Source organism: Bombina bombina, chromosome 5 (genome assembly GCF_027579735.1).
Source record: "Bombina bombina isolate aBomBom1 chromosome 5, aBomBom1.pri, whole genome shotgun sequence".
NCBI lineage: Eukaryota > Metazoa > Chordata > Amphibia > Anura > Bombinatoridae > Bombina > Bombina bombina.
Genome location: NC_069503.1, coordinates 556,658,447 through 556,802,625, shown reverse-complemented (window position 1 = coordinate 556,802,625; position 144,179 = coordinate 556,658,447).

Sequence of the window (144,179 nt, the reverse complement as noted above, 5' to 3'; positions counted from 1 at the left end):
ATTGAAAATAGTATCATGGAATGTGGGCGGTATCTCGACCCCTATTAAACGTAAGGCGATTCTCGCCCATCTGCGGAAGGCACAAGCTGACGTCGGTTTCCTACAAAACACTCATCTCAGTTTAGAGGAATCTTTAAAACTGAAAGCACAATGGGTTAGAGAAGTCTTTGCAGCACCAAGTGTTGGGAAAAAGAGAGAGCCAGATATATCATTCTAATTTGTAACATTAATCATGTGCTCTACACACTTGCATCAGTTTACCTACCCAACACTCATCAACCTAAGTGCCTCAAACACATACTTCATATCATCTCCCAACATCAACAAGGTAGGGTTATTATCTCGGGCGATTTCAATATGACCTGGGAACCCAGATTAGACAGGCCAGCCCCTGACAAGGCTGGGGCCCTTTCTCCTAATGAACGACTGGCAGCAAACTTCCGTACCCTCATGACGGGTTCAGGGTTATTTGATATCTGGAGGTCTATCCACACTCAAGACCGAGACTACACGCACTATTCACACTCACACCGACAATACTCACGCCTCGACTACATATTCTCCACAGCAGACTCTCTAGACCTAGTTACTAACGCCTCCATCCATATCTGCCATTGGTCAGACCATGACTGCGTTATCATTGACCTCATCTCTACCAATACCACCCGCTCTAGACCCTCCTGGCGCATGCCCCACCACTTACTACAGGATATTCCTTTTAGGGAGAAACTACGCACGGAAATTGGGCATTTCCTTAAAGTTAACGACCGGGCACAGGTAGCTGATGATACCCTATGGGGAGCTGCTAAAGCAACCATAAGAGGCTTTATGATATCTGAACAAGCTAAACTTAGAAGGCAAGCGGGTCTCTCGCTGGCTCAGTCTCACATTAAGCTCAGAGAACTTGAAGGCCAAAATAGAACTAAACCTACTGCCCCCCTAACAGCCCAAATAATCGATATTAAAAACCACATTTCCCAACTAGAACTTCGGAGAACACAGGATAACCTAACCAAACTCAAACAACTATACTTTTATAAGGGCAACAGGGCGGACACCCTTTTAGCCAGGAAACTCAGGAATAGAACTAGTATTTCACGTATACATGGTATTGTCAGGGAAGGCTCTCTCCTTAAAATCCCCTCGCGCATAGGGGAATCTTTTGCTGAGTTTTACTCCAAACTATATAATATAGAAAAATCCGAGAACCCCCCCGTAACCCCGGAAGATTCCATCCGTGAATATTTAAAATCTCTAAACCTTCCGTCCCTCTCACCCGATCAAAGTGATACTCTAAATTTGCCATTCTCCCTTAGAGAAGTCCAACAAGTTATTAAAAATTCTAAATCATTCAAATCACCTGGACCGGATGGCTTCCCAGTACACTTCTATAAAACTTATAACCAAGAAATTTCCCCCCTACTTCTTAGACTCTTCAATCTAGCTAGAGAAGAGGGTAAATTCAAGAGTGAATTCCTTGTAGCCACCATTGTAACTATACTAAAACCTGGTAAAGATCCCTCCCTCTGCACCAGCTACAGGCCAATCTCACTAATCAATACTGATATTAAATTTTTCTCTAAAATCTTAGCCAATCGTATCGCCAACCTTCTCCCCTCTCTAATCAACCCAGATCAGGTGGGATTTATCCCTAAAAGGGAGGGCCCGGATAACACTAGACGTCTCTTGAATATTATGGCTTTGTCTTCCAGTATGAACAAGCCTGTGGCAATTATATCATTAGATGCAGAAAAGGCCTTTGATCGGGTGAGATGGCGATTCCTGTGGGAAGTACTTAACACCCTTAAGTTCCCAAGTTCCCTGTTGGGCGCAATCAAAGCTTTATACTCTACTCCCTCCGCTACGGTAAAGGGTATCGGCTTCCAAACTCCCCCTTTTCAAATCTCCAACGGGACTAGACAGGGCTGTCCCTTATCACCCCTCCTTTTCGCACTGGCCATTGAGCCGTTGGCAGAAAAAATCAGACTTGACCCACATATGAGTGGCATCACCCTATGTGGCACTAAACACAACATAGCCTTATTTGCTGACGACATTACCCTGTTCTCGTCAGACCTCGCGACCACCCTACCTAGACTCCTACTATTAGTCAGGGAATTTGGTGCTCACTCTCATTATAAACTAAATATCTCTAAAACTGAGATTTACACCCAAGGCTTTCAGAACTCGTATATTGCCCCCTTAAAGATTAAATACCCGTATAAATGGTCGGAATCTTCAGTGACCCACTTGGGAGTTAGACTGTCCAACGACTTCCCCCGGGTTATCAGGGACAACTACCTCCCCCTACTGTCAGACCTTCGTTCCCTCAATGAGAAGTGGAACCTCTCCCAAGTCTCTTGGCTTGGACGAATCGCTGCCCTAAAAATGTCCTTCCTTCCTCGACTCACATATTTATTCCGTTGTCTGCCAATCAAAGTTCCCAGGCATATCCTACTGCAGTTTCAGAGTGAGGTTACTAAGCACATCTGGCAGGGTAAACCCCCAAGGGTGGCGCAGAGAATCTTACAGTTGCCTCGGTCACAGGGAGGTCTGGGCTCTCCCTCGATAGTAAAATACTATGAGGGAGCCATGCTCACCCATGTCTCTCAATGGGGAGCTTCACAGTCTTCTTCTAAATGGAAGTCTATTGAGCAGGCCTCCTTGCCCTTCAACCTAACCCTACGTGACCTGATCTGGACGCCTGCACACTGTCGCAGGGACTTGTTCCTAATAAATCCTATCATTCGGGAATGCCTGCAATTCTGGGATAAAATCCGCCACTCCACACAGGTTGCTCCCCACCCCTCTCCCATAGCCTCCTTGCCCGGCCTATTAGTGGGACTACAGGATGCCCATCCATCCAAATGGTCCCAATTAGGAATACTGACGGTTTCGGATCTTTGGCTTCCGACACCAGAATGTGGATTCAAGTCTGATTCACAGCTTGGAGCAGACGGAGCATTGCCCCACATTCTGAAATTTGAATATCTTAGAGTTAAAAACTTCTTGATCTCCTGGGGCTTTAAGCCTCAGTCAAATCGGCCCTTAACCTTGTGGGAGTCCACCTGGAAACAGGGTGAGAGGCTCCACAGACCCCTCTCCAGGCATTACACTCTGTTGAACTCTGAACCGTCCTCAGACCTGGCTCCACATCTAGTAAAGTGGGGATCCTTGCTGAACAGAACTTTTACAGCAACCGATTGGGAACAGGAGCTTGAACGAATCAAAAAAACTATACATTGCATCACCCTTTTTGAAACTTTTTATAAGTTGGTGGCCCACTGGTACTATGTGCCCACCAGGTTAGCTAAAATATATTCTGGCACATCCCCGTACTGTTGGAGAGGTTGTGGCCAGAGAGGGGACTCCCTACACATTTGGTGGGAATGTCCCAAAATACGCCCCCTGTGGCTTAAATGTTTCAGAGTCCTTCCCAAATTAGGAATCTCCCTACATAATTCTCCAGCAGTAGCCCTCCTACACATAGGCACTCATTCCATTCCCAAACATCATGCTTGCATAAGTATCTACCTATTCATGTCCATCAAACACCTGATAGCCTCTGACTGGAAGTCAGAATCCCCCCCCAGCTGGGCGAGAGTCTGCTCCTATATGGCCTACTTATACACCATGGAAAAAGCATATTTTACAATCTAGGCAACTCTGACCTATTTGAGCTTATATGGGCCGACTGGCAAGTTATTTACGACACAACTTGGAGACCCAATGTTCTTTCTCCCTCTTAGCCCTTCTGGACGGATCAGGGAGCCTGAGCTAGAGATAGACCTCTCCAGAATTAATCTCCTCCCTCTCGACGTGACCACTCTAGATTAATGATATACTTCCCAAACCCTCTGCTTCTCCTACACCCTTCTTATTTCTATTCTTTTATCCCCCCCTTCTTTTCCGCCCGGGTGGGAACTACTTAGTTCTCCCCCATCTGTATTACAAAACCTCTTTATATGTTTTAAATTAACCACTGTACATGCGGAATTCTTGTGTACTACTCATTATACATCTCAAAAGGTGTGTTTACAGACCATTTAGAGGATGTTATGAGTCCTCGAATTGCTAATCTTGTTTATGTTCTGTTCCCTTCTCTCTTTGTATGCATATTATTATTTGTAAGAATGATAAGCTAAATAAAGCTCTTTTGAAACTCAAAAAAAAAAAAAAAAAAATTAAAAAATGGATAAAAGGTAAGTTTACCGAATATCTTAACTTTAACAAAGACTTCATACCACGCCCATATATATTCTGGGAGACTGCAAAGGCAGTGCTTAGAGGAGAGATCATTGCCTACACTGCCACCCTATTCAAAAAAGCAAAATTAAGAGAGAGGGAAACGAACAATCTTCTAGTTAACTCGTATAACCATTTCTTACTCGAAAAAACTCCCTTAAATTGGGCGAAATATATTCGTGCCAAAAGTATTAGAGATACTTTCTTAATGACCCAAGAAACCCATAAAGAACTCACACTCCAAGCCAAACTATACAGGTTTGGCAATAAATCCGGAAAAATGCTGGCCAAGCTAATTAAAAATGAAGGAAAAAAACCATTGATAGAAAAACTGTCCCATAATGGGATACAGATAACAAAACCGGAAGAAATATCGGATAGATTTGCAGAATACTTCCAAGATATGGTAAAAGAAAAGACAGCGCCTCATGGTGCAAGTAGGTTCCAAGAGTGATGAATCACCCTGAAATAATAACAACAGATGGTAGTATACTCACAAGAATATTGGCACCTTTGTTGAAAGAGGTGCAAACAAGCAGACTGACATTTAAATCAGCAGTCAGTACGCTGGAGCCAAAAAAACGATTCAGCTTTCCTGGATGGGCCGCTGTGGACTCTCCTCTGTTAGACAGGGGCAAGATACTCAGGTGTTATGCTGTATAGATAAACAGCAAGCCTAAAAACGATTCAGCTTTCCTGGATGGGCCGCTGTGGACTCTCCTCTGTTAGACAGGGGCAAGATACTCAGGTGTTATGCTGTATAGATAAACAGCAAGCAATATTGTATTTGGCAGGCAAATATAAAAAGCAGTAATGCTGAGATACATAAAGTTAAAAACACTTTATTTTACGAGCTTAGGACGCGTTTCTCAGCCGCAAGCTCCTGGCCGTTTCATCAGATAAAATGTATACATTTTATCTGATGAAACGGCCAGGAGCTTGCGGCCGAGAAACGCGTCCTAAGCTCGTAAAATAAAGTGTTTTTAACTTTATGTATCTCAGCATTACTGCTTTTTATATTTGCCTGCCAAATACAATATTGCTTGCTGTTTATCTATACAGCATAACACCTGAGTATCTTGCCCCTGTCTAACAGAGGAGAGTCCACAGCGGCCCATCCAGGAAAGTTGAATCGTTTTTAGGCTTGCTGTTTATCTATACAGCATAACACCTGAGTATCTTGCCCCTGTCTAACAGAGGAGAGTCCACAGCGGCCCATCCAGGAAAGCTGAATCGTTTTTTTGGCTCCAGCGTACTGACTGCTGATTTAAATGTCAGTCTGCTTGTTTGCACCTCTTTCAACAAAGGTGCCAATATTCTTGTGAGTATACTACCATCTGTTGTTAATATTTCAGTGTGATTCATCACTCTTGGAACCTACTTGCACCATGAGGCGCTGTCTTTTCTTTTACCAATTTTAGAAACTGTGTATTTCGATCAGACACACCCAAGACCAGCTGCCTGCCTTCTTGTGAATTCCTCTGACCACAAAATACCTACAAGTTGGAAAGGAACTTTTTTCGCAGAGACATTAACATTTGTCGGCTTCAATCACCAACACTATCCTTTATGGGACTTACATTACGATAAGTTTTTTGGTCATACATCAAGAACTGTTTATTACTAGCATATGTTTATTACTAGCATATATTTATTTATTTATTTGTATACAGACATACATTTATTTTATTTGATTTGATCTTTTTCTGTTTTCGTTTCCTATTGAGATATATATATATATTTTCTTACATGATTTGATTTTATCTTTTAGGTTTTTTTCCTTGCACCCATCACCTATTAGGGCACAGTTCATTTGATTTATATTTGTACCACTTAGAAATCATTTTCTATTCACATTAGTGTTTTACTTATCACAAAATTCATCATTATTATTTTTTTCTCACATTTTGAACTTTACATACGTATCACATCACTATTATATATCACCAATATTTTTCCTTTCTCGCTCACATCACAAATACATTTGGCGCATGCTATTACCTATTTGCCAATAGGGATTTCACTACTTCCAAGATATATACACGTGCAGAGGGTATGATGCTCCGCAGGCAGCAGAGTTTTGGAGCAAAATCGCCCTCCCATCAGTCTCGTCTGAAGAAATAGACAGTCTTAATTCTCCTATCTCGAAAGAAGAAATAGAAAAAGTAATTTCTAATCTCTCTCTTAACAAAGCAGCAGGTCCAGATGGACTCCCAAATGAACTCTACAAAATCTTATCAGCTGAAATAGTGCCCTATTTGAACAATCTCTTCAACGAAATCTATATTAACGGTAAACCGGTCCTACTCTCCTTTTCTTCCTCGCTCACGACTCTGATCTTAAAAGGAGAAAAAGACCCAATGCAAAAAGAATCATACAGACCAATAGCTCTGTTAAACTCAGATTACAAAATCATGACCACTATCTTAGCGAACAGACTGCAAACCATCTTAACAAAAATAATTAATACGGACCAAGCCGGCTTTTTCAATAAACGAAATTCTGCGGCAAAAATTAGAGAACTTCTTGTTACATTAGATTACATCCAGAACCTTCCCTCTTCTGAGGCGGAGAGAGAGGGCACCTCAGACCTTGCTATTTTATCAATTGACGCAGAAAAAGCATTCGATTCAGTAATTTTTAATCATATAATAACATCTTTAACAAAATTTGGGATCAAAGGAAATTTCTCCAACTTTCTAGAAAATTTACATAAACAATCTTATACGCGGTTGATAATAAATGATACTATCTCTTCCCCGATCTTAATAGACAGGGGGACGCGCCAGGGCTGTCCTCTCTCTCCGCTTCTCTTTGACATCGCTATTGAGCCTCTAGCAATTATGCTAAGGGACTCTCTCGAAGGCATAAAAATTCGGAACTATGAGATAAAAGTCGGACTGTATGCAGATGACCTTTTAATTTATCTATCCAACACAAAACTCAACATACCAAGACTTCTTCAAATAACCGACCAATTTGGCTCCTTTTCAGGTTATAAAGTGAACAAATTAAAATCTGAGATTCTCTGGTTGAGAAGAAACAATAGTTCTGTCTTAAATATTCCATTCAGCGTAGTCTCTGAGTCCTTTAAGTATCTTGGCATACATATACCAACTGATCTAAGAGACCTATATAAGCTTAACATATCTCCTATACTAACCAGTATTAAGGAGAAATTAAAAGATTGGCAACATCTACCACTATCTATTTCTGGTCGAGCAGAGCTATTCAAAATGATCCTTCTCCCTAAACTTCTCTATATTCTGCAAAATGTCCCACTAATCTTGCTAGAGAAAGATACTCGCGCTATTAATACCTCACTTAGACAGTTTATATGGCAAGGGAAAAGATCTAAGATATCGCTTGCCAAGCTCACAGCATCAAAGGACTATGTAGGCCTAGCAGTACCAAATATTAGATTCTATAACCTTAGCTTTTTAGCACGTATAGTAACGGATTGGATTTTCACTAAGAATTACATTTTAAACAATGAACTGGAGCTGAACATCTGTGAACCATACCTTCCATTAGCCATGATTCACTGCTTACCAAAGGAGCTCCCAGCAAAAATCAAGAGACTTAAAACCATATATAATCCCATCAACGCATGGTGGAAAATAACTAAAGTCCTGGCAATAACCAGCATTGCTTCAAAATATCTTCCCCTGATAGGGAACCCGCAATTTCAAGCAGGTATTAATTCTACAGTTTTTAATAGATGGCATAACAATGGCCTCGACAGGGTATTATATTTGATAGATAGCAATAGAAAATGCATTAAGACCTTTGAGGAACTGAAGAACGAATTTAACCTTCTTAATAAAGACTTCTTCGCATACCTGCAAATAAGACATTTCGCTACCGAATTAGCTAGAGAGGCGGGGTGGTCCTGGGCGCTAGGTAAACTGGAAAACTGGTTAACTATGACTAAGAATTGCTACATGTCTATTGCCCAGTGCTATCACATACTCACTGTAAATAAAGACGCCCCTATTCTGGATAAAATGGCAATGGCATGGTCCTCCTTAATACCTCATAGCAACATTGAAATAAAAACCCTTCAGTTATCAATTAATAAAGTGGCAGCAACTACATTATCTGCTACTTGGCGGGAGGCGCATGTCAGGCTTCTCCACAGGGCCTACTTCACCCCGGAGAAAGGCCTCAGAGTGCATAACCAACAATTTAATAAATGCCCTAAATGCTCTTTTCCAGCGGCAGATCTGATACATATGTTCTGGCAATGTCCCAAAATTAGAAGGTTCTGGAATAAGTTAGAATACTGGCTTAAAACTGTTTTGAAAATTGAAACACTTACCCTAACACTATATCAAATTATACTATGTTTAAATATAGAAAGTAATTACCAGACTAATGAAAAACTAATAAACCTCTCTATCCTAACCTCTAGGTATTTAATTTGTAAAAAATGGAAAATGCGAACACTACCGACCATTGCCGAAGTCAAGAATTATCTAAAAAAACAGTGTGTACTTGAACAAAAAGATACGAATATTGATAAGGAATTGGATATAAAAAACTTTTTCAATAAATGGGCAGCTTTCATAAAAACATTCCATGAAAGGGAAATTGACTATCTGATTTTTCCATTTAAAAATTCAGAAATAGTTCTTCTTGGTATCTGGTAGTCAGGGGGGGGGGGGGGGACAGCGAACGACGAACACCCTTCTAGGTTGTGTTTTTTCTTTTTTTTTTTCTCTTTCTCCTTCTCTCTCTGATCTTCCAGTACTGTCATGTGCTATATACTGTTCTGCTCTGGTCTGACCTGCTCATTTGCTTAAAGGCTGTTTTTGTCCTACTCTTGACTTGGATCTCGACTACTCTCCTGATTAAATACTTAGACCTAATAAAGGACCAAATTGTCACAATAGAATGATCAGAGAAAATTCAAGAACGCCTTTAAAAGATACCCCTCATATAAACCTTAAAACTGTCAAGACACTAAGTGCAGATTTTAACACAACTTCGTTATGAATCAGTAGAGAATGCTAAGTTGCATAAACATATGATCTCAATGACACAGTTTACTTAGCTGTGTCTTTCCTTTTTTTTTTGTTTATGTTATTTTGCTTGTCCACTTTATATGTGACGCCATGAAGGGCATGATGTCTGAGGAATTTATGTTGTAAATTTAAAGAAAACCCCCAGCAGAAAATACAACTTAATTTAGTGAAATGTTAATAACACTGACAAATCTTCTTGATTTTATGTTATATCTTTTTTCTTCTTATTATTATTTTTTTATTTTTTTTTGTGTGTTTTCTTATGAGCCCTGCGTGGCACAAGATATGTCTTTTTTTTTTTTCTTCTCTCTGTTATATGCATTGCTGGTTATAAATAAAATATATAAAAAAAAAAATTAAAAAAAAATTACATGAAATCCATTGTTTCTGGTAGGGGGCAGGTTAAGTCCCTTTTCAGAGGCTAAGTTTCAGTTTTGTCTGTTCTATGTACTAAGTCTTCTTTTAAAGGTTTAAGTTATGTTTCAGTCTCTCCTGATACTGAGAATCAAGATTTTGCTTCTAAAGATTCTGTCAATTGTATGGAGGTTTCTAAGAGTACAATTGGTCTGGTTTCCCAGGCAGATTCTGATTCTCTGTGCAACATTCAAGGCTCTTTAGGTTTAGCCTCAGTTGAAAAGAAAGTTTATTTTCCTCTTGCAGTAGACGGGACTTTTTTTTTTTATCCATCTAAGGGGAACTCTCAGTTTCCTGGTGATAAGGGTAATGTTTTAAATTCCCTTCTAGCTAAAGAACATTTGTTGTCTAGCTTTGGAAATTCTCGCTCTAGGAATGATCATCTCGGAAATTACTTTTTCAGTCCTCAGTTTTGTCTCTTAGAGCAGTGGTTTCTACTTCAGCGTGTGTTCAAACAGATATTGAACAAACTTCTCAAGCATTTGGTAAGGTTCAGGGTTCCTTACATAGCATTAGTAGTTGTTCTAGTGTCATGGACTTTCACCACCATGAAATAAATGAATTTATCAGGTAAGCATAAATTCTTTCATACAGGTGGTAAGAGTACATGATCCATTACTCATTGGAACTAATACCCACGCTGTGTAGCCATGAATAATAACAGAAAGTGAGGGATTTAAAAAACATATTTTTATCTGTGAATAAATCCACAACTCCAATAATTTATTTTAATATAAATATATATATATATATATATATATATATATATATATATATATATATATATATATATATAAAATCAGTTTTTATTGAGGTTTTAGGAAATCTTACACACAATAATGATCCAATAACAATAATAAAATGGTATTGAGGCAACCATTATCTAAAACAATAGGTAAATAAGGTGAGATAGAACAACTCCAAGTATAACCACCGTGGAACTGTAAATGTAAATACATACAATTAGATTATACATCTCTATCTAGTGATAATACCGTAACTATACAGATACAAAGATCAGGAACAAGTGGCAAATAGATGAAGGTTTACATTGCAAGATAAAGAAAACCAGTATGTCAGGAAAGTATAACGGAACCTCAGTTTTTTATTATATTAACAAGTAAAATGTTTCCCACGTTGCTATAAAGAACCTACATGAAACAGTATTGAGGGAAGTGTGGGTCAGATTTAGTTTGGCCACTTTTGGACCAAATTAGCGGAGAGGGGGGAAAGGGAGTTCAGCGGACAAGAGCCGCTCTATGTGAAGTAAAAGGGGGGGGGATGAGGGACAGGGCTACATAAGATGTAATAGTAATATGGGGAGGGTCAGTGAAAGTCATGTTGTAATAGTTATCAGGGCGGGCTCTCCGGAAGTGGCTTACTGTTTAAATGACTATTATAAAGGGGTATAGTTACTACAAGGTTTAACAAGTATCTGAATGGGCTTCTTGATTACATATGGTACCTATGGTATATTTATAAAGCTCCAATTACAACAGCGTTATAAACTCCAATAAATATTAAATACAATGCGCCTTATGAAGGGTAATGACTGAGATATTTCACATGTAGTATGAGGTAGAATTGCACAACAAGTGATGGGTAATAATATGCTAGTGTCTCGGCCGCCGACCCAGCAGTATATCACTAAAAATTAGCTGTGTTAAGTGAAAGGGACTGAGCTACCTCACCTAAAGAAACCTTGAGTAGGTATGCTATTAGGAACTGCAATCACATAGGTTTATCTCTCTTCCAGTTGTGCATTAGGGCTCAAGTCTTTAAAGGCATGAGAAGAACGTCTGTCTACTCTCATAGGAACTGAGAGGGTTAGAGCTTTACATATGTTACACGTTACTGTTTAGATCTATACTAAACTCTCATAACAGATTACCAGTAGACATGTAGTAAACCTTGATAGAGATAAATGTTGTTACCAGTAAGGGGGGGAGAGAGACCAGAGAGGAACTATAAGTGAATGTGTATGTGGACGCAGAGAACAGTGTCATAGTAAGTAGTAGTTCATCATCTCTGCTTCCCAGGTGACCACTCGTCTAGAACCCAGCATGTGGCTTTGAGATATAAATATAAATATCACCCCAAGGCACTGTATTGCCTATAACATTTATCATGTGAGAATTTATGGATTTAGCTAATGTCGTGAAAGTAGTTGTACCCTAGACCATGTTGTGGATATGTATAGGGATGAGTGTTGGTTATGAAAACTGAGATACATGCAGTATGAACACAGATTAATAACATTTGCAAAACAATATTCTACAGGTGAAAAGGGTGTTACACTTAACTCCCATCACTGCTAAGGATACAAAAGTATAAAAGCAGTCTCCTATTTTGAACAGATTAGGTATAATGCATTCAGCTTGTCTATCACAATACCCTAGGGGCAATACAGTTATCCCAAAACAATGTATGCTATAAAGAAGTGAAAATATAGGGATTTAAGAATACAGTAGGTATCTATTACATAGTATATTACAGATTACCCATATAAGCCACATTTGTAGAATGCTTGGATGTATTGGTAGAGGTATTTGCAGCAGAAATAGTAAGGTTCTTATGCCACTTTATAGATCATTAGTTAGGCCTCATCTTGAGTATTGTGTGCAGTTCTGGAGACCATATCTTCAGAAGGATATTAACAAACTTGAATCTGTGCAAAGGAGGGCTACCAAAATGGTACATGGTCTAAAAAATAAAACTTACCAGGATAGGCTCAATGACCTAAATATGTATAGCTTAGAGGAGAGAAGGGAAAGAGGTGATATGATAGCAACTTTCAAGTACATTAAAGGGTTTAGTAAAACTGAGGCTGTGGGTATTTTACATAAAATGGAAAATTCAAGAACAAGGGGTCATGAGCTCAAGCTAAAGGGTAGTAGATTCAGGAGTAATTTGAGGAAGCACTTCTTTACAGAAAGAGTGATTGATTTATGGAATAAACTTCCTCAAGAGGTAGTAGCAACAAACACTGTGGGGGACTTTAAAAATGCAGGGACAAGCATAGGGCTATCCTACGAACTAGATAAGTTTATACTGTTAGGTAAGGTCGGGCAGACTTGCTGGGCCTATGGCTCTTATCTGCCGTCAATATCTATGTTTCTATGTTTCTATGAATAAGAGCAGAATAGCTGATCAACCATAAAAGGTAAAACTACCCACTGTATCTATATTATCCTAGTAGGATTATATTGTAGTAATAATAGGTTTTAATGCTAGAATACAATCTCATAGCAAGAGTTGCATGTACATGAGTCAGACATAAAAGTAAAAAAAATATATATATTTGGGACTAATATATCAAATATACTGTGCTGGGTCTATCAAATTAGTGTATGACATCTCTCTGTATAGGAAATGAGGATTCTCAGTAGTAGCAAGTAGTCCCTTTACCGTCATTATATTTATCATAAATGAGAAAAGCTTAAGGGGTCCTTGAGAGTCCCAATTATTTTAAAGCTAAAACAGCAACCATGTCTAGTTTGACCAACTTTTAAGATCACAGGCATAAGAATGACTTAACTATTATACAGAACTATGAGGATCCAAGATTAGCAAGTCTATATCCAGGTCATATTGCAGAATCCAGGGTAAATGCATAATGAAAAATACACAGACAAAAATGAAACAAAGGAGAACCCTCATAAAACATATCAGAGCTAATAAAGAGGGCTAGTAGTAAAAAGTTAAACGCTTAGGGCGAGATATGACAGCACTGAGCAGTAGAGTTCCAGGTTATGAAAAGAGGCCCGTGTATAAGAGTATCAAACGTTCCCAAGGCCAATAGGTCTAGAGCAATGCCGCATGGAGCCTAAGTCCACAGCCTAAGGATAGAGAATCCCTTACCCGATACCAACTTTGAAGGAGCAACAGTCAAGGTGTTCGGTATGTGAAAAGATCTGCTCCGCTGTACTGGGAATCTGTAGTGACCGGGTCATGAAAGATATGCACAGCAGAAATAGCAGGTCAGCAGGCTGTAAACCCAGCACCAGAAGAGCTCTACCCCTATCAATAGGGGGCTGAGTAGGCAGGAAAGATATCAGAAGTCCTCCGTATTCACAGAGATTTGTTATTTGAGACCTCGGGATCAAATCCGGATCAACGCTCACCGTTACTGAACATTCAATCAGTGTAATCAGTGTAGCGTCCTCAGCCCGGGTAACTCTTCTCACGGGTAAGAGAGTTGGTCTTTGGCTTGCAGGTAATTCGCTTGTTCTGTAGGCGTAGTTTCCAGTCCGGGCTAGTGCGGGAGATTGAAAATCCTCCTTCTCACAGGAATCCTCTCGCTGTATACTATCTTCCGTGGCAGCCGCCATCTTGACTGTGCGATCTCCATGCTCAAAAGACTCCTTTCTTATAGTCTTTTTAAGATCGATATAGTTGCTGTTCATCTGTTGTTTCAGATTTGCAAGAAGCTCTTTAATCAATCTACATTGCTCCTCCTCCATGTCTAGATGCATTATTAGGGGATAGATGGTATTCCGGCTTGTCTGCTCTCATCAAGCTCGTTTAACACTTTCTGTTAAGAATAGTGTTTAAAAGAGAAAAAAAAACATATGTATTTACTCCATGAGATATTTTGATTGCAATTCTAAAGGTTAATAGCTTGGATGTATGAGTTATGCATGGATAGTAAACAGATTGTCTGTGGTCTTAGCAGAGCTCCAAGATTTTCTGCCGGCCATGATGGATGCATGGCCCCGCCCCCCTCTTTAATATATATTTTAACAGACAAGAATCAAACTAAAACAACACCCTTAATATCAGGAAGATTAGCAATTTTCCTATGAAACAAAACTGTAAGAAAATAAATCTGTCCTTTCAGGGAACTGGCAGATAAACCCTTATCCAAACGTCTTGTAAAAACTGTAGAATCCTAGGAATTCTAAAAGAATGCCAAGAGAAATCATGGTCTATACACCAAAAAATAAAAACTATCTATAGATGTTGTTTATATATGGCCCTGGGACAGATCCATTTTCACTATTCCCTTGCTTTTACGTGGAGGCTTTTTTGGCGTGCTTAGTTTTTTGTGCGTGGGGATTGTGCAAGTTGGATTTAGGCTTATTGGGCTAGCGCACGTCCCTTTAGTCTATGTAGTTTTTCCGTGCACCAGGTTTTGCCTGTCAGGTTAGCATACATTCCTTTAGTCTTCCTATTCTTTCCCCCTGTGTTAGTTAGCGCACGTTCGCTTGTTTACGTGTGCAGGTTTTTGTTTGTTTCTCCTGTTTTGTTTTTTTCAGCTCGGCTTAGCGCGTATTGTTCCTGTTAAAGCTGCTTAGGAAGGGGTAAATGGTTTCTGTTCCTCAGGAGATTTTTAGGGTGTTTAATAGTGTTTATTGCATTGCTTTGCCATATGCTATAATGGAGCTGCAGGATTCTGTTTCTAAATCTTCCCAACAATAGTTGTAAGGTGTTCTCCTGAACACCTTACTACTATTATTAGGTGTGATTATTGTAGAAAGCTGCAGTGCCTTCTATAGCTAATTTATGTGGGTCATGTTTAAATTTGTTAATGCAATTAGACCAATTTATTGCTGTTTCTTTGGGTACTAATGCACCTACTCTTTGTTCATAAGAGGTTAATGCTGAGATAGTACGTTCTGCCATTTCTGAAGCTTTGATTGCTCTTCCACCTTCAAACAAGGGTAAAAGGTCAGTTCAGATTTTACCTTCTGTGAAGGTTTGGGTTTGTGAAACTCAGAATGCAGGAACAGATCCACAGAACAATGAAAGTCTTTCTTGTAAGCTTTACTGTTTGATAAATAAAAAGAAGATTAGGTAGTGCCTTATGCAAATCACTAAAATATTTTTAGCAGAAACTAAGCCCATAATACACTGGTGTTAGAGTAGTCAAAAGGTGAGAGTAACACAGGGTACCTATTAGGTAAAGCAGGCACAGCTAATCTGAAGAAGGCTGACTCTGGTATGGTAGACATAGGTTTCTCAGCAGGCACAGGATAGCCAGTGAGTACTGTTTGTAAAACACTGTCACTGGATACCATGTAGGCACAGCTGGTTTGATGAAGGCTGTCACTGGTATGGTAGACACAGGTTTCTCAGCAGGCACAGGATACCCAGCAGGTTACTGTTGGTGAGACTGTCTTGGGATACTAGGTAGGTACAATAGGCACAGCTGGTTTGAAGAAGGCTGTTGGTATGGTAGACACAGGTTTCTCAGCAGCCACAGGATACCCAGTGGGTACTGTTGGTAAAACTGTTACGGGATACCAGGTAAGTACAGCAGACACAGCTTTAGGAACGGGTGAGCATACACCAGTATCAAGTTATTCTTTAGGATCCAAGTGAGCATACGTGGAAGTAAGGTAAGTATGTATGATTTCAAAGGCAAGGAGAGCATACATATGTATCAGGTAAGTATTTTTTGGTTCTAAGGAGCATGGTGCACATACACAGTTATCAAGGAAAGTATGCTTGGTCTCAAGAGCAAGATGAGCATACACAAGTATCAAGGTAAGTAATGCTTGTCCCAAGAGCAAGTTGAGCATACACAGGTATCAAGGTAAGTATGCTTGGTCTCAGGAGCAAGGTAAGCATACACGGGTATCAAGGTAAGTATGCTAGACCTCAGGAGCAAGGTGAGCATACACAGGAGCCAGGTAAGAGAGCAATAACTCAGCCCAGAGTTATGGGCTATATGAGCTTTTGTCCTCCAGGTGGTAGTTCCTATAATCAGGGAATGGCCCATTAAATATAGGCAGTGCGTGGCTGCACGCGTCTATAGAGCTGCAGCCACAGCTGCTATACAGATGGATGTCGGCGTCCCTCCATGTGTGAACCTGATATTTCCTCTATCAGCCAATCGGAATTAAGGTAGAAAAAATCGTATTGGCTGATGCAATCAGCCAATAGGATTGAAGTTCAATCCTATTGGCTGATCCAATCAGCCAATAGGATTGAGCTCGCATTCTATTGGCTGTTCCAATCAGCCAATAGAATGCGAGCTCAATCCTATTGGCTTCTCCCGGTAAGGTGATCTTCAAGGGGTTAGTGTTAGGTTTTTTTAAGGGGGTATTGGGTGGGTATTAGAGTAGGGTTGGTTGTGTGGGTGGTGGGTTTTAATGTTGGGGGATTTTTACCTTTTTTTTACAGGTAAAAGAGCTGATTACTTTGGGGCTATTTGTAATTTAGTGTAGGGTAGGGCTTTTTATTTTGGGGGGGCTTTTTTATTTTGTTAGGGGGATTAGATTAGGTTTAATTAGTTTAAAAATCTTGTAATTTGTTTATTATTTTATGTAATTTAGTTTTTTTTTGTACTTTAGATAATTTAATTTAATTGTATTTAATTTAGGGAAATAATTTAATTGTAGTGTAGTGTTTGTAATTGTAACTTAGGTTAGGTTTTAATTTACAGGTACTTTTGTATTTATTTTAGCTAGGTGGTTATTAAATAGTTAACAAGTTTACCTAGTTAAAATAAATACAAACTTGCCTGTAAAATAAAAATAAACCCTAAGCTAGTTACAATGTAACTATTAGTTATATTGTAGCTAGCTCAGGGTTTATTTTACAGGTAAGTATTTAGTTTTAAATAGGAATAATTTAGTTAATTATAGTAATTTTATTTAGATTTCTTTTAATTATATTTAAGTTAGGGGGTGTTAGGTTTAGGGTTGGACTTAGGTTTAGGGGTTAATAACTTTAATATAGTGGCAGCGACGTTGGGGCAGCAGATTAGGGGTTAATAAATGTAGGTAGGTGGCGGTGACGTTGGGGGCGGCAGATTAGGGGTTAATAAATATAATGTAGGTGTCGGCGATGTTGGGGGCAGCAGATTAGGGGTTCATAAGTATAATGTAGGTGGCGGCGGTGTCCGGAGCTGTCTTGAAAAAGACCTTGCATAGGCCGAAGCGCGTCGACATTTTGTAAGCACATTTTTAACAGAGCTTTGATTTTTTGTACATCTACACTATGGCCTCTAGTTATCAAGCTGTCAACCGCAAATACGCTGGAATTCCGCAGCGTATTTGTGGCGAAGCTGATTCGCTGTAGTTATCAAGCCCTACAGACCGGCAAAAGTAGAATCTAGTGAAGTAAGCTACGATCCGCCGGTCTCAGTCCGACACAGATCGATTCTTATGTCACTCCAGATGTGCCGAACGTTATCAAAGAACTAGAAGGTACGCTCGGCACTTTTCCGGCCCAGCGTACCTGGTTTTCAATCCCTGGAGGCGGCGGATCCCATAGGAATCAATGGGAGTCTGACAGCAGCGAGAGCTCATGTTCGCTGCTGCCCGATATCCCATTGATTCCTATGGAAACGTCTGCACCTAACACCCTAATATGTACCCCGAGTCTAAACACCCCTAATTTGTCCCCCCTACACTGCCGCCACCTACATTATTATTATTATTAACCCCTAAACCACCGCTCCCGGACCCCGCCGCAACTAAATAAACTTACTAACCTCTAAACCGCCGCTCCCGGCCCCCGCCGCAACTATAATAAATATATTAACCCCTAAACTGCCGCTCCCGGACCCCGCCGCCACCTACATAATACCTATTAACTCCTAATCTGCCGCCCCTTATACCGCCGCCACCTATTTTAAATTTATTAACCTCTATCCTGCCCCCCTATACTGCCACCACCTATCTTAAAGTTATTAACCCCTATCCTGCCCCCCATACCGCCGCCACTATATTAAACTTATTAACCCCTAAACCTAAGTCTAACCCTAACACCCCTCTAACTTAAATATTATTTAAATACATCTAAATAAAAATTACTATTATTACCTAAATTATTCCTATTTAAAAATAAATACTTGCCTATAAAATAAACCCTATGATAGCTACAATATAACTAATAGTTATATTGTAGCTATTTTAGGTTTTATTATTATTTTACAGGCAACTTTGTATTTATTTTAACTAGGTACAATAGCTATTAAATAGTTATTAACTATTTAATAACTTCCTAGTTAAAATAAATATAAAATTACCTGTAAAATAAATCCTAACCTAAGTTACAATTAAACCTAACACTACACTATCATTAAATTAATTAAATAAATTAACTACAATTACCTAAAATTAAATTCAATTAAATAAACTAAACTATAGTACAAAAAAAACAAACACTAAATTACAGAAAATAAAAAAGAATTACAAGAAGTTTAAACTAATTACACCTAATCTAAGCCCCCTAACAAAATAATAAAGCCCCCCAAAATAAAAAAATGCTCTACCCTATTCTAAATTACAAAGTAATCAGCTCTTTTACCAGCCCTTAAAAGGGCTTTTTACGGGGCATTGCCCCAAAGTAATTAGCTCTTTTACCTGTAAAAAAAAAATACAACCCCCCAACATTAAAACCCACCACCCACATACCCCTACTCTAACCCACCCAAAGCCCCCTTAAAAAAACCTAACACTAACCCCCTGAAGATCACCCTACCTTGAGCTGTCTTCACCCAGCCGGGCCGAAGTCTTCATCCAAGCGGGGCAAGAAGAGGTCCTCCATCCGGCCGAAGGCTGATCGGAACAGCCAATAGAATGTGAGGTCAATCCGATTGGCTGATTGAATCAGCCAATCAGATTTTTCCTACCTTAATTCCGATTGGCTGATAGAATCCTATCAGCCAATCGGAATTCGAAGGACGCCATCTTGGATGACGTCCCTTAAAGGAACCTTCATTCGTCGGGGAGTCGTCAGGCCAGCAGGATGTTCCGCGTCGGAGGTCTGCAAGAGCCGCAGTTGGATGAAGATAGAAGACGCCGCTTGGATGAAGACTTCTACTGGATGGAGGACCTCTTCTGCCCCGCTTGGATGAAGACTTCGGCCGGATGGAGGACCTCTTCTTGTCCCGCTTGGATGAAGAATTCGGCCCGGCTGGGTGAAAACGGCTCAAGGTAGGGTGATCTTCAGGGGGTTAGTGTTAGGTTTTTTAAGGGGGGTTTGGGTGGGTTAGAGTAGGGGTATGTGGGTGGTGGGTTTTAGGTGTAATTAGTTTAAATTTCTTGTAATTCTTTTTTTATTTTCTGTAATATAGTGTTTGTTTGTTTTTGTACTATAGTTTAGTTTATTTAATTGAATTTAATTTTAGGTAATTGTAGTTAATTTATTTAATTAATTGAATGATAGTGTAGTGTTAGGTTTAATTGTAACTTAGATTAGGATTTATTTTACAGGTAATTTTGTATTTATTTTAGCTAGGTAGCTATTAAATAGTTATTAACTATTTAATAACTATTCTACCTTGTTAAAATAAATACAAACTTGCCTGTAAAATAAAAATAAACCCTTAAATAGCTACAATATAATTATTAGTTATATTGTAGCTATCTTAGGGTTTATTTTATAGGTATTTATTTTTAAATAGGAATAATTTAGTTAATAATAGTAATTTTTATTTAGATTTATTAATATAATATTAAAGTTAGGGGGTGTTAGTTTTAGACTTAGGTTTAGGGGTTACTAAGTTTAATATAGGTGGCGGCGGGGTCCGGGAGCGGCGGTTTAGGGGTTAAACATTTAATTTAGTTGTGGCGGGGTCCGGGAGCGGTGGTTTAGCTGTTAAACATTTAATTTAGTTGCGTCGGGGTCCGTGATCCGCAGGATAGGGGTTAATAACTTTATGTAGGTGGCGGCGGTATAGGGGGCGGCAGATTAGGGGTTAATAAGTATAATGTAGGTGGCAGCGGGGTCTGGGAGTGGCGGTTTAGGGGTTAATATATTATAGTTGCGGCGGGGTCTGGGAGCGGCGGTTTAGGGGTTCATATATTTATTATAGTTGCGGCGGGGTCCAGGAGCGGCGGTTTAGGGGTTAATATATTTTTTAGAGTTGCCGCGGAGTCCAGAGCGGCGGTTTAGGGGTTAATAAGTTTATTTAGTTGCGGAGGTAAAACAGTATAGTATAGTGTGGGTGCTTAATGACAGGCTAGCAAGAAAGCTGCGAAGAAGCTGATGAGCAGCGAGATCGTTGACTGTCAGTTAACAACAGTCCGCTGCTCATTGCTCCGTACTTGATAACTTTCGCGAATGTATTCAGGTCTGGGGCGGCGATGTTAGGCGAGCTTAGGGGAGCGTATTGGGCCGGCGAATGCAGGAAAGTAGACGGCTTCATACATAGAGGCCTATGTCTTTTTTATTTATTTTTTCCTAGGATTTTTTACTGTTTTACCAAGGACACAGAGCACCATAGGACCACATTGGAGGATTATTCACTTCTTTTTATATATATCCTTTTTTATATATATTTTTTTTATTCTTTTTTGTGTACACATTTTTTTTTTCTTTCACTAAGACACGCACCTCTATTTTTGTTATTGTTCTTTCTATTTTTGCAACGTCAGTTTTTTCACTTTATTTTTTCTCACCATTTGGATGATTTATTTGGACATCACATTACTTTGAGAACTTATTGACACTTTGACATTCATTCATGTGCTGTATTGGACACTATTCCCCAATATGGATCCATGATTGGTATACCAATTTTAATTTATTTTTGACCATTTTTTGAACCACCATTTATACCTATTGTTGTTTTTTTACCTTTATTATCCAGCATTTTAGATTTTATGTATATTGTATTAGATTTTTTAACTCTGTATTTCGTCTCGTCTCTCACTATTTTGTATATCCTCATACCCCCATGTAATAAACTACATCCACTACATCTATACTACCTCAGGAGTTTTTCCACATCGACCACATATTTGTTTCCTATTACCTCTGCCTTTATAGGCGCTGTATACACCCCACCATTTGATTGGCGGTGTCCGGAGCGGCAGATTAGGGGTTAATAATATAATGTAGGTTGCGACGATGTCGGGGGCGGCAGATTAGGGGTTAATAAGTGTAAGATTAGGGGTGTTTAGACTCGGGGTTCATGTTAGGGTGTTAGGTGTAGACATAAAATGTATTTCCCCATTGGAATCAATAGGGCTGCGTTAAGGAGCTTTACGCTGCTTTTTGGCAGGTGTTAGACTTTTTTAATCCTGCTCTCCCCATTGATTCCTATGGGGAAATCGTGCACGAGCACGTTACACCAGCTCACCGCTAACGTAAGCAGCGCTAGTATTGGAGTGCGGTAAGGAGCAAAATTTTGCTCATTGCTCACTTCTTGTCTGGGTTGTAAAAACCTGTAATACTAGCGCTGTCTGCAAGTGAGCGGTGAGCATAAACTGCTCCTAATGCACAGCCTCTAATGCAAAACTCGTAATCTAGGTGTTTGTATTTTAGCTTGCATTCATAGCCCTGTGTAGTGTTAACTAGTCACTCTTGTATGCAAAGTAATTAATTTATTTGCTAGATAAATATCCTTTGTGTTGCATATTTCTTAGTCAGGCCCATTATTGTAAGTAAATCTTTCTGGTGTGCATTACGTTATTGGTAACTATATTATATTTTAGAACTTGCCTTAATTGTAGCTAAAAATAGTTTATTTTAGCTCAGAGAAATTGGCTGCTAAAGCATCTTGTTATATCGTTTAACTAGGCACTCTTAAGTTGGTGACCCATATTGTGGTATTTCATAGTGGTCATGTAATGCAATTCAATTGTGAATAAGGTTAATTCTAAAGATATATTTGGTTTGCTTTGTAAAGAATATTGTAACAGTTTAAACTTGTATAGTTTGATTCATATCTGGTTTTCTAGAAATATAATTCAATGTGTTTATAAATTTAACTAATATAAAGAATTTAGGAAGTTATATTAATTTTGTTTCGTATATGCATTTTATTGGGGTTTTTATTGTATTATAACCCGGCCATATACTGACACCACCTCCATAGGAGGCAAAGTTTGTAAAACTGAATTGTGGGTGTGGTGAGGGGTGTATTTATAGGCATTTTGAGGTTTGGGAAACTTTGCCCCTCCTGGTAAGATTGTATATCCCATACGTCACTAGCTCATGGACTCTTTCCAATTACATGAAAGAAAAGGCCATCACCTTTTCTTTTGAAAACACTAATTAAGAAGACACCAGTTGGTTAAGTTTAGCAAGTGGAATTCCCCCCATTCATCCATTATGCATGTCTTCAGTTGCGCAACTGTACAGGCTTTCATTGCCTTACTTTACACTTCAAAATGCGCCACACATTCTCAGTCAGAGACAGGTCAGGACTGCAGGCAGGCCATGCTAGCACCCGCACTCTCTGCTTACGCAACCATGTTCTTGTAATCCTGGCAGAATGTGGTTTGGCGTTGTCCTGCTGAAAAATGCAGGAACGTCCCTGGAAAAGACAACCTCTGGATGGCAGCATATCACATCATGTTGCTCCAAAATGTATACATATCTTTCTGCATTAATGGTGCCCTGACACCCCCCCCCATACCATGACAAATGCTGGCTTTTGGACCTGAGGCTGTTAACAGATTGGATTGTCTCTTTCCTCTTTGGCCCAGAGAACATGATGGCTCTTTTTTCCAAAAACTATTTGAAATGTTGATTCAAAGGACCACAAAACACTAATAAACTGTGCTACTGTCCATCTCAGAGAAGTCGATGCTGCTTCTGGACAGTGTTGATGTATGGCTTCTGCTTTGCATAGTAAAGCCTTAACTTGCATCTGTGGATGCAGCGGCAAATGGTTTACCAAAGTATTCCCTAGCCCATGTCAGGATATCCATTACAGACTTATGATGGTTTTTGAGATAGTGACGTCTGAGGGATAGAAGATCATGCACATTCAGAAGTGGTTTTTAGCCTTGCCCTTTACGCAACAAGATTTGACTGGATGCCTTGAATCTTTCAATTATATTGTGCACCATAGAAGGAGAAATGCCCAAAATCCTACTGATTTGTCTTTGGGGAATGTTGTTTTTAAAGTGTTGGATTATTTGCTGATGCATCTGTTGGCAGATTGGTGAACCTCGACCCATCCTTGAGCTTGAAGGACTATGCCTTTTTTGGAGGCTCCTTATATCCTATGATTATATGATTGCCTCACCTGTTTCACATCACCTTCTTATTTCAACTTATCACATTGCTATTAGTCCTAAATTGCCCCTGCCCCAACTTTTTTGAAACGTGTTGCAGTCATCAGATTTGAAATTCACAAAGTAAAAAAAACATCAAATAATGTGTTTTCAATGTAGTAAAGGGTGAACTGAAATTTCAAATGACTCCTTTTGTTTCTTGTTTTCTTTTACAAAGATATGACGAGTCCACGGATTTCATCCTTACTTGTGGGATATTAACCTCCTGCTAACAGCAAGTGGCAATGAGCACCACAGCAGAGCTGTATATATAGCTCCTCCCTTCCCTCCACCCCGAGTCATTCTCTTTGCTTGTGTTAGTAATAGGAAGAGGTAAAGTGAGGTGTTAGATTCTTCAATCAAGAAGATTTTTTATTTTAAATGGTACAGGTGAGTAATATTTTCCTCAGGGAGATAAGGAAGAAGATTTCTGCCCTGAGGTTGATGATCTTAGCAGATGTAACTAAGGTCCATGTTGGTTCCCACAGAGTACTGAAAGTAGTGCAAGAGAAATCTTCAGTGTGGAGAACGGTTTCATGCTACAAGCAGCATTGAGGTATGTTCAGTCTTTTATTCTGAGGAGACTTGGTATATCAGAGCTGGCTGACATTTTTTCCCTGCAAGCGAAGGGGTAAGCAGTAGACCTGTACACTGGGGGTGTTACTGAGAGACCTATGTTTATTCATATTGCCTAACATATAACGTTATACTATATGGGGCTTGACACTGGGAGAGGCAGCTTGAGAATTTATAGTTTATTAACAAGGGCTGCAAGTTTATTTAGTTTCAAAAGGACCACATGGCTTGTTTTCAGACTGCTTCCCATGCGGTTGTTCAGACTATTAGCACGACGTCCATGATGGGCGGGGCCTATTTTGCGCGTTTGGAAATGCAGTTGACTCTGACTGAGAAGGCAGCAGGCATTTGCTCCGGTGGGGCCTAAACTTCTGTTCTGTTCACCGGATCGTTGTCGAGTCTTTTTGCAGGGGTCATTTTTTCAGTGAAACATATTTTTTTGCTTAAAAATGTCTCTTAGAGGGTAAATTTCCATTTTCCTTACAGGGTGCATTTATTAACTTTTTTTTTTTTACAATCTGAAAAAAATTGTGCGCTTTTTATTTCTTAAAGGCGCAGTACACATTTTTCAAAAAGTGTTTTAAATCAATAAATAAGGTGATTTACGACTATTGTGGTTATTACTAATCTGTTAAACATGTCTGACATTGAGGAAACTAATTGCTCTATGTGTTTAGAAGCCATTGTGTTACCCCCTCTTACTTTGTGTACCTCTTGTACTGAAAGGGCCTTACAATGTAAAAAGCATATTTTAGGTAATGAAAGTGTGCCTAAGGATGATTCTCAGTTTGAAGAGAATCAGGATATGCCATCTAATTCTCCCCAAGTGTCACAATCTTTAACGCCCACACAAGTGACGCCAAGTACATCAAGTGCGTCTCATTCTTTTACTCTGCAGGATATGGCTGCAGTTATGTCAACTACCCTTACAGAGGTATTATCTAAATTACCAGTGTTACAGGGTAAACGCAGTAGGTCAGGTATTAATGTGAATACTGAATCCTCTGATGCTTTGTTGGCTATTTCCGATATACCCTCACAGGGCTCTGAGTTGGGGGTCAGGGAATTATTGTCTGAGGGAGAAGTTTCAGACCCAGGAAGTATGTTACCTCAGACAGATTCGGACGTCATGTCTTTTAAATTTAAGCTTGAACACCTCCGCCTGTTACTTAGGGAGGTTTTAGCAACTCTGGATGATTGTGACCCTATTGTAATCCCACCAGAGAAATTGTGTAAAATGGACAAATATTTGAAGGTACCTACTTACACTGATGTTTTTCCTGTTCCTAAAAGAATTTTGGAAATTATAAAAAAGGAATGGAACAGACCGGGTATACCGTTCTCTCCTCCCCCTAATTTCAAGAAAATGTATCCCATATCAGACACCATTCGGGACTCTTGGCAGTCGGTCCCTAAGATGGAGGGAGCTATTTCTACCCTGGCTAAGCGTACAACTATACCTGTTGAAGACAGTTGTGCTTTCAAAGACCCCATGGATAAGAAGTTAGAGGGTCTTCTAAAGAAATTATTTATTCATCAGGGTTTCATTTTACAACCAACAGCTTGCATTGTCCCAGTCACTACTGCAGCAGCTTTTTGGTTCGATGCTCTAGAAGAATCTCTAAAGGTTGAAACTCCTTTAGAGGACATTTTAGATAGAATTAAGGCTCTCAAGCTAGCTAATTCTTTTATTACAGATGCTGCTTTTCAAATTGCTAAATTAGCGGCGAAAAATGCAGGATTTGACATTTTAGTGCGTAGAGCGTTATGGCTCAAATTGTGGTCTGCTGATGTGTCATCAAAATCTAAGCTTTTAGCTATTCCTTTCAAGGGTAAGACCCTATTTGGGCCTGAATTGAAGGAAATCATTTCTGACATAACTGGAGGTAAAGGCCACGCCCTACGTCAGGATAAGTCTGTTAAGATGAGGGGTAAGCAAAATAATTTTCGTTCCTTTCGAAATTTTTAAGGAGTACTCTCTGCTTCCTCTTCCTCCACAAAGCAGGAAGGGAATTTTGCTCAATCCATGTCCGTCTGGAGACCCAACAAGGCTTGGAATAAAGGTAAACAATCCAAGAAGCCTGCTGCTGCTACAAAGACAGCATGAAGGGGCGGCCCCCGATCCGGGACCGGATCTAGTAGGGGGCAGACTTTATTTCTTTGCCCAGGCTTGGGCATGAGATGTTCAGGGCCCCTGGGCATTGGAAATCGTGACCCACGGGTATCAACTGGAATTCAAGGACTTTCTCCCAAGAGGGAGATTTCATCTTTCACGATTGTCTGTAGACCAGATAAAAAGAGAGGCATTCTTACGCTGTGTAAAAGACCTCTCTACCATGGGAGTAATTTGTCCCATTCCAAAACTGGGACCCATTTTAGATCTCAAGTGTCTAAACAAGTTTCTCAGGGTCCCATTGTTCAACCCTTCGGGTTGGCCACAGCACCCAGGATCTTCACAAAGGTTCTAGGGTCCCTTCTGGTGGTTCTCAGACCGCTGGGAATAGCAGTGGCACCTTATCTGGACGATATTTTGATTCAGGCATCAACATCATCTGACAAAATTTCACACGGACACAGTGTTGTCCTTCCTGAGAACTTATGGTTGGAAGGTGAACATAGAAAAGAGTTCACTAGTTCCACGACAAGGGTTCCCTTCTTGGGAACTCTGATAGACTCGGTAGACATGAAAATATTTCTGACAGAGGTCAGAAAATCAAAGATTCTAAATACTTGCCGAGCACTTCAGTCCATTCCTCGGCCATCAGTGGCTCAGTGTATGGAGGTAATTGGATTAATGGTAGCGGCAATGGACATCATTCCGTTTGCTCGCTTTCATCTCAGACCACTGCAGCTGTGCATTCTCGGACAGTGGAATGGGAACTATGCAAATTTATCTCCTCAGATAAATCTGGATCAAGAGGCAAGAGACTCTCTTCTTTTGGTGGTTGTCACTGGATCATCTGTCCCAGGGGACATGTTTCCGCAGACCCTCGTGGGTAATAGTGACAACGGACGCCAGTCTACTGGGCTGGGGTGCAGTCTGGAATTCCCTGAAGGCTCAGGGTGTTAGGACTCAGGTGGAGTCTCTACTTCCAATCAATATTCTGGAACTGAGAGCAATTTTCAATGCACTTCAGGCGTGGCCTCAGTTGGCTTCGGCCAAATTCATCAGATTCCATTCGGACAATATTACGACTGTGGTTCATATCAATCATCAGGGGGGAACAAGGAGTTCCTTAGCGATGATAGAAGTATCCAAGATAATCCGATGGCCAGAGGCCCACTCTTGTTATCTGTCGGCAATCTACATCCCAGGAGTAGAAAACTGGGAAGCGGATTTTTTAAGTCGTCAGACTTTTCATCTGGGGGGATTGGGAACTCCACCCGGAGGTGTTTGCTTCATTGATTCGCCAATGGGGCAGACCGGAATTGGATCTGATGGCATCTCGGCAGAATGCCAAGCTTCCACGTTACGGATCCAGGTCAAGGGATCCTCAGGCCGAACTGATAGATGCCTTGGCAGTTCAGCCTAGCTTATGTGTTTCCACCGTTTCCTCTCCTTCCATGCGTGATTGTTTGGATCAAACAGGAGAGAGCTTCAGTAATCCTAATAGCACCTGCGTGGCCACGCAGAACTTGGTATGCGGATCTAGTGGACATGTCCTCTCTGCCACCGTGGAAACTTCCTTTGAGACAGGACCTTCTCATTCAAGGACCTTTCCAACATCCAAATCTACATTCTCTGTAGCTGACTGCTTGGAGATTGAACGCTTGATTTTATTTAAGCGGGGCTTCTCTGATTCGGTCATCGATACTTTGATACAGGCACGTAAGCCTGTCACTAGAAAAATCTATCATAAGATATGGCATAAATATCTTTATTGGTGTGAATCCAAGGGTTACTCATGGAGTAAAGTTAGGATTCCCAGGATTCTGTCTTTTCTCCAAGAAGGATTGGAGAAAGGATTATCAGCAAGTTCCTTAAAGGGACAGATTTCTGCTTTATTAATTTTGCTTCACAAATGTTTGGCAGATGTTCCAGATGTTCAGTCTTTTTGTCAGGCTCTAACCAGAATTAAGCCTGTATTTAGACCAATTACTCCTCCCTGGAGTTTGAATTTAGTTCTTAAAGTTCTTCAAGGGGTTCTGTTTGAACCCATGCATTCCATAGATATTAAATTGTTATCTTGGAAAGTTTTGTTTTTAGTCGCTATTTCTTCTGCTCGTAGAGTTTTTGAGCTTTCAGCGTTACAATGTGATTCGCCTTATCTTATATTTCATTCTGATAAGGTGGTTTTGCATACCAAACCTGGATTCCTTCCTAAGGTTGTTTCAAATAAGAATATTAATCAGGAAATTGTTGTTCCTTCCTTGTGTCCTAATCCTTCTTCTAAGAAGGAGCGTCTGTTACATAACCTGGGCGTGGTCCGTGCCTTAAAATTTTACTTACAGGCAACTAAGGATTTCCGTCAATCATCTTCATTATTCATTGTTTATTCCGGAAAGGGTAGGGGTCAGAAAGCTACGGCTACCTCTCTTTCTTTTTGGCTGAGGAGTATCATCCGCCTGGCATATGAGACTGCTGGGTAGCAGCCTCCTGAAAGAATTACGGCTCATTCTACTAGGGCTGTGGCTTCCACATGGGCTTTTCAAAACAATGCTTCTGTTGAGCAGATTTGCAAGGCTACGACTTGGTCGTCTCTTCATACTTTTTCCAAATTTTACAAATTTGATACTTTTGCTTCTTCTGAGGCTGTTTTTGGGAGAAAGGTTCTTCAAGCAGTGGTGCCTTCCGTTTAGGTTCCTGTCTTGTCCCTCCCTTTCATCCGTGTCCTATAGCTTTGGTATTGGTATCCCACAAGTAAGGATGAAATCCGTGGACTCGTCATATCTTTGTAAAAGAAAAGTAAATTTATGCTTACCTGATAAATTAATTTCTTTTAAGATATGACGAGTCCACGGCCCACCCTGTTATTTTAAGACAGGTTTATTTATTTTTTGTAAACTTCAGTCACCTCTGCACCTTTTAGATTTTCCTTTCTCTTCCTAAACCTTCGGTCAAATGACTGGGGGTGGAGGGAAGGGAGGAGCTATATATACAGCTCTGCTGTGGTGCTCTTTGCCACTTCCTGTTAGCAGGAGGTTAATATCCCACAAGTAAGGATGAAATCCGTGGACTTGTCATATTGTAAAAGAAATTAATTTATCAGGTAAGCATAAATTTACTTTTTTTGCATTTTCCATACTGTTACAACTTTTTTGGAATTGGGGTTGTACCTTAGCTGACCGCTTTACAAGCCTGTGATGGTGTTCAAGTAGTTTGATGTTCATCAAATGACTCCAGGATGATCTCTAAAGTAATCCTGTTTGTCTTGGGCCTGACTCACAATTAGCATTCCAATTTACCCAAAGGTGTTCAGTGGGGTTAAGGTCAGGGCTCTGTGCAGACCACTCAAACCAAGTCTTGCCAAACTGTTGCCACAAATTTGGAAGCATACAATTGTCTAAATTGTCTCTTTATCATCTTGCATAATTTGTCATGCCAATCCTTTGAAATTTACTCTTCTTTATAAATAAACAATGTAATAAACTATTAGTACTATCTATTTGTAATATATAAAATTCAGTATAACCTTTATTGAAAATATAAATTTCAACACTGTACAAGGCTGCTTCTATCTTACGTGTTTTATTTAACACCTTATTTACAGAATAATGCAAGGGAAAAAAAGCACAAAATCAACCAGGAATATTTGATACTTTTGTATGTTTTTGTATACAGTATGTTTCAAGTTTTCATGTATATAAAAAAATAATATTGTGTTACTCAATATTCTTCCATACATTAGATTTCAGAAAGCTTTAGCTCATTATAAAGGCAAAAGCTTTATCAAGGTCATGAAAAGGAATGTCATCCAATAATTTTTTTTTTTTTTTTTTTTTATTTTTTTTTTTTTTTCAATCTTATTATTTATTTATTTATTTATTTTTTTTTTTTTTTTTTTTTTTTTTTTAAACAATTTTTATTGAGGTTTTCAAAACACAAGTCATACATTGAAAATTCAATTTGCAGTATTCTCAGGAAACATGTTACAATAAAATATAGGACCATAAGGAGCAAAAACAAAATAATATTAAAACAGTAGTCTACATATAGACTATGAAACCAGTTAGTCCAAAAACAAATATCGTTAGTGCTCGTAATTATCATATCTCTAGCTATTGGGACGATCATAGCAGAGATTCTTAAAAAAAAAAAAATCAGTAACAAGACTTGCACTACCAGTCAGCCTCGTAAATTGAATTATAGAAATGAGACCTCATTTTTATTTATATTATCTGCTACCCAATCCCCTTAGGCCGAATATGGACCACTATGGGCCTAGCCACTCAAATGTATCATAATAGAGGGAGTAGCAGACAAAATAGGGAAGGGGTTAATAATGGCCGCTATATTGACATAAATATAAAAGGGTACGGTGGAACCTACAACATATAGGGCCCTTTTTGGGTCCTCCAGGCTATAAACATATAGATATATGATAAAAAAAGTTTATCAAGCATAACTATAATGAAGTACTCTTATGTAATTTTTAGGGGTTCATCGATGGGATCTGTGTCCCTTAGCTTAATAAATAAGCTCCAAATGGGGGGGCGGAGCCTAGTATTATAGAAACATTCTAAAAGAGAGAATATTAACATCTAACCTAATTAACTAAGTTGATGGGAGCCCAGGCATGGACAATTATGGGCTATCAGTTTTACTCTTGGGAAAATATATATATACATAGGAAGCTTAATTTATAAATGTGTAGATAAATTTGCAAATATACACTGAGCAAGAAACATCGGTTCAATAATGCTATAAAAAACTATGATATGTGGTAACATGCATGCACACGGTTATACTTCAGTAAAATTATGTATACAGTTTGCCCTGAAATACAACTACGTCAATATAAGAGAGTTGCCTTCACTAGGGCACCCCGGCCGCAGGTCACCCAGCAAAACAGATAATCAAATATGGAACTGTCTCAAATCTAACAGTAGCGTAAACACTATAGGTAGTTGTTATATAGAGAACTAAGTGGAATAATAAAGTCAGCAACTGATAAAGGATAAACAGCACAGAACACTGTGGAGAGAGTATAGGAAATTATCAGCAGTCCATGCTGTGTCATTGTGTGAGGGACCAAACTGTATAGGACTATACTAGAAATGTTAGGACATTCCAAGGCTATAAACTGACACTAAAAGTACATTAACATATATCAGGTAAGTCTCTGTGTATTTTAGCTAAAATGAGAAAACTGAACAAGCATGCGTATATATATATATATATACAAATATACCCACACTAGGGTAGGCATTAATAGTGTAGCAATAGTAAAGATAGTACATAAAAGGGGTAGAACTTTCCAGTGCTTAACATGCGTCATTTAAGTTAATGTAGGACTACCTACCTGTCAGTAGGCAGAGTAAAATGCACAAATCTTAATCTGCATCAACCCATATTCTATAAGTAACATTGAGGAAAACTGTAAAACCTATATAGTTATATTTTTTAAACATATGGCTACTTAGAACTTTATAAAACCCTACAGGATTATTATAAGGCGGCAGTTACAATCTGCTCAGAGATCGCCATCTGTGTATCTGCAATCATTGTCGTGTGACATATTATATAGCATGCAATCGCTGGGTTACAAAATCTGTAATAGTGAATATATTAGGCATGACCTTACACACTTCATACACTTAGCAAAATAGATATAGATGAAAATAGGAGCATGTCTGAACTTATATATTCAATAGTGAAGGAATCTATATAACATCCAATATAACTATGGAAGCAAAGCAAGAACATCAATGAACAGAGATAAAGCAATTGCTCTTGCAGCCATAAACTTACAACTTAATATTATTAGAGAGCAACAGACCATCGTCCATAAAAAAGTTTAGATATGTCTAAGCAGCAAATGTCGGGGCAAGGGCAACTTGCTCAGTCCGTGTCTGTCTCTTTTCATGCCCCAAGAGTTTATCCAACCCCAGCTTTCTGCAGAGGTGTCCCCTCACCAAGTAGTCGGTGTTTATCAGGATAGTCTAGTTGCATATGGTGTCTAAACGCCATGTCCGGTAGATTCCCCCAAGCCATATCAGTCTCCATCATGGGAGATTTGTCTAGGGGTCTGCCAACTCTCAAACAATAGGTATCGATCTCCTGCAGCATCTTACCACCATCCAGGCAACAGACCTCAACAAACTTCAGCCGCCAACTATTCCCGGGGCACATGATCGCTGGCGATGTCTGCGGGGCTACAGTAGTACCTTGCATCTCGCACTCCTTCATGGTCAGCTGCGCCTCCGCTTTAGAAGCAGCCCGGGAGGTTAGTAGAAATGACCGTGGGTTCCGTTGGCTCCATGCCACCGATCTCTCTTCATCCAGAATGTCTGCCGACACAGATTCAGCTTTAGTGAGTATCGTCTTCTCAGCTACATACTGTCCCACTGCATCTTCCGTGATCTCCATAATCTCCCATTCATCACAATATAGTGCGTTCCCGCAGCTTCTTGCGCAGCTAGGGTTTCTCTGAGTTTTAGCCCACGCGCCGTGTACCGCTTCTGAAATGGCTCTAAGCAGTTGTGATTCAACTTGTTGAAGAGCCCTCTCTAAGGACTGGATAGTTTTGATCTTCCATCTAGCAATAGCCGCCATGTTGCCTTCATGAGCAGATAGCATCTCGCACAGTAATAGGGCTAAAATGCAATCAGTTCAAGCCGATAGACAACCGAAGTCTAATTTCAGTGTGAGTATTTGTCCCTCTGTGCTACGGAGCCTGTATGGCGGGAGATCGCTACAGCAGTCCAAAAGTTTTTGCCAAGTATTCATGTAAAATGGCGCTGGTCCATCTGAGTATCACAGCAACTTCTTTCCATTAATGTACTCCCTAAAATTCTGCCTTAACTTTATCAAGTTCATATCCAAGGACAGCGAGTCTATAGGCATAAATCTCCCTTTTTAGTGCAAATTTAGAGAATATCACAGTCTTAAAGTAGGGTTTTTGGTCAATTTGTGCAGAGAGCTACAGACCTGCACGTCTGCTTTCACTGCTGGCTAGCTCCGCCCCCCGTCATCCAATAATTTGATCTAAGTTGTCAAAAATAATATTTCAGACCGCTTGTGTGACGATCCCCATAAAGTCTTTTAGAGGTGTCATTGTTATATTTATGTTTTGAAAAAGAAGTTTATATTTTGTCAGTTGGTGACAAACAATCTTTGATAACAGAAATCAATTTTGATAGCTATTCATGCGTTTTATAGTAGACCTAGAATACAATACTTTAATTTTTAAGAACATGTCCACTAAAATCAGGTTCTAGTACCACACAAGGTAATTAGTATTTATATATTGAAATACTCTTTTATCAAATACACTGAAATGCTCTTCAATTTTTTTATCTAAGAGTTTTTGAGCTTTTATTTGTCTATACGCATAGCTTATAAATCCTATTTTTTGGAACAGAACAACTTAGTTTTATATGTCATATTGCGTTGCAAGTGAAACATTTTGTTTTTATTTATTTTAGTTGGACATTTTAATTTTTAATGTTTCTATTGTTTATTCTATATTTTAGAATACAATTGTAGGTGCATTAAGTTTATATTGTTTTTATGACAACAACTGGAGTTTTACCCCATATAATACACTGGAAATTATTTATTTAAGTCCTTATCTCAGTGGCTCATAAAAATCCACCACCTATAGTGAATGTAGTGTTTTGTCTCATTCTTTTTATCTTTTAAAGTTTTAATATATATTTTTAAATAGCCAAGCAATAGACTTGATAAGAAAATAAAATACATCTATTAGACTTTTTTATCCTTAGGTCTAGCAGTTTTGTTTTTTATGACACATTGAAGTCATTTTTTTATTAGTAGTTTTCAGATTTTTCAGACTCTGGCAATGCTAATTTCTGTCACAACACACCTGTGTTCTTAATCCTGGACTCTAATGTAATTAAATGCAGATTTATAGTATTTTACAGTTTACACTACACTGACAATATTCAAATTCTAATACGATAAATATTTTATAGTAATGCATGACAGAATTAAAAATTTCCCAGCAGTGAGTATTTGGTGTCAAGATATCTTGAACATTTTTCATGCGCATACAACATTTATATTAATCATAAAGGTTTTAGGTAAGGCTTTCACACCACACAACCATTACAAATCATGTTACCCCAAACAGCTTTGATAACGTAATCTTTGGTGTATTTCTGGTGGTCGATTGGTGGTGCTTTGGTTTAGCATTTGCAGCAAAGTAAACCAAAGTTACATAAATATTATGCTGGTTTTATAAATATAATCATATTGATGGGAAAAACATACTATCATTTGGACAAAAATATTTTTTTACTACCAAAATTTGGCGGCACACCTCTGGCATTTGGGAAACACTGTCCTACCTTGATGTCTAATTTAGCTTTTTGTGATTCGGTGTGAAAGATATGATTATAAGGATCTAGGCTAGTAGTATTATTCAAAAGCTTGTATTTATTTTTTACTATCACTTTACTAATGGTATACAACATGTATGTGTATTTTGTCTTTGTACCATTGTAACACTATAATGTTGCTAAATACAAAAAATATTGCATGGCAAAATGTGTATAAAAACAGTGAAATTATAAACTTGAAAACGAGAGAAATCTCAATGTATCCTTCCTGGTAAAATATTTTATAAATAAATAAAATGGAAAACTGCAAAACAAATTTTTAAGGCCTAGATTTGGAGTTTGGCGTTAGCCGTGAAAACCAGCGTTAGAGGCTCCTAACGCTGGTTTTAGGCTACCTCCGGTATTTGGAGTCACTCAAAAAAGGGTCTAACGCTCACTTTTCAGCCGCGACTTTTCCATACCGCAGATCCCCTTACGTCAATTGCGTATCCTATCTTTTCAATGGGATCTTTCTAACTCCGGTATTTAGAGTCGTGTCTGAAGTGAGCGTTAGAACTCTAACGACAAAACTCCAGCCGCAGGAAAAAAGTCAGTAGTTAAGAGCTTTCTGGGCTAACGCTGGTTTATAAAGCTCTTAACTACTGTACTCTAAAATACACTAACACCCATAAACTACCTATGTACCCCTAAACCGAGGTCCCCCCACATCGCCGCAACTCGATTAAATTTTTTTAACCCCTAATCTGCCGACCGCCAACTACGTTATTTTTATGTACCCCTAATCTGCTGCCCCTAACACCGCCGACCCCTATATTATATTTATTAACCCCTAATCTGCCCCCCACAACGTCGCCGCCAGCTACCTACACTTATTAACCCCTAATCTGCCGACCGCAAAGCGCCGCCACCTACGTTATCCTTATGTACCCCTAATCTGCTGCCCCTAACACCGCCGACCCCTATATTATATTTATTAACCCCTAATCTGCCCCCCTCAACGTCGCCTCCACCTGCCTACACTTATTAACCCCTAATCTGCCGAGCGGACCTGAGCGCTATTATAATAAAGTTATTAACCCCTAATCCGCCTCACTAACCCTATAATAAATAGTATTAACCCCTAATCTGCCCTCCCTAACATCGCCGACACCTAACTTCAATTATTAACCCCTAATCTGCCAACCGGAGCTCACCGCTATTCTAATAAATGTATTAACCCCTAAAGCCAAGTCTAACCCTAACACTAACACCCCCCTAAATTAAATATAATTTTAATCTAACGAAATTAATTAACTCTTATTAAATAAACTATTCCTATTTAAAGCTAAATACTTACCTGTAAAATAAATCCTAATATAGCTACAATATAAATTATAATTACATTGTAGCTATTTTAGGATTAATATTTATTTTACAGGCAACTTTGTAATTATTTTAACCATGTACAATAGCTATTAAATAGTTAAGAACTATTTAATAGTTACCTAGTTAAAATAATTACAACATTACCTGTAAAATAAATCCTAACCTAAGTTACAATTAAACCTAACACTATACTATCATTAAATTAATTAAATAAAATACCTACAATTACCTACAATTAAACCTAACACTACACTATCAATAAATTCATTAAATACAATATCTACAAATAACTACAATGAAATAAACTAACTAAAGTACAAAAAATAAAAAAGAACTAAGTTACAAAAAATAAAAAAATATCTACAAACATAAGAAAAATATTACAACAATTTTAAACTAATTACACCTACTCTAAGCCCCCTAATAAAACAACAAAGCCCCCCAAAATAAAAAATGCCCTACCCTATTCTAAATTAGTAAAGTTAAAAGCTCTTTTACCTTACCAGCCCTGAACAGGGCCCTTTGCGGGGCATGCCCCAAGAAGTTCAGCTCTTTTGCCTGTAAAAAAAACATACAATACCCCCCCCAACATTACAACCCACCACCCACATACCCCTAATCTAACCCAAACCCCCCTTAAATAAACCTAACACTAAGCCCCTGAAGATCTTCCTACCTTATCTTCACCATACCAGGTTCACCGATCCGTCCTGAAGAGCTCCTCCGATGTCCTGATCCAAGCCCAAGCAGGGGGCTGAAGATGTCCATGATCCGGTAGAAGTCTTCATCCAAGCGGGGCAGAAGAGGTCTTCCATCCGATTGAAGTCTTCATCCAAGCAGGGCAGAAGAGGTCTTCCATCCAATTGAAGTCTTCATCCAGGCGGCATCTTCTATCGACATCCATCTGGAGCGGAGCGGCAGCATCCTGAAGACCTCCGACGCGGAACATCCATCCTGGCCGACGACTGAACGACGAATGACGGTTCCTTTAAATGACGTCATCCAAGATGGCGTCCCTCGAATTCCGATTGGCTGATAGGATTCTATCAGCCAATCGGAATTAAGGTAGGAATATTCTGATTGGCTGATGGAATCAGCCAATCAGAATCAAGATTGTATACTTAAAATTAAGCCTAGATACCTGCATGCTGCAATGCATGCTGGCATCAGACTCAGTGGGCAATAACTGGATGCCTCAGGAGTGAGACAGTCCAGTGATGCCCAAAAAAGTGGCCCTTGGTCATGTGATCACTGTGACAGCTAGTCAGAGTGATCACATGTCAAAAATGACAAGCCATTGCTAAAACATTGATGGAGAGAGCACAGAGAAGTGTGGAGAATGGGCAGCCCTGTTGTGTACAATTGTGTGTAGTAAAAGAGTCTGACAAACGTGCCTTTTACTTTTTTCATTGGAGGAGGTATATAAAGCAAATACTGTATTTATAAATTTGTCTTCAAAAATCATTTTGCGCAGGTCCAGTTGACCTGAAATAGCTCCAAAAGTTAGACAGTAAGTTTAAAAATGCCCTTGAGTGTGCTATTTAGAGCTTGGTTATCTAACTATGCTGCTCTTAGTGTTCGTGTGGCTTACCCGTTATGTTATGATTCTAGCTTGAAATCTGGACTTTGCTCTGTTTGTTTATCCCCTCCAACCTGCTGCCTGTCTTGGATTGCTTACCCTGCTGAAATTACATGATGACTAGCTACATTCATCTTTCATTGCTAAGTATTCTAGATTGTTAGATCATCTGGTCTTTAGCACAGGGTTCCAGTAACTAAACAAGGTAATTTCTAATTATCAATATATATTAACCAAGCCACTATGGATCCAGCAGAGATGGTGAGTATTATTGGTACTTTATCCCAACAACTCACTGCCTTGATTCACTCCTTGCAAGAACTACAGTCCTCTAAATTGCATTTGCTGCAAAGAGTGGAGGAATTACATCTTCTGCGGGATCCCATGACTCTCCAAGATGCATTTGCTCCTATAGATCCTCCTGTTAAGTTAGAAAGTATGATCTCTCTGGTAATACAGATTCATGACACCGGAGACTTTGGGAGAGGCAGCAAAAGAGACTTGTTTCACAACTTTTGCCTTCCTCTCAACTATGCTCTTCACCAATATCTGCCTGCACTTCTGGGGTTGTTTCCCAAGAGGAAACCATGCAGACTGGAGCAATAACAGGACCAATTTCTTCAACTGAATGTGCTTAACGTAGAAATATGAATTAGTTTCTGTACTGTGGTAAAGCATGTTGTTTCCTAGTTAACTGCCCTATAAGACCCAAGAAAGAATGTAAAGAAGGTAATTCCGTCCCCATTGAGTATTCTTCTTTTGTTGGCATTTCTTTATAGTCACAGGGATGGTAAAGTCTGATGAAAATATTGATACTGAGGCTAGTGGGTTTTTTTTGGATTCTACTATTGCAGATAATATTGGTGTACCTCTTCAATCAAAAGCTATTCCTGTTCTTCTGTTTGCTGCTGAGTTCCCATACTTTTTGGCCCATAATCCCACAATAAATTGGAACACTGGCAGAATGACGATTTCTTCTGTTTTCTGTCAGGATTCTTACCTTTACCAATCTTCTCTCTATTTTAATATTTACCAAGATATACTTAAATCAGTTAGTGTGTAATATAGCAACTTCTGTGATGTCTTTGAAAAGAAAGGAACAGATCAACTTCCACCAAGGTAACCTTATGACTGTCCCATTGATTTGGTACCAATATATTGAAGAAAATTTAGCTAAGGCGTTTACTCATTTTTCCACCTGTGCAGCTGGGGCTGGGATTTTTTTGAGAAGGATGGTAGTTTTATTGGCTTTGCCAATTTTACAAATGTTTCATTTGGAACCTTTTTAGATATTTGGGCCCCTATCACTCACCTTACTTGGAACCAAGCTACACTTTTCTGGACAAATGAGGCACAAGTGGCTCCAATCCTTGTTCAGCCAGGTTTTTGGATGGCTATAATAATGCTATTGGAGCTATTTTATCTCAGTATTTAAGACCTAAAGATCAAATACACCAAATTGCCTTTTATATACAATATGTTTATCTTCAGCTGAAGAAAATTTTGGGAGATCAGGAATTGCTGGTTATCAAATGTGCCTTAGAGGAATACAGGCATTTACTGGAAGGTACAGTTTATCCTGTAATGATTTTTCCTGATCATTGCTGTCAGGAATACCTTTCTGGTCAGCTAAAAGAGTTTACCCCAGACAAGCTTGTTAGGTATTGTTTTTCTCCAGATTAAAATGCATCATTACATATTATCCAGGACAGAAGAACAAGAAAGCGGATAATTTATCTAAGATTCCAGATGTCTTCTCAACACAACTTTATGGTTCTGCTGGAGGGAGATTTTCTATTTTTTTTTCTGCCTGACGTTTCTCTCTGATGTTTGCAACTTTCTTGGATCTGCAATTTGAACAAGATTTGTATTTCTATCGTCGGTGGATTTGATTCCTGGTTGCCGGTTGGGTAAGTCTCTCCAGCTATGCTGGGGTGTAGAGGTGAGGGTTTTTTATTACTATATTTTATAAGAAACATTTTATATTTATACAAAATTTAATTTAAAGGAAGAAAGAGTAAAAGGAAGGGATTTTTTTTGTTTTGCTATCGATGCCGATCCCAAAATTTCCCTATCTTTTGACAAATGTCTTTACTGTGCAGATGCCCTGGTTATACCTCCTGTGCAATTTTGTTCCTCTTGCCTAAATAAAGTATTATTATCTAAGGATAAGGATACCCTATCTGAGCCTTCTTTCACTCAGGATAATGCTGTTCAGGGTTTGTCTCAGCCTTCTCCTAACATGTCCCATTCTTTGGTGAGGAGGAAGGTGCTGCTACAGTGATGATCCGCCGGGTACAGGAAGCAGTGCGGGTCAAACCATGTATGAACAAGGGGAATGGTATGGAGCCAACCAAAGGATAGCGGCGGACAAACAGGTGCTCATCTATGATTAAGCGCAAGTATGCGTGAAACATGTTAGACTGCTGTCTCCTTCCCTGTTTGTTTGTGACTTTGTTCACCTTCATGTGTATTTTTTAACATTGGAAATAAATATACCGTTTTACTGATTCTCAGTAGCCTTCCACCTCTTCTTTATGTCCCATTCTTTGACATATTCACATGCAGTGCCCTGCAGTTCCTCTCAGTCAGTCCCTGTTAGTGTTTTTTTACCTAAATATTTTGCTGCACAGTTGACTTCTGCAGTTCCTACATCCTTAAGTGCCTTACCTAGTTCTGCAAAAAGGAATAAGAAATCGAAAAAAATTTCCATGGGTTCTGAGAGACTGATTTGGTTAGTCTTTCTCAGTTATCTAGCGAGGATCATTTCTCTGCAGCTTCTGTGGGCGAGATCTCTGATTCTGAATCTGCAGTTCCTAGTACAGTAGATTCTGAGGTTAATTTTAGATTTAAGCTTGAGCACATTCATATACTTTTGAAGGAGGTTTTAGCTTCTTTCAAGGGCAGAACTACCTGTGGTGCAGAAGTCACGATTGCGACCGGGCCCAGGAGGTCCCGCCCTCAGGAGGCCCCCAGCGTCAGCACAAGAAACTTTTTTTTTACTTTTAACTTGTATTTATTTATTGCGCCTTGACTGATGCACTAGAGTTTAAAAACCAAACAACTTCCTATTGAGGTCCTCCTGATTAATGTCCTACGTGATGTCACCCAATAGTTCTGCAGTGTCTGCACATATTTGGCAGCAACCGGGCTCCTCACTCAGTAGTGGTGAAGTGTATGCGGCAAGCTGTAGAACTATAACTGTCGTCTCTATTAGGTGGGTGCTAAAGACTGTTAGACTTAGACAGTTCTCCAGAGTGGCTCACTCAGAGGTAAATTATGTTTAACCACCCCGGGTCCATCCACGGCTAATTATTTGCAGTGTCGGGGTAAATAATAAAAAACATACTGACTCAGCCAGCAGGTGTACCAAAGAGGGAACGTCTGTGGCCAGATTGAGTGCTGTCTTATTACTGGGAGTGCGGGCCGGGGACCCATATTCAGTAAAATGAACTAGTGGCCAACCCTCAGTAAAGGCTTTACCCAAGATTGACCCTTGACTGCTAGTAGTAACGTTCATTTCACTGCATGTGGGTCCCCGAACCTGTCCCCGCACTCCAAGCAATTAGACAGCACTTAATCTGGCCACAGACGGTCCCTCTTCCCTTCGGTACAACTGCTGACTGAGTCAGTGTGCTTTTGATTATTTACCCCGATGCTGCAAGTAATTAGATAGTTAGCACAGGGACCTCCTTCCAAGTTGTGTGTATGTACAGTGGGCCAAAAAAGTATTTAGTCAGCCACCAATTGTGCAAGTTCTCCCACTTAAGAAGATGAGAGAGGCCTGTTATTTTCATCATAGGTATACCTCAACTATGAGAGACAAAATGTGGAAACAAATACAGACTATCACATTGTCTGATTTGGAAAGAATTTATTTGCATATTATGGTGGAAAATAAGTATTTGGTCACCTTCAAACAAGCAAGATTTCTGGCTCTCACAAATCTGTATCTTCTTCTTTAAGAGGCTCCTCTGTCCTCCACTCATTACCTTTATTAATGGCACCTGTTTGAACATGTTATCAGTATAAAAGACACCTGTCCACAACCTCAAACAGTCACACTCCAAACTCCACTATGGTGAAGACCAAAGAGCTGTCGGACACCAGAAACAAAATTGTAGACCTGCACCAGGCTGGGAAGACTGAATCTGCAATAGGCAAGCAGCTTGGTGTGAAGAAATCAACCGTGGGAGCAATAATTAGAAAATGGAAGACATAAAAGACCACTGATAATCTCCCTCGATCTGGGGCTCCACGCAAGATCTCACCCCGTGGGGTCAAAATGATCACAAGAACGGTGAGCAAACATCCCAGAACCACACGGGGGGACCTAGTGAATGACCTGCAGAGAGCTGGGACCAACGTAACAAAGGCTACCATCAGTAACACACTATGCCACCAGGGACTCAGATCCTGCAGTGCCAGACGTGTCATCCTGCTTAAGCCAGTACATGTCGGGGCCCATCTGAAGTATGCTAGAGAGCATTTGGATGATCCAGAAGTGGATTGGGAGAATGTCATATGGTCAGATGAAACCAAAGTATAACTGTTTGGTAGAAACACAACTCGTCGTGTTTGGAGGAGAGAGAATGCTGAGTTGCAACCAAAGAACACCATACCTACTGTGAAGCATGGGGGTGGCAACATCATGCTTTGGTGCTGTTTCTCTGCAAAGGGAACAGGACGACTGATCCGTGTACATGAAAGAATGAATGGGGCCATGTATTGTGAGATTTTGAGTGCAAACCTCCTTCCATCAGCAAGGGCATTGAAGATGAAACGTGGCTGGGTCTTTCAGCATGACAATGATCCCAAACACACCGCCTGGGCAACGAAGGAGTGGCTTCGTAAGAAGCATTTCAAGGTCCTGGAGTGGCCTAGCCAGTCTCCAGATCTCAACCCCATAGAAAACCTTTGGAGGGAGTTGAAAGTCTGTGTTGCCCAGCGACAGCCCCAAAACATCACTGCTCTAGAGGAGATCTGCATGCAGGAATGGGCCAACATACCAGCAACAGTGTGTGACAACCTTGTGAAGACTTACAGAAAACGTTTGACCTCTGTCATTGCCAACAAAGGATATATAATGAAGTATTGAGATGAACTTTTGATATTGACCAAATACTTATTTTCCACCATAATTTGCAAATAAATTATTTCCAAATCAGAAAATGTGATTGTCTGGATTTGTTTCCACATTTTGTCTACTGCAAATAAGGAGACAGGAGCACCGGCTGATGAAAAAGGTACAGCGTTTATTCCTTGAACAGCGCTGTACAGATAGAATCCAAGTGTGGGTCTTTTGTTTTCTGACTTATCCACATTTTGTCTCTCATAGTTGAGGTATACCTATGATGAAAATTACAGGCCTCTCTCATCTTCTTAAGTGGGAGAACTTGCACAATTGGTGGCTGACTAAATACTTTTTTGCCCCACTGTATAGTACAGGTTAAGGGATTGCTGCATGGTGGGAGCCGTTAGCGAGGCAATTGTATTTGTCACCTCGGCAAATAAATCTAAGCAGCCTGTTGATGAAAGTGTGCACAGAGATTGCTGCAGCGCTTCTCTAACAGAAATTTGCGTTTTATGGCTGTCCTGACCTGCCGGGTTATAAAGGTAAGGACCTTCCATGTGTTGAACTGAATCTCTGATTTATTGTTTGTATTGAGCTGACAGTAACCTCCGCAAATAAATCTGGCCAGCCTCTCTCTAAAAGTAAGCAGGGAACCACTTCTGCTAATTAACCCTTCTAGTTCCAGTAGGGACTGTTAAACTAGCAGCCGTCTTAAGTTACTGAGAAGAGTTTTAAGACCATTTTTTAAAAAACATTTAATTTTTACTTGCTGTCCTAAATTTTATATCACACAGTCACACTGACATAAGCTGCAGTTACAGTGTGTGTGTATGTATATGTGTGTGTGAGTGTGTATATATATATATATATATATTTGTGTGTGTATGTTATTTATGTATGTATATGTGTGTGTATGTATATGTGTGTGTGAGTATATATATATATGTATATATATATATTTTGAATGTGTGTGTGTATGTATATATATATGTGTGTATGTATGTGTGTGTGTGAGTGTGTATATATATATATATATATATATATATATGTATGTGTGTGTGAGTGTATATATATATTTGTGTGCATGTATATATGTGTGTTTGTGTATGTATATATTTGTGTGTAGAATGGAAAATAAACAAGGGGCGCCAACATAGTGTGAATCGTTTAAACAACAAATATAAGAGTGATGTGCAAAAAAACTACTCACAAGGAAAGGGGCACCTTAAGTGAATAAGGTGTGAGAAAGCAGGCTGACATTCAAAATCTAGCAGTCAGTACGCTGGAGGTCTCACCCAGAGGACCTGTGGAATCCGGATAGGCGTCTGGAAAGTGGCACCCACGTTTTTTAGGGCCAAAGGCCGGACTAGGTAAGCTGCAAGCCAATAGATGTTTTCCTGCTGCACTCACACAGCCAAGACTCTTATCCAAACCTGACAATGTCAGTGTGTAAAAGGTTCCGTGGCGAATGTCCTGTTACAAAAACAAGTGGATCGTAGAAAGAGGCAGAAATACTGGGTCGTGGTATGAAACAAACAGTATTTATTTTTGCAACGCGTTTCTCAGTCTATTCCAGACCATTTCATCAGGCGTCTGTGGCCAGATTAAGTGATGCCTGATGAAACGGTCTGGAATAGACTGAGAAACGCGTTGCAAAAATAAATACTGTTTGTTTTATACCACGACCCGGTATTTCTGACTCTTTCTACTATCCACTTGTTTTTGTAACAGGACATTCGCCACGGAACCTTTTTACACACTGACATTGTCAGGTTTGGAGAAGAGTCTTGGCTGTGTGAGTGCAGCAGGAAAACATCTATCGGCTTGCAGCTTACCTAGTCCGGCCATTGGCCCTAAAAAACGTGGGTGCCACTTTCCAGACACCTATCCGGATTCCACAGGTCCTCTGGGTGAGACCTCCAGCGTACTGACTGCTGGATTTTGAATGTCAGCCTGCTTTCTCGCACCTTATTCACTTAAGATGCCCCTTTCCTTGTGAGTAGTTTTTTGCACATCACTCTTATATTTGTTGTTTAAACGATTCACACTATGTTGGCGCCCCTTGTTTATTTTCCATTCTAGACACTTTGGGGCCTAGTTATCAAGCCGTCAACCTCAAATACGCTGCGTATTCCGCAGCGTATTTGTGGCGAGGCTGATACGCCTTAGTTATCAAAGGCTCGAGACAGGCAAAAGTAGAATTTTGTGACGTAAGCTTCGATCCGCCGGACTCAGTCCGACACAGATCGATTCTTACGTCACTCCAGATGTTCCGCACACAAGTGCGGCACATTCTCACTACTTTTGCTAGCTATCAAAAAACTAGCAGGTACGCTCGGCACTTTTACGGCCCAGCGTACCTGGTTTTCAAAGCGCCAGCCTGGAGGCGGCGGATCCCATAGGAATCAATGGGAGTCTGACCATAGCGAAAGTACAAGTTCGCTGCTGACAGACATCCCATTGATTTCTATGGGAGCTGTCTACACCTAACACCCTAACATGTACCCCGAGTCTAAACACCCCTAATCTGACCCCCCCTACACCGCCGCAACTAAATAAAGTTATTACCCCCTAAACCGCCGCTCCCGGAGCCCACCGCAAGCTACTCTATACATATTAACCCCTAAACCGCCGCTCCCGGAGCCCACCGCAACTATAATAAATGTATTAACCCCTAACCCGCCGCTCCCTGAACCCGCCGCAACCTATATTAAATGTATTAACCCCTATCCTGCCCCCCCTACACCGTCGCCACCTATAATACATTTATTAACCCCTATCCTGCCCCCCACTACGCCGCCGCCACTGTAATAAAATGATTAACCCCTAAACCTAACCCTAACCCTAACGCCCCCTAACTTAAATATTAATTAAAAAAATCTAAATAAATTAACTCTTATTAACTAAATGAATCCTATTTAAAACTAAATACTTACCTTTAAAATAAACCCTAATATAGCTACAATATAAATAATAATTATATTCTAGCTATCTTAGGATTTATTTTTATTTTACAGGTACCTTTCAATTTATTTTAACCATGTACAATAACTATTAAATAGTTATTAACTATTTAATAGCTTACCTAGCTAAAATAAAGAGAAATGTACCTGTGAAATAAATCCTAACCTAAGTTACAATTACACCTAACACTACACTATACTTTAATAAATTATTCCTATTTAAAAATAAATACTTACCTGTAAAATAAACCCTAAGATAGCTACAATTTAATTAATACTTATATTATAGCTATTTTTGGATTTATATTTATTTTACAGGTAACTTTGTATTTATTTTAGCTAGTTAGAATAGTTATTAAATAGTTATTAACTATTTAATAACTACCTAGCTAAAAGAAATACAAAATTACCTGTAAAATAAATCCTAACTTAAGTTACAATTAAACCTAATACTACACTATCATTAAATTAACTAAATAAACTACCTACAAAGAACTACAATGAAATACAATTACATAAACTAACTAAAGTACAAAAAATAAAAAAAGCTAAGTTACAAAAAATAAAAAATTAAGTTACAAACATGTTCAAAATATTACAACAATTTTAAGCTACTTACACCTAATCTAAGCCCCCTAATAAAATAACAAACCCCCCCAAAATAAAAAAAATCCCTACCCTATTCTAAATTACATAAATTTCAAAGCTCTTTTACCTTACCAGCCCTTAAAAGGGCCATTTGTGGGGGCATGCCCCAAAAAGTTCAGCTCTTTTGCCTGTAAAAGAAAAATACAACCCCCCCCAACATTAAAACCCACCACCCACATACCCCTAATCTAACTCAAACCCCCTTACAAAAACCTAACACTAATCCCCTGAAGATCATCCTACCTTGAGTCGTCTTCACTCAGCCGAGCCACCGATGGAACTGAAGAGGACATCCGGAGCGGAAGAAGTTAATCCTCCAAGCGGCGCTGAAGAAATCTTCCATCCGATGAAGTCATCATCCAGGCGGCGCTGAAGAAGTCTTCGATCCGGCCGATGTCATCTTCAAAGAGGCGCTGAAGAGGTCTTCTATCCGGGCGAAGTCATCTCCCAAGCCGGGTCTAGAATCTTCCTTCCGCCGACGCGGAACCACCTTCTTCACCGACGGACTACGACGAATGACGGCTCCTTTAAGGGACATCATCCAAGATGGCGTCCCCTCAATTCCGATTGGCTGATAGGATTCTATCAGCCAATCGGAATTAAGGTAGGAAAAATCTGATTGGCTGATGGAATCAGCCAATCAGATTGAGCTCGCATTCTATTGGCTGTTCCGATCAGCCAATAGAATGCAAGCTCAATCTGATTGGCTGATTGGATCAGCCAATCGGATTGAACTTGAATCTGATTGGCTGATTCCATCAGCCAATCAGATTTTCCTACCTTAATTCCGATTGGCTGATAGAATCCTATCAGCCAATCGGAATTGAGGGGACGCCATCTTGGATGACGTCCCTTAAAGGAGCCGTCATTCGTCGTAGTCCGTCGGTGAAGAAGGTGGTTCCGCGTCGGCGGAAGGAAGATTCAAGACCCGGCTTGGAAGATGACTTCGCCCGGATAGAAGACCTCTTCAGCGCCTCTTTGAAGATGACATCGGCCGGATCGAAGACTTCTTCAGCGCCGCCTGGATGATGACTTCATCGGATGGAAGATTTCTTCAGCGCCGCTTGGAGGATTAACTTCTTCCGTTCCGGATGCCCTCTTCAGTTCCATCGGTGGCTCGGCTGAGTGAAGACGACTCAAGGTAGGATGATCTTCAGGGGATTAGTGTTAGGTTTTTGTAAGGGGGGTTTGGGTTAGATTAGGGGTATGTGGGTGGTGGGTTTTAATGTTGGGGGGGGGTTGTATTTTTATTTTACAGGCAAAAGAGCTGAACTTTTTGGGGCATGCCCCCACAAATGGCCCTTTTAAGGGCTGGTAAGGTAAAAGAGCATTGAAATTTATGTAATTTAGAATAGGGTAGGGATTTTTTTTATTTTGGGGGGGTTTGTTATTTTATTAGGGGGCTTAGATTAGGTGTAAGTAGCTTAAAATTGTTGTAATATTTTTAACATGTTTGTAACGTAATTTTTTATTTTTTGTAACTTAGCTTTTTTTATTTTTTGTACTTTAGTTAGTTTATGTAATTGTATTTCATTGTAGTTCTTTGTAGGTAGTTTATTTAGTTAATTTAATGATAGTGTAGTATTAGGTTTAATTGTAACTTAAGTTAGGAATTATTTTACAGGTAATTTTGTATTTCTTTTAGCTATGTAGTTATTAAATAGTTAATAACTATTTAATAACTATTCTAACTAGCTAAAATAAATACAAAGTTACCTGTAAAATAAATATAAATCCAAAAATAGCTATAATATAAGTATTAATTACATTGTAGCTATCTTAGGGTTTATTTTACAGGTAAGTATTTATTTTTAAATAGGAATAATTTATTAAAGTATAGTGTAGTGTTAGGTGTAATTGTAACTTAGGTTAGGATTTATTTCACAGGTACATTTCTCTTTATTTTAGCTAGGTAAGCTATTAAATAGTTAATAACTATTTAATAGTTATTGTACATGGTTAAAATAAATTGAAAGTTACCTGTAAAATAAATATAAATCCTAAGATAGCTAGAATATAATTATTATTTATATTATAGCTATATTAGGGTTTATTTTAAAGGTAAGTATTTAGTTTTAAATAGGATTCATTTAGTTAATAAGAGTTAATTTATTTAGATTTATTTAATTAATATTTAAGTTAGGGGGGCGTTATGGTTAGGGTTAGACTTAGGTTTAGGGGTTAATCATTTTATTACAGTGGCGGCGGCGTAGTGGGGGGCAGGATAGGGGTTAATAAATTTATTATAGGTTGCGGCGGGTTCATGGAGCGGCGGTTTAGGGGTTAAACTATTTATTTAGTTGCGGAGAGGTGCGGGATCAGCAGGATAGGGGTTAATAATTTTATAATAGAGGGCGACGGTATAGGGGGGGCAGGATAGGGGTTACTAGGTATAATGTAGGTGGCAGCGGTGTCCGGGAGCGGCGGTTTAGGGGTTAATACATTTATAAGAGTTGCGGCAGGGTCTAGGAGCGGCGGTTTAGGGGTTAGTAACTTTATTGAGTTGCGGGGGGCTCCGGGGGCGCCGGTATAGGGGGTAGAACAGTGCAGTTTAGTGTGAGTGCTTAGTGACAGGCTAGCAATAAAGCTGGGAAAAAGCCGAAGGGCAGCGAGATCGGATGAGTGATAACTGTCACAGTCCGCTGCTCATCGCCCCGCGGCTTTTTGACAGCTTTATTTGATAACTTAGGCGAACGTATTCAAGGTCCGCGGCGGCGAAGGTAGGCGAGCTTAGGCGGACGTATTGGGCCGGCGAAGCCAGAAAAGTAGACGGCTTGATAACTAGCCCCCTTTGACCCATGGCACCGCGGGACACAAGAGGAGCACGCCAAACACCTGAACACATCACCGTCCACATATTAGGATTGGACACTTTTTTACACTATACAAGCTTTTGGACATTGACAAGTACTTTTTCAATTTACCCTTCACCAACAATATTATTATTGTTTATCTGTGATTATTTGAATATTGTAATGCATCACTGATTCCACACACAATTTGTCATTGAGCGCCTGTTTTATTCACTATCTACTTTTGTTATTACTTTTCACCTATACTAATCACTGTGTTGTTTATATCTATTGATGCATATGGGTACAAACCCAATTTTAAAGTAATAGGTCTTACTTTGTTAACCTGTGTTCCAAGCGCATCCTCTTAGGTTTTTCCTCCTCAGGAATTTCTTATATATATTTGTGTGTATGTATATGTGTGTGTATGTATATTTGTGCATATATATATATATTTATATGTGTGTGTTTATATGTGCAGTGTGTATATGTATTATTTGTGTGTGTGTGCAAATATATATATATATATATATATATATCTATATATATATATATATATACTGTGTGTGTGTAAATATATATATATATATATATATATATATATATATATATATTGCAAGTTGGGGGGGCCCTTCATATATATTTGCACCGGGGCCCTGAGGCTTCTAGTTACGCCTCTGGCTACTTTGGATGACTCTGAAACAATTACAGAGGCTCCTAAGAAGGCTAATAAGCTAAACAGAGTTTTTGATGTCAAAACTAAATCTGCATGTCTGACATTATATTTCAGGAATGGGAGAAGCCCATCTCCTGTGTTTAAGAAAATGTTTCCTGTTGCGAGATCTTTGACGTACTGTTCCTAAAGAAGACGGCGCTATTTCCACGTTAACCAAAAGAACTACGATTCATCTTGAAGATAGTTCCTCTTTTAGAGACCCTATGGATAAGAAACTGGAGGGTAATTCAAGAAAAATGTTGCTTCATCAGGGTTTGCAATGGCAACCAGTTGCTAGTATTGCGACAGTTGATGGTGCAGCCTCTTATTGGTGTGACTCATTGTCAAATTTCATTTCAGAGGAGACTACTATAGAAGAGATCCAGGATAGGTCAAGGCTCTAAAGCTGGCTAATACTTTTATCTGTGATGTCAGCATGCAAGTAGCCAGGCTGGGAGCCAAGGTTTCTAGTTTTGTGATTCTAGCTTACCCTATGGTTAAAAGCTTGGTCTGCGGATGTTACTTCCAAGTCTAAGCTTCTATCTTTACCCTTTAAGGGTAAGACTTTATTTGGTCCTGGTCTATTGGAAATGATTTCTACAGTTACTGGTGAAAAGAGTGCCTTTTTACCACATTATAAGAAGAATAGGTCTAAGGGTCGACATTCCTTTCGTAACATCAAGGGATAGAAAACTTCCTCATCTTTTAAACCTGAGCAAATCAAGACCTCTTGGAGAGCTAGCCAGCCCTGGAATAAAGGTAAGTAATCCAGAACGCCTTCTGCTGATGCTAAATCAGCTTGAAGGGGTCAGGTAGGGGGCAGGCTTTCCTTCTTTCAGCAGGCTTGGATTTGCGATGTCCCAGATCCTTAGGCAGTGTATATAGTCTCCCAGGGATACAAGATAGGATTCAAATCTTGTCCCCCCAGGGACAGATTTCTCCTATAGAGATTATCTGTAAACCAGGTTAAGAGAGAGGCCTTCTTAAACTGTGTAAAAGATCTGTCTTCTCTGGGAGTGATTGTCCCAGTTCCACTAGCAGAACAGGGTCAGGGATTTTATTCAAATCTTTTTGTGGTTCCTAAAAAAGAGGGAACTTTTTGGCCCATTCTAGACCTCAAGTGTCTCAACTAATTTCTCATGGTTCCATCCTTCAAAATGGAGACTATCCGTTCTTTTCTCCCTCTAGTTCAGGAAGGTCAGTTCACGACAAGCATAAACCTGAAGGACGTGTATCTTCATGTGCCTATCCACAGGGAACATTTCAAGTTCCTGAGGTTAGCCTTTTTGGACCAACATTTCCAATTTATAGCTCTTCCTTTCAGTCTCGCCACTGCTCCTCGAATCTTAATGAAGGTTCAAGGGGCTCTTTTGGCTGTGGCCAGATCTCTAGGGATTGCAGTGGCACCTTACCTGGATGATATCTTGGTTCAGGCGCTATCTTTTCAGTTACAAAGATCCCATACAGATTCTCTGTTATCTATTCTCTGCTCTCACGGGTGGAAGGTGAATCTAGGGAAGAGTTCCTTGGTGCCAATTACCAGGGTATGTTTTCTGGGGACGATCATAGACTCAGTATCTATGAAAATCTTCTTGACGGTGGTCAGAAAATTCAAGCTTCTTGCTGCCTGTCATTCTCTTCAGCTCTCTTTTCATTAATCAGTGGCAGTGTGTATGAAAGTAATTGGTCTCATGGTAGCATACATGGACATTATTCTGTTTGCTTGCTTCCATCTGAGACCTCTATAGTTATGCATACACAGACAATGGAACAGAGACCACTCAGACCTCTCTCAGAGAATTGTTCTAGACTCTCAGACAATAGTTTATCTGTCCTGGTGGATCTCCCAGGACCATTTGTCAGGGCAATTGTTTCCTGAGATCTTCTTAGGAGTTTGTGACCACAGATGCAAGCCTGTTAGGCTGGGGAGCAGTTTGGGGTTACTTAAGAGCTCAGGGACTTTGGACTCAGGAGGAGTCTGCCCTCCCTATAAATATCCTAGAATTGAGAGCAATCTTCAGTGCTCTAGCAGCTTGGCCTCAACTGAGTTTTGTCTGGTTTATCAGATTCCAATCGGACAACATCACTTCTGTGGCGTATATCAACCACCAAGGAGGAACTCAGAGCTTATTAGCTATGATGGAGGCTATGATGGACTTGCATTCTTCAGTGGGTGGAGTCTCACAATTGTCATCTTTCTGCAATTCACATCCCAGGGGTGGACAACTGGGAAGCAGATTATCTGAACACACAGATTTTTCATCCAGGCGAATGTGCTCTCCATCCGGAAATATTCTCGATGTTAACTCTCAAGTGGGGAGTTCCAGAGTTTGATATGATGGCGTCTTGTCTAAACACCAAGCTTCCAAAATATGGAGCAAGATCAAGAGATCCTCAAGCAGCTCTGGTTTACACCCTGGCAGTGCCATGGGATTTGGGTTTAATTTATCTGTTCCCTCCGTTTGCCCTACTTCCTCAGGTAATAGCCTGTATCAAAGAGGAGCAGGCTTTGGTGAAGATGTTGTAATTTCTCCCATGGAAATAGCCTCTGAGGAGGGTTCTTCTATTTCAGGGTCCCTTCCTCCATCCAAAGTTCATTTCTCTGAAGTTCACTGCTTGGAAATTGAACACTTAGTCTTATCTAGACAAGATTTTTCTGTGAATATTATTGAGACTATGATTCAGGTTCGTAAGCCTGTTACTCGCAAGATTTACTTTAAAGTATGGTGTAAATACCTTCATTGTGTGGATCTAGGGTTTTTTCTTGGATTGAGGTGAGAATTCCCCATATTTTGTCTTTTCTTCAGGAGGGCCTGGAGAAAGGTTTATCAGTCAGTACTCTAAAGGGTTAGATTGCGGCTCTCTCAATGCAGTTGCAGAGGCGTCTAGCTATCTTGCCAGATGTTCAATCTTTTGTTTAGGCCTTGGTTAGAATCAGGCCTGTGTTTAAGTCAATTGCTCCTTCTTGGAGTCTTAATTTTGTTCTTAGGGTTCTGTAGCAGGCTCCACTTGAGCCTATGCATTCTGTTGATATTAAATTATTGTCCTGGAAGGTTTTGTTTCTTCTGGCTTTTTCCTCTGCTCATAGGGTTTCTGAGCTTTCGGCTCTACAGTGTGACCATCCTTATCTTATTTTTCATGCGGATAAGGCGGTTCTTCGTACTAAATTAGGATTCCTTCCTAAGGTGGTTTTGGACCTCAATATTAACCAAGAAATTGTTGTTCCTTCATTTTGTCATAATCCTTCCTCTCAGGAGGAAAGGTTGTTGCACAATCTGGATGTTGTGCGTGCTCTGAAGTTCTGTTTGCAGGCTACTAAAGATTTTCGTCTATCTACTGCACTTTTTGTTGTATTTTCTGGTAAGCTGAAAGGTCAGAAGGCCACTTCTTCTACTCTTTCCTTTTGGTTGAGAAGTGTAATTCGGTTGGCTTATGAGACAGCTGGACAGCAGCCTCCAGAAAGAATAATGCCTCATTCCACTAGGGCTGTCTCTTCTTCTTGGGCCTTTATAAATTATGCTTCTGTGGAACAGATTTGCAAGGCGGCCTCTTGGTCCTCGTTGCATACTTTTTCCAAATTTTACAGGTTTGATGTTTTTGCCTCAGCTGAGGCTTCCTTTGGGAGGAAAGTTCTTCAAGCAGTGGTGCCTTCCATTTAGGTTCACCTTTCTTGTGTCTCCCTCCCTTCCATTCTGTCGCCTCTAGCTTGGGTATTGGTTTCCACTAGTAATTGAATGGATTTGTGGACTCTCCATGCTATTGGAAAGAAAACAACATTTATGCTTACCTGATAAATTTCTTTCATTCCTGGCATGGAGAGTCCATGACCCGCCCTTATTTAAATTTTGAGACGGCTTTTGTCATTTTCTAAACTTTAGGCACCTCTATACCCTTTGTGCTCTCTTTTCCTCGGCTAAATGACTGGGGATTATGGGTAGTGGGAGGATACTTGAAGCTTTGCTGGGGTTTTCTTTGCCTCCACCTGGTGGAAGGTAGTTGAATTTCTAATAGTAATTGAATGGATTCGTGGACTCTACATGCCAGGAAAGAAAGAAATGTATCAGGTAAGAATACATTTTTTTTATTGCTTGTTTTATATTTGTCTTAAGTTGTCCTTAGTGGAAGAGATAGATAAGGGGAAAACCCTAGGTTTCAACATGGCAGCTCCTATTACTTTATAGAAACTAAACCTTTACACATACATCTATAATATTTAAATGACTAACATAATTTCAAAATCTCCATCTACATATTATTCTAAGTCTAACCTTTGCTATCATTAAATCTGGCATTAATTTACATTTCTTTGTTTTATGATATCCCAGTTTTTCCACATTATAAAGGATTACATTTTCACTAAATTAGAATGGCATACTATTAGGAATGCTATTTGGTTTATATATATATATATATATATATATATATATATATATATATATATATATATATATATATATATATATATATATATATATATATATATATAAATTTAGAAGAAAGTTTTTTTACTCATTATTATACGGAGAGTGCCTTTCTTCTAAATTTCTATGCTATAATTTAAAGTGCACCACGGAGGCTGCATTGTACTAGCGAGTGCTGAATCCGCTTGGGACACACACATATATATATATATATATATATATATATATATATATATATAGTCCTGCAAAAAGACAACACTCACTCACTGGAGTTCAGTTAAAACTTAGCTTTTATTGTAGAAATTTAGTAGAAAGAAGATCCCATGACGTTTCGGTGCCTAACTGGCACCTTTATCAAATGGATCAGTCAATAATCAGGCAGATGGCATAGCCCGACATTCGGAAAGAACAGTTAAAAACATGAAAATGCTGCAGCCTTAAAGGGACAGTATACTGTAAAATAGTTTTTCCCTTAATGTGTTTACAATTGCTTTTTTTACCAACTGCAGAGTAAAAAATGTATGAAAATTAGCTTTTTAAGGTTTATTTCTGTATATTAAAGCTCTGATTTTGTGTTTTGAAGCCACAACCTAATAAAATAGGTTGAGCTTGTAGGTATAATCAGATCTCATTACTGTATCACATTGTGTACTTATACCTGCTTCTTTATCTTATATCTGTCCATAAAACAATTACCAATACTTTGAGAGAACAATGGAAAATCAACATTTTATTACCTTATCTCTGCTTTATCACACCGGAAGTGTAATTTCTTCTGCTGGCTGTGTTTACAAATCTTATCTATAGCTGGTACGCGCGGCCACAAACTTTCAGAATAGGTGGGGATACCACATGCTAAATTAACAATTTCAAATGCCAATATAAGGGTAAAGGAGCTACTTGTAAACAATTTAATACACTCCAGCAGGTAAAGTGGATCATTGGGAACAAATTAAAGGGGAGAAAATGTTTGAGTAAACTGTCCCTTTAAATACACTCCATAAGTCTTCCTTATCCATTGAAGGCAGTGCCTGTGTGCGAGTTTGTGTGTGTGTCACATACAACACTCCCCTTCCAGTAAATGTGGTACTCTGTCATTGGTGCAACCTGCACCGTCATCACTGTAAACATCCACCTCCGAATTGAGACCTAGCACATGGCTACTTAGCATATGTAATGCTGTGTATGACGTATAGGAGGTAACAAAGGTGTTTCTATAGCGGGCTGCTGCGTAATGAAATACTTGATGTTAAAAAAACACTGCTTGCAATGGGCATGATCCAATTGGATCAACGGATGTAATAATGTGCATTGCAAAAAGTAAATTTATAATACAGGCTCAGAAAATAGATGTCAATCTGCTGTGGTCAATGTGCATCAGCATTGAGGACTGATATAGGGGGATTCGATCACCTAGGCCAATTCAATAAAAGGGGGAATAGACCAAGAGATAGATGGCCATAAATAAGCCCAATAGTTTGTCACTCATAAATCAATCAGTGAGCTGTAGACAGATATCAGAATTATTCATCCAAAAAAGGGCCATAATCCAATTGTATGTTGAGGCCTTTTGGTTCCACCGTGTCTAGGGTGTATATCCATTTTGTCTCGCGTTGTAGCAAGATTCTGCTGCGGTTACCCCCCCCCAGCCAGAGGTGGTATATGATCGATAATCATGGTTCTTAGGCTGGATATGTGATGTTTCTGCTGAGCAAATTGACGTGCTACTGGCTGGTCTAAATGTTCCTTTTTGATTGCCTCACTAATAGCATGCCTGTGGTTGGCCATCCTTTCACAAAAGGTAGTGATAATTTTCCCCACGTAAAAAGAGGGAACATGGACAGAGCAAAATGTAAACCACATAGGTACTGCTACATGTCAGCCTATGTTGTATTTTATAACGCTTGTTAGAGTGTGGGTGCTCGAATGTCATACCAGTCAACATGCTGCATGTGATACAATCCCCACACCTGAAGCATCACTTCTTTGCAGATTTGAGCCAAGTGTCCTTTTGATACGACTCCTTTGGGTCAGTTTTTACCAATGTATCACATAGGTTCCTGGCTTGTTTATAAGCCATACAAGGAGGATTCAGTCTCCAATCTGATAGACTCTTATCGGTCTGTACAATGTCCCAACATTTGCGGACTGCTCCAGTGATGCGGCTATGCTCAGGTGTGAAAGTCATTAAAAAGTTCAGATTTGGATCTGGTTTCTGTGTGTGTGGCTTGGTTCGTTCCAGCAACATGGCTTGAGAATGAGCATCCACCCGAGTTCTTGCTGTGTCAATGTCCTTAGTGGTATATCCTCTAGCCTGTAATTTCATGCACATGATGTCTAACTGTTCCTGGGGGATAGCCGGCTCAGAATTATTCTGAGCCTCCCTGATCAGCTGTGAGGAGATAATACCCATCTTTTGGTGGTCGGGATGACAACTAGTGGACAAAAGTAACGAGTTCCTGTCAGTGGGTTTGGTATACAGAGACGTACCAAATCTACACTCTCCATCCTCAATAACTTTGAACACATTGAGGTCCAAAAATGTGCATTAATTGCACTACATTCCAACTTAAATCTGATGGGAGAATCAATGTGATTCAATTCAGAAACCCATAGTTGAAGATGTGTCATACTGCCTGTATAAACCAAAAACAGATCATCTATGTATCTGGTATAAAATGAGATACATGGATGCCCTGAGGGTTTCATGATGGCAAGTTCGTAACCCAGCATATACAAATTAGCATATGTAGGGGCCATGTTAGACCCCATGGCCGTACCTGATATTTGGAGATAATAGTCTCGCTCAAATCTAAAATAATTTCTCTTAAGAAATGTTCATAAGTTCAATTATAAACTCAAGTGGTGGGCCACTATAATCAGTGGACATCCTCACCATAGATCTTACGGTCTCCAATCCAGCCTCATGTGGAATGACAACATGTGTTGTTGAAGTTTTAGAATCATAGCTGTTGTGTCTTGTAAATAAGAAAATGAATTGCGTACAACTGGCTGTAAATGATAATCGATGAACTCAGCAATGCTAGAGAGTATCGAGCCCCTGGCAGAAACAATAGGTCTGCCAGGGGGATTGTCAAGACCCTTGTGTATTTTGGGTAACAGGTATAGAATTGGTGTTTTTGGAAAAGATGTGGTCATGTAGTCAAATTCATGTTCTGTGATATACTGCGATTGCAGACCGCGAAGTAGAGTTTGGTCAATTGCCAGTTTTAATTTTGCCGTAGGATTCATAAAAAGTTTCATATATGTGTGGGTATCCACCAATTGCCTAATGGCTTCAAGTTTGTAGTCACTGTAGTCTTGGATCACAATGGCCCCACCCTTGTCAGCCGGGCGCACAATGATAGTATGATCATTAGATAAAGAGATCAAAGCCTTACGTTCATTCAATGGTAAGTTAGAAAAAATACGTGCATCATTGTTTGATTCACAATCATTGCGAATAAGGCGCATATAACTTTTGATAGAGGGATTGGTGGTCTGAGGATCAAATTTAGACAAAGGTTTGAATATGTTAGTGCTGGGTACAAGCTTGTCATCCTTGAAAAATTATTTGATGTTAAGTGTTCTCTGAAATTTGTGTATATCAACAGAGGTTAGAAAGTGATCTTGCTTAGGTGTTGGAATAAATGATAGGCCCCTATTGAGGAGGCGGCTTTCGCTGTCAGTAAGGGGTCTAGTGCTAAGATTGTATACTATATTGGTCATTTCTTGACACTGTTTGTCTTTTTCTTTGTGCCCCTCTCGTCTGATGTGGGCCTTCCCTGTTTTTTGACTGACAATGTGGGCGTTTGTTTCAGGATCTTGTAACAATGCCACTACCAATATCTTTGTTATCAGTGTGTGTATTACTACTATCAACATCAAAGGAGTCTCTTCCGCTAGTGTCAATGGTGTCTACAGGCGCTTTATTGCTCTGAGTGCGTTGCCTGGGTCTGTATGGTCTGCTGGTCTCATCCTTCCCATATAACCATTTATAAATTCGTTTTTCATGATAATCATTCTCCACTGTATTAAGCTCAGGGTTGGCTCCAGAACGAATGAAATGGGGGGGCATTTTTTTTTTCACGAGGGGGCACGCATTTAAAAAGCATGTATGAGAGTCAAAATAAGAGCAGACCTACTGTGGCAGTCCAGGGGTTACATTTATCAGATCTCTGGCTGTGCAGGAGTTAGATTTGTTTATATTTCTGGAAGTGCAGCGGTTACATGTGTCATATCTCAAGGAGTATAGGGGTTACATTTATAAGATGTATGGCAGTGCCGCATCAGTTACATTTACCAGATTTATGGCAGTGCAGGGTTACATTTGTCATATCTCAGGAATGTCTCCCACATATGACACAACCAGTGGACACTGTTTGCATGTGTAGCTCTACCAATGACCCTACTAATGATCAAATAAGCTTTTACGTGACAATAAGTTTGAGTGCCAAGCAGTACATTACTTGTACAGATATTATTAATGATATTTACCAGCACACACACAGTATATACAGTATGTATATGCACACAAATTATATATATATATATATATATATATATATATATATATATATATATATATATATACATACATATACACACACACATATATATATATACACACACACACACACATACACATGGTATATATGTATATACAAACACACACACATATATATATATATATATATATATATATATATATATATATATATATATATATATATATACACAAACAATATATATATATATATATATATATACACACAGTGTGTGTATTGTGTGTATGTATGTATTTGTGTGTGTGTGTATATATGTATATATATATTTATATATATATATATATATATATATTTATATATATATTTTTATATATATATATATATATATATAATAAAACAACCTTGGGGACAAATAGGAGATGTTTTGAAACATGTAAATAATAAACATAAGGCTATGTCACTCATTGTCCCACAGCTACATTTGAAGTGTGTGTATTTGAGCACCTATAATCTGACACACATTTTACGCTGATCACTGCAGATAAAGCAGGCACAATGCACACTTGTTTTGTGTGACCTGCAGTGGGGAAACCAATGAATTCCCAATTTGCCTCTTTATCTGTGGCTGCCAGGATATAAAGCACAATAGGGAAGGGATACTACTCTCACACACACATTGGTTATACGGCTGTGTTTTCACAAACTTACTTCTGCCTTCCCTCTCACTGAATGTTAGCTTCTCCAAGCACTTCCTGCAGAGGTCTGATGATGTCATCATCTCACTTCAGCTCTGTAGTAAGTGGGCTAGCAGGAGGAGGGGCATTGCAAGCCCTAGGTTAACTGTGAGAGCACCAGCAGGGAAATGCAACTTTATTTGTTATCTGGTTGTAAATAGAGGAGAGTAAAGAGATTAGCTGGGCCCCCCAGTGGTGGATCTCCAGGGTCCAGTGGCTGCAAATGGTTGATGCAACATTTGGGACCCTAGACGTTCCATCACTTTTAAAATGTAAAAAAATAATAATTTTAAATCACTTCTTTTGCCCTGGGGGGCACAGCATTCCATTTGGGGGGGCATTGCCCCCCAAAGCCCCCCCTTAGAGCTGACCCTGATTAAGCTTCCTATTTTTGAAGCTAAGTAGTTCATTGTGGTACTTAGTAGCTAAGCTTCAAGCTTTGTGTCTCAGTCCTTGATAACAGCTGGTTTGAATAGTGTCAATTTCAACCTGCATTTTCCTTTCTAAGTGGCTAACCTCCTCAATAGTGAGCAAATTCAAATCATAAGAACATTTGTTCAATATACAACACCACTTCCTGCAAAACTCAGGGTTAGATCTACCTAACATGGTTTTGTTGCTAACTCTAAAACCTCTGGGAATGAATTTATTTTTATGATAATTAGACAGGTAAACAGAATGTAAATTAAAATCTACCTTTCGTTTCCTCAGGTTCAGTAGTTTATGGTAAATGTTGATGGGTATGTCTCCATGCATCGCTCTCGAACATCAGTGGTGGCACGGATCCTCCTCAGTAAAGACAAAAACATCAGTATTAACTTTGTCTTCATTATAGTCATAGGTTGCAGCTGCAGCAATTAGTGATCCTGTGTCCATTGCAAAGACAGTGAAAAAAGGTAAACAGTTTTAAAAACAAGAAACTTCCAAAAAGGATGACAGAACATGTAAATGCCTTCAAACTATTTGAGCAGCAAATAAATCTTTAGCTATAGCAACGATTGAGGGTGCAAACAGTCCAGAGTTCATCTAACAACTTTACGACTTTCACACCATAGCATAGCCGCATCACTAGAGCAGTCCGCAAACATTGTGACATTGTACAGACCAATAAGAGTCTATCAAATTGGAGACTGAATCCTCCTTGTATGGCTTATAAGCGAGCCAGGAACCTACGTGATATATTGGTAAAAACTGACCCAAAGGAGTCCTATCAAATGGACACTTGGCTCAAATATGCAAAGCCCTTATGCTTCAGGTGTGGGAATTGTATCACATGTAACGGCATGTTGACTGGCATGACATTCCAGCACCTACACTCTAACAAGCGTTAAAAAATACAACATAGGCTGACATGTAGCAGTACCTATGTGGTTTACATTTTGCTCTGTCCATGTTCCCTCTTTTACGTGGGGAAAACTATCACTACCTTTTGTGAAAGGATGGCCAACCACAGGCATGCTATTAGTGAGGCAATAAAAAAGGGACATTCAGACCAGCCAGTACCACGTCACTTTGCTTAGCAGAAACATCACATATCCAGCCTAAGAACCATGATCATCGATCATATACCACCTCTGGTTAGGGGTGCTGACCGCGGCAGAAGAAATGGCATTTCGAGACGAAATGGATATACACCCTAGACACGGTGGAACCAAAAGGCCTCAACATACAATTGGATTATGGCCCTTTTATTGGATGAATAATTCTGATATCGGTCTACAGCTTACTGATCGATTTATGAGTGATTCTTGGACTTATTTATGGCCATCTATCTCTTGGTCTATTCCCCCTTTTATTGAATTTCCCTAGGTGATCGAATCCCCCTATATCAGTCCTCTATGCTGATGCACATAGGCCACAGCGGATTGACATCTATTTTCTGAGCCTGTATTATAACTTTACTTTTTGCAATGCACATTATTACATCTGTTGATCCAATTGGATCGGGCCCATTGCAAGCAGTGTTTTTTAACATCAAGTATTTCATTATGCTGCAACCCGCTATAGAAACACCTTTGTTACCTCCTATACGTCATACACAGAATTACATATGCTAAGTAGCCATGTGCTAGGTCTCAATTCGGAGGTGGATGTTTACAGTGATGACGGTTCAGGTTGCACCAATGACAGAGTACCACGTGTACCGGAAGGGGCGTGTTGTATGTGACACGCACACAAACTTGCACACAGGCACTGCCTTCAACGGATAAGGAAGCCTTATGGAGTATATTTAAGGCTGCAGCGTTTTCATGTTTTTAACTGTTCTTTCCAGATGTCGGGCTATGCCATCTGCCTGATTATTGACTGATCCATTTGATAAAGGTGCCAGTTAGGCACCGAAACGTCATGGGACCTTCTTTCTACTAAATTTCTACAATAAAAGCTAAGTTTAAACTCAACTACAGTGAGTGCTGTCTTTTTGCAGGACTGTTTATTTCTGACAGAGCACCCTGGTGGATGTTTCTCAGTGTCTGGGAATTGGAATGCAGGCCCTCAAATGCTACACTATATATATATATATATATATATATATATATATATATATATATATATATATATATATATATATATATATATATATATATATATATACTCACATACATACATACATACTGTACATACATACATACATACCTACAGGAACAAAACCCTTTATCCAAATTGCTTGGGATCGAAAAAGGTTTGGATTTTGGAATATTTGCATTTAGCACGGTAAACCCCCTTCACTATTTTCTGATACGCTATCCTTGATTCTGGTTTAGGGCGTTTTCTGATAGACATGATATGATTGGTTCCTGGGCTGTCAATGTACAACACGCCCCCTGGATGGACACGCCAGTGCGACTCATGTGCTGATGACGTCATCAATAGGGGACAAAGCACTGTGCCGCAGAGGCAGCTAGGCGTTCAGAGACATTGCATTAATGGTATATAAGGTAATGGGTTTTAAGATCGTTATCATGCTCTGTGTAAATTTTTGCTGTACTGGGCATTTGAAAAAGGGAACATAATGTCCCTGAAACGTCATGCATTCTGCTTTTAATTGGTGACATTAAAAGTTATATTTCTTTCATGTAATTGGCAAGAGTCCATGAGCTAGTGACGTATGGGATATACATTCCTACCAGGAGGGGGCAAAGTCTCCTAAACCTCAAATGCCTATAAATACACCCCTCACCACACCCACAATTCAGTTTTACAAACTTCGCCTCCTATGGAGGTGGTGAAGTAAGTTTGTGCTTGATTTTTATGATTTTTTTTCTATGATTAGCGCTTCTAAGCATTCTGAAGCATAATTCCTCTCAGAGTTCAGTGTTTGTCAGAGGGATGTGAAGAGAGTATTGGTAATTGATTTTCCTACCTCCCTTTTCAGATCGATGATATACTCTAATATACCATTACCTCTGCTGATAGTTTTCAGTACTGGTTTGGCTATTTACTATATGTGGATGGGTGACTATCGGTAAGTATGTATCTTTATTTAAGACACTCTCAGCTATGGTTTGGTGCTTTATGTATTAATATAAAGTTGAAATATATGTATTTTACTTGCATTTCCCTTTTGCAGTCTAAACAGTTTCAGTATAGGAATCATATTGGGAAGTTTATTTAAACTTTTTTCTTACCTGGGATTCAGTCTTTTTATAATTTGACTTTCATTTTTTCTAGGCTTGCGAGGGCGCAAAATGCTGTTTTTTATTGCGTCATTCTTGGCGCAAAATTTTTGGTGCGAAGTTGTCCTTTGATGGCGCAAATTTTGTCATTTCCTGCATCTTTATTGACGCTAGTTGTTTTGGCAAATATCGCGTTTGTTATGACACAAATTGTGTAATTTCCTGGTGTTAGTTTTGCGCCAAAATGTTTTATCTTCTTTTGTGGAAATTGAATATGTTGTCTAATATTATTTTTCTTTTTCTGTCAATTTGAAAGATGTCTCGTTCTGATCCTGACTCTGATGTTACTATAGAAACTATGATGCTCTGGAACACAATTCTACAAAGCTAAGTGTGTTCTTTTCATTTTTTTAAGCTGTTATTTCTTCAGCTCAATTATGTGGCATTTATTTATTATGTTTTATGCTGGCAATGTTTCTACATGTACAATAACATTTACTGTTTTTTTACATATTCAGTTCACGTACTTGACTTCATCTGCAAACATCACGTGTTGTTGCTTATATCATAAAAGGTTATGACTGCTATTATGCCTTTAAGTAAACTTACCAGATCTTTTCAAAATTGTTAAGTTCTAATTAATTTTGTTCTGACCGACAGGCAGCATACTTAAGTTTATTCTACTGATGAAGGTTTCTTTGGCTCAAAGAATCCTGTGTCAGACAGTTTGTTAAAAATTCTCCTTATTTTTCATTTGAACATTTTTTGTTCTATGTTAAGGAAATATATCTGTTTATAGCTTTTAGGAGTCTAGTCCTCCTATTAACTATCAGCCAGATTACAAGTTTTGCGTTATGGCTGGCTCGCTAATTACTTGTAATTTATTTTCACCGCTCACCTTTCATAGCGCTGCTATTACAGATTTGCAAAAAAAAACGGCTTGTGCGGGCAATATGGTTGCGTTGAGCTTTGACGTGCTCGTGCATGATTTCCCCTTAGAAATCAATAGGGAGAGCCGGCAAAAAAAGCCTAACACCTTTGATTGTGGAAACAAAAGCTCCATAACGCAGCCCCATTGATGTCTATGTGGAAAAAAATGTATGTTTAAACCTAACACCCTAACATAAACCCCGAGTCAAAACACCCCTAATCTGCCGCCCCCAACGTCGTCGCCATTTACCTACACTTATTAGCCCCTAATCTGCCGCCCCAATCTACACTTATTAACCCCTAATCTGCCGCTCCCAATGTCGCCGCCACCACTATACTAAAGTTATTAACCCCTAAACCTCTGGCCTCCCCCATCACTAAATAAATATATTAACCCCTAACGTAACCCTAATCCTAAATCTAACCCTAACACCCCTAACTTTAACATAATTAAAATAATTCTAAATAAAACTAAATACTTACCTGTAAAATAAACTAATAGTTACATTGTAGCTTAGGTTTTATTTTTATTTCACAGCTAAGATTGTATTTATTTTAACTAGGTAGACTAGTTAGTAAATAGTTATTAACTATTTACTAGCTACCTAGTTAAAATAAATACAAAGTTACCTGTAAAATAAAAAATGAACATATCCCAATAAAGTGATATAAAAGAGCGCTGATATTTAAAATATAAAAAAGCAATATTCAATATAAAACCAGGTAATACACTTAAAGTATAGTAGATCAAGTCTACCGTATTAGTCCTGTTTATTGTCCATAAACTGGTGGTAAATTGAAGGGATAAAGGTATCCTCCTGTTACGTGAGTAGGGCTGCTCCTCTTGATCCCAGAGAGTGTGGAACAACTGTTAAAATAGAAAGTAGAAAGAGGGCGCCTGAGTTACACTAACACCTAACATTACAATACAATTAAATAAATGAAATTAACAAAATACAATTATCTAAATAAAAAAAAAATAAACACTAAATTACACAAAATAAAAAAAAGAAATTATCAAAAATAAAAATGAATTACTCCTATTCTAATAGCCCTATCAAAATAAAAAAGCCCCCCAAAATAAAAAAATACCCCAGCCTACACTAAACTGCTAATGGCCCTTAAAAGTGCCTTTTGCGGGGCATTGCCCCAAAGAAATCAACTCTTTTACCTGTAAAAAAAAATACAAACAACCCCCCAACAGTAAACCCCACCACCCACACAGCCAAACCCCCCAAATAAAACCCTATCTAAATAAACCTAAACTCCCCATTGCCCTGAAAAGGGCATTTGTATGGGCGTTGTCCTTAAAATGGCATTTAGCTCTTTTACATTGCCCAAACCCTAAGCTAAAAATAATACCCACCCAATAAACCCTTAAAAAAACCTAACACTAACCCCCGATGATCCACTTACAGTTTTTGAAGACCGGACATCCATCCTCATCCAGGCGGCAGAAGTCCTCATTGAAGCCGGCAGAAGTCTTCATCCAAGAGGGCATGAGTCTTTATCGAAGCAGGCAGAAGTCCTCATCCAAGCGGGCAGAAGTCTTCATCCATCCGGGACGGAGCGGGTCCATCTTCAAGACATCTGGCGAAAAGCATCCTCTTCTTACGATGTTCGCTGAAGAATGAAGTTTCCTTTAAATGACGTCATCCAAGATGGCGTCCCTTACATTCCGATTGGCTGATAGAATTCTATCAGCCAATATGAATTAAGGTGGAAAAAATCCTATTGGCTGTTGCAATCAGCCAATAGGATTGAGCTTTCATCCTATTGGCTGATCCAATCAGCCAATAGGATTGAGCTCACATTCTATTGTAGCTAGCTTAGGGTTTATTTTACAGGTAAGTAAGTATTTATTTTTAAACAGGATTTATTTAGATAATAATAATAAGTTTTATTTAAATTTATTTTAATTATATTTAAGTTAGGGGGCGTTAGGGTTATGTTAGGGTTAGGTTTAGGGGTTAATAGGTTTATTATAGCGGCGGTGTGGGCGGAATGCAGATTAGGGGTTAATAATATTTAAATAGTGTTTGCAATGCAGGAGGTCAGCGGTTTAGTGGTTAATAATTTTATTATAGTGTTTGCAATGTAGGAGGGCCTGGGTTTAGGGGTTAATAGGTAGTTTATGGGTGTTAGTGTACTTTGTGACAGTTTTATGCTACAGCTTTGTAACGTAAAACTCATAACTACTGACTTTAGATGGCAGTACGGATCTTGTGTTTATAGAGTGTACCGCTCACTTTTTGGCCTCACAGCAGAACTTGTTAAACCGGCACTATGGAAGTCCCTTTGAAAAAGGACTTTTTAAAAAGTGCGGTACTGATGCTGCGTGATGGCCAAAAAGGTGTCCGGTACAGCTATTCTGACAAGACTTGTAATAGCGGCATTAGGGAAAAAGCATCATTATGGGCCATAACGATGCTTTTTCACTCATAACGCCAAACTCGTAATCTAGCTGTATGTTAACAATCCTTTTTTAAATCTGGATTTTAACATTTTTGCTTTGAGTTTTTTTCCTATTCAATATACTATCTGTATTATATTCTAGAGAATGGTTATTCTGATGCCCTCTTGGAACTGTACTACTATGGAAATTGGTACTTGTTTTCAGGATTCTTTAGAATATGAATATAACCTTAGTAGAGCATATTTATGTACTGTTTATATTTTTAACTCAGCTTTTTCTGTGGCTGACATTACTGTTCTCTCAACCTTTGTTGAACAGTTAGCATAAGCAGTTTCAGATTCTCAAGTATATAACGGTTTATTTACTTTAGATGTATTCATTTAATTATGTTTACTATATCTATTATGATTTCAAATATATTCTATTATCTCTCTCTTGTTAGGATAATAATTTATTTGATTTCTATTATCTCCACTATTTCTGGAGGTTTAGAGTTTTTTTCTGCCCCATTTTTAGCTAGTGATGTAGATCAGTTGGTGAATATCCTGACTGCAAACGCTTGTTTCTAAATCCAAGGGTCATAGATTCATTTCTCGGCAGGGTTAATACAGCCCTTTGGCCTTTGAGGTCAATTTATTGTGTACCATTTATTTGAGTAATAATACAGTGAGTGCAGAATTATTAGGCAAATGAGTATTTTGACCACATCATCCTCTTTATGCATGTTGTCTTACTCCAAGCTGTATAGGCTCGAAAGCATACTACCAATTAAGCATATTAGGTGATGTGCATCTCTGTAATGAGAAGGGGTGTGGTCTAATGACATCAACACCCTATTTCAGGTGTGCATAATTATTAGGCAACTTCCTTTCCTTTGGCAAAATGGGTCAAAAGAAGGACTTGACAGGCTCAGAAAAGTAAAAAATAGTGAGATATCTTGCAGAGGGATGCAGCACTCTTAAAATTGCAAAGCTTCTGAAGCGTGATCATCGAACAATCAAGCGTTTCATTCAAAATAGTCAACAGGGTCGCAAGGAGCGTGTGGAAAAACCAAGGCGCAAAATAACTGCCCATGAACTGTGAAAATTCAAGCGTGCAGCTGCCAAGATGCCACTTGCCACCAGTTTGGCCATATTTCAGAGCTGCAACATCACTGGAGTGCCCAAAAGCACAAGGTGTGCAATACTCAGAGACATGGCCAAGGTAAGAAAGGCTGAAAGACGACCACCACTGAACAACCGCGAGCGGCGGTTTAGGGGTTAATACATTTATTATAGTTGCGGCAGGGTCAGGGAGCGGCGGTTTAGGGGTTAATATGTATAGAGTAGCTTGCGGTGGACTCCGGGGGCGGCGGTTTAGGGGGTAATAACTTTATTTAGTTGCGGCGGTGTAGGGGGGACAGATTAGTGTTGTTTAGACTCGGGGTACATGTTAGGGTGTTAGGTGTAGACAGCTCCCATAGGAATCAATGGGATATCTGGCAGCAGCGAACTTGTACTTTTGCTATGGTCAGACTCCCATTGATTCCTATGGGATCCGCCGCCTCCAGAGTGGCGGTTTGAAAACCAGGTACACTGGGCCGGAAAAGTGCCGAGCGTACCTGCTAGTTTTTTGATAACTAGCAAAAGTAGTCAGATTGTGCCGCACTTGTGTGTGGAACATCTGGAGTGACGTAAGAATCGATCTGGCGGATCTAAGTTTACGTCACAAAATTCTACTTTTGCCGGTCTCTAGCCTTTGATAACTAAGGCGAATCGGCCTCGCCACAAATACGCTGCGGAATTCCAGCATATTTGAGGTTGACGGCTTGATAACTAGACCCCATAGTATTAATGCAATGCTTTGTGGACCCAGGACATACTTGAAAACGAGAGAAATCTCAATGTATCCTTCCTGGTAAAATATTTTATAAATAAATATTGTTTTGTTAGAGTCTCAACTTTTAAGTTGGCGATTATAAGGACTATTATGCCTTTCTGTTAAGGTCATTTCATGTCCACTCCATTTTTCAGGATGTTTATCCTCATATTTTATTTCATTCAGACCACTTGTGGATTCTGAGATTTTCTTTTTAAGCTTTACCAATTTGTCGCTTTTCCATTTGGTTTAGTGACAGCTTTATGAATCTTTTCAAGGTTCTTGGTGCCCTTCTTTCTGTCTTCAGACAGTAGAGTATTGTGGTGCATCCTTACTTGGATGGTATCTTGGTATTAGCCTAAAACTTTTCTTTTAGATAGCTCAGCATGTTATTGCACAGCGGCTAAGCTCTTTAGCAACCTTAGGGTTGCAGGTTCGATTTCCGGTGAGGTCCATTCAGCATTTCATCATTCCGAGGTCGATTAAATGAGCAGTGTCTTCAGTCCCTTACGGTTGATTAGACGCGCTTTACAAGTACCCAATACGTACATATGAAAGAGTAGTATTCAAATATATGGACTTTTCTTTTTGTGGAAGCCTTCATAAATTAACTAAGTTTTGTTTCTTCAAGACATGGTTAGAGGGTTTAATTTACCTAAGAGTTTTGTGATTCCTCAGACAAGGGTCACTTCTTTTTGGGTTTCTAGATGGATTCTGTGTTCATGTCTTTATCGATAATAGAACACAGAAACCCAGTAACACAGAAAGAACAATGTTAAAAATGCGCAATATACAATGCGCTAGGTGTGCATAAACAAATTAGGACATAATATTTGGGGTATTAAGCTGTTAATATAGTGTGATATTCTTATCCTCACACATTGAGCGAAGCTATTTGTCTGCGCGTGGCATTTGTTATGCATTTTGAGAGTTTTGCCTTGCGTCTATTTATGTATTTTACATAGACAAACTTTGCACTGTGTTCAGGATAACAATTATCGGGAGTGATTTTTATACTACACGTAATTACCATTATATTTCCTCTTTTGTTGCATATGGCATAATCTGTTTTTTGCATTGTATTGTGCATTTTACAATCTGCATTTTATACATTTGTACAATCTTAGTACTGTGTTTAGGTATTGCACATTGTATTCTTTATATCGTAATCCATCTAATTATGTTTGTTTACTGGATTTTTCAATCTCCATTCCTATATACAGGCATGCTAATGTTTATTCAATCCCCCTTTTTTCAAATTTTCAATTCTGTATGTAATTTATTTGGTTTGAATATATCCCGTATGTTTCTGTTTACACGGAAGCCCTTTTAACTTCTTTCCTATTATGACAAACAGTATTACGTGTCAGTAATACACACCTATAGGGGATGGATTCCTTTTCTATTCTCTGATTGGTTAGAGTTACGGGTGGGTTCTACAATTTTAACCTAACACGTTTGTTTATGGTGATTTTAAACAGGTGAGGGGTTCTACACTGCAAGCTGTGACTACGGATACACATTCGAAACGCGTAAGCCTGTCAGTGCCGCACCCGTGACACCTATCTAGGATTCGCTGTGTTCCTGAGTGTTTTTTAACATTTGCATTAATAAACCTAATTGGAGTGTCGGATCAACCTTTCTTCTTTAACATGTCTTTATCAGACATAAGTCAATTGTAAGTGACATTAGCCTGTCTAACTTACAGTCCAGAACTTTTCTTTCTGTGGCTATGTGCAAGAAAGTTTTAGGTCTCATAGCTGCAGCATTGGGCGTGGTTCCCTTTGCTAGTTTTTCTCTGAGATCTCTTTTTGCTTTGCATACTGAATCAATAATACATGCTTTGTTTTTAGATATCACAGCTGATATTTTTAAATCCTAACACTCTCTCTGTTTTGGTGATTAGTCTATCATCATTTTATTCAGGGGGCCTCCTTTTGTTCATCCTTCCTGGACTGTGTTCTTGATGGATGCAAATCTTACAGGTTGGGGAGCTGTCTGAGGGTCTTTTGACAGCACAAGGGGGCCTAGATTTGGAGTTCGGCGGTAGCCGTCAAAACCAGCGTTAGAGGCTCCTAACGCTGGTTTTGGCCGCCCGCTGGTATTTGGAGTCAGTGATTAAAGGGTCTAACGCTCACTTTTCAGCCGCGACTTTTCCATACCGCAGATCCCCCTACGCCATTTGCGTATCCTATCTTTTCAATGGGATCTTTCTAACGCCGGTATTTAGAGTCGTTTCTGAAGTGAGCGTTAGAGCTCTAACGACAAGATTCCAGCCGCCTGAAAATAGCAGGAGTTAAGAGCTTTCTGGCTAACGCCGGTTTATAAAGCTCTTAACTACTGTACCCTAAAGTACACTAACACCCATAAACTACCTATGTACCCCTAAACCGAGGTCCCCCCACACCGCCGCCACTCGATTAAAATTTTTAACCCCTAATCTGCCGACCGCCACCTACGTTATACTTATGTACCCCTAATCTGCTGCCCCTAACCCCGCCGACCCCTGTATTACATTTATTAACCCCTAACTTGCCCCCACAACGTCGCCGCCAGCTACTTAAAATAATTAACCCCTAATCTTCCGACCGCAAATCGCCGCCACCTACGTTATCCCTATGTACCCCTAATCTGCTGCCCTAACATCGCCGACCCCTATATTATATTTATTAACCCCTAATCTGCCCCCCTCAACGTCGCCGACACCTGCCTACACTTATTAACCCCTAATCTGCCGAGCGGACCTGAGCGCTACTATAATAAATGTATTAACCCCTAATCCGCCTCACTAACCCTATCATAAATAGTATTAACCCCTAATCTGCCCTCCCAAACATCGCCGACACCTAACTTCAATTATTAACCCCTAATCTGCCGACCGGAGCTCACCGCTATTCTAATAAATGTATTAACCCCTAAAGCTAAGTCTAACCCTAACACTAACACCCCCCTAAGTTAAATATAATTTTTATCTAACGAAATAAATTAACTCTTATTAAATAAATTATTCCTATTTAAAGCTAAATACTTACCTGTAAAATAAACCCTAATATAGCTACAATATAAATTATAATTATATTATAGCTATTTTAGGATTAATATTTATTTTACAGGCAACTTTGTTATTATTTTAACCAGGTAAAATAGCTATTAAATAGTTAAGAACTATTTAATAGTTACATAGTTAAAATAATAACAAATTTACCTGTAAAATAAATCCTAACCTAAGTTATAATTAAACCTAACACTACCCTATCAATAAAATAATTAAATAAACTACCTACAATTACCTACAATTAACCTAACACTACACTATCAATAAATTAATTAAACACAATTCCTACAAATAAATACAATTAAATAAACTAGCTAAAGTACAAAAAATAAAAAAGAACTAAGTTACAGAAAATAAAAAAATATTTACAAACATAAGAAAAATATTACAACAATTTTAAACTAATTACACCTATTCTAAGCCCCCTAATAAAATAACAAAGCCCCCCAAAATAAAAAATTCCCTACCCTATTCTAAATTAAAAAAGTTACAAGCTCTTTTACCTTACCAGCCCTGAACAGGGCCCTTTGCGGGGCATGCCCCAAGAATTTCAGCTCTTTTGCCTGTAAAAAAAAACATACAATACCCCCCCCCCAACATTACAACCCACCACCCACATACCCCTAATCTAACCCAAACCCCCCTTAAATAAACCTAACACTAAGCCCCTGAAGATCTTCCTACCTTGTCTTCACCATCCAGGTATCACCGATCCGTCCTGGCTCCAAGATCTTCATCCAACCCAAGCGGGGGTTGGCGATCCATAATCCGGTCCAGAAGAGGCTCCAAAGTCTTCCTCCTATCCGGCAAGAAGAGGACATCCGGACCGGCAAACATCTTCTCCAAGCGGCATCTTCGATCTTCTTCCATCCGGAGCGAAGCGGCAGGATCCTGAAGACCTCCAGCGCGGAACATCCATCCGGACCGACGACTGAACGACGAATGACTGTTCCTTTAAGGGACGTCATCCAAGATGGCGTCCCTCGAATTCCGATTGGCTCATAGGATTCTATCAGCCAATCGGAATTAAGGTAGGAATTTTCTGATTGGCTGATGGAATCAGCCAATCAGAATCTAGTTCAATCCGATTGGCCGATCCAATCAGCCAATCAGATTGAGCTCGCATTCTATTGGCTGATCGGAACAGCCAATAGAATGCGAGCTCAATCTGATTGGCTGATTGGATCAGCCAATCGGATTGAACTTGATTCTGATTGGCTGATTCCATCAGCCAATCAGAAAATTCCTACCTTAATTCCGATTGGCTGATAGAATCCTATCAGCCAATCGGAATTCGAGGGACGCCATCTTGGAACAGTCATTCGTCGTTCAGTCGTCGGTCCGGATGGATGTTCCGCGCTGGAGGTCTTCAGGATCCTGCCGCTTCGCTCCGGATGGAAGAAGATCGAAGATGCCGCTTGGAGAAGATGTTTGCCGGTCCGGATGTCCTCTTCTTGCCGGATAGGAGGAAGACTTTGGAGCCTCTTCTGGACCGGATTATGGATCGCCAACCCCCGCTTGGGTTGGATGAAGATCTTGGAGCCAGGACGGATCGGTGATACCTGGATGGTGAAGACAAGGTAGGAAGATCTTCAGGGGCTTAGTGTTAGGTTTATTTAAGGGGGGTTTGGGTTAGATTAGGGGTATGTGGGTGGTGGGTTGTAATGTTGGGGGGGGGGTATTGTATGTTTTTTTTTACAGGCAAAAGAGCTGAAATTCTTGGGGCATGCCCCGCAAAGGGCCCTGTTCAGGGCTGGTAAGGTAAAAGAGCTTGTAACTTTTTTAATTTAGAATAGGGTATGGAATTTTTTATTTTGGGGGGCTTTGTTATTTTATTAGGGGGCTTAGAGTAGGTGTAATTAGTTTAAAATTGTTGTAATATTTTTCTTATGTTTGTAAATATTTTTTTATTTTCTGTAACTTAGTTCTTTTTTATTTTTTGTACTTTAGCTAGTTTATTTAATTGTATTTATTTGTAGGAATTGTGTTTAATTAATTTATTGATAGTGTAGTGTTAGGTTAATTGTAGGTAATTGTAGGTAGTTTATTTAATTATTTTATTGATAGGGTAGTGTTAGGTTTAATTATAACTTAGGTTAGGATTTATTTTACAGGTAAATTTGTTATTATTTTAACTAGGTAACTATTAAATAGTTCTTAACTATTTAATAGCTATTGTACCTGGTTAAAATAATTACAAAGTTGCCTGTAAAATAAATATTAATCCTAAAATAGCTCTAATATAATTATAATTTATATTGTAGCTATATTAGGATTTATTTTACAGGTAAGTATTTAGCTTTAAATAGGAATAATTTATTTAATAAGAGTTAATTTATTTCGTTAGATAAATATTATATTTAACTTAGGGGGGTGTTAGTGTTAGGGTTAGACTTAGCTTTAGGGGTTAATCCATTTATTAGAATAGCGGTGAGCTCCGATCGGAAGATTAGGGGTTAATAATTGAAGTTAGGTGTCGGCGATGTTAGGGAGGGCAGATTAGGGGTTAATACTATTTATGATAGGGTTAGTGAGGCGGATTAGGGGTTAATAACTTTATTATAGTAGCGCTCAGGTCCGCTCGGCAGATTAGGGGTTAATAAGTGTAGGCAGGTGTCGGCGACGTTGTGGGGGGCAGGTTAGGGGTTAATAAATATAATATAGGGGTCGGCGGTGTTAGGGGTAGCAGATTAGGGGTACATAGGGATAACGTAGGTGGCGGCGGTTTACGGAGCGGCAGATTAGGGGTTTAAAAAAATATGCAGGGGTCAGCGATAGCGGGGGCGGCAGATTAGGGGTTAATAAGTGTAAGGCTAGGGGTGTTTAGACTCGGGGTACATGTTAGAGTGTTAGGTGCAGACATAGGAAGTGTTTCCCCATAGCAAACAATGGGGCTGCGTTAGGAGCTGAACGCTGCTTTTTTGCAGGTGTTAGGTTTTTTTTCAGCTCAAACAGCCCCATTGTTTCCTATGGGGGAATCGTGCACGAGCACGTTTTTGAGGCTGGCCGCGTCCGTAAGCAACTCTGGTATCGAGAGTTGCTTTTGCGGTAAAAATGCTCTACGCTCCTTTTTTGGAGCCTAACGCAGCATTTGTTTGAACTCTCGATACCAGAGTTAATTTTATGGTGCGGCCAGAAAAAAGCCCGCGGAGCGTTAACAGCCCTTTTACCGCCGAACTCCAAATCTAGGCCGGGGTTTGGAAACTTCAAGAGGCCAGGTTTCCAATCGATATTTTAGAACTTTGTGCTATTTTTCAGAGCTCTTTCAGGGTTTGCCTTTTTTTAGCAGAGAACTTTTTTGTTTTTTGCTTTCAGACAGACAATATCACAACTGTGACATATGTCAATCAACAATAGGGACTCGTAGTTCCTTAGCAATTAAGAAGTATCTTGAATACGTTCTTAGATGGAATTAATCTCCTGTCTATTTTCTATGATTTTAGACATTTGGGAGGTGGATTATCTCAGTCGTCAGTCTTTACATCCGGTAGAGTGGTTTCTCTATACAGATGTGTCTTCTCAATTTCCCAGGTACCTTTTCAGGTCCAGGGATCCTCAGGTGGAGATGGTGGATGCATTAGCAGTGTCTTGGTTTTACAACCTGACTACATCTTTCCGCCTCTGTTTTTTTCTTCCAAAGGTGATTTCCAAGATCATATTGGAACAGTGCCATGTGTTTCTGATAGCATCAGCATGGCCTCACTCGTTTGGATCTTGTTCAGATGTCTCAGTTGCCATCCTTGGATGCTTTCTCTTTGGCCAGCCCTCTTGTTTTAGGGGCTATTTTTCCATTAGAATCTCAAATTTCTAATGTGGGGGTATGGACATTGATTAGTGTTTAGTCATAAAAGTTTATCTGATTCCGTTTTTATTGCTATGTTGCAGGCTGATAAGTCTGTTTCAAAGAACATGTATTATCAGGTTTGGAAACCTATATTTTATAGTGTTCTTCTCATAAATTCTCTTGGCATTCTTTTAGAATTTCTAGGATTTTTTAGTTTCCTCAGGTTGGTTTGGATAAGTTTGTCTTCAATTTTTTTGAAGGGACAAAAATCTGATTGTTTAAACTTTCTGATATTCACTTTTTTGTTCAGGCTTTTTGGTTTGTATCAAGCCTGTTCTTTTATTAATTCTCCTTTTTGGAGTCTTAATTTGATTCAAGGATTTTGTAGGCTCTTTCTTTTGAGCCTATATTTTCTATAAAGATTATCTACTTTCTTGGAAAGTATTGTTTTTTTGGCTATCTCTTCTGCTAAAAGAGTTTCTGATTTATCAGCTCTCTTTTCTGTGTCTCCTTATCTTTTTTTTTTCCATCTAGATAAGTTGTTTTGTGGACTTCTTTTTTTCCTAAGGTTGTGCATTTAAACAACATTTGTGGAGAAATTGTTGTTCCTTCCTTGTTTTCTAATCCTAAAGAATTATTTGAGAGTTTTTTACATCCTTTGGATGTGGTAAGAGCTTGTAATTCTTTATCAAGATTATTAGGATTTCAGAAGATTTCTAGTCTATTTGTTGTTTTTCTGGTTTTAGAAAAGGTTAGAAAGCCTCTGCCATTTCTTTGGCATCCTCGTTAAAGCTTTTGTTTTTCAATGTGTATTTGGAGGCTGGGTAGGTTCTGCCTCAGAGATTTAAAGCTCATTCTTCTAAATTCAGTCACCATTTCTTGGGCTTTCTCAGAGTGAAGCTAAAGATGATTAAATTTGCAAAGCAGTATTTTGTTCTTCTTTGCATACTTTTGTTGTTTTTACCATTGTAATGTATTTTGCTTTTTCTAAAGCAGTCTTTGGTAAAAAAAAAAAAGTTATTCAGGCAGCTGTTTGATTCTACCATTTTTGATTTAAGTTTTTTCAAGGAAAACTTAATTATGGTGTGGATTTAATTTCTCAGCGGAAATAGCTGTAGTTTATTTTATCCCTCCCTCTCTAGTGACTCTTCTGTCGACTTTCACATCTTGGGTATTTCTATCCCATACGTCACTAGCTCATGGACTCTTGCCAATCAAGAGACCATGAGGCCCACCCTTTTTATGGTGGTTATGTTTTTGTTTTGTATAAAATCAAAATTATGTTTCCAGTTCCTTTTGTATGCTTTTTTACTCATTTGTGTTATCTTGGCTATTCGTTAAACTGAATTGTGGGTGATAGGAATGTATATCCCATACGTCACTAGCTCATGGACTCTTGCCAATATGTAATAAATGAATTTATCAGGTAAGTTATGTTTTTACTTTGTAAGACCAGTGAGTGCCTTTTTCACCTCTACTCCTTGGATATTTATTGAAATTGCACCCTGGAAGCTGTTTATATTGTATTATGGAGTGCCTTTTTTACTGACTTTTATTATATTTATATATATATATATATATGTGTGTGTGTGTGTGTGTTTGCATGAAAATAGTTGTTACAGCTGTCTGATTTTGGAAAGAGCGCATCTACACAGTTGGTCTGTGGGATAGAAACCTTCTTGGCTATTAAGCAGAACTCTCACAGTGACACACCCACAAGAATAATTTATCAGCGCAGGAATATCTGCTTTCAATATTTCTTTCCATCCAATAGAGAGCATTTTAAATAGAAAAAAAATTATCAACACTACTCATAATTTTCTTAAGTATTAAAAAATGGGTCTCTGACAAAGTGGTATTGATACTGAGAGTGGTTCATGCATTGGCTGGCTCAGTAGGGATGTCAAAAAGGTAACAAATGTCTCCTTTTACTTATCTGCAGTCTGATTTCTATGCATAGGTAATACAAATAAAATAAACCCCCCTTGCAACTTTTTTAGAATTAATTTAAATGTAAAGGATCTCACCAGGTAGATGTTTAGATTATCACTTAAGGGAGGCTTCTGAAAATGCCTTCACATTTAACTAGCATTTTACTCCAAATTGTATCACCCATGTGATACCTTATTGTAAAGAGGACTATCTCTTCTTTTAAATAATATAGTTATATGACTAGATCAGTGATTCCTAACCTTTTCTATAGCAAGTACCCTTAGAAGTTTAGCATTTTTCTTTCATCAGATGTTGAGAGTCCATGAGTACCCTTAGAAGTATAGCATTTTTCTTTCATCAGATGTTGAGAGCCCATGAATCCATGAGTCCATATTTCCCTCCTGGCCACAAGGAGGAGGTGAAGGACATCGAAACACCTGAACTATAAATCCCTCCCACTTCCCATGGTCTTCCATAATCAACTTTTGCCTCACTGATGAAGAATGAGGGGAAAGTGAAGTGCAATATCTAAGCTTAATTAAAAGGGGATCCTCTAACTGATCTGATGCCCAGTTCCTCCTCCACAGTAACCTGTTGTTCAGAGGGGTAGATAAAGAGTTCTCAGTCAGGCAATGAAAAGGTCTTTTCTCATTGGAAAACGTCACAGGCCTCCCAGCTGAAATGTAGAATTTTCCACCAATCCCCTGGTCTACAGTTACCTGCTCCTTGTGGATCCACATCTCCTGCGTTGTAGATGCTGTTACTAACTTAGATCCTTGGCATCATGTTTGCACTGCCTAGGATGGGCTTATCTGCTGGAAACAAGTTGCTGCAGCTGAGGTAAGACCAATGGAAGGAGGTGCTGAGAGGTAGGTACTTGCACCTTTATAGCCCACCGGCTATTATTATGAACATGTTTGCACTTTTAATACATTTTGGGTTTTAAATTTAGCATGCTATACACCTCATGTCTTCCTTCATCTGGGCTAAATTTCTACTTGGTTATGTCACTTTAAGATAGTTATTTAATCTAAAATATAGCTAGTTTTTACAATGAAAATATAATTTGTCATTTTTTTAATTATTTTATCTGTCCCAGTATGAACAGAAATATAAACATTTCAGTATTTTAAAAACTGGATTTAGCAAAATAATTTTCAATGTTCTTATAATTAACTTAAATGAAACTGTACAGACAATAATTGTATGGCTGAATTGAGCTTTGTGGGCTAAATCTTGAATTTCATGTAATTTCAGCATTTTTGTAACAGTAAATTAATTTCAGAGAAAGTTGCAGATTGGTAGCATTTTCGATTTTGTTTATAAAGCATCAACTTAATTATGTTTTAGAGATATCAACAAAACTTAAAGCAATTATTGTAATGTTTAAGAGATTAGACAATACAAATTAATTTACTAGAATAAAAATCAATGAGGCTATTGATTGATTTCTTTTTTTTATTATTGCTGTTAACCCTGTTAATTTTTGTAGTTTCAACATTTAGAGTTTTCATATTGTTTCATATTGCCAACTAGGCATTTTTTAATTTAAAGGGACACTGAACCCAAATTTTTTCTTTCGTGATTCAGATAGAGAGGCCTAGTTATCAACGTGTCTACTTTTCCTGCCTTCGCCGGCCCAATATGCCCGCCTAAGCTCGCCCTCACATCGCCGCCGCGGACCTGCAAAAATTCGCCTAAGTTATCAAAAAAGCTGTCAAAAATCCGCGCACCAAGTACGGGGCGATGAGCAGCGCACTGTGAGAGTTATCACTCATCCGATCTCGCTGTTCTTCGGCTTTTTTACAGCTTTCTTGCTAGCCTGTCACTAAGCACCCACACTAAACTACATTGTTCTACCCCCTATACCGGCACCCACGGAGCCTCCCGCATCTAAATAAAGTTACTAACCCCTAAACCGCCACTCCTAGACCCCGCCGCAACTCTTATAAATGTATTAACCCCTAAACCGCTGCTCCCGGAGCCCACCGCAACTCTTATAAATGTATTAACCCCTAAACCGCCGCTCCCGGACACCGCTGCCACCTACATTATACCTAGTAACCCCTATCCTGCCCCCACTATACCGTCGCCCTCTATAATAAAGTTATTAACCCCTATCCTGCTGATCCCGCACCTCGCCGCAACTAAATAAATAGTTTAACCCCTAAACCGCCGCTCCCTGACCCCGCCGCAACCTATATTAAATTTATTAACCCCTATCCTGCCCCCCCTACACCGTCGCCACCTATAATAAATTTATTAACCCCTATCCTGTCCCCCACTACACCGCCGCCACTGTAATAAAATTATTAACCCCTAAACCTAAGTCTAACACTAACTCTAACACCCCCCTAACTTAAATATTAATTAAATAAATCTAAATAATATTTCTCTTATTAACTAAGTTAATCCTATTTAAAACTAAATACTTACCTTTAAAATAAACCCTAATATAGCTACAATATATATAATAATTATATTGTAGCTATCTTAGGATTTATTTTTATTTTACAGGTAACTTTCAATTTATTTTAACTAGGTACAATAGCTATTAAATAGTTATTAACTATTTAATAGCTTACCTAGCTAAAATAAAGAGAAATGTACCTGTAAACTAAAAACTAACCTAAGTTACAATTACGCCTAACACTACACTATACTTAAATAAATTATTACTATATAAAACTAATTACTTTCCTGTAAAATAAACCCTAAGATAGCTACAATATAATTAATAATTACATTGTAGCTATCTTAGGATTTATATTTATTTTACAGGTAACTTTGTATTTATTTTAGCTAGTTAGAATAGTTATTAAATAGTTATTAACTATTTAATAACTACCTAGCTAAAAGAAATACAATATTACCTGTAAAATAAATCCTAACCTAAGTTACAATTAAACCTAATACTACACTATCATTACATTAATTAAATAAACTAACTACAAATAACTACAATTAAATACAATTACATAAACTAACTAAAGTACAAAAAATAAAAAAAGCTAAGTTACAAAAAATAAAAAAAATCCAATCAGCCAATCAGATTGAGCTTGCATTCTATTGGCTGTTCCGATCAGCCAATAGAATGCGAGCTCAATCTGATTGGCTGATTAGATCAGCCAATCGGATTGAACTTGAATCTGATTGGCTGATTCAATCAGCCAATCAGATTTTTCCTACCTTAATTCGATTGGCTGATAGAATCCTATCAGCCAATCGGAATTGAAGGGACGCCATCTTGGATGACGTCCCTTAAAGGAGCCTTCATTCGTCGGTAGTCCGTCGGTAAAGAAGGATGTTCTGCGTCGGCGGGATGAAGGCTTGGAAGATGACATCGCCCGGATAGAAGACTTCTTCAGCGCCTCTTGGAAGATGACATCGCCCGGATGGAACACTTCTTCAGCGCCGCTTGGAGGATCACTTCATCGGATGGAAGATTTCTTCAGCGCCCCTTGGATGATCACTTCTGCCGCTCCGGATGTCCTCTTCGGTTCCATCGCTGCTCGGCTGAGTGAAGACGACTCAAGGTAGGATGATCTTCAGGGGATTAGTGTTAGGTTATTTTAAGGGGGGTTTGGGTTAGATTACGGGTATGTGGGTGGTGGGTTTAATGTTGGGGGGGGTTGTATTTTTCTTTTACAGGCAAAAGAGCTGAATTCTTTGGGGCATGCCCCACAAAAGGTCCTTTTAAGGGCTGGTAAGGTAAAAGAGCTTTGAACTTTTTTAATTTAGAATAGGGTAGGGCATTTTTTTATTTTGGGGTGCTTTGTTATTTTATTAGGGGGCTTAGATTAGGTGTAAGTAGCTTAAAATTGTTGTAATATTTTTAAAATGTTTGTAACTTATTTTTTTTATTTTTTGTAACTTAGCTTTTTTTATTTTTTGTACTTTAGTTAGTTTATGTAATTGTATTTAATTGTAGTTATTTGTAGTTAATTTATTTAATTAATGTAATGATGTGTAGTGTTAGGTTTAATTGTAACTTAGGTTAGGATTTATTTTACATGTAATTTTGTATTTCTTTTAGCTAGGTAGTTATTAAATAGTTAATAACTATTTAATAACTATTCTAACTAGCTAAAATAAATACAAAGTTACCTGTAAAATAAATATAAATCCTAAGATAGCTACAATGTAATAATTATATTGTAGCTATCTTAGGGTTTATTTTACAGGTAAGTATTTAGTTTTAAATAGGAATAATTTATTTAAGTATAGTGTAGTGTTAGGTGTAATTGTAACTTAGGTTAGTTTTTAGTTTACAGGTACATTTCTCTTTATTTTAGCTAGGTAAGCTATTAAATAGTTAATAACTATTTAATAGCTATTGTACCTAGTTAAAATAAATTGAAAGTTACCTGTAAAGTAAAAATAAATCCTAAGATAGCTACAATATAATTATTATTTATATTGTAGCTATATTAGGGTTTATTTTAAAGGTATTTAGTTTTAAATAGGATTAATTTAGTTAATAAGAGAAATATTATTTAAATAATATTTAAGTTAGGGGGGTGTTAGGGTTAGTGTTAGACTTAGGTTTAGGGGTTAATAAATTTATTACAGTGGCGGCGGTGTAGTGGGGGACAGGATAGGGGTTAATAAATGTATTATAGGTGGCGACGGTGTAGGGGGGGGCAGATTAGGGGTTAATAAATTTAATATAGGTTGCGGCAGGGTCCGGGAGCGGCGGTTTAGGGGTTAAACTATTTAGTTGCGGCGAGGTGCGGGATCGGCAGGATAGGGGTTAATAACTTTATTATAGAGGGCGGCGGTATAGGGGGGCAGGATAGGGGTTACTAGGTATAATGTAGGTGGCGGTGGGCTCCGGGAGCGGCGGTTTAGGGGTTAATACATTTATTATAGTTGCGGTGGGCTCCGGGAGCGGCGGTTTAGGGGTTGATATGTATAGAGTAGCTTGCGGTGGGCTCCGGGAGCGGCGGTTTAGGGGGTAATAACTTTATTTCGTTGCGGCGGTGTAGGGGGGGGGCAGATTAGCGGTGTTTAAACTCGGGGTACATGTTAGGGTGTTAGGTGCAGACATCTCCCATAGAAATCAATGGGATGTCTGGCAGCAGTGAACTTGTACTTTCGCTATGGTCAGACTCCTATTGATTCCTATGGGATCCGCAGCCTCCAGGGTGGTGGTTTGAAAACCAGGTACGCTGGGCCGTAAAAGTGCCGAGCGTACCTGCTAGTTTTTTGATAACTAGCAAAAGTAGTCAGATTGTGCCGCACTTGTGTGCGGAACATCTGGAGTGACGTAAGAATCGATCTGTGTCAGACTGAGTCCGGCAGATCGAAGTTTACGTCGCAAAATTCTACTTTTGCCGGTCTCTAGCCTTTGATAACTAAGGCGAATCAGCCTTGCCACAAATACGCTGCGGAATTCCAGCGTATTTGAGGTTGACGGCTTGATAACTAGGCCCCAGAGCATGCAATTTTAAGCAACTTTCTAATTTACTCCTATTATCAATTTTTCTTCATTCTCTTGCTATCTTTATTTGAAAAAGAAGGAATCTAAGCTAAGGAGCCAGCACATTTTTGTTTCAGAACAGCACTTGTTTATTGGTGCTGTCCAATTAGCAAGGACAACCCAGTTTGTCACCAAAAATGGGCCGGCATTTAAACTTACATTCTTGCTTTTCAAATAAAGATACCAAGAGAATGAAGAACATTTGATAATAGGAGTACATTAGAAAGTTGCTTAAAATTGCATGCTCTATCTGAATCAAAAAAAAGAAAAAAATTGGGTTCAGTGTCCCTTTAATGATAAACATAAATTGTTTGAGGCTAACATAAAGGACATATACTGTATTTTTGAAGACATTTACTCTAGTGTAAACATGGTCAAGGTTTTTGATGTGGGCATCTTTCTGTAGGCCGGCAGATTGGAGACATTTTGTAATGCTATGATTTCAACGCTGCCCTCTATCCTGTGTTTTCAATCATTTATTTCACCAAACCTGTTGATAATAACATAAAATGTAAATCTACAGATAATATAGACATTAAAAAGAAAATGGGGTTTGTTTGTCCTGAATTTATTTTACAAAAAAGAAAATGGCAGTTGTCTGCTCAAAGTTTTATAATACTTAAGTCAGATACAGACTGTATTTTTCTCAATTGTTTTTTTAAGCAAATAAAAATGCCCAATTTGAAAAACTTATTAACGCTATTAAGCACGATCACCACTTAAGTGTAATCAATAGCGCTTCTATTCTTGTGCTCATATTACAAGTTGAAAGTAAAATGTTAGAGCACAAGCATGTTAACATCTGGAGGTTGGACAGTGGGCCGCACTAAAGCCTTTTTCCCATAGACTTTCATGGGACATGCTACAAAAGCTGCTTTTGCTTGTGCTTTAACCCACAGGACAACTGCGTTAAATTTGAAGGTGCGTTAAGAATACTTAAATTATTTTGCTCTTCACTTAGATAGATTTAAAAATAAAAAAGAATTTTCTTCTCTCTGTCTTTTATATATATATATATATAGTTTTATATATATATATATATATATATATATATATATATATATATATATATATATATATATATATATAAAAGAAAGTTCATAGGTACATGCACTCTCACCAACCGTTCAACTGCCAGGGTGCTCTCCAGGAATCCATAGAAATATGCAAAAGAGAAATAAAGCCCTCTCTGGACTTCAGACTTCAAAGGTTTAATAAATATATGTGACGTTTCGGGACACACACGTCAGAGGAAGGGACGTGTGTGTCCCGAAACGTCACATATATTTATTAAACCTTTGAAGTCTGAAGTCCAGAGAGTGCTTTATTTCTCTTTTGCATATTTATATATATATATATATATATTTTGGTACTGGACTGATATAACAGGAAAGTTCTACTCTGTGAAAAGCATTACTGGGCTAAAAGAAGCTGCCCCCAGGTGGTAAATCACCATAGAACAAGCTAGCGATGGTATTGAGCAGGTTGTTTGTTTCTCTGTGTGTGTGTATGTGTGTGTGTGTGTGTATGTGTGTGTGTGTGTATGTGTGTGTGTGTGTGTGTATGTATATATATATATATTACACACACAGATGTCCAATGAAGGCCAAAACAATTATCTGGGGTTGCCATGTTGCTTGTTCAGAGATGAATTCCCTGGTATTTCATCCTGAATTACTGGTCTTAAATTAAAATAAGTTGCACCCAGGTGGTAAATCACCATAAAACAAGCTAAATATATATATGTTTTTTCTTAGTTTGTTTTCTTTAAGGGATAGAAAATTAAACTTCAGATAGAGCGTGTCATTTTAAGACACTTTTAAATTCACTTATTTTTTCAAATTGTTAAAAAATGAATATGCACATATCCTACACTAGTGGGAGCTGCTGCTAATTGGTGCCTGCACACATTTGTCTCTTGTGATTGGCTAAATAGATATTTTCAGCTTCCTGTCAGTAGTGCAATGCTGTCCCATCAGCAATGGATAACAAGAGAATGAAGAAAATTTGATAATAGAATTAAATGGTAAAGTTGTTTAAAATTGTATGTTCTATCTGAATCATAAAAGAAAATTTTGGGGTTTAATATCCCTTTAAATAAAAAAAAGAATATTTTGTTCTAGCTGAATGGCAGTTCTGAAAAAATAACATGAATGGTTAATTAGCAAAAAATAGCCAAGGAAGAGGAGTGAAGATTTCCACAGTATTATGCTATGATGTTTTTTCATCAGAGCATAATACTGTGGAAATCGTCACTCCCAAGATGGAAGGCAGACCCAGAATACCCACATTAGTTAGAGCTTCAACAGCTCAAGATAATTAGCTTTATTGTGCAGACTCCAGGCAGACTGGATACAGACAATGACAAATGCTTAAAGCAAATTTACAATTTATTAAAAACAAAATCCAAAGTTCTTTTAGATCACTAAGGGTAACAGCTACAAACATACAAGGATACTATGCGTGTGATAGTCTGTTGTTACAGACCGCAGGAAGCTCCACACCATATCTGTAGTCTTTCTGTAATATACAATTACCCCTCCCTGTGACTAACTTGAACAATGCTTTAAATTACTCCAACGATCGTTTCACCAACTCCTTTTAGCTTTTTAAGGAGCTCCTATTGCTCTTTGTATGGATGTTTTAGATCTGATAATAGTAGCCTCAGATACTATTCCTTTTGCATGGTTTGACATGAGGCCTCTTCAGTTTTGTATGCTTCATCAATGGTGTAGGGATTGCACTAAAAAAAAAATGTGGATGGCCAATACAACACAGTCCCTTTCATGGTGGATCATTTTTCGGTCCATTGTTCTATGGGCATCTTTTGTACATTTAAATTGTACTGTGATCTCGACAGATGCAAGTCTCTCAGATTGGGGTGTTGTCTGGGGTCTCAGAGAGCACTGGGGATTTGGTTATTTTGGGAGGCAAAGTTGCCTATCAATGTTCTGGAACTGCAATTTTCAAGGACCTTCAATTTTGGCCTCTCCTGCGTTTCCAGTCAGACAATTGTTACAGCAGTGGTTTACATCAATCATGGGGGAACTCACAGTCCCCAGGTGATGAGGGAGGTTTCTCAAGCTTTTTACAGGGCAGAAAGCAATTCCTGCATAATTTCAGCAGTTCATATTCCAATGTGCAATTGGGAAGCAGATTTTCTTAGTTGTCAATCCCTTCTCCCAGGGGAATGTTCTCTTCATCTGGAAGTTTTCAGACATAATGTAGAGCTATGAGGTCTTCTGGAAGTGGATCTGGTGGCTTCTCTTTTTAACCAAGGACTCGCCAGATATTTTGCGAGGTCCAGGATCCTCAGGCGGCGTTTGTGGATGCTCAAGTCTGTTTTTTTCATCAGGATTTAAAATCTCTAAACGTATTGGCTTGGAGATTGAACGCTTAGTTTTAAGAGTGAGTGTTTTTTTCTAATTCTTTCATATTGTTTCAGGCCCAAGCCCAATTTTTTTGTTTGAGTATGCACCTCTCTTTTCCCTCCTCTTTTTTATTCCTCTAGTTTTATTTTCCTACCTTGTTCTTTTCTAGCTTGGCTATACATCAGACTAGTTTTCAATAATGTGGAAGAGGTTTTAAGGGCTCTTTGCCTCCTTCTAGTGGCCAGAAATATAATTCCTCAGGAGTAATGGATTGTGTACTCTCACCACCATCAGGTAGGCATAAATTATATTTTTTACTTTCATGTTCCTTTAAGTACTGTTTTTATAAGCATTGTTTTGTATATTTGGAGCTTGACATTTCTGTAGCTTTCTCTGTTGTAGACCTGTATGGTTTCAGTAGTGCTAAACTTATATTTGTGAAGATCGTACATATTTAGTGTATTTTTGCTTATTGTTGCAGACTTTTTATGTAACTTTACTGATGCTCACTAACAGACCCACAATTATTTATGCCATAGATAGTAGATGCTTCATTGAATTTATAGATGTTTAGATTTTAGTCTGTAGAGAGAATGTACTGATCTTTCTTGATTCATAATCCACCGTTACAGTAGTTACAAAGCAAGTCAATGGTACTTCCAAGCGTGCATTTTCTGTAACATCTTCTGAAAATACAAATAACGATTGTTACTAAGGCTATAATCTAAAGACTGCAGTAAGTAAAACTGTAATGGGAGCTACATAAAAGAAAAAAAAAATACTGTTATCCGAACATATCTAACAATACTGTAAAATATGTTTAAAATAGCTATTTTAGTTTCTTTCTTTCTTTTCTTCTTTTCATATATATATATATATATATATATATATATATATATATATATATATATATATATATATATATATATATATATATATATATATATATATATATATATATATATATATATATATATACATACACAAAAAGCTCACAAACAGCAAGCAAATAAGTGGGAAGCATCACTCTCTGGATTTTCACAACCCTGTTTTTAATGTGACATTTCAGGGTAGTTAACCCCTTCTTCAGACAACAAAATACATTAATACATTGATAAAATGCAATTTATACAAACAAGCTGCAAACATATGGTGACTCCTGTATATGTGAACGCCATGGAAGACAAACACTTCCAGTTCAGCATATCACATGAAACCTCACTCCCCCAAGGTTGCCTTGAAAACATCATAAACCAACAACGGGGCCAAAGTGTCCAGTTTATAGATCCATCTGGATTCCAATCTGCGTAATATTTTGTCCCTGTTTCCCCCTCTTTTTAGGGGTGGCACATGATATATGACCATAGTGTTGAGTTGGGAGACAGAGTGTCCCTTCTCTAGGAAATTCCTGGAAACAGGTTTATCCGATTCTCCATCTTTTATGGCCGTTCTTATAGATGAACAAATATTGGCCATCCATATTCTCAACTGTCTCGTAACTCAAGACTATGATCATAGATCATGTGCCACACCTAAAAAGAGGTGGAAACAGGGATAAAATATTACGCAAATTTGAATCTAGATGGATTAATAACCTGGACCTTTTGGCCCCGAAAGGCTTAAATACTATGCTTGAATGACAATGTTTTTTATGATTTTCCTGTAAAATTATATTTGAAAAGCCTGGTAGGGCATCCCTCTGTCCTTAGAGACAGAAAAATGTATCAGCTTGATGCACAGTTCTGTGCAAAGGCTGGTCGTCTGGCATAGATCTATGTATCCTCCTTACAAGTCTGTATACAAGTTATTTTGTTACTTTTGTCTTATTTTGTTTCTCTTGCCATTTGACAATTTCCATAGTATCTTTGAGCTCTGAATATGTTGCAGAGTTTATATTTAAGTTTAAGACATGCTGCAGAATCTGTATTTGAATATGAGATAACAAAGAAGAATGAAGTCCTAACTGGAATTGTAGAGTATAAGTCGCATAGTAGCTGTTGCTTAAATATATGACGAGAGAGAGAGTTCTTTTGCTTGGCCCAGAAGAGGGCACTACTGTCCTTGGATCTTAAGTAGGCCATTCAGTAATTGGCTCTTGCACCTAAACATCAACTCCTGTTAACCCTTGCTTGTACCTGTTTCCCAGTATAAACTATTTCAGGACATTACTTGCTATTTGCCTGTGTAACTTTCTCCTAATAAACAGGACTGTTGTATATATTTTAGTGTACTATACACAATAGCAGTACTAATGCAGGTAACGCCAGAACTATAAAAAAACATTGCTTCAAGAAACAGCTTAACCGAGATGGTACCCCTAATAATAGTAAAATATAATCAGCCTAAACTAGATGTTGGAGTCTATTTAACAAGGGCCAAATGGCCCCTGTTCCACTTGTTTCCACGCGAACCTTCAGACGGCGTATAGCAATCCGCTCGATCATGTACGATCGGGCTGATTGACACCCCCTGCCAACGGCCGTTTGGCCGCGAATCTGCAGGGGGCGACATTGCACCAGCAGTTCACAAGAACTGCTGGTGCAATGATAAATGCAGACAGCCTATGCTGTCGGCATTAATTGATGTGCGGCGGACATGGTGCGCTATAGCGGATCATGTCCGTCCGCACAATGATAAATGGACCCCATTATCTCAAATCATGAAAGGTTACAATCACACAAAAGTGTTGGTCCAACTACAAAATACCTACAGAAAGGAGAGTCATATAACTCCATAGTCCAAAAGTACAGAAATCAGAGTAATGTCAACCGTAAACACATGCACAAACCCTAAAGACGCCGTGCCTCTGTTTTTTTAAGAAGTGTTTAGTATATTTAGATAGTGACATTTCTGTTGCTTTCTCTGTTGTAGACCTGTATGGTTTCAGCAGTGCTAAACTTATATTGGTGAAGTTTGTATTTATTTAGTGTATTTCTACTTATTGTGGCAGACATTTTATGTAGCTTTACCGATGTTCACTAACAGACCCACAATTATTTATGCCGTAGATACTAGATGCTTCATTGAATTGATAGATGTTTAGATTTTAGTCTGTGGAGAGAATGTACTGATCTTTCTTGATTCTTAATCCACCATTTACATCAGTTACAAAGCAAGTCAATGGTCCTTTCATGCGTGCTTTTTCTGTAACATGCACAATGTCATCTTCTGAAAAGATTCTTACTAAAGCCATAATCTTAAGTAAAACTGTTATGGGAGCCACATAAAAGAAAAAAAAATACTGTTATCAGAACATATCTAATAATACTGCAAAGGATGTTTAAAATAGCTGTTTCAGTTTAGTTCTTTCTTTCTTTTAAAAAGTGTGTTTGAATTGTAAAAACAGCGAATGCTTGCCTTTTTGCATTGTTATATACAGGGCAAGAAAAATCAAGAATTTATAAAACCAGTAAACCAAAATGATCTTAGCTGTCTGCAGTTATAAAGTATAAATATGAATATTTTTCCTCCTTAAACATTTCCATTTGTCCCAATTAAACCCTTAACCTATTCTGATGCCCATTGTAACCCATAACGTAGATATATGTCCTATATGCAGGAAGCCCAAACAGTCTCGGTTGTCAAGTGACAGCCAAGAGCAGCTGTTCCTAGGCTTCCAGCATCTGCCTTCATATGGTAACGGAGCACAACCACTGCTTCATTACAATATTAAGGCGGATTGACAGAGCATTACATACATTGACAATAACAATCTCCATTGGCACCAGTGGTAGGTGTGGGAGGGAAGGAGGGAGGTGGGTGGGTGGCAGGGGTGGGGGGAGGGGTAGGGGCCCTACACTACAGAAAATAAAGTTTGGAAGATAGAGGGAGGGGTAGGAAGCTACACTATGGAAAAAGTGTGGAATGGGAGGGGGCACACTACCTAATGATTGTGGGGATGGGGAGGTATGGGGCACCACTGCACTGTAGAAAATAAATACATTTTTAAAAAAATATGTATAAAATGGGTTCTGGCAGACAGCTTCCAGAGCCTAAGATGGTGCATTTCATTGGGAGAAAATAAAAGAATAATTAAAAAAAAAAGGAGAAGCCCTAAAACTTCATACAGTCGTATGTCAGTACCTAAGATGGTGGTGAATAGTGTGGGTGGGGTGTAAGAGAGCTATTCCAGGGGATTAGGGAGGTGAGAGGTGTCACGTGGTTGGGTAATACCTACATTACAATACTATTACCCTTACCAACTAACTAATTTACCGCTTCACTGCCGGGAATTTCTGAAGTGTGCTGTGCCGCTGTAATTAGCGGCCTTCAAATTATCAATAAGCAATGCCAAAGCCATACATGTCTGCTATTTCTAAACAAAGGGGATCCCAGAAAAGCTTTTACAGCCATCTGTGTTGTATGACTTCACAAGTGGTATGTAAATAATATCAGGGAGAAAAGGTTAACTTATTTTTTATATGATCACATTTGGTGGCGAAATGGTAGCATCCAATATATTAAAATGGTCCTAGATCAATACCTTGGGTTGTTTATTTAAAAATAAATATTGATTTGATAGATAAATAAAAAAAACAAGACTGTTTCTGTTTAAATGGAGTGATGGCAAAAAATGCTAAAAATTATCTGGTACTTTGGGCAAGTTCTTCTCTAACATTCCCAGTAGTGATGGGGTTAAAAATTGCAATACCATTTAATATTTCTTTTCTTTTATCTCCCAAAGTAGATGAAAATAGATAAATGCTCTTCTATGAAGGTGTTAGTATTCCTATGATTTCTAATACAAACTATGGTCGGAAGCATGGGTTTTTGCTATTTCTCATCTGCATTTCAAATGTTCCAATTATTACAACACTGGAGCCAACTTTATATGGGATTTTAAGGGATTCATCTCGGTTAATTTTTTTTTTTTTTTTTTAAGTAAATGTAAATTTTCATGAATGAGTGCCCGTTTTTTAAAAATACTATTAAAAAAAGAGGCACTTTCATTCATGGAAGTTTACATTGCAGCGGATTTGTTAAAATACCTTTCTCTTCTTCCAAGCCGGACCAGCGATCGCCCGCCCACTTCTCATGCTGCCCTTAGCACAGCAATGAAGAAACTGGCTTCCTCCTCAGGAAATGTTTGCTCTGGGGGGGAAGCCATGATTGGAGGAAGCCGGATTCGTCATTTCTGACGTCAATACAGAGGAGCTGCCGGCGGGGGGGAGGTGTTCACTGGTCCAGCTTGGAAGAAAAAGGGAAGTATTTTAACAAAACTGCTGCAATATAAACTTTCATGAATGAATAGTATTTTTAAAAAACGGGCACTAATTCATGAAAATTTACATTCACTTTAACTACTGTGATTTTATCTAGATTATTCTTCTTGTTTTTACAAGTCTTTTTGTAAAACTCCTATTTTTCAAGTTTAAAGGGACATGAAGCCCAAAATATTTCTTTCATGATTCAGATATAGGCCTCTAGTTATCAAGCCGTCAACATCAAATACGCTGGAATTCCGCAGCGTATTTGTGGCGAGGCTGATTCATCTAAGCTATCAAGCCCTACTGCCTGGCAAAAGTAGAATCTAGTGACGTAAGCTTAGATCCGCCGGACTCAGTCCGACACAGATCGATTCTTACATCACTCCAGATGTTCCGAACGCAAGTTCGGCACAATCTGACTACTTTTGGAAGTTATCAAATGACTACCAGGTACGCTCGGCACTTTTCCGGCCCAGCGTACCTGGTTTTCAATCCGCCGCCCTGAAGGCGGCGGATCACATAGGAATCAATGGGAGTCTGACCATAGCGAAAGCTCATGTTCGCTGCTGCCCGACATCCCATTGATTCCTATGGGAGCTGTCTGCACCTAACACCCTAACATGTACCCCGAGTCTAAACACCCCTAATATGCCCCCCTACACCGCCACCACCTATATTAAACATGGTAACCCCTAAACCGCCGCTCCCGGAGCCCACCGCCACCTACATAATACCTATTTACCCCTATCCTGCCCCCCTCCTACACTGCCACCACCTATAATAAATTTATTAACCCCTATCCTGCTCCCCCTACACCGCCGCAACCTATTATAAACTTATTAACTCCTAAACCGCCGCTCCTGACCCCGCCGCAACTATAATAATTATATTAACCCCTAAACCGCCGCTCCCAGACCCCGCCGCCACCTACATAATACTTATTAACCCCTATCCTGCCCCCCCTACACCGCCGCCACCTATAATAAATGTATTAACCCCTATCCTGCTCCCCCTACACCGCCGCAACTAAATAAATTGTTTAACCCCTAAACCGCCGCTCCCGGACCCCGCCGCCACCTATAATAAATTTATTAACCCCTATCCTGCCCCCCCTACACCGCCGCAACCTATAATAAAATTATTAACCCCTAAACCTAAGTCTAACACTAACCCTAACACCCCCCTAACTTACATATTAATTAAATAAATCTAAATAAATATTACTCTTATTAAATTAGTTATTCCTATTTAAAACTAAATACTTACCTATAAAATAAACCCTAATATAGCTACAATATTACTAATAATTATATTGTAGCTATTTTAGGAATTATTTTTATTTTACAGGCAAATTTAAATTTATTTTAACTAGGTACAATAGCTATTAAATAGTTATTAACTATTTAATAGCTACCTAGATAAAATAAAGACAAATTTACCTGTAAAATAAAAACTAACCTAAGTTACAATTACACCTAACACTACACTATCATTAAATAAATTATTCCTATTTAAAACTAAATACTTACCTGTAAAATAAACCCTAAGATAGCTACAATGTAATTAATAATTACATTGTAGCTATCTTAGGATTTATATTTATTTTACAGGCAACTTTGTATTTATTTTAACTAGGTACAATAGTTATTAAATAGTTATTAACTATTTAATAACTACCTAGCTAAAATAAATACAAAATTACCTGTAAAATAAATCCTAACCTAAGTTACAATTAAACCTAACACTACATTAACATTAAATAAATTAAATTAATTAACTACAAGTAGCTACAATTAAATACAATTAAATAAACCAACTAAAGTACAAAAACAAAACAAACACTAAATTACAGAAAATAAAAAAAGATTACAAGAATTTTAAACTAATTACACCTAATCTAAGCCCCCTAATAAAATAAAATAAAAAACAAAATAATATAAGTCCCTACCCTATACTACATTACAAAGTAACCAGCTCTTTTACCAGCCCTTAAAAGGGCTTTTTGCGGGGCATGCCCCAAAGTAATCAGCTCTTTTGCCTGTAAAAAAAAATACAACCCCCCCAACATTAAAACCCACCACCCACATACCCCTACTCTAACCCACCCAAACCCCCCTTAAATAAACCTAACACTAACCCCCTGAAGATCTCCCTACCTTGAGTCGTGTTCACCCAGCCGGGCCGAAGTCATCATCTAAGGGGCGCTGAAGATGTCTTCCATCCGATAGAAGTCTTCATCCAAGGGGCACTGAAGAGGTCTTCCATCCGATAGAAGTCTTCATCCAAAGGGCACTGAAGAGGTCTTCCATCCAATAGAAGTCTTCATCCAAGGGGCGCTGAAGAGGTCTTCCATCCGATAGAAGTCTTCATCCAGGTGGCATCTTCAATCTTCATCCGGAGCGGAGCGGAGCCATCTTCAAAGCAGCCGACGCGGAGCCATCCTCTTCTCCGACGCCTACTCGCTGAAGGAATATTCCTTTAAGTGACGTCATCCAAGATGGCGTCCCTCGAATTCCGATTGGCTGATAGGATTCTATCAGCCAATAGGAATTAAGGTAGGAAAAATCTGAATGATTCAATCAGCCAATCAGATTGAAGTTCAATCCGATTGGCTGATCCAACCAGCCAATCAGATTGAGCTCGCATTCTATTGGCTGTTCTGATCAGCCAATAGAATGCAAGCTCAATCTGATTGGCTGATTGGATCAGCCAATCAGATTTTTCCTACCTTAATTACGATTGGCTGATAGAATCCTATCAGCCAATCGGAATTCGAGGGACGCCATCTTGGATGACGTCACTTAAAGGAATATTCATTAGGCGAGTTGGCGTCGGTGGAAGAGGATGGCTCCACGCCGGCTGCTTTGAAGATGGCTCCACTCCGCTCTGGATGGATGAAGATTGAAGACGCCGCCTGGATGAAGGCTTCTATCGGATGGAAGACCTCTTCAGCGCCCCTTGGATGAAGACTTCTATCGGATGGAAGACATCTTCAGCGCCCCTTGGATGATGACTTTGGCCCGGCTGGGTGAACACGACTCAAGGTAGGGAGATCTTCAGGGGGGTAGTGTTAGGTTTATTTAAGGGGGGTTTGGGTGGGTTAGAGTAGGAGTAAGTGGGTGGTGGGTTTTAATTAGCGATGTCGCAAACTTAAAATTTTCCGTTGGCAAACGCGAACTTCCTCAAATTTTCGCGAACGGGCGAACCACCATTGACTTCAATAGGCAGGCGAATTTTAAAACCCACAGGGACTCTTTCTGGCCACAATAGTGATGGAAAAGTTGTTTCAAGGGTACTAACACCTGGACTGTGGCATGCCGGAGGGGAATCCATGGCAAAACTCCCACGTAAAATTACGTAATTGATGCAGAGTCTGGTTTTAATCCATAAAGGGCATAAATCACCTAACATTCCTAAATTGTTTGGAATAACGTGCTTTAAAACATCTGGTATGATGTTGTATCGATCAGGTAGTGTAAGGGTTACGCCCGCTTCACAGTGACAGACCAAACTCCCCGTTTAACGCACCGCAAACAACTGCAAACAGTCCATTTGCACAAACTCCCCATTTGTACAAGGTTGGATACCAAGCTAGCCATGTCCCGTTCCTTGTCCTCACTGATGTCATTGAAGGTCTCTTCCTCCACCCAGCCACGTACAACACCAAGGGTCCCTGAAAGGTGACAACAAGCCCCCTGGGACGCCTGCTGTGTTTGGTCTTCCACCTCCTCAAAGCCACCTTCCTTCCTCTTCTTCAGACTCCTCTCTCTACATTATTATAAGGTGTGTTAAGTAGTACTATTCTTATCAGTTTAATCCCTGTTACGTCCCCTATCAGGGGACGTGTATATGGCATGGATTTTCGGAACCGGGAGATGGAAAAAGATGCTTGGTTGGTCCTCCTACTTCAAATTTGGGGCACTGCGCATGCAATCGTGGCCGGACTTTTAGCCGACGGACATTTGGAATAACGTGCTTGTTTGGAATAACGTGCTTTAAAACATCTGGTATGATGTTGTATCGATCAGGTAGTGTAAGGGTTATGCCCGCTTCACAGTGACAGACCAAACTCCCCGTTTAACGCACCGCAAACAACTGCAAACAGTCCATTTGCACAAACTCCCCATTTGTACAAGGTTGGATACCAAGCTAGCCATGTTCCGTTCCTTGTCCTCACTGATGTCATTGAAGGTCTCTTCCTCCACCCAGCCACGTACAACACCAAGGGTCCCTGAAAGGTGACAACAAGCCCCCTGGGACGCCTGCTGTGTTTGGTCTTCCACCTCCTCAAAGCCACCTTCCTTCCTCTTCTTCAGACTCCTCTCTCTACATTATTATAAGGTGTGTTAAGTAGTACTATTCTTATCAGTTTAATCCCTGTTACGTCCCCTATCAGGGGACGTGTATATGGCATGGATTTTCGGAACCGGGAGATGGAAAAAGATGCTTGGTTGGTCCTCCTACTTCAAATTTGGGGCACTGCGCATGCAATCGTGGCCGGACTTTTAGCCGACGGACATTTGGCCGACAGACATTTGGCCGAAACACAAGTGGCTGCCACAAAACAGTCCGGCCTTGAGATAGATAGATTTGATAGATAGATAGATAGATAGATACATAGATTAGATAGATAGATCAATAGATGCAATATACATTTGATAGATACAATAGATAGATAGATTTGATAGATAAATAGATAGATTTGATAGATAGATAATTTCCCAGACAGACAATTACAAGACGTGCGGTCTGGGACCCATGGTAAGGTTCTCAGAGGCAGTTGCGGCGCCAGGGGACATGTATATGGCATGGATTTTAGGAACCGGGAGATGGAAAAAGATGCTTGGTCAGTCCTCCTACTTCAAATTTGGGGCACTGCGCGTGCAATCTACTGTGCCACCAGATATGAGTGGTGTGTTAAGTAGTACTATTCTGATCAGTTTAATCCCTGTTACGTCCCCTATCAGGGGACGTGTATATGGCATGGATATTAGGAACCGGGAGATGGAAAAGGTTGCTTGGTCGGTCCTCCTACTTCAAATTTGGGGCACTGCGCGTGCAATCTACTGTGCCACCAGATATGAGTGGTGTGTTAAGTAGTACTATTCTGATCAGTTTAATCCCTGTTACGTCCCCTATCAGGGGACGTGTATATGGCATGGATATTAGGAACCGGGAGATGGAAAAAGTTGCTTGGTCGGTCCTCCTACTTCAAATTTGGGGCACTGCGCGTGCAATCGTGGCCGGACTTTTAGCCGACGGACATTTGGCCGAAACACAAGTGGCTGTCAGAAAACAGTCCGGCCACGAGATAGATAGATAGATAGATAGATACATAGATTAGATAGATAGATCAATAGATGCAATATACATTTGATAGATACAATAGATAGATAGATAGATTTGATAGATAGATAGATAGATAGATAGATAGATAGATAGATAGATAATTTCCCAGACAGACAATTACAAGACGTACGGTCTGGGACCCATGGTAAGATTCCCAGAGGCAGTTGCGGCGCCAGGGGACGTGTATATGGCATGGATTTTAGGAACCGGGAGATGGAAAAAGATGCTTGGTCGGTCCTCCTACTTCAAATTTGGGGCACTGCGCGTGCAGTCTACTGTGCCACCAGATATGAGTGGTGTGTTAAGTAGTACTATTCTGATCAGTTTAATCCCTGTTACGTCCCCTATCAGGGGACGTGTATATGGCATGGCCGAAACACAAGTGGCTGTCAGAAAACAGTCCGGCCACGAGATAGATAGATTTGATAGATAGATAGATAGATAGATAGATAGATAGATAGATAGATAGATACACAGATTAGATAGATAGATCAATAGATGCAATATACATTTGATAGATACGATAGATAGATTTGATAGATAGATCATTTCCCAGTAGACATGTGCACCGCTAAAAAATTCGGTTCGTTTTCGGTTCTTGATCGATTCGGACTTTTCGAATTTCGTTTCGGATCGAATCTGATTCGGCAAAATTTGAATAAATTCGTTTCGGATTTATTCGGATCCGAATAAATTCGTTTCGGATTTATTCGGATTCGGCTGAATTCGGTTCTATTCCGTTCCGAAATTCGGTATGTTTTTAGTACACTAACACCCATTTAGTACACTAAGTCACTAACACCCATAAACTACCTATGAACCACTAAACCGAGGCCCCCCCACATCGCAAACCCTATAATAACATTATTTAACCCCTAATCTGCCGATCGGATATCGCCGCCGCCTACATTATAGCTATTAACCCCTAATCTGCTGTCCCTAACACCGCCGACCCCTACATTATAGTTATTAACCCCTAATCTGCCTCCCCCAATGTCGCCGCAATCTAACTACAAGTATTAACCCCTAATCTGCCGACCCGATATCGCCGCCTACATTATAGCTATTAACCCCTAATCTGCTGTCCCTAACACCGCCGACCCCTACATTATAGTTATTAACCCCTAATCTGCCCCCCCCAATGTCGCCTCAATCTAACTACAAGTATTAACCCCTAATCTGCCGACCCGATATCGCCGCCGCCTACATTATAGCTATTAACCCCTAATCTGCTGTCCCTAACACCGCCGACCCCTACATTATAGTTATTAACCCCTAATCTGCCTCCCCCAACGTCGCCGCAATCTAACTACAAGTATTAACCCCTATTCTGCCAATCCGATATCGCCGCCTACATTATAACTATTAACCCCTAATCTGCTGTCCCTAACACCGCCGACCCCTACATTATAGTTATTAACCCCTAATCTGCCCCCCCCAACGTCGCCGCAATCTAACTACAAGTATTAACCCCTAATCTGCCGACCGCAAATCGCCGCCACTATAATAAATGTATTAACCCCTAAACCGCCGCACTCCCGCCTCGCAAACACTATAATACATTTTATTAACCCCTAATCTGCCCTCCCTAACATCGCCGCCACCTACCTACAATTATTAACCCCTAATCTCCCGCCCCCATCGTCGCCGCTACTATAATAAGGTTATTAACCCCTAAACCTAAATCTAACCCTAACACTAACACCCCCTAACTTAAATATAATTTAAATAAAACGAAATAAGTTTACTATAGTTAAATAAATGAATCCTATTTAAAACTAAAGACTTACCTGTAAAATAAACCCTAAGATAGCTGCAATATAACTAATAGTTACATTGTAGCTATTTTAGCATTTATTTTTATTTTACAGGCAACTTTGTATTTATTTTAACTAGGTACAATAGTTATTAAATAGTTAATAACTATTTAATAACTACCTAGCTAAAATAAATACAAATTTACCTGTAAAATAAATCCTAACCTAAGTTACACTAACACCTAACACTACACTATCATTAAATTAACTAAATAAATGAATCATATTTAAAACAAAATACTTACCTGTAAAATAAACCCTAATATAGCTGCAATATAACTAATAGTTACATTGTAGCTATTTTAGCATTTATATTTATTTTACAGGCAACTTTGTATTTATTTTAACTAGGTACAATAGCTATTAAATAGATATTGACTATTTAATAGCTACCTAGTTAAAATAATTACAAAATTACCTGTAAAATAAATCCTAACCTAAGTTACAATTAAACCTAACACTACACTGTCATTAAATAAATTAACTACAAGTACCTACAATTATCTACAATTAAATAAACTAAAGTACAAAACCCCCCCACTAAATTACAAAAAAAACCAAACACTAAATTACAAAAAATAAAAAAATATTACAAGAATTTTAAACTAATTACACCTAATCTAAGCCCCCTAATAAAATAACAAAGCCCCCCAAAATAAAAAAAATGCCCTACCCTATACTAAATTACAAAAGTTAACAGCTCTATTACCTTACCAGCCCTGAACAGGGCCCTTTGCGGGGCATGCCCCAAAGAAAACAGCTCTTTTGCCTGTAAAAAAAAAACACACCCCCCCCCCCCACATTACAACCCACCACCCACATACCCCTACTCTAACCCAAACCCCCCTTAAATAAACCTAACACTACCCCCCTGAAGATCTCCCTACCTTGAGTCGTGTTCACCCAGCCGGGCCGAAGTCTTCATCCGATGGGGCAGAAGAGGACATCCAGACCGGCAGAAGTCTTCATCCAAGCGGGGCAAGAAGAGGTCTTCCATCCATCATACAAGTACCAAAATACAAACAAACACTAAATTACCAAAAATAATAAAATATTACAATAATTTTAAACTAATTACACCTAATCTAAGCCCCCTACTAGCTATTAATATAGCTTCAATATAACTAATAGTTACATTGTAGCTATTTTAGGATTTATATTTATTTTACAGGCAACTTTGTATTTATTTTAACTAGGTACAATAGCTATTAAATAGTTAATAACTATTTAATAACTACCTAGCTAAAATAAATACAAATTTACCTGTAAAATAAATCATAACCTAAGTTACAATTACACCTAACACTACACTATCATTAAATTAACTAAATAAATGAATCCTATATAAAACTAAAGACTTACCTGTAAAATAAACCCTAATATAGCTGCAATATAACTAATAGTTACATTGTAGCTATTTTAGCATTTATATTTATTGTACAGGCAACTTTGTATTTATTTTAACTAGGTACAATAGCTATTAAATAGATATTTACTGTTTAATAGCTACCTAGTTAAAATAATTACAAAATTACCTGTAAAATAAATCCTAACCTAAGTTACAATTAAACCTAACACTACACTATCATTAAATAAATTAACTACAAGTACCTACAATTAAATACAATTAAAAAACTAAACTAAAGTACAAAACCCCCCCCACTAAATTACAAAAAATAAAAAAATATTACAAGAATTTTAAACTAATTACACCTAATCTAAGCCCCCTAATAAAATAACAAAGCCCCCCAAAATAAAAAAAAAATGCCCTAACCTATACTAAATTACAAAAGTTAACAGCTCTATTACCTTACCAGCCCTGAACAGGGCCTTTTGCGGGGCATGCCCCAAAGAAAACAGCTCTTTTGCCTGTAAAAAAAAACACAATACCCCCCCCCCACATTACAACCCACCACCCACATACCCCTACTCTAACCCAAACCCCCCTTAAATAAACCTAACACTACCCCCCTGAAGATCTCCCTACCTTGAGTCGTGTTCACCCAGCCGGGCCGAAGTCTTCATCCGATGGGGCAGAAGAGGACATCCAGACCGGCAGAAGTCTTCATCCAAGCGGGGCAAGAAGAGGTCTTCCATCCATCAGAAAAGTACAAAAAAACAAACAAACACTAAATTAGCAAAAATAATAAAATATTACAATAATTTTAAACTAATTACACCTAATCTAAGCCCCCTACTAGCTATTAATATAGCTTCAATATAACTAATAGTTACATTGTAGCTATTTTAGGATTTATATTTATTTTACAGGCAACTTTGTATTTATTTTAACTAGGTACAATAGCTATTAAATAGTTAATAACTACCTAGCTAAAATAAATACACATTTACCTGTAAAATAAACCCTAACCTAAGTTACAATTACACCTAACACTACACTGTCATTAAATTAACTAAATAAATTAATCCTATATAAAACTAAATACTTACCTGTAAAATAAACCCTAATATAGCTACAATATAACTAATAGTTACATTGTAGCTATTTTAGCATTTATATTTATTTTACAGGCAACTTTGTATTTATTTTAACTAGGTACAATAGCTATTAAATAGATATTTACTGTTTAATAGCTACCTAGTTAAAATAATTACAAAATTACCTGTAAAATAAATCCTAACCTAAGTTACTATTAAACCTAACACTACACTATCATTAAATAAATTAACTACAAGTACCTACAATTAAATACAATTAAATAAACTAAACTAAAGTACAAAAAAACAAACACTAAATTACAAAAAATAAAAAAAATTACAAGAATTTTAAACTAATTACACCTAATCTAAGCCCCCTAATAAAATAACAAAGCCCCCCAAAATAAAAAAATGCCCTACCCTATACTAAATTACAAAAGTAATCAGCTCTATTACCTTACCAGCCCTTAAAAGGGCCTTTTGCGGGGGCATGCCCCAAAGAAAACAGCTCTTTTGCCTGTAAAAAAAAACACAATACCCCCCCCACATTACAACCCACCACCCACATACCCCTACTCTAACCCAAACCCCCCTTAAATAAACCTAACTCTACCCCCCTGAAGATCTCTCTACCGTGTCTTCACCCAGCGGGCCGAAGTCTTCATCCGATCGGGCAGAAGAGGACATCCAGACCGGCAGAAGTCTTCATCCAAGCGGGGCAAGAAGAGGTCTTCCATCCATCAGAAGTCTTGATCCAGGCGGCATCTTCTCTGTTCATCCATCCGGAGCGGAGCGGCAGCATCCTGAAGACATCCCACGCAGAGCATCCTCTTCTTTCTTGATCCGACGACTAGGTGACTGTACCTTTAAGTGACGTCATCCAAGATGGCGTCCCTTGAATTCTGATTGGCTGATAGGATTCTATCAGCCAATCGGAATTAAGGTAGGAAAAATCTGATTGGCTGATTCAATCAGCCAATCAGATTCAAGTTCAATCCGATTGGCTGACTTAGGTTAGGGTTTATTTTACAGGTAAATTTGTATTTATTTTAGCTAGGTAGTTATTAACTATTTAATAGCTATTGTACCTAGTTAAAATAAATACAAAGTTGCCTGTAAAATAAATATAAATCCTAAAATAGCTACAATGTAACTATTAGTTATATTGTAGCTATATTAATAGCTAGTAGGGGGCTTAGATTAGGTGTAATTAGTTTAAAATTATTGTAATATTTTATTATTTTTGCTAATTTAGTGTTTGTTTGTTTTTTTGTACTTTTCTGATGGATGGAAGACCTCTTCTTGCCCCGCTTGGATGAAGACTTCTGCCGGTCTGGATGTCCTCTTCTGCCCCATCGGATGAAGACTTCGGCCCGGCTGGGTGAACACGACTCAAGGTAGGGAGATCTTCAGGGGGGTAGTGTTAGGTTTATTTAAGGGGGGTTTGGGTTAGAGTAGGGGTATGTGGGTGGTGGGTTGTAATGTGGGGGGGGGGATTGTGTTTTTTTTTTACAGGTAAAAGAGCTGTTTTCTTTGGGGCATGCCCCGCAAAGGGCCCTGTTCAGGGCTGGTAAGGTAATAGAGCTGTTAACTTTTGTAATTTAGTATAGGTTAGGGCATTTTTTTTTATTTTGGGGGGCTTTGTTATTTTATTAGGGGGCTTAGATTAGGTGTAATTAGTTTAAAATTCTTGTAATATTTTTTTTATTTTTTGTAATTTAGTGGGGGGGGGGGTTTGTACTTTAGTTTAGTTTTTTTAATTGTATTTAATTGTAGGTACTTGTAGTAAATTTATTTAATGATAGTGTAGTGTTAGGTTTAATTGTAACTTAGGTTAGGATTTATTTTACAGGTAATTTTGTAATTATTTTAACTAGGTAGCTATTAAATAGTCAGTATCTATTTAATAGCTATTGAACCTAGTTAAAATGAATACAAAGTTGCCTGTACAATAAATATAAATGCTAAAATAGCTACAATGTAACTATTAGTTATATTGCAGCTATATTAGGGTTTATTTTACAGGTAAGTCTTTAGTTTTATATAGGATTCATTTATTTAGTTAATTTAATGATAGTGTAGTGTTAGGTGTAATTGTAACTTAGGTTATGATTTATTTTACAGGTAAATTTGTATTTATTTTAGCTAGGTAGTTATTAAATAGTTATTAACTATTTAATAACTATTGTACCTAGTTAAAATAAATACAAAGTTGCCTGTAAAATACATATAAATCCTAAAATAGCTACAATGTAACTATTAGTTATATTGAAGCTATATTAATAGCTAGTAGGGGGCTTAGATTAGGTGTAATTAGTTTAAAATTATTGTAATATTTTATTATTTTTTGTAATTTAGTGTTTGTTTGTATTTTGGTACTTGTATGATGGATGGAAGACCTCTTTTTGCCCCGCTTGGATGAAGACTTCTGCCGGTCTGGATGTCCTCTTCTGCCCCATCGGATGAAGACTTCGGCCCGGCTGGGTGAACACGACTCAAGGTAGGGAGATCTTCAGGGGGGTAGTGTTAGGTTTATTTAAGGGGGGTTTGGGTTAGAGTAGGGGTATGTGGGTGGTGGGTTGTAATGTGGGGGGGGATTGTGTTTTTTTTTTACAGGCAAAAGAGCTGTTTTCTTTGGGGCATGCCCCGCAAAGGGCCCTGTTCAGGGCTGGTAAGGTAATAGAGCTGTTAACTTTTGTAATTTAGTATAGGGTAGGGCATTTTTTTTTATTTTGGGGGGCTTTGTTATTTTATTAGGGGGCTTAGATTAGGTGTAATTAGTTTAAAATTCTTGTAATATTTTTTTATTTTTTGTAATTTAGTGTTTGTTTTTTTTTGTAATTTTTTTGTACTTTAGTTTATTTAATTGTAGATAATTGTAGGTACTTGTAGTTAATTTATTTAATGACAGTGTAGTGTTAGGTTTAATTGTAACTTAGGTTAGGATTTATTTTACAGGTAATTTTGTAATTATTTTAACTAGGTAGCTATTAATTAGTCAATAACTATTTAATAGCTTTTGTACCTAGTTAAAATAAATACAAAGTTGCCTGTAAAATAAATATAAATGCTAAAATAGCTACAATGTAACTATTAGTTATATTGCAGCTATATTAGGGTTTATTTTACAGGTAAGTATTTTGTTTTAAATATGATTCATTTATTTAGTTAATTTAATGATAGTGTAGTGTTAGGTGTTAGTGTAACTTAGGTTAGGATTTATTTTACAGGTAAATTTGTATTTATTTTAGCTAGGTAGTTATTAAATAGTTATTAACTATTTAATAACTATTGTACCTAGTTAAAATAAATACAAAGTTGCCTGTAAAATAAAAATAAATGCTAAAATAGCTACAATGTAACTATTAGTTATATTGCAGCTATTTTAGGGTTTATTTTACAGGTAAGTCTTTAGTTTTAAATAGGATTCATTTATTTAACTATAGTAAACTTATTTCGTTTTATTTAAATTATATTTAAGTTAGGGGGTGTTAGTGTTAGGGTTAGATTTAGGTTTAGGGGTTAATAACCTTATTATAGTAGCGGCGACGATGGGGGCGGGAGATTAGGGGTTAATAATTGTAGGTAGGTGGCGGCGATGTTAGGGAGGGCAGATTAGGGGTTAATAAAATGTATTATAGTGTTTGCGAGGCGGGAGTGCGGCGGTTTAGGGGTTAATACATTTATTATAGTGGCGGCGATTTGCGGTCGGCAGATTAGGGGTTAATACTTGTAGTTAGATTGTGGCGACGTTGGGGGGAGGCAGATTAGGGGTTAATAACTATAATGTAGGGGTCGGCGGTGTTAGGGACAGCAGATTAGGGGTTAATAGTTATAATGTAGGCGGCGGCGATATCGGGTCGGCAGATTAGGGGTTAATACTTGTAGTTAGATTGCGGCGACGTTGGGGGGGCAGATTAGGGGTTAATAAATATAATGTAGGGGTCGGCGGTGTTAGGGACAGCAGATTAGGGGTTAATAGCTATAATGTAGGCGGCGGCGATATCGGGTCGGCAGATTAGGGGTTAATAAAATAATGCAGGTGTCAGCGATAGCGGAGGCAGCAGATTAGGGGTTAATAAGTGTTAGATTAGGGGTGTTTAGAGACTCGGGGTACATGTTAGGGTGTTAGGTGCAGACTTAGTTTTTCCCCATAGGAAACAATGGGGCTGCGGTGTTAGTTTTTTTTTCAGCCGAAACTCCCATTGTTTCCTATGGGGAAATGCCGAATCTTAACGAGCTAATTCGGATTTATTCGGAGATACGGCAGCTATTTCGGATTCATTCGGTAGATTCGGAAGTATTTTAATTCGGAAATCCGAATCGATCCGAATCTCCGAATTTACCGAATTTACTGAATTTCCGAATTAATCCGAAACGAACCGCACATGTCTATTTCCCAGACAGACAATTACAAGACGTGCGGTCTGGGACCCATGGTAAGGTTCCCAGAGGCAGTTGCGGCGCCAGGGGACGTGTATATGGCATGGATTTTCGGAACCGGGAGATGGAAAAAAATGCTTGGTCGGTCCACCTATTTCAAATTTGGGGCACTGCGCGTGCAATCTACTGTGCCACCAGATATGAGTGGTGTGTTAAGTAGTTTTATTCTGACCAGTTTAATCCCTGTTATGTCCCCTATCAGGGGACGTGTATATGGCATGGATTTTAGGAACCGGGAGATGGAAAAAGTTGCTTGGTCGGTCCTCCTATTTCAAATTTGGGGCACTGCGCGTGCAATCTACTGTGCCACCAGATATGAGTGGTGTGTTAAGTAATATTATTCTGATCAGTTTAATCCCTGTTACGTCCCCTATCAGGGGACGTGTATATGGCATGGATTTTAGGAACCGGGAGATGGAAAAAGATGCTTGGTCGGTCCTCCTACTTCAAATTTGGGGCACTGCGCATGCAATCGTGGCCGGACTTTTAGCCAACGGACATTTGGCCGAAACACAAGTGGCTGTCACAAAACAGTCCGGCCACGAGATAGATAGATTTGATAGATAGATACATAGATTAGATAGATAAATCAATAGAAGCAATATACATTTGATAGATACGATAGATAGATTTGATAGATAAATAGATAGATTTGATAGATAGATAATTTCCCAGACAGACAATTACAAGACGTGCGGTCTGGGACCCATGGTAAGGTTCCCAGAGGCAGTTGCGGCGCCAGGGGACGTGTATATGGCATGGATTTTAGGAACCGGGAGATGGAAAAAGATGCTTGGTCGGTCCTCCTACTTCAAATTTTGGGCACTGCGCGTACAATCTAATGTGCCACCAGATAGGAGTGGTGTGTTAGGTATTACTATTCCTATCAGTTTAATCCCTGTTACGTGCCTTTTTTTTTTGTTTGGTTTTTGAAGCCACAGTGCAGCACCAGAGGCCAGAAAAATTTGGCATGTACACATGCCTGAAAAAATAGGTATTGTTGCAGCCGCTGAAAGTGCCCGAAAACATTGCGGCTTGAACCCTAGTTGGTGGCGGATAAGTCAAGCAAGTCATCCGGCATTCGAAGATAAAATACAGCAGCGTGTGGACCATTTTTAGCCCAAGGCAGCTCATCTCATCAGGCCTTTTTTAGTCGAATGTATCGCCCAATGTCAGTCCCTTCGGGATCCATCCCTCATTCATCTTAATAAAGGTGAGGTAATCTAGACTTTTTTGACCTAAGCGACTTCTCTTCTCAGTGACAATTCCTCCTGCTGCACTGAAGGTCCTTTCTGACAGGACACTTGAAGCGGGGCAGGCCAGAAGTTCTATCGCAAATTGGGATAGCTCAGGCCACAGGTCAAGCCTGCACACCCAGTAGTCAAGGGGTTCATCGCTCCTCAGAGTGTCGAGATCTGCAGTTAAGGCGAAGTAGTCTGCTACCTGTCGGTCGAGTCGTTCTCTGAGGTAGGACCCCGAAGGGCTGTGGCGATGCATAGGACTTAAAAAGCTCTGCATGTCTTCCATCAACAACACGTCTGTAAAGCGTCCTGTCCTTGCCGGCGTGGTCGTGGGAGGAGGAGGATTTCTTTCACCTCTTCCCCTGTTAGATTCCCATTGTGCTGTGACATCACCCTTATACACTGTGTAAAGCATACTTTTTAATTTATTTTGGAATTGCTGCATCCTTTCCGACTTGTGGTAATTCGGTAACATTTCAGGCACTTTATGCTTATACCGGGGGTCTAGTAGCGTGGACACCCAGTACAGGTCATTCTCCTTCAGCTTTTTTATACGAGGGTCCCTCAACAGGCACGACAGCATGAAAGACCCCATTTTCACAGGGTTGGATGCCGAGCTACTCATGTCCTGTTCCTCATCCTCAGTGATCTCACTGAAGGTATCTTCTTCCCCCCAGCCACGTACAACACCACGGGTACCAGATAGGTGACAACGAGCACCCTGGGATGCCTTCTGTGGTTGGTCTTCCTCCTCCTCCTCAAAGCCACATTCCTCCTCTGACTCCTCTTCCTCACAATCCTCTTCCAGCGTTGCCGCTGGTCCAGCAAGCGATGCTGATAAGGCTGTTTCTGGTGGTGATGGTGACCACAACTCTTCCTCTTCACGCTCATCTACGGCCTGATCCAGCACTCTTCGCAGGGCAAGCTCCAGGAAGAAAACAAATGGTATGATGTCGCTGATGGTGCCTTCGGTGCGACTGACTAGGTTTGTCACCTCCTCAAAAGGACGCATGAGCCTACAGGCATTGTGCATGAGCGTCCAGTAACGTGGCAAAAAAATCCCCAGCTCCGCAGAGGCTGTCCTAGCACCCCGGTCATACAAATACTCGTTAACTGCTTTTTCTTGTTGGAGCAGGTGGTTGAACATTAGGAGTGTTGAATTCCAAATTTGTCGGGCTGTCACAAATCAAGCACCTCACTGGCATGTTGTTTCGCCGCTGGATATCTGAAAAGTGCGCCATGGCCGTGTAGGAACGCCTCAACTGGCCACACACCTTCCTGGCCTGCTTCAGGATGTCCTGTAAGCCTGGGTACTTATGCATAAAGCATTGTATGATCAGATTACACACATGTGCCATGCACGGCACATGTGTCAACTTGCCCAATTTCAATGCCGCCACCAAATTACTTCCGTTGTCAGAAACCACTTTGCCGATCTCCAGTTGGTGCGGAGTCAGCCACTGATCCACCTGTGCGTTCAGGGTGGACAGGAGTGTTGGTCCGGTGTGACTCTCTGCTTTCAGGCAAGTCAACCCCAAGACGGCGTGACACTGCCGTATCCAGGATGTGGAATAGTACCTGGGGAGCTGGGAGGTGCCGTTGATGTGGAGCAAGACGCAGCAGCAGAAGAGGACTCAGCCGAGGAGGTTATGGAAGAGGATGGAGTAGGAGGAGTAGAGGAGGTGGCAGCAGGCCTGCCTGCAAGTCGTGGCGGTGTCACCAAGTCCTCTGCAGAGCCACGCATTCCATGCTTGGCAGCCGTCAGCAGGTTTACCCAATGCGCAGTGTAGGTGTTATACCTGCCCTGACCATGCTTTGCAGACCAGCTATCAGTGGTCAGATGGACCCTTGCCCCAACACTGTGTGCCAGACATGCCATTACTTCCTTTCGCACAATCGAGTACAGGTTGGGGATTGCCTTTTGTGCAAAGAAATTTCGGCCGGGTACCTTCCACTGCAGTGTCCCAATAGCTACAAATTTTTTGAACGCCTCAGACTCCACCAGCTTGTATGGTAAAAGCTGGCGGGCTAAGAGTTCAGACAAGCCAGCTGTCAGACACCGGGCAAGGGGGTGACTTTGTGACATTGGCTTCTTACGCTCAAACATGTCCTTGACAGACACCTGACTGTGGGCAGATGAGCATGAACTGCTCCGGAAGAGAGACGGAGTGGCGGATGGTTGAGAGGGGGCAAGGAGGACAGCAGTGGTTGACGTGGCTGAAGATGCTGGACCAGGAGGAGGATGGCGGCTTTGAGTTTGTGTGCTGCTTCTACTCATGTGTTGATCCCATAGGCTTTTGTGATGTGTGATCATGTGCCTTCGCAAAGCAGTTGTACCTAGGTGGGTGTTGGACTTCCCACGACTCAGTTTCTTTTGGCACAGGTTGCAAATGGCATCACTGTTGTCAGAGGCAGACACACACAAAAAAATGCCACACTGCTGAGCTCTGTGATGACGGCATTCTGGTGGTGGCAACAGCATGCGTTGATTGGCGTGCTGTCTGGCTGACCCCGGGTGCCGATGCATGCTGTCTGACTGTGCCACTAGCTCCTTGCAATGACCTCCCCTTGCTTCCAACTCATCTCCTCCTCCTCCTCTCTGTCTCCCCATCTGAACTTTCCCCCTGTTCTTCTTCTCTTCTAGCGGGCACCCACGTGACATCCACGGACGCATCGTCATCATCAACCGCTTCACTTGTATCTGACAAATCAACAAAGGAAGCAGCAGCGGGTACAACATCATCATCATCACACCATACGTCCATGTCTGTAATGCTGCCTGACTGAGACATATCACTGTTATCTACATCCTCTGTCAATGATGGTTGCGCATTACTCATTTCTTCCAACTGATGTGTAAATAACTCCTCTGACACATCAAGTGAAGCGGCTGTGGTGCTAGTGTTGGTGGTGGCGGCAGGCGGGCGAGTGGTAACTTGAGAGATGCCCGAAGATAAGCTGGAGGAGGATGGTGCGTCAAGGTTCGGAGCGGAAGCTATAGAAGATTGGGTGTCCTGTGTTAGAAAGTCTACTATGTCCTCCTCAGAACTTTTCGAGTTCATGGTACGTGGACTCTGAAGACTGAGCATTATTCTAGGGCCAAAGGGAATCACAGCACCACGACTATGAAGGCACCTGCGGGGTGGCCTGCCTCTGCCTGTCATTTTTTTTTAAAATGTACACTTACACTACTATTAAACAAGATATGAGTGGTGGCACTGGGCAAGAGGGCCCAGTATAAGCTGTGAGCCTGACACAAAAAAGCAGACTGATGTTTCACAGTCCAAAAAGTTTTTTTGTTTTAAATGTACACTTACACTACTATTAAACAAGATATGAGTGGTGGCACTGGGCAAGTGGGCACAGTATAAGCTGTGAGCCTGACACAAAAAAGCAGACTGATGTTTCACAGTCCAAAAAGTTTTTTTTGTTTTTAAATGTACACTTACACTACTATTAAACAAGATATGATTGGTGGCACTGGGCAAGTGGGCACAGTATACGCTATGAGCCTGACACAAAAAAGCAGACTGATGTTTCACAGTCCAAAAAGTTTTTATTTTTTTAAATGTACACTTACACTACTATTAAACAAGATATGAGTGGTGGCACTGGGCAAGTGGGCCCAGTATAAGCTGTGAGCCTGACATAAAAAAAGCTGACTGATGTTTCACAGTCCAAAAAGTTTTTTTGGTTTTTAAATGTACACTTATACTACTATTAATTAAGATATGAGTGGTGACACTGGGCAAGTGGACACAGTATACGCTGTGAGCCTGACACAAAAAAGCAGACTGATGTTTCACAGTCCAAAAAGTTTTTATTTTTTTAAATGAACACTTACACTACCATTAAACAAGATATGAGTGGTGGCACTGGGCAAGTGAGCACAGTATACGCTGTGAGCCTGACACAAAAAAGCAGACTGATGTTTCAAAGTCCAAAAAGTTTTTATTTTTTTTAAATGTACACTTACACTACTATTAATTAAGATATGAGTGGTGACACTGGGCAAGTGGACACAGTATACGCTGTGAGCCTGACACAAAAAAGCAGACTGATGTTTCACAGTCCAAAAAGTTTTTATTTTTTTAAATGTACACTTACACTACCATTAAACAAGATATGAGTGGTGGCACTGGGCAAGTGAGCACAGTATACGCTGTGAGCCTGACACAAAAAAGCAGACTGATGTTTCAAAGTCCAAAAAGTTTTTATTTTTTTTAAATGTACACTTACACTACTATTAAACAAGATATGAGTGGTGGCACTGGGCAAGTGGGCCCAGTATAAGCTGTGAGCCTGACACAAAAAAGCAGACTGATGTTTCACAGTCCAAAAAGTTTTTTTTTGTTTTTAAATGTACACTTACACTACTATTAAACAAGATATGAGTGGTGGCACTGGGCAAGTGGGCACAGTATACGCTGTGAGCCTGACACAAAAAAGCAGACTGATGTTTCACAGTCCAAAAAGTTTTTATTTTTTTAAATGTACACTTACACTACTATTAAACAAGATATGAGTGGTGGCACTGGGCAAGTGGGCACAGTATAAGCTGTGAGCCTGACACAAAAAAGCAGACTGATGTTTCACAGTCCAAAAAGTTTTTATTTTTTCAAATGTACGCTTACACTACTATTAAACAAGATATGAGTGGTGGCACTGGGCAAGTGGGCACAGTATACGCTGTGAGCCTGACACAAAAAAGCAGACTGATGTTTCACAGTCCAAAAAGTTTTTATTTTTTTAAATGTACACTTACACTACTATTAAACAAGATATGAGTGGTGGCACTGGGCAAGTGGGCCCAGTATAAGCTGTGAGCCTGACACAAAAAAGCAAACTGATGTTTCACAGTCCAAAATTTTTTTTTTGTTTTTAAATGTACACTTACACTACTATTAAACAAGATATGAGTGTTGGCACTGGGCAAGTGGGCCTGGCACACATGCTGGCAGGCAGGCAACTGCAATTAGATTACACAAGCAGACTGATGTTTCACAGTCAAAAAAGTTTTTTTTTTAAATTTACACTACTGTTACAACAGATATGAGTGGTGGCACTGGGCAAGTGGGCCTGGCACACACACTGGCAGGCAGGCAACTGCAATTAGATTACACAAGCAGACTGATGTATCACAGTCAAAAAAGTTATTTTTTTTAATTTACACTACTGTTACACTAGATATGAGTGGTGGCACTGGGCAAGTGGGCCTGGCACACACGCTGGCAGGCAGGCAGGCAACTGCAATTAGATTACACTAGCAGACTGATGTTTCACAGTCAAAAAAGTTTTTATTTTTTTAAATGTACACTTACACTACTATTAAACAAGATATGAGTGGTGGCACTGGGCAAGTGGGCACAGTATACGCTATGAGCCTGACACAAAAAAGCAGACTGATGTTTCACAGTCCAAAACGTTTTTATTTTTTCAAATGTACACTTACACTACTATTAAACAAGATATGAGTGGTGGCACTGGGCAAGTGGGCACAGTATACTCTGTGAGCCTGACACAAAAAAAGCAGACTGATGTTTCACAGTCCAAAAAGTTTTTATTTTTTCAAATGTACACTTACACTACTATTAAACAAGATATGAGTGGTGGCACTGGGCAAGTGGGCCTGGCACACACGCAGGCAACTGCAATTAGATTACACAAGCAGACTGATGTTTCACAGTCAAAAAAGTTTTTTTTTTAAATTTACACTACTGTTACAAAAGATATGAGTGGTGGCACTGGGCAAGTGGGCCTGGCACACACACTGGCAGGCAGGCAACTGCAATTAGATTACACAAGCAGACTGATGTATCAGAGTCAAAAAAGTTTTTTTTTTAATTTACACTACTGTTACACTAGATATGAGTGGTGGCACTGGGCAAGTGGGCCTGGCACATGCTGGCAGGCAGGCAGGCAACTGCAATTAGATTACACTAGCAGACTGATGTTTCACAGTCAAAAAAGTTTTTTTTTTTAAATTTACACTACTGTTACACCAGATATGAGTGGTGGCACTGGGCAAGTGGGCCTGGCACAAACGCTGGCAGGCAGGCAACTGCAGTTAGATTACACAAGCAGACTGATGTTTCACAGTCAAAACTTTTTTTTTAAAATTTACACTACTGTTACAACAGATATGAGTGGTTGCACTGGTCAAGTGGGCCTGGCACACACGCTGGCAGGCAGGCAACTGCAATTAGATTACACTAGCAGACTGATGTTTCACAGTCAAAAAAGTTTTGTTTTTTTTAATTTACACTACTGTTACACCAGATATGAGTGGTAGCACTGGGCAAGTGGGCACAGTATACGCTGTGAGCCTGGCACACACGCTGGCAGGCAGGCAACAGCAATTAGATTACACAAGCAGACTGATGTTTCACAGTCAAAAAAGTTTTGTTTTTTTTAATTTACACTACTGTTACACCAGATATGAGTGGTGGCACTGGGCAAGTGGGCCTGGCACACACGCTGGCAGGCAGGCAACTGCAATTAGATTACGCTAGTAGACTGATGTTTCACAGTCAAAAAAGTGCGTGTGCAATCTACTGTGCCACCAGATATGAGTGGTGTGTTAAGTAATATTATTCTGATCAGTTTAATCCCTGTTACGTCCCCTATCAGGGGACGTGTATATGGCATGGATTTTAGGAACCGGGAGATGGAAAAAGATGCTTGGTCGGTCCTCCTACTTCAAATTTGGGGCACTGCGCATGCAATCGTGGCCGGACTTTTAACCCGACGGACATTTGGCCGAAACACAAGTGGCTGTCACAAATCAGTCCGGCCACGAGATAGATAGATTTGATAGATACATAGATTAGATAGATAAATCAATAGAAGCAATATACATTTGATAGATACAATAGATAGATTTGATAGATAAATAGATAGATTTGATAGATAGATAATTTCCCAGACAGACAATTACAAGACGTGCGGTCTGGGACCCATGGTAAGGTTCCCAGAGGCAGTTGCGGCGCCAGGGGACGTGTATATGGCATGGATTTTAGGAACCGGGAGATGGAAAAAGATGCTTGGTCGGTCCTCCTACTTCAAATTTTGGGCACTGCGCGTACAATCTAATGTGCCACCAGATAGGAGTGGTGTGTTAGGTATTACTATTCCTATCAGTTTAATCCCTGTTACGTGCCTTTTTTTTTTGTTTGGTTTTTGAAGCCACAGTGCAGCACCAGAGGCCAGAAAAATTTGGCATGTACACATGCCTGAAAAAATAGGTATTGTTGCAGCCGCTGAAAGTGCCCGAAAACATTGCGGCTTGAACCCTAGTTGGTGGCGGATAAGTCAAGCAAGTCATCCGGCATTCGAAGATAAAATACAGCAGCGTGTGGACCATTTTTAGCCCAAGGCAGCTCATCTCATCAGGCCTTTTTTAGTCGAATGTATCGCCCAATGTCAGTCCAATCGGGATCCATCCCTCATTCATCTTAATAAAGGTGAGGTAATCTAGACTTTTTTGACCTAGGCGACTTCTCTTCTCAGTGACAATTCCTCCTGCTGCACTGAAGGTCCTTTCTGACAGGACACTTGAAGCGGGGCAGGCCAGAAGTTCTATCGCAAATTGGGATAGCTCAGGCCACAGGTCAAGCCTGCACACCCAGTAGTCAAGGGGTTCATCGCTCCTCAGAGTGTCGAGATCTGCAGTTAAGGCGAAGTAGTCTGCTACCTGTCGGTCGAGTCGTTCTCTGAGGTAGGACCCTGAAGGGCTGTGGCGATGCATAGGACTTAAAAAGCTCCGCATGTCTTCCATCAACAACACGTCTGTAAAGCGTCCTGTCCTTGCCGGCGTGGTCGTGGGAGGAGGAGGATTTCTTTCACCTCTTCCCCTGTTAGATTCCCATTGTGCTGTGACATCACCCTTATACACTGTGTAAAGCATACTTTTTAATTTATTTTGGAACTGCTGCATCCTTTCCGACTTGTGGTAATTCGGTAACATTTCAGGCACTTTATGCTTATACCGGGGGTCTAGTAGCGTGGACACCCAGTACAGGTCATTCTCCTTCAGCTTTTTTATACGAGGGTCCCTCAACAGGCACGACAGCATGAAAGACCCCATTTTCACAGGGTTGGATGCCGAGCTACTCATGTCCTGTTCCTCATCCTCAGTGATCTCACTGAAGGTATCTTCTTCCCCCCAGCCACGTACAACACCACGGGTACCAGATAGGTGACAACGAGCACCCTGGGATGCCTTCTGTGGTTGGTCTTCCTCCTCCTCCTCAAAGCCACATTCCTCCTCTGACTCCTCTTCCTCACAATCCTCTTCCAGCGTTGCCGCTGGTCCAGCAAGCGATGCTGATAAGGCTGTTTCTGGTGGTGATGGTGACCACAACTCTTCCTCTTCCTCTTCACGCTCATCTACGGCCTGATCCAGCACTCTTCGCAGGGCACGCTCCAGGAAGAAAACAAATGGTATGATGTCGCTGATGGTGCCTTCGGTGCGACTGACTAGGTTTGTCACCTCCTCAAAAGGACGCATGAGCCTACAGGCATTGTGCATGAGCGTCCAGTAACGTGGCAAAAAAATCCCCAGCTCCGCAGAGGCTGTCCTAGCACCCCGGTCATACAAATACTCGTTAACGGCTTTTTCTTGTTGGAGCAGGTGGTCGAACATTAGGAGTGTTGAATTCCAAATTTGTTGGGCTGTCACAAATCAAGCACCTCACTGGCATGTTGTTTCGCCGCTGGATATCTGAAAAGTGCGCCATGGCCGTGTAGGAACGCCTCAACTGGCCACACACCTTCCTGGCCTGCTTCAGGATGTCCTGTAAGCCTGGGTACTTATGCATAAAGCATTGTATGATCAGATTACACACATGTGCCATGCACGGCACATGTGTCAACTTGCCCAATTTCAATGCCGCCACCAAATTACTTCCGTTGTCAGAAACCACTTTGCCGATCTCCAGTTGGTGCGGAGTCAGCCACTGATCCACCTGTGCGTTCAGGGCGGACAGGAGTGCTGGTCCGGTGTGACTCTCTGCTTTCAGGCAAGTCAACCCCAAGACGGCGTGACACTGCCGTATCCAGGATGTGGAATAGTACCTGGGGAGCTGGGAGGTGCCGTTGATGTGGAGCAAGACGCAGCAGCAGAAGAGGACTCAGCCGAGGAGGTTATGGAAGAGGATGGAGTAGGAGGAGTAGAGGAGGTGGCAGCAGGCCTGCCTGCAAGTCGTGGCGGTGTCACCAAGTCCTCTGCAGAGCCACGCATTCCATGCTTGGCAGCCGTCAGCAGGTTTACCCAATGCGCAGTGTAGGTGTTATACCTGCCCTGACCATGCTTTGCAGACCAGCTATCAGTGGTCAGATGGACCCTTGCCCCAACACTGTGTGCCAGACATGCCATTACTTCCTTTCGCACAATCGAGTACAGGTTGGGGATTGCCTTTTGTGCAAAGAAATTTCGGCCGGGTACCTTCCACTGCAGTGTCCCAATAGCTACAAATTTTTTGAACGCCTCAGACTCCACCAGCTTGTATGGTAAAAGCTGGCGGGCTAAGAGTTCAGACAAGCCAGCTGTCAGACACCGGGCAAGGGGGTGACTTTGTGACATTGGCTTCTTACTCTCAAACATGTCCTTGAAAGACACCTGACTGTGGGCAGATGAGCATGAACTGCTCCGGAAGAGAGACGGAGTGGCGGATGGTTGAGAGGGGGCAAGGAGGACAGCAGTGGTTGACGTGGCTGAAGATGCTGGACCAGGAGGAGGATGGCGGCTTTGAGTTTGTGTGCTGCTTCTACTCATGTGTTGATCCCATAGGCTTTTGTGATGTGTGATCATGTGCCTTCGCAAAGCAGTTGTACCTAGGTGGATGTTGGACTTCCCACGACTCAGTTTCTTTTGGCACAGGTTGCAAATGGCATCACTGTTGTCAGAGGCAGACACACAAAAAAAATGAAACACTGCTGAGCTCTGTGATGACGGCATTCTGGTGGTGGCAACAGCATGCGTTGATTGGCGTGCTGTCTGGCTGACCCCGGGTGCCGATGCATGCTGTCTGACTGTGCCACTAGCTCCTTGCAATGACCTCCCCCTGCTTCCAACTCATCTCCTCCTCCTCCTCTCTGTCTCCCCATCTGAACTTTCCCCCTGTTCTTCTTCTCTTCTAGCGGGCACCCACGTGACATCCACGGACGCATCGTCATCATCAACCGCTTCACTTGTATCTGACAAATCAACAAAGGAAGCAGCAGCGGGTACAACATCATCATCATCACACCATACGTCCATGTCTGTAATGCTGCCTGACTGAGACATATCACTGTTATCTACATCCTCTGTCAATGATGGTTGCGCATTACTCATTTCTTCCAACTGATGTGTAAATAACTCCTCTGACACATCAAGTGAAGCGGCTGTGGTGCTAGTGTTGGTGGTGGCGGCAGGCGGGCGAGTGGTAACTTGAGAGATGCCCGAAGATAAGCTGGAGGAGGATGGTGCGTCAAGGTTCGGAGCGGAAGCTATAGAAGATTGGGTGTCCTGTGTTAGAAAGTCTACTATGTCCTCCTCAGAACTTTTCGAGTTCATGGTACGTGGACTCTGAAGACTGAGCATTATTCTAGGGCCAAAGGGAATCACAGCACCACGACTATGAAGGCACCTGCGGGGTGGCCTGCCTCTGCCTGTCATTTTTTTTTAAAATGTACACTTACACTACTATTAAACAAGATATGAGTGGTGGCACTGGGCAAGAGGGCCCAGTATAAGCTGTGAGCCTGACACAAAAAAGCAGACTGATGTTTCACAGTCCAAAAAGTTTTTTTGTTTTAAATGTACACTTACACTACTATTAAACAAGATATGAGTGGTGGCACTGGGCAAGTGGGCACAGTATAAGCTTTGAGCCTGACACAAAAAAGCAGACTGATGTTTCACAGTCCAAAAAGTTTTTTTTGTTTTTAAATGTACACTTACACTACTATTAAACAAGATATGATTGGTGGCACTGGGCAAGTGGGCACAGTATACGCTGTGAGCCTGACACAAAAAAGCAGACTGATGTTTCACAGTCCAAAAAGTTTTTATTTTTTTAAATGTACACTTACACTACTATTAAACAAGATATGAGTGGTGGCACTGGGCAAGTGGGCCCAGTATAAGCTGTGAGCCTGACATAAAAAAAGCTGACTGATGTTTCACAGTCCAAAAAGTTTTTTTGGTTTTTAAATGTACACTTACACTACTATTAATTAAGATATGAGTGGTGATACTGGGCAAGTGGACACAGTATACGCTGTGAGCCTGACACAAAAAAGCAGACTGATGTTTCACAGTCCAAAAAGTTTTTATTTTTTTAAATGAACACTTACACTACCATTAAACAAGATATGAGTGGTGGCACTGGGCAAGTGAGCACAGTATACGCTGTGAGCCTGACACAAAAAAGCAGACTGATGTTTCAAAGTCCAAAAAGTTTTTATTTTTTTTAAATGTACACTTACACTACTATTAATTAAGATATGAGTGGTGACACTGGGCAAGTGGACACAGTATACGCTGTGAGCCTGACACAAAAAAGCAGACTGATGTTTCACAGTCCAAAAAGTTTTTATTTTTTTAAATGAACACTTACACTACCATTAAACAAGATATGAGTGGTGGCACTGGGCAAGTGAGCACAGTATACGCTGTGAGCCTGACACAAAAAAGCAGACTGATGTTTCAAAGTCCAAAAAGTTTTTATTTTTTTTAAATGTACACTTACACTACTATTAAACAAGATATGAGTGGTGGCACTGGGCAAGTGGGCCCAGTATAAGCTGTGAGCCTGACACAAAAAAGCAGACTGATGTTTCACAGTCCAAAAAGTTTTTTTTTGTTTTTAAATGTACACTTACACTACTATTAAACAAGATATGAGTGGTGGCACTGGGCAAGTGGGCACAGTATACGCTGTGAGCCTGACACAAAAAAGCAGACTGATGTTTCACAGTCCAAAAAGTTTTTATTTTTTTAAATGTACACTTACACTACTATTAAACAAGATATGAGTGGTGGCACTGGGCAAGTGGGCACAGTATACGCTGTGAGCCTGACACAAAAAAGCAGACTGATGTTTCACAGTCCAAAAAGTTTTTATTTTTTCAAATGTACGCTTACACTACTATTAAACAAGATATGAGTGGTGGCACTGGGCAAGTGGGCACAGTATACGCTGTGAGCCTGACACAAAAAAGCAGACTGATGTTTCACAGTCCAAAAAGTTTTTATTTTTTTAAATGTACACTTTCACTACTATTAAACAAGATATGAGTGGTGGCACTGGGCAAGTGGGCCCAGTATAAGCTGTGAGCCTGACACAAAAAAGCAAACTGATGTTTCACAGTCCAAATTTTTTTTTTTTTTTTTAAATGTACACTTACACTACTATTAAACAAGATATGAGTGTTGGCACTGGGCAAGTGGGCCTGGCACACATGCTGGCAGGCAGGCAACTGCAATTAGATTACACAAGCAGACTGATGTTTCACAGTCAAAAAAGTTTTTTTTTAAATTTACACTACTGTTACAACAGATATGAGTGGTGGCACTGGGCAAGTGGGCCTGGCACACACACTGGCAGGCAGGCAACTGCAATTAGATTACACAAGCAGACTGATGTATCACAGTCAAAAAAGTTATTTTTTTTAATTTACACTACTGTTACACTAGATATGAGTGGTGGCACTGGGCAAGTGGGCCTGGCACACACGCTGGCAGGCAGGCAGGCAACTGCAATTAGATTACACTAGCAGACTGATGTTTCACAGTCAAAAAAGTTTTTATTTTTTTAAATGTACACTTACACTACTATTAAACAAGATATGAGTGGTGGCACTGGGCAAGTGGGCACAGTATACGCTATGAGCCTGACACAAAAAAGCAGACTGATGTTTCACAGTCCAAAAAGTTTTTATTTTTTCAAATGTACACTTACACTACTATTAAACAAGATATGAGTGGTGGCACTGGGCAAGTGGGCACAGTATACTCTGTGAGCCTGACACAAAAAAAGCAGACTGATGTTTCACAGTCCAAAAAGTTTTTATTTTTTCAAATGTACACTTACACTACTATTAAACAAGATATGAGTGGTGGCACTGGGCAAGTGGGCCTGGCACACACGCAGGCCACTGCAATTAGATTACACAAGCAGACTGATGTTTCACAGTCAAAAAAGTTTTTTTTTTAAATTTACACTACTGTTACAAAAGATATGAGTGGTGGCACTGGGCAAGTGGGCCTGGCACACACACTGGCAGGCAGGCAACTGCAATTAGATTACACAAGCAGACTGATGTATCACAGTCAAAAAAGTTTTTTTTTTAAATTTACACTACTGTTACACTATATATGAGTGGTGGCACTGGGCAAGTGGGCCTGGCACATGCTGGCAGGCAACTGCAGTTAGATTACACAAGCAGACTGATGTTTCACAGTCAAAATTTTTTTTTTTAAATTTACACTACTGTTACAACAGATATGAGTGGTGGCACTGGTCAAGTGGGCCTGGCACACACGCTGGCAGGCAGGCAACTGCAATTAGATTACACTAGCAGACTGATGTTTCACAGTCAAAAATGTTTTTTTTTTTAAATTTACACTACTGTTACACCAGATATGAGTGGTAGCACTGGGCAAGTGGGCACAGTATACGCTGTGAGCCTGGCACACACGCTGGCAGGCAGGCAACAGCAATTAGATTACACAAGCAGACTGATGTTTCACAGTCAAAAAAGTTTTGTTTTTTTTTAATTTACACTACTGTTACACCAGATATGAGTGGTGGCACTGGGCAAGTGGGCCTGGCACTCACGCTGGCAGGCAGGCAACTGCAATTAGATTACGCTAGTAGACTGATGTTTCACAGTCAAAAAAGTTTTTTTTTTAAATTTACACTACTTTTACACCAGATATGAGTGGTGGCACTGGGCAAGTGGGCACAGTATACGCTGTGAGCCTTGCACACACACTGGCAGGCAGGCAACAGCAATTAGATTACACAAGCAGACTGATGTTTCACAGTCAAAAAAGTTTGTTTTTTTAAATTTACACTACTGTTACACCAGATATGAGTGGTGGCACTGGGCAAGTGGGCCTGGCACACACGCTGGCAGGCAGGCAACTGCAATTAGATTACACTAGCAGACTGATGTTTCACAGTCAAAAAAGTTTTTTTTTTTTTAAATTTACACTACTGTTACACCAGATATGAGTGGTGGCATTGGACAAGTGTGCCTGGCACACACGCTGGCAGGCATGCAACTGCAAATAGATTACACTAGCAGACTGATGTTTCACAGTCAAAAAAGTTTTTTTTTTTTAAATTTACACTACTGTTACACCAGATATGAGTGGTGGCACTGGGCAAGTGGGCCTGGCACACACGCTGGCAGGCAGGCAGGCAGGCAGGCAACTGCAATTAGATTACACTAGCAGACTGATGTTTCACAGTCAAAAAAGTTTTTTTTTTTTTTAAATTTACACAACTGTTACACCAGATATGAGTGGTGGCACTGGGCAAGTGTGCCTGGCACACACGCTGGCAGGTAGGCAACTGTAATTAGATTACACTAGCAGACTGATGTTTCACAGTCAAAAAAGTTTTGTTTTTTTAAATTTACACTACTGTTACACCAGATATGAGTGGTGGCACTGGGCAAGTGGGCCTGGCACACATGCTGGCAGGCAGGCAGGCAACTGCAATTAGATTACACAAGCAGACTGATGTTTCACAGTCAAAAAAGTTTTTTTTTTTTAAATTTACACTACTGTTACAACAGATATGAGTGGTGGCACTGGTCAAGTGGGCCTGGCACACACGCTGGCAGGCAGGCAACTGCAATTAGATTACACTAGCAGACTGATGTTTCACAGTCAAAAATGTTTTTTTTTTTTAAATTTACACTACTGTTACACCAGATATGGGTGGTAGCACTGGGCAAGTGGGCACAGTATACGCTGTGAGCCTGGCACACACGCTGGCAGGCAGGCAACAGCAATTAGATTACACAAGCAGACTGATGTTTCACAGTCAAAAAAGTTTTGTTTTTTTTAATTTACACTACTGTTACACCAGATATGAGTGGTGGCACTGGGCAAGTGGGCCTGGCACACACGCTGGCAGGCAGGCAACTGCAATTAGATTACGCTAGTAGACTGATGTTTCACAGTCAAAAAAGTTTTTTTTTTAAATTTACACTACTGTTACACCAGATATGAGTGGTGGCACTGGGCAAGTGGGCACAGTATACGCTGTGAGCCTGGCACACACACTGGCAGGCAGGCAACAGCAATTAGATTACACAAGCAGACTGATGTTTCACAGTCAAAAAAGTTTGTTTTTTTAAATTTACACTACTGTTACACCAGATATGAGTGGTGGCACTGGGCAAGTGGGCACAGTATACGCTGTGAGCCTGGCACACACACTGGCAGGCAGGCAACAGCAATTAGATTACACAAGCAGACTGATGTTTCACAGTCAAAAAAGTTTGTTTTTTTAAATTTACACTACTGTTACACCAGATATGAGTGGTGGCACTGGGCAAGTGGGCCTGGCACACACGCTGGCAGGCAGGCAACTGCAATTAGATTACAATTTCAGACTGATGTTTCACAGTCAAAAAAGTTTGGTTTTTTTTAAATTTACACTACTGTTACACCAGATATGAGTGGTGGCATTGGACAAGTGTGCCTGGCACACACGCTGGCAGGCATGCAACTGCAAATAGATTACACTAGCAGACTGATGTTTCACAGTCAAAAAAGTTTTTTTTTTTTAAATTTACACTACTGTTACACCAGATATGAGTGGTGGCACTGGGCAAGTGGGCCTGGCACACACACTGGCAGGCAAGCAACTGCAATTAGATTACACTAGCAGACTGATGTTTTACAGTCAAAAAAGTTTTTTTTTTAAATTTACACTACTGTTACACCAGATATGAGTGGTGGCACTGGGCAAGTGGGCCTGGCACACACGCTGGCAGGCAGGCAGGCAACTGCAATTAGATTACACTAGCAGACTGATGTTTCACAGTCAAAAAGTTGTTTTTTTTTTAAATTTACACAACTGTTACACCAGATATGAGTGGTGGCACTGGGCAAGTGTGCCTGGCACACACGCTGGCAGGCAGGCAACTGTAATTAGATTACACTAGCAGACTGATGTTTCACAGTCAAAAAAGTTTTGTTTTTTTAAATTTACACTACTGTTACACCAGATATGAGTGGTGGCACTGGGCAAGTGGGCCTGGCACACATGCTGGCAGGCAGGCAGGCAACTGCAATTAGATTACACAAGCAGACTGATGTTTCACAGTCAAAAAAGTTTTTTTTTTTTAAATTTACACTACTGTTATAACAGATATGAGTGGTGGCACTGGGCAAGTGGGCCTGGCACACACACTGGCAGGCAGGCAACTGCAATTAGATTACACTAGCAGACTGATGTTTCACAGTCAAAAAAGTTTTTTTTTTTTTTTAAATTTACACTACTGTTACACCAGATGGCACTGGGCAAGTGGGCACAGTATACGCTGTGAGCCTGACACAAAAAAGCAGACTGATGTTTCACAGTCCAAAAAGTTTTTATTTTTTCAAATGTACACTTACACTACTATTAAACAAGATATGAGTGGTGGCACTGGGCAAGTGGGCCTGGCACACACGCAGGCAACTGCAATTAGATTACACAAGCAGACTGATGTTTCACAGTCAAAAAAGTTTTTTTTTTTAAATTTACACTACTGTTACAACAGATATGAGTGGTGGCACTGGGCAAGTGGGCCTGGCACACACACTGACAAGCAGGCAACTGCAATTAGATTACACAAGCAGACTGATGTATCAGAGTCAAAAAAGTTTTTTTTTTAATTTACACTACTGTTACACTAGATATGAGTGGTGGCACTGGGCAAGTGGGCCTGGCACACGCTGGCAGGCAGGCAGGCAACTGCAATTAGATTACACTAGCAGACTGATGTTTCACAGTCAAAAATGTTTTTTTTTTTTAAATTTACACTACTGTTACACCAGATATGAGTGGTAGCACTGGGCAAGTGGGCACAGTATATGCTGTGAGCCTGGCACACACGCTGGCAGGCAACTGCAGTTAGATTACACAAGCAGACTGATGTTTCACAGTCAAAATTTTTTTTTTAAAATTTACACTACTGTTACAACAGATATGAGTGGTGGCACTGGTCAAGTGGGCCTGGCACACACGCTGGCAGGCAGGCAGGCAACTGCAATTAGATTACACTAGCAGACTGATGTTTCACAGTCAAAAATGTTTTTTTTTTTTAAATTTACACTACTGTTACACCAGATATGAGTGGTAGCACTGGGCAAGTGGGCACAGTATATGCTGTGAGCCTGGCACACACGCTGGCAGGCAGGCAACAGCAATTAGATTACACAAGAAAACTGATGTTTCACAGTCAAAAAAGTTTTTTTTTTTTTTTAATTTACACTACTGTTACACCAGATATGAGTGGTGGCACTGGCCAAGTGGGCCTGGCACACACGCTGGCAGGCAGGCAACTGCAATTAGATTACGCTAGTAGACTGATGTTTCACAGTCAAAAAAGTTTTTTTTTTAAATTTACACTACTGTTACACCAGATATGAGTGGTGGCACTGGGCAAGTGGGCACAGTATACGCTGTGAGCCTGGCACACACACTGGCAGGCAGGCAACTACAATTAGATTACACAAGCAGACTGATGTTTCACAGTCAAAAAAGTTTGTTTTTTTAAATTTACACTACTGTTACACCAGATATGAGTGGTGGCACTGGGCAAGTGGGCCTGGCACACACGCTGGCAGGCAGGCAGGCAACTGCAATTAGATTACACTAGCAGACTGATGTTTCACAGTCAAAAAAGTTTGGGTTTTTTTAAATTTACACTACTGTTACACCAGATATGAGTGGTGGCATTGGACAAGTGTGCCTGGCACACACGCTGGCAGGCATGCAACTGCAAATAGATTACACTAGCAGACTGATGTTTCACAGTCAAAAAAGTTTTTTTTTTAAATTTACACTACTGTTACACCAGATATGAGTGGTGGCACTGGGCAAGTGGGCCTGGCACACACACTGGCAGGCAAGCAACTGCAATTAGATTACACTAGCAGACTGATGTTTCACAGTCAAAAAAGTTTGTTTTTTTAAATTTACACTACTGTTACACCAGATATGAGTGGTGGCACTGGGCAAGTGGGCCTGGCACACACGCTGGCAGGCAGGCAACTGCAATTAGATTACAATAGCAGACTGATGTTTCACAGTCAAAAAAGTTTGGGTTTTTTTAAATTTACACTACTGTTACACCAGATATGAGTGGTGGCATTGGACAAGTGTGCCTGGCACACACGCTGGCAGGCATGCAACTGCAAATAGATTACACTAGCAGACTGATGTTTCACAGTCAAAAAAGTTTTTTTTTTTAAATTTACACTACTGTTACACCAGATATGAGTGGTGGCACTGGGCAAGTGGGCCTGGCACACACACTGGCAGGCAAGCAACTGCAATTAGATTACACTAGCAGACTGATGTTTTACAGTCAAAAAAGTTTTTTTTTTAAATTTACACTACTGTTACACCAGATATGAGTGGTGGCACTGGGCAAGTGGGCCTGGCACACACGCTGGCAGGCAGGCAGGCAACTGCAATTAGATTACACTAGCAGACTGATGTTTCACAGTCAAAAAGTTGTTTTTTTTTTTAAATTTACACAACTGTTACACCAGATATGAGTGGTGGCACTGGGCAAGTGTGCCTGGCACACACGCTGGCAGGCAGGCAACTGTAATTAGATTACACTAGCAGACTGATGTTTCACAGTCAAAAAAGTTTTGTTTTTTTAAATTTACACTACTGTTACACCAGATATGAGTGGTGGCACTGGGCAAGTGGGCCTGGCACACATGCTGGCAGGCAGGCAGGCAACTGCAATTAGATTACACAAGCAGACTGATGTTTCACAGTCAAAAAAGTTTTTTTTTTTTAAATTTACACTACTGTTATAACAGATATGAGTGGTGGCACTGGGCAAGTGGGCCTGGCACACACACTGGCAGGCAGGCAACTGCAATTAGATTACTCTAGCAGACTGATGTTTCACAGTCAAAAAAGTTTTTTTTTTTTTAAATTTACACTACTGTTACACCAGATGGCACTGGGCAAGTGGGCACAGTATACGCTGTGAGCCTGACACAAAAAAGCAGACTGATGTTTCACAGTCCAAAAAGTTTTTATTTTTTCAAATGTACACTTACACTACTATTAAACAAGATATGAGTGGTGGCACTGGGCAAGTGGGCCTGGCACACACGCAGGCAACTGCAATTAGATTACACAAGCAGACTGATGTTTCACAGTCAAAAAAGTTTTTTTTTTTAAATTTACACTACTGTTACAACAGATATGAGTGGTGGCACTGGGCAAGTGGGCCTGGCACACACACTGGCAAGCAGGCAACTGCAATTAGATTACACAAGCAGACTGATGTATCAGAGTCAAAAAAGTTTTTTTTTTAATTTACACTACTGTTACACTAGATATGAGTGGTGGCACTGGGCAAGTGGGCCTGGCACACGCTGGCAGGCAGGCAGGCAACTGCAATTAGATTACACTAGCAGACTGATGTTTCACAGTCAAAAAAGTTTTTTTTTTAAATTTACACTACTATTACACCAGATATGAGTGGTGGCACTGGGCAAGTGGGCCTGGCACAAACGCTGGCAGGCAACTGCAGTTAGATTACACAAGCAGACTGATGTTTCACAGTCAAATTTTTTTTTTTAAATTTACACTACTGTTACAACAGATATGAGTGGTGGCACTGGTCAAGTGGGCCTGGCACACACGCTGGCAGGCAGGCAGGCAACTGCAATTAGATTACACTAGCAGACTGATGTTTCACAGTCAAAAATGTTTTTTTTTTTAAATTTACACTACTGTTACACCAGATATGAGTGGTAGCACTGGGCAAGTGGGCACAGTATATGCTGTGAGCCTGGCACACACGCTGGCAGGCAGGCAACAGCAATTAGATTACACAAGCAAACTGATGTTTCACAGTCAAAAAAGTTTTGTTTTTTTTTAATTTACACTACTGTTACACCAGATATGAGTGGTGGCACTGGCCAAGTGGGCCTGGCACACACGCTGGCAGGCAGGCAACTGCAATTAGATTACGCTAGTAGACTGATGTTTCACAGTCAAAAAAGTTTTTTTTTTTAAATTTACACTACTGTTACACCAGATATGAGTGGTGGCACTGGGCAAGTGGGCACAGTATACGCTGTGAGCCTGGCACACACACTGGCAGGCAGGCAACTACAATTAGATTACACAAGCAGACTGATGTTTCACAGTCAAAAAAGTTTGTTTTTTTAAATTTACACTACTGTTACACCAGATATGAGTGGTGGCACTGGGCAAGTGGGCCTGGCACACACGCTGGCAGGCAGGCAGGCAACTGCAATTAGATTACACTAGCAGACTGATGTTTCACAGTCAAAAAAGTTTGGTTTTTTTTAAATTTACACTACTGTTACACCAGATATGAGTGGTGGCATTGGACAAGTGTGCCTGGCACACACGCTGGCAGGCATGCAACTGCAAATAGATTACACTAGCAGACTGATGTTTTACAGTCAAAAAAGTTTTTTTTTTAAATTTACACTACTGTTACACCAGATATGAGTGGTGGCACTGGGCAAGTGGGCCTGGCACACACACTGGCAGGCAAGCAACTGCAATTAGATTACACTAGCAGACTGATGTTTCACAGTCAAAAAAGTTTTTTTTTTAAATTTACACTACTGTTACACCAGATATGAGTGGTGGCACTGGGCAAGTGGGCCTGGCACACACGCTGGCAGGCAGGCAACTGCAATTAGATTACACTAGCAGACTGATGTTTCACAGTCAAAAAAGTTTTTTTTTTTTTAAATTTACACAACTGTTACACCAGATATGAGTGGTGGCACTGGGCAAGTGTGCCTGGCACACACGCTGGCATGCAGGCAACTGTAATTAGATTACACTAGCAGACTGATGTTTCACAGTCAAAAAAGTTTTGTTTTTTTAAATTTACACTACTGTTACACCAGATATGAGTGGTGGCACTGGGCAAGTGGGCCTGGCACACATGCTGGCAGGCAGGCAGGCAACTGCAATTAGATTACACAAGCAGACTGATGTTTCACAGTCAAAAAAGTTTTTTTTTTTAAATTTACACTACTGTTATAACAGATATGAGTGGTGGCACTGGGCAAGTGGGCCTGGCACACACACTGGCAGGCAGGCAACTGCAATTAGATTACACTAGCGGACTGATGTTTCACAGTCAAAAAAGTTTTTTTTTTTTTTTAATTTACACTACTGTTACACCAGATGTGAGTGGTGGCACTGGGCAAGTGGGCCTGGCACACACGCTGGCAGGCAGGCAGGCAACTGCAATTAGATTACACTAGCAGACTGATGTTTCACAGTCAAAAAAGTTTTTTTTTAAATTTGCACTACTGTTACACCAGATATGAGTGGTGGCACTGGGCAAGTGGGCACAGTATACGCTGTGAACCTGGCACACACACTGGCAGGCAGGCAGGCAACAGCAATTAGATTACACAAGCAGACTGATGTTTCACAGTCAAAAAAGTTTGATTTTTTTTTAAATTTACACTACTGTTACACCAGATATGAGTGGTGGCACTGGGCAAGTGGCTTGGCAGGCAAGCAACTGCAATTAGATTACACAGGAAAAAATAAATAAAAAAATGATGTTCTAAGCCTAAAAAGGGCTTTTTGGGGTGCTGTCCTTACAACAGAGATCAGATGAGTCCTTCAGGACTGTAGTGGACACTGAATACACTAGCCTAGCTATCAATTTCCCTATAAAATCACCAGCAGCTACACTGTCCCTCCTCTCACTAAGAAAGCAGCTTCCGAATGAATCTAAAATGGCTGCTGTCCAGAAGCTGTGAGGGTCTGGGAGGGAGAGTCTGCTGCTGATTGGCTGGAATGTGTCTGCAGACTGTGAGATACAGGGTCAAAGTTTACTCAATGATGACGAATAGGGGGCGGATCGAACATCGCATATGTTCGCCCGCCGCAGCGAACGCGAACATGTTATGGTCGCCGGGAACTATTCACCAGCGAACTATTCGCGACATCACTAGTTTTAATGTTGGGGGGTGTATTTTTTTTTACAGGCAAAAGAGCTGATAACTTTGGAGCATGCCCCACAAAAAGCCCTTTTAAGGGCTGGTAAAAGAGCTGGTTACTTTGTAATGTAGTATAGGGTAGGGACTTTTATTATTTTGGTTTTTTTTTTATTTTATTAGGGGGCTTAGATTAGGTGTAATTAGTTTAAAATTCTTGTAATCTTTTTTTATTTTCTGTAATTTAGTGGGTTTTTTTGTACTTTAGTTAGTTTATTTAATTGTATTTAATTGTAGCTACTTGTAGTTAATTAATTTAATTTATTTAATGATAGTGTAGTGTTAGGTTTAATTGTAACTTAGGTTAGGATTTATTTTACAGGTAATTTTGTATTTATTTTAGCTAGGTAGTTATTAAATAGTTAATAACTATTTAATAACTATTGTACCTAGTTAAAATAAATACAAAGTTGCCTGTAAAATAAATATAAATCCTAAAATAGCTACAATGTAATTATTAATTACATTGTAGCTATCTTAGGGTTTATTTTACAGGTAAGTATTTAGTTTTAAATAGGAATAATTTATTTAATGATAGTGTAGTGTTAGGTGTAATTGTAACTTAGGTTAGTTTTTATTTTACAGGTAAATTTGTCTTTATTTTATCTAGGTAGCTATTAAATAGTTAATAACTATTTAATAGCTATTGTACCTAGTTAAAATAAATTTAAATTTGCCTGTAAAATAAAAATAATTCCTAAAATAGCTACAATATAATTATTAGTAATATTGTAGCTATATTAGGGTTTATTTTATAGGTAAGTATTTAGTTTTAAATAGGAATAACTAATTTAATAAGAGTAATATTTATTTAGATTTATTTAATTAATATTTAAGTTAGGGGGGTGTTAGGGTTAGTGTTAGACTTAGGTTTAGGGGTTAATAATTTTATTATAGGTTGCGGCGGTGTAGGGGGGGCAGGATTGGGGTTAATAAATTTATTATAGGTGGCGGCGGGGTCCGGGAGCGGCGGTTTAGGGGTTAAAAATTTATTTAGTTGCGGCGGTGTAGGGGGGGCAGGATAGGGGTTAATAAATTTATTATAGGTGGCGACGGTGTAGGGGGGGCAGATTAGGGGTTAATAAGTTTAATATAGGTGGCGGCGGGGTCCGGGAGCGGCGGTTTAGGGGTTAAACAATTTATTTAGTTGCGGCGGGGTCCGGGATCCGCAGGATGGGGGTTAATAACTTTATTAAAGGTGGCGGCAGTATAGGGGGGGCAGGATAGGGGTTAATAGGTATTATGTAGGTGGCGGCGGGGTCCGGGAGCGGGGGTTTAGGGGTTAATATATTTATTATAGTTGCGGCAGGGTCTAGGAGTGGCGGTTTAGGGGTTAATAACTTTATTTAGTTGTGGGGGGCGCCGGGGGCGCCAGTATAGGGGGTAGAACAGTATAGTATAAAGTGAGTGCTTAGTGACAACTTACCAATAAAGCTGTCAAAAAGCCGAAGAGCAGCGAGATCAGATGAGTGATAACTATCACAGTCCGCTGCTCATCACCCTGTACTTGGTGCGTGGCTTTTTGACAGCTTTTTTGATAACTTTGGCAAACATATTCAGGTCCGCAGCGTCGATGTGAGGCAAGCTTAGGCAAGCGTATTGGGGCCGGCGAAGGCAGGTACGTCCGGAGCTTCATAACTAGAGGCCATAGAATACAATTTTAAACAACATATCTAATTTGCTTCATTCTTTAGATATCCTTTTTTTTTAGGAAATAACAATGCACATAGGTGAGCCAATCACACGAGGCATGTATGTTCAGCCACCAATCAGCAGCTATTGAGCCTATTTAAAATTGCTTTTCAACAAAGAATATCAATAGAATAAATAATAGAAGAATAACTAATAATACGAACTAATAGAAGTAAATTGGAAAGTTGTTTAAAATTGCATGCTCTTTCTAAATTATGAAAGAAAAAACTAAATTTATACTTACCTGATAAATTATTTTCTTTCCTGGCATGGAGAGTCCACGAATCCATTCAATTACTAGTGGGCATTCAACTCCTGGCTACCAGATGGAGGCAAAGAACACCCCAGCAAAGCTTCAAGTATCCTCCCCTTCCCACAATCCCCAGTCATTCAGCTGAGGAAACATGGAAAGAGAAGAGGACCCAAAGGGTATAGAGGTGTCTGAAGTTTAGAAAATGACAAAAGCCGTCATAAAAAATAAGGGTGGGTCATGGACTCTCCATGCCAGGTAAGTATAAATTTGTTTTCTTTCCAATTTTATGGAGACTCCACAAATCCATGAATAAGTCTTGTGCCCCAATGAAAAACATATTAACACATAAGATTAAACATTTAATCCTCATTCCAGTGTGAATCCTTAGATAACATCTGGGGTGTTTTCTGTTTGTTTTTTTATTAAAAAGTTGTCCATTCATCAAAATAGGTTAACTAAAAAATAACCTAAGGATGTAGAAAAAAATATATGTGTTAAATGGACAATGAATGGCACAGACATGAGCAAGGAGCTTCTCAATTCATGAGAGAGATTATAATATTTAAATCCTATAATAAAAACAGTAAAATAAATTAAACATCCCATGTCACATACGCTAACAATATCACCTCTATATGAGTGAAATTAAAATAAAGTATTCCTATAATCCAAATATAGAAATAAATATAATAGCGTTCTGATGAGAAAAATACATAAAAACAAAAATCATGTAACAAAAAATGATGCCCCTATACCTAAACATCACGGACATTAGTACTACATACTACATACTAGAAAGTAGTAGTAGATCTGGTACCCTCCAGAATATAAAATAAGAAAACCTCAGATAAGGTTTTATAAAGATTAAATATAAAAATGACTCCTCACTAGAGTAATCCTAAAAAGGAAGATAAATACCATTAATCACCACTAGATGGTATTAGACACAGGGATCTGAAATTTAAAAATGGTGAAAGGCAGGTGTACACAAGATGAACAAAACTCTGGCCTAGATTACGAGTTGTGCGTTAGCCTTAAAAAGCAGCGTTAAGAGGTCCTAATGCTGCTTTTTAACGCCCGCTGGTATAACGAGTCTTGCAGGTACAGGTGTACCGCTCACTTTTTTGGCCAGACTCGGAAATACCGCAAATCCACTTACGTCAATTACGTATCCTAGATTTTCTATGGGACTTGCATAGCGCCGGTATTACGAGTCTGACCAAAAGTGAGCGGTAGACCCTCTACTGTCAAGCCTGGTACCGCATTTTAAAGGCAGTAGTTAAGAAGAGTTTTACACTACAACGCTGTAGCATAAAACTCTTAACTAAAGTGCTAGAAAGTACACTAACACCCATAAACTACCTATTAACCCCTAAACCGAGGCCCCCCCCCATCGCAAACACTAAAATAAAAATTTTAACCTCTAATCTGCCGAACCAGACATCGCCGGCACTACAATAAACATATTAACCTAAACCGCCGCACTCCCGCATCGCAAACACTAGTTAAATATTATTAACCCCTAATCTGCCGTCCCTATCATCGCCGCCACCTACCTACATTTATTAACCCCTAATCTGCTGCCCCCAACGTCGCCGCCACTATAATAAAGTTATTAACCCCTAAACCTAAGTCTAACCCTAACCATAACACCCCCTAACTTCAATATAATTAAAATAAATCTAAATAAAATTACTACAATTAAAGGGACAGTCTACACCAGAATTTTTATTGTTTTAAAAGATAGATAATCCCTTTATTACCCATTCCCCAGTTTTGCATAACCAACACAGTTATAATAATATTCTTTTAACCTCAGTGATTATCTTGTATCTAAGCCTCTGCAAACTGCCCCTTTATTTCAGTTCTTTTGACAGACTTGCAGTCTAGCCAATCAGTGCCTGCTCCCAGATAACTTCACGTGCACGAGCACAGTGTTATCTATATGAAATACGTGAACTAACACCCTCTAGTGGTGAAAAACTGTTAAAATACATTCTGAAAAGAGGTGGCCTTCAAGGTCTAAGAAATTAGCATATGAACCTCCTAGGTTAAGCTTTCAACTAAGAATACCAAGAGAACAAAGCAAAATTGGTGATAAAAGTAAATTGGAAAATTGTTTAAAATTACATGCTCTATCTGAATCATGAAAGTTTATTTTGGCCTAGACTGTCCCTTTAACTAAATAATTCCTATTTAAAACTAAATACTTACCTATAAAATAAACCATAAGCTAGCTACAATATAACTAATAGTTACATTGTAGCTAGCTTAGGGTTTATTTTTATTTTACAGGCAACTTTGTATTTATTTTAACTAGGTACAATAGTTATTAAATAGTTATTAACTATTTAATAACTACCTAGTTAAAATAAAGACAAATTTACCTGTAAAATAAAACCTAACCTAAATTACAATTACACCTAACACTACACTATAATTAAATTAATTACCTGAATTAAATACAATTAATTACAATTAAATAAAATTATCTAAAGTACAAAAAACAAACAAACACTAAATTACAGAAAATAATAAAGAAATTACAAGATTTTTAAACTAATTACACCTACTCTAATCCCCCTAACAAAATAAAAAAGCCCCCCAAAATAAAAAAAAGCCCTACCCTACACTAAATTACAAATAGCCTTTAAAAGAGCCTTTTGCGGGGCATTGCCCCAAAGTAATGAGCTCTTTTACCTGTAAAAAAAGTACAAATACCCCCCAACATTAAAACCCACCACCCACACAACCAACCCTACTCTAAAACCCACCCAACCCCCCCCTAAAAAAACCTAACACTAACCCCTTGAAGATCACCCTACCATGAGAAGTCTTCACCAAACCGGGCAGAAGTCCTCAATGAAGCCGGCAGAGTGGTCCTCCAGACGGGCAGAAGTGGTCCTCCAGACGGGCAGAAGTCTTCATCCAACCGGGCAGAAGTGGTCCTCCAGATGGGCAGAAGTCTTCATCCAGACGGAATTTTCTATCTTCATCCATCCGGCGTGGAGCGGGTCCATCTTCAAGACATCCGATGCGGAGCATCCTCTTCTGTCCACGGCCGACGACTGAATGAAGGTTCCTTTAAATGACGTCATCCAAGATGGCATCCCTTCAATTCCGATTGGCTGATAGAATTCTATCAGCTAATCGGAATTAAGGTAGAAAAAATCCTATTGGCTGATGCAATCAGCCAATAGGATTGAACTTCAATCCTATTGGCTGATTGCAACCTTCATTCAGTCATCGGCCGTGGACAGAGGAGGATGCTCCGCGTCGGATATTTTGAAGATGGACCCGCTCCATGCCGGATGGATGAAGATAGAAGATGCCGTCTGGATGAAGACTTCTGCCCGTCTGGAGGACCACTTCTGCCCGGTTGGATGAAGACTTCTGCCCGTCTGGAGGACCACTTCTGCCCGGTTGAGTGAAGACTTCTCATGGTAGGGTGATCTTCAAGGGGTTAGTGTTAGTTTTTTTTAGGGGGGATTGGGTGGGTTTTAGAGTAGGGTTGGTTGTGTGGGTGGTGGGTTTTAATGTTGGTGGGGTATTTGTACTTTTTTTTTACAGGTAAAAGAGCTCATTACTTTGGGGCAATGCCACGCAAAAGGCCCTTTTAAGGGCTATTTGTAATTTAGTGTAGGGTAGGGCTTTTTTATTTGGGGGGGGGGCTTTTTTATTTTGTTAGGGGGATTAGAGTAGCTGTAATTAGTTTAAAAATCTTGTAATTTCTTTATTATTTTCTGTAATTTAGTGGGGGGGGGTTGTACTTTAGATCATTTTATTTAATTGTAATTAATTGTATTTAATTTAGGTAATTAATTTAATTATAGTGTAGTGTTAGGTGTAATTGTAACTTAGGTTAGGTTTCATTTTACAGGTAAATTTGTCTTTATTTTAACTAGGTAGTTATTAAATAGTTAATAACTATTTAATAACTATTGTACCTAGTTAAAATAAATACAAAGTTGCCTGTAAAATAAAAATAAACCCTAAGCTAGCTACAATGTAACTATTAGTTATATTGTAGCTAGCTTATGGTTTATTTTATAGGTAAGTATTTAGTTTTAAATAGGAATTATTTAGTTAATTGTAGTAATTTTATTTAGATTTATTTTAATTATATTTAAGTTAGGGGGTGTTAGGGTTAGGGTTAGACTTAGGTTTAAGGGTTAATAACTTTATTATAGTGGCGGCGACGTTGGGGGTGGCAGATTAGGGGTTAATAAATGTAGGTAGGCTGCGGCTACATAGGGGGCGGCAGATTAGGGGTTAATAAATAAAATGTAGGTGTCAGCGATGTTGGGGGTGGCAGATTAGGGGTTCATAAGTATAATGTAGGTGGCAGCGGTGTCCGGAGTGGCAAATTAGGGGATAATAATATAATGCAGGTGTTGGCGATGTCGGGGGCGGCAGATTCAGGGTTAATATGTGTAATATTAGGGGTGTTAAGACTCGGGGTTCATGTTAGGGTGTTAGGTGTAGACATAAAATTTGTTTCCCCATAGGAATCAATGGGGCTGCATTAGGAGATTTACGCTGCTGTTTTATAGTGTGATCCACCCCGCTTTTGACATCTGCCCCTCTTGGGTATAGCTCCGGTACTTTTTTGATCCTTCAAAATACCTTTAGGTAATGTGCCTCCTTCTATATTGTCTGATGTACACAATTGGGGAATATTTTTTTATTAATAAAAGTACATTATTTTCTATGTGAAGAACATAGGAATGTAAAATATGCGTAATGCGCATCAGGGTTTGCAATTTAGGACTAGCGCGTTTGTGTTAGCGCAAATTAAGAATTGGTATCTTTAATGCGTGTTATTAAAATATTAAATATAAAATATAAAAAAAATATAAAAATTATTATATATACTGTAAAATATTCTAAAAATACACACACACACACACACACACACACACACACACACATATACACATATATATATATATATATATATATATATATCATCCAAAAGAGACATACACTCACTCCCCTGTCATCAATGAATTGCCCAGGTGACTCCTCAAATCAGGATATGCAGTGGAAGAAGTGGGAGGGCACTCACAGGTCTACAAAAATATTTATTTTTATTTATGTATTTCACAACATAGAAAAGTCAACGTTTCGGCTGTTATAGACAGCCTTTTTCAAAACAATCTTACTGCTGAAAACGCCATGATTCAGGATACAAGTGAAACCAATGGAAGAAGTGCCCTCCCATTTCTTCTACTATATGTATATATATATATATATATATATATATATATATATATATATATATATATATAATATATATATATATATATATATATATATATATATATATATACATATATATATATATATATATATGTATGTATGTATATATATATATATATATATATATATAGTGGAGGCTCCTCCATATGAGCACAGGCGCACGTGAAACCCCCAGAGAAAAAAAGAAAGAAAAGATTTTCTTTGGCTGAATAAATATAATTTTTCCAATAGCCCCTTATTGGAAAAATTATACTCATTCAGCCAAAAAAGGTTCCAGCCCAGACTGTCCAGTTTGTTAAAAAAAATTGACTTTTTTAGCGCACGTGCGATAGAGAGGTATAGCCTGGCATAGCCCTTTGCACTTATTTCTAAGTGCCTGCAGCGCCGCTCCAACCCAGCCCCTATCCTAGCTTAACCGCACAGATTTTACTGTGCGAGTGATAGGAGTGCCAGTCACCACTCACCAGGTCACATGCTGACAGGCAAAGAGGCTCCTCCTCCCCTCATCAGTGCGAAAGTTAGTTACTCTCTATCAGGGCCAGTGTTCAACTTCAGCAGTTCAAAGAGGACTAGTGGCAGGGTGGAGCAGCGTGCAAAGTAAGGCAGCATAACCACTGAGTTTCCCTACTGAAACGCAGCTCAACGCTAGCAGCTGCATTGGGGTTAAATGCATGTGGGAGAGAGGGGCCTCAACAATGGGACTACACTCTGGACTGAAGTACAGTGTGAGCTTGTCCCAAAAGTTTATTGGGCTGGCCTGCGGCTGCACACTAACTGGTGGAGAGAGCAGTGAACGAGGTAGGCCAGTTCATCAGAGCAGGGGTGGAACTACCGGGGGTACAACTTTATATTGGGGCCCCGCGAGGGGGGAGTGCAGCCATGTCGGCTCTGGCTGGAGTCAGTGGAGAGATGCTCAGCTGGATGCATTATAGTATAGTATGTATTTAAAATCCTAAAAATGTTGCCTATCCGAGATTAAGAGGACCTAGTGGGGGCATCATTTTATTGCAGGGGGCTGGGGGGTTCATTTTATTGCTGGGGGCATCATTTATTGCAGTGGGGCTTGGGGCATAATTTATTGCAGGGTGGGGGTTCAGGGCATCATTTTATTGCAGGGGCCCCAGGGGGCTGGGGCTTCATTTTATTGCCGTGGGCTTGGGCTTCATTTTATTGCTGGGGGCTTCATTTTATTGCTGGGGGCATCATTTATTGCAGGCGGGCTCAGGGCATTATTTTATTGCAGGGGGGCTGGGGGCTTTATTTTATTGCAGTGGGCTCAGGGCATCATTTTATTGCAGGGGACCCAGGGGGGCTGGGGCATCATTTTATTGCCGGGGGCATCATTTATTGCAGGGGGGCTCAGGGCATTATTTTATTGCAGGGGGAATGGGGCATAATTTTATTGCAGGGGGCTTCATTTTATTGCTGAGGGTGTCATTTATTTCAGTGGGCTTGGGGCATCATTTATTGCAGGGGGGCTCAGGGCATTATTTTATTGCAGGGGGGCTGGGGCATAATTTTATTGCTGTGAGCATCATTTTATTGCAGGAGTGCTGGGGGCATAATTTTATTGCAGCAGGACTGGGGGGCATCATTTTATTGCTGGGGCATCATTTTATTGCAGGGGCTGTGGGTATCATTTTATTGCAGGGGGGCTGGGGGCATTATTTTACTGCAGGGAGGGCTGGGGGCCTCATTTTATTGCTGGAGGCATTAGTTATTGTAGGGGGGCTCAGGGCAGAACTGTAAGTCGATCTTCAGGGGGTTAGTGTTAGGTTTTTTAAGGGTGTATTGGGTGGATTTATTTTTTAGGTTAGGGATTTGGGCTGCAATAGAGCTAAATGCCCTTTTAAGGGCAATGCCCATCCAAATGCCCTTTTCAGGGCAATGGGGAGCTTAGGTTTTTTTAGTTAGTATTTTATTTGGGGGGTTGGTTGTGTGGGTGGTGGGTTTTACTGTTGGGGGGGTCGTTTGTATTTTTTTTTTTACAGGTAAAAGAGCTGATTACTTTGGGCAATGCCCCGCAAAAGGCCCTTTTAAGGGCTATTAATAGTTTAGTTTAGGCTCTTTTTTTTTATTTTGGGTGGGGCTATTAGATTAGGTGTAATTAGTTTAAAGATCTGTAATTTGTTTTTTATTTTCTGTAATTTAGTGGGGTTTTTTGTAATTTAGCTAATTTAATTTATTTAATTGTTTTTAATTTAGTTAATTTATTTAATTGTAGTGTAGTGTTAGGTGTTATTGTAACTTAGGTTAGGTTTTATTTTACAGGTCAATTTGTATTTATTTTAGCTAGGTAGTTATTAAATAGTTAATAACTATTTAATAACTATTCTACCTATTTAAAATAAATACAAACTTGCCTGTAAAATAAAAATAAACCCTAAGCTAGATACAATGTAACTATTAGTTATATTGTAGCTACCTTAGGGTTTATTTTATAGGTAAGTATTTAGTTTTAAATAGGAATAATTTAGTTAATGATAGTAATTTTATTTAGATTTATTTAAATTATATTTAAGTTAGGGGGTGTAAGGGTTAGACTAAGCGCCACAGGAGTGCCCCCTAGCTTTATACAAAGGCCTCCTAGTCGGCCCAAAAGAAAAATATGAAAATTAGGTAGAAGTATAAAGCGCCTAAAAAAGGCTGGGGTAATAGAAGAACCATAAACTCTGATCAAATGTGAGGAGATCCTAAGACCACTAAAATTATATACACGATGGTTCTAATAATATCTATTAAAATTTATTAGATTTAATACAACAAAGATTAAAATGCAATTATACAATGATATCATCTTTTAATTATTTCTCAATTTTTAACACTTTATTTATGAAATTTGACGTTCTTTCCCATGATGCATTCTAAACAGGAAGTAGGCGGTCAAAAAAGAGATAATTTTGGCACCCAACCCCTTACCCTTTATAAGGCCACTTATGCCAAACAAATGTATTGTCTTGAAAAAGGCCTTGCAGAGGCCGAAACGCGTCGACAGTGGGTAAGCACATTTCCAATAATTATATTTTTATTTGTACGCTCTACACTATGTTGTTTTAATTTCTTATAGAACACTGAACATTTATTTCAACTCTAAAAGACACTGAACACTACTAGGAACACACTTGGAGGATTCTTTACCATCACTTTTTAAATTCATCACTGTTTTTTCTTAATTAATTTTTTCTTCATTTTTTCTTCATTTTTGTATATTTTTATATTTTTTCAATTTTTCACATCCACCTTTTTCATACCCTTTTTTTGGATTTGTTATATATTTTTTGGATTTGCTTCACACATTTTTTCACCCCAACACACCAGTTTAATATTGCACCAGTATTAATAATTTGGCACCCTTCTCTGGATTCATGATTTGCAATTATTGAATTTTGGATACTTGTATTTTGGACACTAATCCTGCTGGACATTCCGTTCATTGGACATCATTTGGAGAGACTTTTTATGGCATCATATATTATGGATCCTTAAATGTATTTATTCCACACTTCATTTTTAAACTGTATTTTACTGTATTTATTTGTTTTGGGAATTCCCATTGTTTTGTATTTATGTACAATCATTGTATGATTGCATTTTAATATTTGTTGCATTAAATCTAATATATTTTAATAGATATTATTAGAACCATTGTGTATATAATTTTAGTGGTCTTAGGATCTCATCACATTTGATCGGTGTTAGGTTTAGGGGTTAATAAATCTAATTTAGTGGTGGCGTCGTTGGGGGTGGCAGATTAGGGGTTAATACGTGTAGGAAGGTTGCGGCGACATTGGGGGCGGCAGATTAGGGGTTAATAAGTGAAGGTAGGTTGCGTTGACATTGGAGGCGGCAAATTAGGGGTTATTAAATATAATGTAGGTGTCGGTGATGTTGGGGGCAACAGATTAGGGGTTAATAAATATAATGCAGGTGGCAGCGGTGTCCGGAGCGGCAGATTAGGGGTTAATAAGAATAATGTAGGTGGCGGCGATGTTAGGGACGGCAGATTAGGGGTTAATAATATTTAAATAGTGTTTGTGAGGCAGGAGTGCGGCGGTTTAGGGGATAATATGTTTATTCTAGTGCCGGCGATGTCCGGAGCGGCAGATTAGGGGTTAAACATTTTATTATAGTGTTTGCGATGCGGGAGGGCCACGGTTTAGGGGTTAATAGGTAGTTTATGGGTGTTAGTGTACTTTTTAGCACTTTAGTTATGAGTTTTATGCTACGGCGTTGTAGTGTAAAACTCATAACTACTGACTTTAGAATGTGTTACAAATCTTGGAGGTAGAGGGTGTACCGCTCACTTTTTGGCCTCCCAGGACAGACTCATAATACCAGCGCTATGGAAGTCCCATAGAAAAAAAGGGTTTATGAAGTTTACGTAAGTCGTTTTGCAGGAAGGCCAAAGAAGTGTGTGGTGCCCCTAAACCTGCAAGACTCGTAATAGCAGCGGTAGTGAAAAAGCAGCGTTAGGACCTGTTAACTCTGCTTTTTCAGCTTAATGCAAAACTCGTAATCTAGCCACAAATTAATACAACACACAGAGAAAACCCTGCACTCACTAGCAAGCTCACAGCTAAGATTTAAAAGCAAAAATGGAAGGGATAGTTACCGCATCTGGCCAAATGGGACAAGCCCAGGTACTACGTCAAGGTCCTTCCAAAACCTGGGACCCTAAAACAGCCACACAATGCAAGCTCTCAAATCCAAACAAACTGGGAACAAGGGATGGGTGCACAGGCTTATGTAATCACCCTAGTAATATACAAAACCCGGAGTGCAGGGTTTTCTCTGTGTGTTGTATTAATTTGTTTTGTAACTTCCCCTATGGTTCTTGCACCCAGACCTGTCTGGGGTTAACTGCCTGTGACTCTGGTGACAGCACAGCTTCTTGTGAGTGCCACTGAGCACCCAGGGCTGGGCATGTTACAGGATCATGGGATGTGTACCCGGTCCGGTCTAGGAGTGCAGTCCCCTTCCATGTTTTGTATATTACTGGGGTGATTACATAAGCCTGTGAAACCTTACCTTGTTCCCAGTTTGTTTGGATTTGAGAGCTTGCATTGTGTGGCTGTTTTAGGGTCCCATGTTTTGGAAAGGACCTTGACGTGGTACCTGAGCTTGTCCCATTTGGCCAGATGCGGTAACTAACCTTTCCATTTTGCTTTTAAAACTTAGCTGTGAGCTTGCTAGTGAGTGCAGGGTTTTCTCTGTGTGTTGTATTAATTTGTTTTGTCATTTCCCCTATGGTTCTTGCACCCAGACCTGTCTGGGGTTAACTGCCTGTGACTCTGGTGACAGCACAGCTTCTTGTGAGTGCCACTGAGCACCCAGGGCTGGGGATGTTGCAGGGTCAAGGGATGTGTACCCGGTCCGGTCTAGGAGTGCAGTCCCCTTCTGTGTTTTGTATATGTTTTGAGAGCTTGCGTTGTGTGGCTGTTTTAGGGTCCCAGGTTTTGGAAAGGACCTTGATGTGGTACCTGGGCTTGTCCCATTTGGCCAGATGAGGTAACTAACCTTTTCATTTTTGCTTTTAAATATTAGCTGTGAGCTTGCTAGTGAGTGCAGGGTTTTCTTTGTGTGTTGTATTAATTTGTTTTGTTATTTCCCCTATGGTTCTTGCACCTGTCTGGGGTTAACTGCCTGTGACTCTGGTGACAGCACAGCTTCTTGTGAGTGCCACTGAGCACCCAAGGCTGGGCATGTTGCAGGGTCATGGGATGTGTACCCGGTCCGGTCTAGCAGTTAAGTCCCCTTCCGTGTTTTGTATATTACTGGGGTGATTACATAAGCCTTTGCACCCTTCCCTTTTTCCCAGTATGTTTGGATTTGAGAGCTTGCGTTGTGTGGCTGTTTTAGGGTCCCAGGTTTTGGAAAGGACCTTGACATCGTACCTGGGCTTGTCCCATTTGGCCAGATGCAGTAGTAACTAACCTTTCCATTTTTGCTTTTAAATCTTAGCTGTGAGCTTGCTAGTGAGTGCAAGGTTTTCTCTGTGTGTTGTATTAATTTGTTTTGTAATTTCCCCTATGGTTCTTGCACCCAGACCTGTCTGGGGTTAACTGCCTGTGACTCTGGTGACAACACAGCTTCTTGTGAGTGCCACTGAGCACCCAGGGCTGGGCATGTTGCAGGGTCATGGGATGTGTACCCGGTCCGGTCTAGGAGTGCAGTCCCCTTCCGTGTTTTGTATATTACTGGGGTGATTACATAATCCTGTGCACCCTTCCCTTGTTGCCAGTTTGTTTGGATTTGAGAACTTGCATTGTGTGGCTGTTTTAGGGTCCCAAGAAAGGAACTTACGGTGGTACCTGGGCTTGTGCCATTTGGCCAGATGCGTTAACTAACCTTTCTTTCATGTAATTGGCAAGAGTCCATGAGCTAGTGATGTATGGGATGTACAATCCTACCAGGAGGGGCAAAGTTTCCAAAACCTCAAAATGCCTATAAATACACCCCCCTCACCACACCCACAATTCAGTTTTACAAACTTTGCCTCCTATGGAGGTGGTGAAGTAAAGTTTGTGCTAAGATTTCTACGTTGACATGCGCTTCTCAGCATTTTGAAGCCCGATTCCTCTCAGTGTACAGCGAATGTCAGAGGGATGTGAAGGAAATATCACCTATTGAATGCAATGGTTTTCCTCACAGGAGGTCTATTTCATAGTTTCTCTGTTATCGGTCATAGAGATTCATCTCCTACCTCCCTTTCAAGATCGAAGATATACTCTCATATACCATTACCTCTACTGATAACTGTTTCAGTACTGGTTTGGCTATCTGCTATATGTGGATGGGTGTCTTTCGGTAAGTATGTTTTTTATTAATTAAGACACCCCAGCTATGGTTTGGCACTTTATGCATTTATATAAAGTTCTAAATATATGTATTGTACTTATATTTGCCATGAGTCAGGTTCATGTATTTCCTTGTGCAGACTGTCAGTTTCATATTTAGGGAAAATAAACATATTAAGAAATATTTTTCTTACCTGGAGTTTAGTCTTTTTTTCAAATTGACTACATTTTTTCTTGAAAATTGCGGGCAGTACTAGGCCTGCGGGTGCGCCAAATGCTAGACTTTATTGCGTCATTTTTGGCGCGAAAAGTACGTCCCTTGACGCAAGTGTGTCATTTCCGGATATTGTTAGCGGGAAAAAATTTTCAGTTACGTTGTGCGTCATACTTGCCGCCAAATTTTTCATTAATTTAATACCCCATTGCTGTTTGCCTCTTGCCTTTTTCTATGTCAGAGGGCTATGCTATTTGCATTTTTTCCCATTCCTGAAACTGTCATATAAGGAAATTGATCATTTTGCATTATATGTTGTTTTTTCTTTTACATTTTGCAAGATGTCTCAATCTGATCCGGCCTCAGAAGTATCTGTTGGAACTTTGCTGCCTGACATCTGTTCTACCAAAGCTAAGTGCATTTGTTGTAAGATTGTGGAAATTATATCTCTGAATCTTATTTGTAATAGTTGTCATGATAAACTTTTACATGCAGATAATGTGTCCATCAGTAATAGTACATTGAAAGTTGCAGTTCCTTCAACTTCTAATGTACATGATATACCCATGAATTTTAAAGAATTTGCTACTGATTCTATTCAGAAGGCTTTGTCTGCATTTCCACCTTCTAATAAACGTAAAGGTCTTTTAAAACTTCTCACTCAGTTGATGAAATTTCAAATGACCGACAACATAATGATTTATCCTCCTCGGATGAGGATCTATCTAATACAGAAGATCCTTCCTCAGATATTGACACTGACAAATCTACTTATTTATTTAAAATGGAGTATATTCGTTCTATATTAAAAGAAGTGTTAATTACTTTGGATATTGAGGAAACCAGTCCACTAGACCTTAAGTCTAGTAAATGTTTAAATGCTGTTTTTAAACCTCCTGTGGTTACTCCAGAGGTTTTTCCTATTCCTGATGCTATTTCTGATTTCTAAGGAATGGAATAAGCCAGGTACTTCTTTTATTCCCTCTTCAAGGTTTAAAAAATTGTATCCTTTACCAGCAATTTCTATAGATTTTGGGGAAAAAGTCCCCAAAATTGATGGGGCTATTTCTACTCTTGCTAAACGTACCACTATTCTTATGTAAGATAGTAGTTCCTTTAAGGATCCTTTAGATAGGAAGCTTGAATCTTATCTAAGGAAAGCCTATTTATTTTCAGGTTATCTTCTCAGACCTGCTATTTCTTTGGCTGATGTTGCGACTGCATCAACTTTTTGGTTGGAAAATTTAGCGGAACAAGAATTGGATTCTGACATATCTAGCATT